Below are 122579 nucleotides of genomic sequence, written 5' to 3' on the forward strand. Positions count from 1 at the left end.
TGGCAATTATCCAATGGCATTTTGAACCAACATGGGTACTGAACTTGTCAAAACTGCACAGATTTGTACACCTCTTAAGATATAATAACTGCCATGCCCCAGCTAGAGGAGTCATCTTTGAGGAGGCCCTGACGCACCTCAAGGCAAGTATTACAAAGGAACAGACTGTGTCAACTGAAACTGAGAAAGAGAGGAGATACAGTCCTTCAGACACAAAGGGCCAATGCACAGAATGAAAAGTTGAGGGTGTGCTATCACTGAGATTGGGGAGGGGGGTGTTACCAGGGCCTAATGGTGCAAACTCAGGCAGCAGCCAGCTGCTGGATTTCTGGTATGAAGAACAAGGATTCCTTGGGAGTAAATGGCTTCTTGTGAGCAAGCTATTTCTCATGAACAGACCAAACATGTCTGGAAAGCCAGATGTCCTGCAGCTCTGCTTTGGGTGTGCCTCTGAAGTCTCATGGTTAAAACCAGTGCCTTTTTTCTAGATTAAAAGGTCCAGTACTGCCCCCTCATCACCCCCTCCCCCTGTGTCTCCCTCTCTCCCTTGCCCCTGCTTCCCTGAATGTCCTGCAAGCCTTTCTGCAGCAGGCTGTTGCTGTGCTCAGTTTTTCTTTTCTCCAGGTAGGTGACGAAGCAGAGTAGCCACCCTGTTCGCCTACCGCAGCAGAAGCCAAAGTTAGTCCAAGAAAGGGTTGTAAAGTCAAAGCTAGTCACACTCCAGAGTGGAACCACTGAAGTGGGCATGAGTAATTAGGTCCACTGACATAGCAGGTCTACTCTGGGCAGAACTAAGATATTGCCAAAGTGAGGCAAGGAAGAAGGGCTACCCCTATGCTATCCATATAATCAGTTACCAGTAATCAATATATTCATATATGCTCACACATAATCAGGGCTGACAGTATTTTATAATCCATTTTGAATCAAAGGGAAGCTTTGGGTGGACTACTATGCACTTCACCAGCAGCCTTCTCCGTATGTGCCTGCATACTTAATTTCAGATAATTAGGAGTGATGGTAGTGAAATTATTTCCAAATAAAGGGCAATAAGCATACAGAAAACTGCCTATTTATTATATTCACATTAATCAGCAAAATATAATTAATGTCAATGGATACTGGCTGGTGTACTTTCTTGTAGCATTTTTTTTATTATTGTGTTGCAGGTAACTCATTTTGCTTATGTGATAAAGCTTAGTATAATGACGTTATGTAATTTCAAAAAATGTTAGCTATTAACTAAGCTGAATTTTATTCCTGATAGAAGCTAAAGGCATCCTAGCAGGTATCAAAGTGTCAGTAAAACTTGTAGCCTAGTGTCAATAATGGGCTAGCTAAGTTTGGAGAGGCTTCAAGCTCAGTTTTAGTAGGTCGGTTACTGGATAGTCTGCCACATCTCATTGACTCATAATTGTAGATAAATAGGAAAGCAGAATTTCACTCAAATTGTGGTGACTGGGTGTAAATAAAAGTCAGGGTTCGGGAATGGTCATAAAATGGTTGTTGGGGGAAAGCTATTTATTTAATTTATACATCACCCTTCATTCAAGGATTAGAGGGCAATTTAAAATTAAAAAACACAAAAATGAACTGGAGCAGAATGGTAAGGGATTTAAGAAGAGGCCCAGGATGGGCTTTGGAAGCCTGAAGGGAGGCAAGAGTAATAGCAGACATAGGCATCTAGAACAAAGCTAAAGATGCAAGACAGAGGTTCATATAACTGGTGCAAATTACTGAAAGAGACCTCTGTGGAAGCCTTCAAAGAAGAGCTAGTGCCAAAATGAGAGATACTTGCAAAAATGAAGTGGCATTTGTTTCTGGAATAGTCTGGAGGCCATAGCTTCAATCCTGAGAAAAAGATGAATGACTACAAAATAAAGGAAGCAATGACCACAATGAGAATTGTTTCCAAACCCTGGATCCAATCTTGAGTGAAGCCTAGGAGCTGGTATGGAATGGAAGTATTATTAAACCAATTGGAACCATTGACCATAGTATCAAATGTACAACAGTAGAGCACAAAACATTAGAAACAATAAAATAATAAAGACTCTGACTAATTAAAGAGGAGGCATTAATTAACAAAGCAAAAGGCTTATATTAATTATCTGTGGTGGAGAAGGGCGCTCTGCTTTGTTAAAAATCTTCATTTTATACTACTTTAAACTCTCCATCTTGTTTGTGTGGCACTGGCTATAAAAATGAAACTGAATTCAGCATGGGAATAGAATGCACTGTTTACTTAAAGCTTTTATAGGCAGACACTGCTAAGTGGGAGGTTAACAGAATCCAATATGGCAAAGATTGTTGGTATCATGTGGTGATTATTGGATGAGCAGTTGGAAGAGCTTAGAGCTGAGATGCTTACAATGGTGAATGAAAATGGATCAGAAAAGGCCAGACCTTTGGAAAACAATATTGATCAACATCTGCCCTCAGAACCCTCCAACACGATGATAGTAAAATCCAGGAAAAATCTTATTGAACACCATATACCCATTTTTTCTCATGAAAGAATGGTACTGGTTTTGGTTGTCATGATTTCACATGATTTTGCAAGACAATTTCTCCAAGGAATGGTGCCCAAAAATGTGTGTTTGTGGGCACTGTGCAAGATTGCACGACCCCAACCCTTTAAAAGGGGGGGGGGGTCGAGAGGGAAAATTGTGCTGCAAAATTATGCAAGACCTTGGTGACCAAAAATGCCACTGGTCTCTCATGATAAAAATTGGGATGCCCCAATTTTTCTGAGACACTTGCTGGGTATGCCATACAAGCTTACCAGACTGTTCACCTCCCACTGTTTTTCCAGTTATTTTCCTATACGTAGCAGAAACAGCAATGTCTGCAGACAGGGAGATGATTATCACCCCTATAATTATGAGCATATAATTACCCTGCTAAACAAACCCCAGGAAATGTATGTTCAAGGCCTTGAGAAAATAAACCACAACAATAGAAGTACTTATAAGAGTCTTCTCCAATGCTCAGAGCTGGCCCAAAGCAGAAAGAGCAGGCAAGGCCCTGTCATTCTGAGCTCTAACAGTTTTAGGATAAGCTTGCAGTCTTTGGGTGTGCTGTGGTTTCTTCCAGACTAAGCATATTTTGAGTTGCTCGAACAATCTGCACCTCACTGTATCTCTTTCTCCCAGCAGGGCCTCACTTATAGATCCTCCTACTAAAGGAAATACAACTTCTGTGTGCAGGCAGAAAAATTTGCACAATCTTGCAGTCAAGACCTGAGGTGCATTAAACAGAATTTTTTAAAGCTAAAAAAATTAAAAAACATGAAATAGGAGCGGAGGAAATGGATGCAGTCACCTTCTTTCACCAACTGATCAATGTAAAAACGGGGTCACATCTTGTTCAAATCAAGTTGAAACAAGACTCATCTGAATAAAAGTGGCATTGAAGAAAACAGTGACATTTTGTCCCCAAAATGCTAATGTTATTGATACTGCTGCTTGTTTTTGTCCCTCATATTGTGAGCAAGAACCATTCCATTCTTTACAGTTTGAAGACCCGATTTGTCCAATGCAAAGTAAGAAACATCACTTCACAGGAGTTTTCTCAGCCAGGAAATCTTGTCATTGGGTTTATTGCTTCTCGGTTTTACATGATGCACTTCCCTACAATTTCATCTGAACAGCCTTCTTTAGCACCCCAGAAGGAACTCATGTAAGTCACCCTCTTTTTCCTCTCTGTAGAATTAATGTTTTTATCTCACAGAAATTAAGAACAGATAATGGAGCAAAAAGAGGTATTTTCCTCTCTTATAATCTGAAATGTAAGATGCAAATCATATGTTGGTACTGAACTTTTATTGGCTGCACTTTCAGCATAGGTGGGTTTGTTTATTTTTTAGTAGATGTAAACCTGTTCCATATTTTATCACTTTATTCTACTGTTACTTTTTTGCAGTCTACTTATTTTATAGATCTAGTGTTCCACATTATATGCTTACGTAATTTATTTCTAGACACCTGATTTTAGAGAGCAGAAGGGCTGCCTTGGCGCAGTGCTTCTTTAAATCTGTTTTTGCTCCAGATTCATTTGTGTAAAAAGAGCAAATAAAGGAATATAGCACAAGTTTACAGTACCTTCTGATTCATTTGTAAATAATGCATATGATAGCCCTACCCTGGAAATATTCCATTGGATGTCCATGAGTTCTAGACTAGAAATATTTCACAGCTCTAGAATGTGTAGAGCATATGAAAATAGTTTTTCTGAATTGTTCAAAAGACTATAAGTCTATCCAAAAATCCTTACAATGGCTTTGTTGCAATGGATTTGCAGTAAAGTACACCTTACACTGCAATTTGTAATGCAGGAAATATTCTGTACACAGCAGATTTTTCTAATGAATGTAGAAGATTGTTCCTACTAAATAAATAGATCCGCCTGTTTTATTTCATGGAGGGGATAAAAAATATGAGACATAATTTTCTGTGTGCATCTTTGGTTCTTTCCCCCCATCTGTTTATTATATGTAATCTAATTTGTATTGCAGTGTGGTACCAAAAAACTACCAGGAGGTTCTTGCCATGGTATTTGCTGTAGAGGAGATAAACAAAAATCACCATATTTTGCCTAACATCACATTGGGCTTCCGAATCTATGATAGCATGCACAGGGTTGTAGTTACTTACAAGCTTTCACTGGATCTACTTTCTCCACGGCATATTTCAGCTCCAAATTATAAATGTGATCACCAGAACAATTTTATGGCCATTCTTGGAACAAAGTCCCCTGAGCTCACCTTCACTTTGGCCACTATTATAAACATGTACAAGATTCCTCAGGTGGGTGTTTTTGAGGATAGTGCTGAGATTGTGTGAGATATGAGCATTCAAAATGCTAAGTAAAGGGTTAATACTCACAAGGACTGCAACATTCTAAGAAAGAATATTGTGAGGTCATATAGCTTGTGCAGGAGGCAGTTGTGTAAGTTGGTACAGTTATGTCAGTTAATAACAGACTTTTTGTGTCAGAGACACTGAGCAGTAGGCCTGTTCAGTTCTGCTGCAGTCTGCCTCAAAGTTTGTTGGTCTGTATGAGTTTTAGTCTTAGTGATAAGCAGAGAGGGGGCTTGGAGGGGCATTTCTCCCTCTCTGCAGCTTGAGCTCCTGCACTTCTTTGGAGAAGAATATCAGACAAACCCTATGACTACTGAGACACCTTTCCAGGAACCAGTGGGTTACACCCTAAATTATGTTTATTTAGACTATTTCAAATTAAATGCACCAAGATTGCCTGGGCTTGAAATATCCATTGATGTGAACTAAGTGAAACTAGTTTAATAATGCATCTAACCCATTGCTTCGAATGAGAAAGTCATAGAAATATATCCTGCTATGCATCTGCTGCTGCTGCTGCTGTTGGTAGTAGCAGTAGTAGCAGTGGTAGTAGTAGTAATTAAATTTGTATACCGCCCTTCATCTGAAGATGCTATCATTATTTTCCCCTGGTAAATGAAACATTCATTGAAACCAAAGTAGTGGCTGTGGACAAAAATAATCCATATTAACAATGCATACCCTTAATCCACACATTTTCTGTGCTATTCATATCATATATGTGTTTGCTTTTAGTTCACCTATGATTGTCTTGACTCAAGGGTGACTGATAGAAGACAGTACCATTCCCTGTACCAGATGGTCCCTAATGAAGTCCATGAGTACAATGGGTTGGTCAAGTTACTTTTGCATTTCAAATGGACATGGATTGGTCTCTTTACTATGAAATACATTACTGGAGAAATTTTTTTGGAAGCATTAGTTCCCCAGCTTACCCTGAATTACATCTGTGTTGATTTTATACATAGGATATGGCCATTGGCTTATGCTGAAGGAATGATGGATTTGCTCCTTAGTGAATTTAATAAAATTTCAATTGCCATGACAAGCAAAGCCAATGTTTTTGTGGTCTATGGTAGTTCCATAGTGATGGACATTTTGATCAGGTATCTTCATATGGCACAACATCCTATAGGTAAAGTATGGCTTGTGACAAGTCATTGGGATTTCAAAACCACCAATGAAAGGAGGTGGAATATGCACCATTTACAGGGTGCATTATCTATATCTCTACACTCAAATGAACCCCTGGGATTCAGGACATTTCTTCTGAGTTTGAATCCTTTTGAGAAAAAACAAAATGATTTGATCAAGGATTTCTGGGAAAAGACCTTCAAGTGCTCATTGAAAAATAATAATGTGGATGAAGAGCCTAAGAAACGTTGCACTGAGGAGGAGAAATTGGAGAGTCTTCCATTACAAATCTTTGAAATGAGCATGACTGGCAGCAGCTATGCTGTGTACAATGTTCCTCATGCAGTGGCACATGCTCTACATGCTATGTATCAATCTAGATTCAAACAAAAATCACAGATACCTAGAGTGGATTTGCAGAATCTGCAGCCATGGCAGGTAATTTTACCCACAGCACAGTATTTTCTGCTCATGGGTGGCCTAGAATACCATATTATTCCACAGCTGTGTATAAAAAAAAATCAAAATCTCATGTACATAAACAGATCTTACATTTAAGGCTTTTTCTTTCCTATCAAATAGCTTGGTGAGAATTGCTGGCTTCCCTGTTTGCTGTGTTATACATAGCACTTTCACTAATAATTCATCCACTTTTATGTCATACCTCCTAAATGAGCAAATATTGGTCTGGTAGTCTTCCCCTACTGACGTCTCTGATAGACCCTATGTATAGGTTGACTCTACAATTCTGCATTTTCCAGGGCTCCTGATAACATTCTCACTGCTGGCTAATATACCAGGAACACTTATTTAAAGAAAGAAACAGGAGGATTTTTTTTTTTTTTTTTACTTTTTCATCTTTTATTAGAAAGCATCATCATCATGTTGAGTTTTTGCCTGAACTTGAAAAATTATTCATTTGTCTCTTCCCAAGCTCCTTTAACTTGGTGGAAATGTGTCTTGCTGCCACACCATCTTCATTGATACATTTGGATACTTCTGAACCTATTGTTGTCCAGTTTTGTATGATGGATCCTAAGAGGGATAAACAGGTTTTTGACCCCTTTCCTGAATCAGGTGGAGGAGGAGCCACCTCCAAGTATGCAGAAGTGATGACTCCTAATAAGTTAGCTGCCAGAGACCAGGCTGCCTACCTGAAAATAACTATTACTCAGGTGTGACAGGCTGTTCCTTAAAGACGAAATTTCTTATGCTATGCCGATGACCTGCAGTGGGTGTGGCTCTGAAGACCCATAGTTTTAATCTGGCAGTTTCTGGTAAAGAGTGATGGCACAACTTCCTTACATGAGTTCATTGGCTAGGATAGTAAGGAAACTTTGCATGATAATTCCTAAGATTGAGAACCTAGTTTTTGTCTATGTTTGGTTACAATTGGATACAATTTTAAATCAAGATGATGAACTGAACCTTTCAAAACTTTGCTGTTTTTAAACAAAACTACCAATATTCTGTACTATTTTATGAATTAACTTTAGAATTATTTTTTATGGTGAAACTAGATGAAGGGTTTTTTATTTCATAAAATGTCTGGACTGGCTACACACACACAACTAGTGCACACCTCTCTGAAAATTATGGTTGTATTCACCACTCTGAGGATTCAAATATTTTACCCCTTTCTATATTTTTTGAATGTAGCTCCATCCCTTTCTAAGAAATCTCACATTCAACAACAGTGCTGGAGAGACAATACAGCTTAACGAACATGGAGAGATAATGGCAGGATTTGATGTGACCAACTGGGTAATGTTTCCAAATCAATCTTTTGGTAGTGTCAAAATTGGAAGGCTGGATCTTCAAGCTCCTCCAGGCAAGGAATTAACCATTCAGGATGAACGCATTGTGTGGCATAGAACATTTAACCAGGTGAGCTAGGAAGACTTGTAAATCTTTTTCTCCCAAATAACTGGAAATGGATTGTTCAAATGTGTCTGACGACTTTTTTTCAATATTGTTACATACACTCCAATTAGTGCACCCAATTCTGCAATCAGCAAAAGGTTTCAAGACCTCCAACATGTACCCTGGGTTGGTTTCATTTAAACATGATCACTGTAGACTCAGGAAATGCTTGCAATGTAAGGCTAATGTGTAGATATATTCACAGTAAGCATAAGAAATTGGTTCATAGCCCTAATTTCAGATGTATAGTATTTCCATTGATTTCCCATCCTTCCTCACATGATCCCAGGGATGGTTACAGATAAAACATCAGCAAATCAATCAAATGCAACATTCATAATACAGAAATAAAACAATAACTAATAATTTAATTGAACACAGAAAATAAAAAAGGCAAAGAATAAATGAATAGCAGCTGGCCTTCTGAAAGAAGAGTGTTTTCAACTGCCAGCAAAAGAGTAAATGGTTGGCAGCAGAACTACTTAGGAAGGGGGATTCAAAAAATGGAACATTAAAACTAAGATGGCCCTGGAGTAAGCTGCTTACTCACAGTCTTCAGGTAGTAATACGAGCACGAAATACGAGCAGGAAAATATATGGGGATATCATTCCCCAACAAATCTCCCCAGGCTCCAGTGGGATTAGAACCACCAATATCACAGCATTGTATTGTCCTACTAGGGAATTCAAGTCTATGTCTCTTTCTGAATCAGTTTCAGGTGTGCTAATCATTTGATCACTTTCACAAACCCTTCAACGTCATCTTTGGGCATCAGAAGAAGACGAGCACCTTAATCATGGGCCAGGAGCAAATTGGTAGCCAGTGCCATTCTCTCAGCAGTGGTGTGACTGGTTGCCAATACTGTGTCCCAGTAAGCTGTCAAGCAACTGTAATTTGCATCAGTTTCAGCCTCTTGACCAGCCTCAAGAGATTCCCCACATAGACACCAGGGCTACAGCCCCCCTTGTTTCAGATGTTACAGAGAAGTAGAGTCCATTACGTCAACTCACAAGGATACCATGGTCAATGGCAGCAAAAGCCATTGACATGTCCCCTGTCCTTCACCTCATAACCAGGCATGAAACCAGACTGGCATGTGTCAGCCATGATACACTGGAAAAGAGATATAGGACATAGTATAGAATTAAGTGTGTTGGAAAAATTGAGGAGTAAGTATTTAAAATTTACAGATTGTGATACGTTGAAAGACGTAATAAAACTTCATGAAGATTATATATAGGTGGTATTTTATGCCGAGTAAATTAGCGAAAATGTATAAATCAGAATCAAGTACCTGTTGCCAGTGTCAAGAAAGGGAGGGTACTTTTTAACATATGTGGTGGACATGTAGAATTCCGCAGGAATTCTGGGAGGTGATATATAATGAAATCAAAAAATGTTATAAAAAGACCAGAAACCTTCTTCCAAGGTATATTAGGAACAGATGCCCCCGCAGAACTGCAGAATTTCTTTAAGCAATTACAGCAGTCTGAGGTATATGCTCAGAAATAGAAAGAGAAAAGGAGGAGTGGAAGAAAAAATTATTGGAATATGCAGAATTGGCAAATTTAACCAACAGAATAAGAAATCAGGAAGATGGCGTGTTTAAGAAAAAGGGGAAAATGTTTGCAGAATACCTCCAGAATTATGCAAAGCAAGATAAAGTGTTAGCAGGATTAGTCTAAAAGTAGCAGTTTAAATTCTTAAAATTATAGTGGGGGGAATTGAATAAAAGGGGAATTAGAATATGTAGTCTTAATTGATAAATATATGGAACCATGGAAGTGGTAAAGATATCTATTATTCAATGTGTGGTGATATTCAATGAAATGTGAATTGTAATGAAAATAATAAAATTGGATATTTATTTATAGATTCTTCCCACTTCTCTGTGTAATGACAAGTGCCGTCCTGGATACAGTAGGAAAAAGAAGGAAGGGGAGCCTTTTTGCTGTTATGAATGTGTTCCTTGTCCAGAAGGGAAGATTTCTAACCAGACAGGTAGGAGATATGGATGTCACAAAGGTCAATGTGCCTTTGAAACTTAAGGTAGGTATTTTCAGTACATTCCTGTACTACTAATTATTTTAACAGTATCATAACTGTTTTTAATGTACAGTTTTAAAATGTTGCATCTGTTGGGATCTGTTGGTAAAGGGTAAAGGGTAAAGGGCACCTGTTGGGATCTGTTGGTAAAGGGTGAGTTGACCATGTGCTTGGTCCACAGAGTGATACATTGAAACCCACCATATGGATTTAAAGGGGGAAAACAATCATGCTTAACATGTGCATCATCTTGTTTGAATGATGAAAAAATTCCATATGCAGTACAGTTTCCACCAACAATGTAAACAATTGCTTTTCAGAAGTAGCCCAGTCCAAATATAAGACATGTAGTAAAACAAGCTACTATTTAGACTTTCATGTCCTGATATCAGCAATTCTGGCCAGGGCCTTAGAAGGACACCAAATGGGTTTTATTATATATCTTTTGCTAACTATTGGTATTGGAAGTAACATCTCTTATTCTATATTTCACTACAGAACTTTATTGTGAGACACATCACATCAAGGGGAAGCTGAATTTTCAAAAATTCATCTTCATTATAATTTTCCAATGATATATATAACAGAAAAATTTAATACGCATTACTTATTCCATTTTTATTAACCCCACCATAGAAAAATAGATATAAAGCAAAAACAAAAACAAAAAAGATATGTATATTGAGAAATTGAAATTACATGATCTGAGAATCAATTAATCTCAATTTATTTCTTCAAATAATGTGAATCAATAGAATGATTTATTTATTTATTTATTTATTCGTTTATTCATTTATTACTTATACACCATCCATCTGACTGGTTTGCCCCAACCACTCTGGGCGGCTTCCAACAGATGTCTTTGAAAAGTTGCATAGTTCTTTAACTGTTTGACATCTGATGAGATGACATTCCACAGGGCAGGTGCCACCACTTAGAAAGCCCTCTGCTTTGTTCCCTATAACTTCATTTCTAGCAGTGAGGGAACTGCCAGAAGCACTGGCAGAGGAATAGGAGTGCCGGTGAAACGCACAGCCCCCGGCAGCGCGATCCCAGTAAGTGCCATCGCAGCTCCCCCCCATACCCTGCCCCAGGATGCGCACCAGCCCCGCCCCACCTGCTCTCCGCTCCCTGGTGCCAGAGCATGAAGCTCCATGACTAACCAGAAGGCCCTCGGAGCTGGACATTATTGTCTGAGATGAACAGGGCCTGAATATATACATACTCATATATACAGGGCCTGAATTGTGCTCAGAAATGTACTGGGAGCCAACGTAGATCTTTAAGACCAGTGTTATAACATCATGCTCATCAGGGAGGAAGGTGTCTGTGATTTTTTAAATTAATGCTTTCTGCTAGTTCTTCCAGGGCTGGCATAGCTTCCCCCCAGTTCTGGACTAGGATCTGTGGAATAATGTGCCATATATCACAAAACACCTTCTTTGCTGATATCTCACATCGGACGGAACTGTTCTTTGCTTAAAAGCAAGGATGGATAGCTTCCGCATGTGAGGAGGTTGCAGATGAATGACAACCCTTGGCTAATGAACTTGGAAATGAGGAGAGATTTAATGCAGCTCCTACAATGACTATAAAAGTATCCAATTTTTTTAAATTTTATTCTAGATATGGATGCCTGCACAGAATGTCCAGAAGATCAATATTCAAACTTCCACCAGAACCAATGCATTCCCAAAGTCATAACCTACCTTTCATACGAGGAACCTTTAGGAATGACTTTAGCTTTGTCTGCTCTTGCTCTTGCTCTGATCACAGCTTTGGTGATAATAATATTTGTGAAGCACCAGAACACACCCATCGTCAAAGCCAACAACCGAAGTGTCACCTACATTCTTCTCGTATCCCTCCTACTGTGTTTCCTCTGCTGCTTGCTTTTTATTGGAAAACCTGGACAACTAATTTGCTTACTCCGACAAACAACTTTTGGCATCATATTTTCTCTTGCTCTTTCCAGCTTGTTAGCTAAAACCATCACTGTAGTCCTGGCATTTATGGCTACTAGACCAGGATCTAGAATGAGAAAATGGATGGGGAAAAAGCTGACAAACTCTATCATGTTTTCAGGCTCCTTTATTCAAGCAGGAATTTGTACCCTTTGGCTGAGTATTTCTCCCCCATACGCAGATACAGACATGTCCTCCGTCAATGGGGAAATTATAGCAGAGTGTAACGAAGGTTCAACTGTCATGTTTTATAGTGTCCTGGGCTATATGTGCTTCCTGGCCCTTGTCAGCTTCACGGTGGCATACCTTGCTAGGAGGTTGCCAGACACTTTCAATGAAGCCAAATTTATCACTTTCAGCATGATGGTGTTCTGCAGTGTTTGGTTGTCCTTTGTTCCTGCCTACCTGAGCACCAAAGGAAAATACATGGTGGCTGTGGAGATCTTCTCTATCTTATCCTCTAGTGCTGGGTTACTGCTTTGCGTCTTTTCCCCTAAATGCTATATTCTTTTGTTCAGGGCTGACTTGAATAACAGGGAGCAACTAAAATCAGGAAAAGACTAAGTTATATGAGAATTAAAAACAGATAGCACTTCCCTCCCCCCCCCCTTTCAAGTATGCGTTCTGAATGGTAGAATGAATAGTATAATGACCGACACATACAGTACTTCACAGAGGTTAAATATACCGAGAAACATCCTTTCTAAAGCTTTCTTGACCTGAAAATTAATCTCAGCGATGTTAATGGACCTTTTCTTTGACATTTCGATGAAATTATTTGCAAGTCAAGATCCACAAGGTGAAGTTGCATATTTATTCTCTTCATACTCATCAGCCAAACATAATTATTGACTGAAATTTCCACGAATAAATATAAAATAGGCACTGAAAGTAATAATATATTGTTTTTTTTTCTCTCTGTTGGAAAAACGTTAGTGAAAATGGTGGTTCATGGACCAGTGCCTGTATGTAAGCAATTGGCTGCTGGTCTGTGGTGATTTCCCAGGAATTACAGGAGTAGGAAGGGAAGGGAAAGGGCAGCCAGGATAAGGAGGAGGAGGAAGATTTCCGGAGGCGGCGCGAATGACAATGGCTGCCCTCTTCTAACTGTGAAGGGGGAGCTCCGCAGAAACGGGTCGTCCGCTACGGCGAAGCGGAGACCCACATCAGAAAACCACAGGCAGCGAAAGCCTGTGGCCGTGGGACTTGGCGGGCACCAGAAGCGCCCCCCGAAACGGAGAAGAGACCCCGTAAGGGGTATCGGAACGTGGAAGGGCTGGCACGGTGCTGTGAGTCGATCGCTCTTTCTGTGGAGTGAAGCCGCGTAGCCGCTGTCGGTGAGCGCTGACCTTTTTTCCTGGGAACATCCGATTCGAAAAGCAGCAATCCGTGAGTAAGAAATGATAGAAAGAATTGGAGGCTAAATTACTGTTAATTCAGCTAAAAGCGGGAGACGCAACCAGGAAGTCCATCTCTCGCCTCTGCTTAAGATCTAAAGCAAAGGACTTTGATGCTTGGAGCCTTTGAAGAGGCGCTAAAAGCAATCAATCTGTACATCTACTGGAGCTGTTTCTATGGAGATCTAGGATTTAATTGTTTAAGTGATCTACTTCTTAGCATGGACTGTGCTTTACCTCTTCTGTTGGAACTACAACCTTACAGAGAAACCCAGGCAGCCGGACTGCCTGTTTAACAGAACTGTCAGATTGCAAATTTTGACACTTTGTTGCTTTGGTTTGCTACAAGCTGAGTGTTACTGGAACTGTTATATTGAATCATCTTTTCTGGCACTTGCTGCAGACATTGTTATGCTTTTAAGACCAACTCTGCTAACTACAGAAAAACTGAAGGTTCTTTGGAAACTAATGGCTGTTTGGACATTGTTTTAGAAGTATTAGAACTTCGAAAGGGCTGGAGTTTTAAACAACTGATTTTAACAATTTGACTTCTCCCCTCAAAACATATTTGAACTCCCTCTAGAGGATTTTGGACTTACAACTGTATGTGACTCTGCTTTCTCTTTCCTTTCCTCCTATCTGGTTGTTTACCCTCTGGGCTGGTGGATTCCTATGGGAACACACTCAGTTTGACCTTGACTAGCAGACAGAATTGGAATGAGTGGCACTGGGAAAACAAGAGCGGCTAAAGCGAAAGCTAAACAAACAACTTTGACTTTAACTTCACAGCCGCGTAGATCATCTGTCCCTGCTGTTTTGGAAGTGGAAGAAGGAATTGAGCAACCTTTGCTGGAAGATATGGCAGCAGGAGGATCCACCTCAGTACTAGATAAAATCTTTGAAAAATTGGAAGCTTTGGACAAAAAAGTGGATGAGCAAACAGCTAAGATTGACCAAAATACAGCCAGTGTTAATAAATTAACTGAACAAGTTACTTTGAATGCACAATCAATTGGCAAATTATTTGAAGCCACCGCAGAAAACCGGAAATTGGCAGAGGAAGCCAACCAAAAAGTTGAAGAATTAAAGCAGGAGGTAAAACCATTGCATAAGCAGATTGGAGAACAGCAGGCCTATCTGTCTATGATAGAACTACGGGCTCGGGAAAATAATCTGAGATTGAGGTCAATATTAGAACTTGAACAAGGGAATTTAATTGAGTTCCTGACAAAAGAATTTTCCAAGTTTTGGTCTTTGGAGGAAGAAAAGGACTTTAAAATTGTGACTGCTTTTAGACTTGGAAAATTAACAAGGAAAGACAGGCCCAGAGACTGCTTGATTACTCTGAGATCTAAGGAGGAAAGGGATAAAATACTAGGCCTACATTATGAAAAGTCACTTGAAATTTTGGATAGAAGAGCAGAGATCTACAAAGATATCTCAAAACAACTTCTGGACCTTAGATCCACCTACACTGAGTTAGTAAGATTGCTGAGGAGCAATTCAATTGTTTTCAGGTGGGAATTTCCCCAAGGATTATCTTTTACATTCAGAGGGAAGAAAGTGAAAATTTAAACAGCCGAGGATAAAGAAATTTTTTTGAGTACCTACGGAGAGGACCTTCAGAAAGGGATCGAAACACCTTCAGGGTCTGGACCATCGCCTGCACCTACACCTACACCTTCGGGGTCTGAAGATCAGGAGAAAAAGACACCACCACTAGAGGAATAACAGATTTGTCCAGGATGTCTCTGCAACTTCTGAGTTGGAACATCAATGGCGCCAACTCCCTGGAAAAAAGGAGAATAATATTTCACATATTGAAAAAAGAACAATTGGACATTATTTGCTTGCAAGAAACACATGTGACCAGGCTCCACAGAAAAGTGTTAATAAACAAAAGATTAGGCCAAGAATTTATCTCTTCGGACCGAGTCAAGAAAAGAGGAGTGGTGATATATGCAAAGGAGAGCCTGTCACCAAAATTTTTATTTAAAGATGAGCAAGGAAGAATTTTGGCAATTGAGATACAAAACCAAGGAGAAAAGTTTCTGATATTAGGAATCTATGCACCAAATGAGGGGAAATCGGAATTTTATAAGAAGCTGCATGAGATAATGCTGGACTATCTGAACTACGACAACATCATCATGATGGGAGACATGAATGGGGTGGCATCAACCAACATGGATAAGTCACATAGCCAAAATGTGACAAAAGATGGCAGACTACCTAAAACATTTTTTGAACTGACTGACAATATGGACTTGATTGACATTTGGAGAACAAAGAACCCCCTGGGAAGAGAAGGAACATTCTTTTCTGAAGCCCAACTGACATGGACAAGAATCGACCAAATATGGATAACTAGAGGTCTGGCACCTAAGACTAGAAAAGTGGAAATCTGCCCAAAGACCTGCTCCGACCATAATGCCGTAAAGATGGATATGAGACTAACTCCAACCGGCTCCTTCAGATGGAAGATGAATGACAATTTGTATAGAGATCAGGAGATTACTAAAAAGGCCCAAAAAGCTTTGAAGGACTACTTTGAGATAAATTTGAACACTACGGTGGAAAAAAGAATCATCTGGGACGCAAGTAAAGCGGTTATGAGGGGGTTCCTGATACAACAGAACACTATAAAGAAAAGAACACAGAATGAGAAAAAGGATAAGATCTTGGAGAAAATTAAAGAATGTGAGAAGAAGTTAAGATCGAGACCGATGTCAAGGGAGATTTTGAGAGAAATTAAACTTTATCAAGCACAATATTCTAAATTGATAAATCAGGAAGTGGAGTGGAAAGTTAAGCTAATGAAACAAAGATCATTTGAATCGGCAAATAAATGTGGAAAACTGTTAGCATGGCAGTTGAAAAAGAGACAAAAATTAAACACGGTCACAAATCTAGAGATTGAAGGAAGAAATATTCAGAATCCAATGGAGATCAGAAAGTGTTTCCAGAGATATTTCAAACAACTATACACTCAAGGGCCGCAAAATGAGGTTGAGATAGAACAATTTTTGACAAGGAATGGTCTACCAAAGCTGTCTCAAGAAAATAGAACAATCCTGAACCATAAAATAACACAAGAGATTGAAGAAGCCATTCAGAATATGCAATTGGGCAAATCTCCAGGGCCAGATGGGCTTACCTCCAAATATTATAAGACATTGAAAGACTATCTGATACATCCATTAATGGAGGTTTGCAATGAAATTATGGAGGGGAAGAAGGCACCGGAGTCGTGGAAAGAAGCTTTCATCACATTGATACCTAAACTAGAAAGTGAAAAGACACAACTTAAGAACTACCGCCCCATCTCCCTCCTAAATGTGGATTACAAAATATTTGCAGACATTTTAGCAAGCAGATTTTAAAAAGTTTTAAATGAAGTAATCCACAAGGACCAGGCAGGCTTTCTCCCAGGCAGACATTTGTTTGCTAACACAAGGAACATTATTGACATTCTGGAACTTTTGCAAACAAATATCAATACAAAAGCAGTGTTAATATTTATAGATGCAGAGAAGGCCTTTGATAATATTTCATGGAAGTTTATGAAGAAAAACTTGGAAGGGATGGGAGTGGGACGGGGATTTGAGAATGGGATAGATGCAATTTATTCAGAACAAAAGGCTAAATTGATAGTGAACAATGTGGTGACGGAAGAGTTCAAAATTGAAAAAGGAACACGACAAGGTTGTCCTATCTCTCCTTTGTTATTTATTTCGGTCCTGGAGGTGCTCTTGAATATGATTAGAGGAGACCGGTTGGTGGAAGGAATTCAGGTTGGAGCGAAACAGTATAAACTTAAAGCTTTTGCAGATGACCTGGTTTTGACCCTACAGGAGCCAGAATCTAGCACGAAAAGGGTATTACAATTGATTCAGGAGTTTGGTCGGGTGGCGGGATTTAAACTCAACAAGCAGAAAACTAAAGTATTGGAAAAAAATTTAACACCTTTAGAATCAGAAAGGTTTCAGAAAGAGACAGAGTTAAACGTGGTTAAAAAAGTAAGATACCTAGGGGTAAACATAACAGCGAAGAATATGAGTCTATTTAAGGATAACTATGAAAAGTGTTGGTCTGAAATTAAAAGGGATTTAGAAATTTGGTCAAGATTGAAACTTTCCTTGTCAGGACGAATTGCTGCTATAAAGATGAATGTACTGCCAAAAATGCTGTTTTTGTTCCAGACTTTACAGATTGTGGATAAAATGGAGTGTTTTGGGAGGTGGCAAAGAGATATTTCCAAATTTGTCTGGCAGGGCAAAAAGCCCAGAATTAAGTTCAAGATACTAACTGATGCTAAAGAAAGAGGGGGCTTTGCCCTGCCAGACTTAAAGTTGTATTATGAATCAGCAGCTTTCTGCTGGTTGAAAGATTGGCTGCTTCTTGAAAACACTGATGTTTTGGATCTGGAAGGTTTTAACAATGCTTATGGATGGCATGCATATTTGTGGTATGACAAGGTTAAAAGTCACAAGGCTTTCAAGAACCATATTGTCAGGAAAGCAGTGTTTAATGTCTGGACAAAATATAAAGACTTATTGGAAAACAAGACCCCAAGGTGGTTATCACCAATGGAAGCTAAGGCCCGGAAAAGACTCAATATGGAGGCCAAATGGCCGAAATATTGGGAAATATTAGAAAAAGATGGAGATAATTGGAGGCTGCAGAGTTTGGAGAAACTAAAAGATAAAGTGCGAGATTGGTTACATTATGCTCAGATTAAAGAGGTTTTTAAGTTGGATAAAAATATAGGATTCCAGGTGGAAAAATCAAAGTTGGAAACGGAATTGTTAGAACCTAAGACTAAGGTACTTTCAAGAATGTATAACTTGCTGTTAAAATGGAATACACAAGATGAAACGGTCAAATCGGCTATGATAAAATGGGCACAGGACATTGGGTATAATATCATGTTTGCTGACTGGGAAAGGTTATGGACCACCGGTTTGAAATTCACGGCATGTAATGCCTTGAAAGAAAATATTATGAAAATGATATATAGGTGGTACATGACTCCAGTCAAGCTTGCAAAAATATACCATTTGTCTGATAATAAATGTTGGAAATGTAAAGAAACTGAAGGAACGTTCTTTCACCTCTGGTGGACCTGCCCTAGAGTTAAGGCTTTCTGGGAAATGATATATAACGAGTTGAAAAAGGTATTTAAGTATACCTTCCCTAAGAAACCAGAGGCCTTTCTTTTAGGCATCGTCGGCCAGAGGGTGTTAAAGAAGGACCGAACATTTTTTATGTATGCAACAACAGCAGCAAGGATACTTGTCGCCAAGCACTGGAAAACCCAAGATTTGCCCACACTGGAAGAATGGCAGATGCAACTGATAGACTATATGGAGCTAGCAGAAATGACTGGCAGAATCCGAGACCGGGGAGAAGAGGCTGTGGAGGAGGACTGGAAGAAATTTAAGGACTATTTACAAAAATATTGTAAATTGTATGAGTGTTAAGAAAGATGTAAGATTATTAACAATATGGCACCATTAAGTTAGTTAAAAGGAATATGAAGATAAATGAAAAGATAAGAAAAGATAGGATAAGAAAAGATAGGAAGGAAACTACCTACCTATCTGCAGGGTCATAGCTAGGGGGTGGTAAGGTGGGCCACCACCATGGGGCATAGGCGACGGGGGGGCACATAATTGACTTAAAAATATGTCCTTATATATAAATATTGATTATTGCCTCATAAGAAACGGTTTTTAATAGAGGGTGAATTGAATGGGTGGAGGTTTTGGGGTTGGAGGAGAGGTGGAAAGAAGAGCTAATTTGTCCATGGCTAGGGGGCACAATGTGGACAGTTCTGCCAGGGGCACAAGATCACCTAGTTACGGCTCTGCCTATCTGCCTATGTCAAGGGGGATGGGCTGGAGTTGCTGCTGCTGCTGCTGAGCCTGAATTGGGAGTAGGAAGACAGGGCCCTTGGAAACACTGAGCCAGGAGAGGGAGGAGAAACCCATAAAGAAGCAAGGATCTACAATAAAACACCAGTCTGGATGGGTCCCTTGTTTCTTTACACCTATCTACCCCTGCCCAAACAAGCTGACCCACATAGAATATAACTCAAATTAATCACCCTTCTTAAGAGTCAACAGCCCCCAACTGTTATTGATGTTGGGTTTTCAATCTATGCATATTTTTATGGTTGGCATGTAAAGGTAAAAAAGGTGAAGGACCCCTCGAAGGTTAAGTCCAGTCAAAGGCAACTGTGGGGTTGCGACGCTTATCTTGCTTCAGATCGAGGGAGCCAGCATTTGTCCGCAGACACCTTTCCGGGTCATGTGGCCAGCATGGCTAAACTGCTTCTGGCCAACGGAAACACTGTTACCTTCCCATTGCAGTGGTACCTATTTATCTACTTGCACTGGCATGCTTTTGAACTGCTAGGTTGGCAGAACCTGTGACAAAGCAACTGGAGATTCCTTTGTTACAGGGCCTCAAATTGCCGACCTTCTGATCAGCAAGACCAAGAGGCTCAGTGATTTAGACCACAGTGATTGTACTAAAAATTATTATGCAGCGCCAAGTCAGCACCATTACTCCTTTTCATAGACCCAAGAGAAGACAGACAAAGAATGTCCTTTCAATTTTTTATTCACTCTCACATTTGTTAATACACTTATATGTAGTAAATCACTTCAATATATGCATCCTAGTCTCATAATCTAGCACTATTTGATACACTATTCTTATGCAGCACAAGCTTAAGACTTGCTGATAGACCAAACAGCAAGTTAGAGTTTTACTGAACCATGAGCTTTCTGATGTTGTAGTCAGATGAGGTGTGATTCTCTGTCAAATATGAAACTCTGCCAGATGGGCGGGGTATAAATAATAAATTGTTGTTGTTGTTGTTGTTGTTGTTGTTGTTGTTGTTGTTGTTGTTGTTATTGCTGCTATCAAACCTTCTCCAGAGAATTCAGCAGCATTTTTGTGTAAGTTTCTTCTAATATACTAATTGCAATGTAATTTCCCCCTAAAAACCTTTTAAAAGAAATTTACCTCAAGAGAATGCATCTGTATGTTATTTTCACCAACACATGTGACTTTATTGATGTATTGAGTGCTTGTGCAGTGTTGTGATGTATCACAGGCCACTGTTTTGTTCATAATGCTATTTATATGAAGCTATTTGTAGAGCTTCGGATGTTTGGGGAAAGTTATCACAGAATCATAGAATTACAACGTTGGAAGGGCAACAAGGGTCATCTAGTTCAACCCGCTGCACTGCAGGAAACTCAACAAAAGAATCCATGGCAGGTGGCCATCCAATATTTGCTTAAAAACCTCCAATGAAATCTGGATGCTCTGTGGATGAACTTAACTCTAGCACTGGTCAGATCTGAATCTACCAGGCTATATAACGCTGGCTACTTATTATTCATCAAAGGACAAAATAATATGTCTATGATTCTGGTGGAAAGAAGAAAAAATCTTCTAGCACTTTTGATATGCAATAAACCAAAAAAACAAGATTCTGAAAAAGAGCTATAAAACCCTTGTATCCTTCAGAACTAGATCCAGGTATTGGCAGGGCTCCATCATTCTTCTGTTAGATAATCACTCTTATATGTTAGGTTATATATCCACTTCCTGGCTTTAGAAACAATATGCAATGCAGTAGAGGGCACCATGGAAACTGACATTTGGAAGGGGCATTTTGTCAACAGGATGATGATGATGATGATGCTTATATTGTTGTGTCATATTGTATGCAAGACACATTTCATTAATTGCAGCATACCTGATGATCGTCTCCCTATTCCTCATCTCCCTATTCCTTATGAATTTTACCAATGAGGTGACCTTTTCATTGGTGGGATTATTTCTCAAGCCGTGTTCCTCTATAATACACCCTCTTTCATGGAACAGCCTTCACAGATTGTGATTGGCGAGGGTCTGTAAGACACCATCCTCCTCTTCCACCTCTTCTCTCTTTCTCTTTCTCTCTCTCTGTCACACACACACACTTTTGTAATGTTTTCAGATCATAGCTACCATAACACATATTCAATGAATATTGCATTTATTTATTGTGGGTGTGATGAAAGTGTCACGCTGACAATGCTTGGACTGGCTAGTGAATATTTTGCCCTCTATATTCTATTGCTGGGCACAAGACATTAGTAAGCCTTTCCTCATAAGTGCCAATGAAATGAATGAATGGATCTGGTATACTTCTGTTTGCCCCTAGAGGAATATACTGTGGTGCCTTGATAGTGCTTCTATCATAAACATCACATGTTGTTTATTTAACGAGACTGATCCATTTTTGTTCTACAAGGGGTCCTTTTTTGCATCTCCTACCTCCCAGAAATTAATACAGCTCCAAGGCTTCAGCAAAACTTAATCTGACCTCCTTATTGCAGAACCAAATCCCCATGCTCAAGGGGGAAGTCATTTAAACATTAGGAAGAACTTCCTGACAGTAAGAACTGTTCGACAGTGGAATTTGCTGCCAAGGAGTGTGGTGGAGTCTCCTTCTTTGGAGGTCTTTAAGCAGAGGCTTGACAACCATATGTCAAGAGTGCTCTGATGGTGTTTCCTGCTTGGCAGGGGGTTGGACTCGATGGCCCTTGTGGTCTCTTCCAACTCTATGATTCTATGATTCTATGATTTTGTAACGATTCTCTTTTTCTATTTCCATTGGACAAACAATATCATTTAGGAAAAAGCTCATCTAGCGCTCTGTTCAAGGGCCTTGCCTTGCCTTAAAGTAAATGTGTCTCAAGTCACCTCAACATGATTCTGACACATCTTTTTATACAATGGGCTAAATAAGGCCACAACTTTATTGGTTACAAGTGATGAGAAGTATTGGCTTAGGCATTGGTCCTAACAGACTATATCTGACTTCAGCCCATCCGCTTGAAGTCCAGGAAGGGTTAACCACCAGTAGGGGAAGTCCTGCTGATGCACAACAACTAGGAACTACCCCAGGGTCAGAAATTGGGGGCGTTCCTTAGGCCATCACATCCATAGGCTTCGGACAGGGCCACGCCCCCCAGAATCCTTTATCAATATATGGGGCAGGTGATGGCGCTACCTCCCCTCTTCCATCTACAGAGAAATACCAATGCATAACCACCAATATCAAGAAAGTTGTGATGATTCGCTATGAGGTAGGCAAAAACCAAGTTGCTGGTGCCAATTTGCCAGGCCCCTCAATGGCGACCAACCAAGATCCATAGCAAGGTCAAGGAACGAAAACCTTATAGGGTGGGAGGGTGGGAAAAACAGCAACAGCTGGCAGGCAGCAAAGAGGGAGCTCCCCGGCTGCGTCCTGATTCAAATCGGGCAGGCCACACCCCCAGAGCCAGCTGATTGCCTGGCCAGGAAGTGACATAGCCGGAAATCCCCCTGTGCGCGTGGTGGTGCCGTGAAGCCCCTCAATCGTGAGGGGGCTGGGTTCCAGCTGCCACGCGTGTAGTGGGGCCGTGAAACCCGCTACTCCACCTCCTCAGAAGGTCAGAAATCGCTTTTCTCTCTTTCCAAGAGAATAGAAACCACATTGAACTAAGTACAAGTGAATGATTCTACTTTGATTTTGGGAAAATATAATACCATACCCTCCAACACAGTGATAGCAAAATCTAGGAAAAATCTTATTGAATAACATATTCCGATTATTTTCTCATGAATGAATGGCAGTGGTTTTGGTTGTCATGATCTCACATGATTTTGCAAGAATCATAGAATTATAGAGTTGGAAGAGACCACAAGGACCATCGAGTCCAACCCCCTGCCAAGTAGGAAACACCATCAGAGTACTCCTGACATATGGTTGTCAAGCCTCTGCTTAAAGACCTCCAAAGAAGGAGACTCCACCACACTCCTTGGCAGCAAATTCCACTGTCGAACAGCTCTTACTGTCAGGAAGTTCTTCCTAATGTTTAGGTGGAATCTTCTTTCTTGTAGTTTGGATCCATTGCTCCGTGTCCGCTTCTCTGGAGCAGCAGAAAACAACCTTTCTCCCTCCTCTATGTGACATCCTTTTATATATTTGAACATGGCTATCATATCACCCCTTAACCTCCTCTTCTCCAGGCTAAACATGCCCAGCTCCCTTAGCCGTTCCTCATAAGGCATCGTTTCCAGGCCTTTGACCAGTTTGGTTGCCCTCCTCTGGACACGTTCCAGTTTGTCAGTGTCCTTTTTGATCTGTGGTGCCCAGAACTGGACACAGTACTCCAGGTGAGGTCTGACCAGAGCACAATACAGTTGCACTATTACTTCCCTTGATCTAGATGCTATACTCCTATTGATGCAGCCCAGAATTGCTTTGGCTTTTTTAGCTGCCGCGTCACACTGTTGGCTCATGTCAAGTTTGTGGTCAACCGAGACTCCTAGATCCTTTTCACATGTACTGCTCTCAAGTCAGGTGTCACCCATCTTGTATTTGTGCCTCTCATTTTTTTTGCCCAAGTGCAATACTTTACATTTCTCCCTGTTAAAATTCGTCTTGTTTATTTTGGCCCAGTTCTCTAATCTGTCAAGGTCGTTTTGAAGTGTGATCCTGACCTCTGGGGTGTTAGCCACCCCTCCCAGTTTGGTGTCATCTGCAAATTTGATCAGGATGCCCTTGAGTCCATCATCTAAGTCGTTGATAAAGATGTTGAATAAGACCGGGCCCAAGACAGAACCCTGTTGGCACCCCACTAGTCACTCTTCCCCAAGGAATGGTGCCCCAAAATGTGTGTTTGTGGGCACCGTGTAAGATTGCACGACCCCAACCCTTTAAAAAGTGGGGGATTTCGAGAGGGAAAATTGTGGTGCAAAATCATGCAAGACCTTGGTGACCAAAAATGCCACTGGTCTCTCATGATAAAAATTGGGATGCCCCAATTTTTCTGAGACACTTGCTGGGTATGCCATACAAGTTTACCAGACTATTCAATTCCCACTGTTTTTCCAGTTGTTTTTCTGTATGTAGCAAAGACAGCAATGTCTGCAGATGGGGAGATGATTATCACCCCTATAATTATGGACACATAATTGCCCTGCTAAACAAACTCCAGAAAATGTATATTCAAGGCCTTGAGAAAATAAACCACAACAATAGAAGTACTTATAAGAGTCTTCTCCAATGCTCATACCTAGCACAAAGCATAAAGGGCAGGAAAGGCCCTGTCATTCTGAGCTCTAACAGTTTTACGATAAGTTTGCGGTCCTTGGGTGTGCTGTGGTTTCTTCCAGACTAAACATATTTTGAGTAGCTTGAACAATCTGCACCTCACTGTATCTGTTTCTCCCAGCAGTGCCTCACTTATAGATTCCCCTAATAAAGAAAATACAACTTCTGTGTGCAGGCAGGAAAAAAAAGTACAATCTTGCAGTTAAGAACTGAGACGCATTAAATAGGGGAGAAATCAATTAAAATCAATTAAAAAACATGAAATAGGAGCGGAGGAGATGGATGCAGTCACCTTCTTACGTCAGCTGATGAATGTAGGAATGGGGTCACATCTTGTCAAATTAAGTTGAAACAAACTCATCTGAATAAAAGTGACATTGAAGAAAACAGTGACGTGTGTCTGGAAGTAATTTCTTGTCCCAAAATGCTGATGTTATTGATACTGCTGCTTGTTTTTTCCCCTCATATTGTGAGCAAGAGCCATTCAATTCTTTCCAGCCTGAAGATGCGTTTTGACCTATGCAAAGTAAGTAACACCTACTTCACTTCACAGGAGTTTTCTCAGCCAGGAAATCTTGTCATTGGGTTTATTGCTTCTCGGTTTTACATGATGCACTTCCCTACAATTTCATCTGAACTGTCCTCTTCAGCACCCCAGAAGGAACTCATGTAAGTCACCCTCTTTTTTCTCTCTGTAGAATTAATATTTTTTATCTCACATAAATTAAGAACAGATAATGAAGCAACAAGAGGTCTTTTCCTCTCTTATAATCTGAAATGTGAGATGCAAATCATGGTACTTCTGAACTTTTATTAGTTGCACTTTCAGCATAGGTGGGATTGTTTATTTTTTACTAGATGCAAACTTGGTGCATATTTTATCACTTAATTCTACTGATATGGTTATGCAATTTCTTTCTGGACACCTGATTTTAGAGAGCAGAAGGGCTGCCTTGGTGCAGTGCTTCTTTAAATCTGTTTTTACTCCAGATTCATTTGTGTAAATAGAGCAAATAAAAGAATATAGCACTAGTTTACAGTGTTGTGATTTGAGGCCCCCTCCCCCCCCCTTTATGATGAAATAAGACACATGGACACAAGTATTGTTCAAAAGACTATAAATCTATCCAAAAATCCTTACAAAGGTCATGTTGCAATGGATTTGCAGTAAGGGACACCTTACACTGCAATTTGTAATGCAGAAAAAATTCTGTGCACAGCAGATATTTCCTAACAGATGTAGATGATTGTTGCTAATGTATAAGTAGTTCAGCCTGTTATATTTCATGGAGGTAATAAAAATATGAGAAATCATATTCTGTGTGCTTTTTTGCCCCCCCCCCAATTTGTATTGCAGTGTGGTACCAAAAAACTACCAGGAGGTTCTTGCCATGGTATTTGCTGTAGAGGAGATAAACAAAAATCACCATATTTTGCCTAACATCACATTGGGCTTCCGTATCTATGATAGCATGCACAGGGTTGTAGTCACTTCTAAGCTCTCACTGGACCTACTTTCTCCACGGCATATTTCAGCTCCAAATTATAAATGTGATCGCCAGAACAAATTGATGGCCATTCTTGGGACAAAGTTCACTGAGCTCTCCTTCAATATGGCCACTATTATAAACATGTACAAGATTCCTCAGGTGGGTGTTTTTTTAGGATAGTACTGAAATTGTGTGAGATATGAGCATTCAAAATGCTAAGTAAAGGGTTAATACTCACAAGGACTGCAACATTCTAAGAAAGAATCTTGTGAGGTCATATACCTTGTGCATGAGGGAGTTGTGTAAGTTGGTACAGTTATGTCAGTTAATAACAGTCTTTTTGAGTTAGAGACACGGAGCAGTAGGCCTGTTCAGTTCTGCTGCAGTCTGCCTCAAAGTTTGTTGGTCTGTAAGGGTTTTAGTCTTAGTGATAAGCGGAGAGGGGGCTTGGAGGGGCATTTCTCCCTCTCTGCAGGTTGAGCTCCTGCACTTCTTTGGAGAAGAATATTAGACAAACCCTATGACTACTGAGACACCTTTCCAGGAACCAGTGGGTTACACCCTAAATTATGTTTATTTAGATTATTTCAAATTAAATGCATCAAGATTGCCTTGGCTTGAAATATCCATTGATATGAACTAAGTGAAACTAGTTTAAGAATGCATCTAACCCATTTCTTCGAATGAGAAAGTCATAGAAATATATCCTGCTATGCATCTGCTGCTGCTGCTGCTGCTGCTGCTGCTCTTGGTAGTAGCAGTAGTAGCAGTGGTAGTAGTAGTAATTAAATTTGTATACCGCCCTTCATCTGAAGATGCTATCATTATTTTCCCCTGGTAAATGAAATATTCATTTAACCCAAAGTAGTGGCTGTGGACAAAAGTAATCCATATTAGCAATGCATACCCTTAATCCACACATTTTCTGTGCTTTTCGTATCATGTGTTTGCTTTTAGTTCACCTATAATTGTCTTGACTCAAGGGTGACTGAAAGAAGGCAGTACCATTCCCTGTACCAGATGGTCCCTAATGATGTCCATGAGTACAATGGATTGGTCAAGTTACTTTTGCATTTCAAATGGACATGGATTGGTCTCTTTACTATGAAATACATTACAGGAGAAATTTTATTGGAAGCATTAGTTCCCCAGCTTACCCTGAATTACATCTGTGTTGATTTTATACATAGGATATGGCCATTGGCTTATGCTGAAGGAATGACGGATTTGCTCCTTAGTGAATTTAATAAAATTTCAATTGTCATGACAAGCAAAGCCAATGTTTTTGTGGTCTATGGCAGTTCCATTTTGATGGACATTTTGATCGGGTATCTTCATATGGCACAACATCCTATAGGTAAAGTATGGCTTGTGACAAGTCATTGGGATTTCAAAACCACCAATGAAAGGAGGTGGAATATGCACCATTTACAGGGTTCCTTATCTGTATCTATACACTCAAATGAACCCCTGGGATTCAGGACATTTCTTCAGAGTCTAAATCCTTTTGAGGAAAAACAAAATGATTTGATCAAGGATTTCTGGGAAAAGACCTTCAAGTGCTCATTGAAAAATAATAATGTGGATGAAGAGCCTAAGAAACGTTGCACTGAGGAGGAGAAATTGGAGAGTCTTCCATTACAAATCTTTGAAATGAGCATGACTGGCAGCAGCTATGCTGTGTACAATGTTCCTCATGCAGTGGCACATGCTCTACATGCTATGTATCAATCTAGATTCAAACCCAAATCACAGGTGGCTAGAGTGGATTTGCAGAATCTGCAGCCATGGCAGGTAATTTTACCCACAGCACAGTATTCTCTGCTCATGGGTGGCCTAGAATACCATAGTATTCCACAGCTGTGTAAAAAAAACTTCAAATCTCATGTACATAAACAGATCTTACATTCAAGGCTTTTTGTTTCCTATCAAATAGCTTGGTGAGAATGGCTGGCTTCCCTCTTTGCTGTGTTATACATAGCACATTCACTAATAAATCATCCACTTTTATGTCATATCTCCTAAATGAGCAAATTTTGGTCAGGTTGTCTTCCCCTACTGAACTCCCTGATAGACCCTATGTATAGGTTGACTCTACAATTCTGCATTCTTCAGGGCTGCTGATCACATCTTCACTGCTGGCTAATATACCAGGAACACTTTTTAAAAGAAAGAAACAGGAGGAATTTTTTTCCTTTTCATCTTATATTAGAACGCATCCTCCTCATGTTGAGTTTTTGCCTGCACTGCTCCTTTGGCTTGGTGGAAATGTGTCTTGCTGCCACACCATCTTCATTGATACATTTGGATACTTTTGTACCTATTGTTGTTTTGTGTGATGGATCCTAAGAGGGATAAACAGGTCTTTGACCTTTCTACTGAATCAGGTGGAGGCTGAGCCACCTCCAAGTATGCAGAAGTGATGACCTCTAATGAGTTAGCTGCCAGAGGCCAAGCTGCCTACCTGAAAAATAACTATAACTCAGGTGTGACAGGCTGTTCCTCAAAGGCCAAAATTCTTATGCTATGCTGATGACCTGCAGTGGGTGTGGTCACTGTTTTTAAACAAAACTACCAATATTATGTAGTATTTTACATATTAACTTTAGAATGATTTTTTAATGGTGAAACTAAATTGAGGGTTTTTTATTTCATAAAATGTCTGGACTGGATACACACACACAACTAGTGCACACCTCTCTGAAAATTATGGTTGTATTCACCACTCTGAGGATTCAAACATTTTACCCCTTTCTATATTTTTTGAATGTAGCTCCATCCCTTTCTAAGAAATCTCACATTCAACAACAGTGCTGGAGAGACAATACAGCTTAACGAACATGGAGAGATAATGGCAGGATTTGATGTGACCAACTGGGTAATGTTTCCAAATCAATCTTTTGGTAGAGTCAAAATTGGAAGGCTGGATCTTCAAGCTCCTCCAGGCAAGGAGTTAACCATTCAGGATGAACGCATTGTGTGGCATAGAACATTTAACCAGGTGAGCTAGGAAGACTTTTAAATCCTTTTCTTCCAAATAATTGATTTTTCAAATGTGCTTGACAACTTTTTTTCAATATTGTTACATACACTCCAATGAGTGCACCCCAATTAGTGCAATCAGCAAAAGGTTTCAAGACTTCCAACATGTACCCTGGGTTGGTTTCATTTAAAGAGGGTCACTGGAGACTCAGGAAATGCTTGTAATGTAAGGCTAATCTGTTCATATATTCACAGTAAGCATAAGAAATTGGTTCATAGCCCTAATTTCAGGTGTATAGTATTTCCATTGATTTCCCATCCTTCCTCACATGATCCCAGGGATGGTTACAGATAAAACATCAGCAAATCAATCAAATGCAACATTGATAATACAGAAATAAAACAAGAACTAATAAATTAATTGTACACAGAAAATAAAAAGGCAAAGAATAAATCCTTAGCAGCTGGACTTCCTTCTGGCAGCAGAACTACTTAGGAAGGGGGATTCAAAAAATGGAACATTACAACTAAGCTGGCTCTGGAGTATGCTGCTTACTCACAGTCTTCAGGTAGTAATTTTATAAAATACGAGCAGGAAAATATATGGGGATATCATTCCCCATCAAATCTCCCCAGGCCCCAATGGGATTAAAACCACCAATATCACAGCATTGTATTTACCTACTAGGGAATTCAAGTCTATGTCTCTTTCAGAATCAGTTTCAGGAGTGCTAATCATCTGATCACTTTCACAAATCCTTCAATGTCATCTTTGGGCATCAGAAGAACTTTCTTTAAGCAATTAAAGCAGTCTGAGGTATATGCTCAGAAATAGAAAGAGAGAATGAACCCAACAAAGGAGGAGTGACAGATACAGTTATTGGAATATGCAGTATTGGCAAATTTAACCAACAGAATAAGAAATCAGGAAGATGGCGTGTTTAAGAAAAAGTGGAAAATGTTTACAGAATACCTCTAGAATTATGCAAAGCAAGATAAAGTGTTAGCAGGATTAATATAAATGTAGCAGTTTAAATTCTTAAAATTATAGTGGGGGAAATTGAATAAAAGGGGAATTAGAATATGTAGTCTTAATTGATAAATAAATAGAACCATGGAAGGGGGAAAGATAAGTCTATTATTCAATGTGTAGTGATATTCAATGAAATGCGAATTGTAATGAAAATTATAAAATTGGACATTTATTTATAGATTCTTCCCACTTCTCTGTGTAATGACAAGTGCCGTCCTGGATACAGTAGGAAAAAGAAGGAAGGGGAGCCTTTTTGCTGTTATGAATGTGTTCCTTGTCCAGAAGGGAAGATTTCTAACCAGACAGGTAGGAGATATGGTTGTCACAGAGGTCAATGTGCCTTTGAAACTTAAGGTAGGTGTTTTCAGTACATTCCTTTACTACTAATTATTTTAACAGTATCATAACTTGTTTTTAATGTACAGTTTTAAAATGTTGCATCTGTTGGGATCTGTTGGTAAAGGGTGAGTAATAAATTGAATATTAGTAAGTGCAGAATGAATTCCACAATTATCCAGCAAGACTGATGTGACTATATTTGGTATTCAGCTAAGTTGTCGTGCGTGCAGAACAATGCCTGCACATGTAATTGAACCTCCCTTCTCCCCCCCCCTTCAGAACCTAAACCCATTCTGGGTTTCCCACAAGGCTCCAGGGAATAATTATGGAGTTCATGGAGAATAGGGGGAAGACAGGGGGGAAAGTGCCAGTGCGTGCGTGGACCTCATTCACCATGTGTTTGGTCCACAGAGTGCTACATGGAAACCCACCATATGGCTTTAAAGGGGGGAAACAATCATGCTTAAAATGTGCATTATCTTGTTTGAATGCTGAAAATATTCCATATGCAGTACACTTTCCACCAACAATGTAAACAATTCCTTTTCAGAAGTAGCCCAGTCCAAATTTAAGACATGTAGTAAAACAAGTTACTATTTAGACTTTCATGTTCTGATATCAGCAATTTTGGCCAGGGCCTTAGAAGGACACCAAATGGGTTTTATTATATATCTTTTGCTAACTATTGGTATTGGAAGTAACATCTCTTATTCTATATCTCACTACAGAAATTTATTGTGAGACACATCACATAAAGGGGAAGCTGAATTTTCAAAAATTCATCTTCATTATAATTTTCCAATTATATATATAACAAAAAATTCAGTACACTTTACTTATTCCATTTTTATTAACCCCACCATAGAAAAATAGATATAAAGCAAAAACAAAAACAAAAAGATATGTATATTGAGAAACTGAAATTAAATGATCTGAGAACCTATTAATATCAATTTATTTCTTCAAATAAGTAAAACATGTGAATCAATAGAATGATTTTTATTATTTTTTTATTACTTATACCCCGCCCATCTGACTTGTTTGCCCCAGCCACTCTGGGTGGCTTCCAACAGATGTCTTTGAACTTTAACTGTTTGACATCTGATGAGATGACATTCCACTGGGCAGGTGCCACCACCAATAAAGCCCTCTGTCTGGTTCCTTATAACTTCATTACTAGCAGTGAGGGAACCTCCAGAAGCACTGGCAGAGGAAGAGGAGTGCGGGTGGAACGCACAGCCCCTGGCAGCGCGGACCCAGTAAATGCCATCGCAGTTGCCACCCACCCGTGCTGGGTGCCACGCCCCTGCAGGCAGCATACCCCGCCCCAGGATGTGCACCAGCCCCGCCCCCACCTGCTCTCCGCTCCCTGGTGCCGGAGCATGAAGCTCCGCGACTAACCAGAAGGCCCTTGGAGGTGGACATTATTGTCTGGGATGAACAGGGCCTGAATATATACATATTCCTATATACAGGGCCTGAATTGTGCTCAGAAAAGTACTGGGAGCCAACGTAGATCTTTAAGACCAGTGTTATAACATCATGCTCATTATGGTGGAAGGTGGCTGTGACTTTTTAAATTAGTTTTATGCTTTCTGCTAGTTCTTCCAGGGCTGGCATAGCTTCCCCCCAGTTCTGGACTAGGATCTGTGGAATAATGTGCCATATACCTCAAAACACCTTTTTTGCTGATCTCTCACATCTGATGGAAATGTTCTTTGCTTAGAAGCAAGAATGGATACTCTTCGCATGTGAGGAGTTTGCAGTTGAATGAAAACCCTTGGCAAATGAACTTGAAAATGAGGAGAGATTTAATGCAGCTCCTACAATGACTATAAAAGTATCCAATTTTTAAAAATTTTATTCTAGATATGGATGCCTGCACCGAATGTCCAGAAGATCAATACTCAAACTTCCACCAGAACCAATGCATTCCCAAAGTCATAACCTACCTTTCATACGAGGAACCTTTAGGAATGACTTTAGCTTTGTCTGCTCTTGCTCTTGCTCTGATCACAGCCTTGGTGATAATAATATTTGTGAAGCACCAGAACACACCCATCGTCAAAGCCAACAACCGAAGTGTCACCTACATTCTTCTCGTATCCCTCCTACTGTGTTTCCTCTGCTGCTTGCTTTTTATTGGAAAACCTGGACAGCTAATTTGCTTACTCCGACAAACAACTTTTGGCATCATATTTTCTCTTGCTCTTTCCAGCTTGTTAGCTAAAACCATCACTGTGGTCCTGGCATTTATGGCTACGAGACCAGGATCCAGAATGAGAAAATGGATGGGGAAAAAGCTGACAAACTCTATCATGTTTTCAGGCTCCTTTATTCAAGCAGGAATTTGTACCCTTTGGTTGAGTATTTCTCCCCCATACGCAGATACAGACATGTACTCTGTCAATGGGAAAATCATAGCAGAGTGTAATGAAGGCTCAACTGTCATGTTTTATACTGTCCTGGGCTATATGTGCTTCCTGGCCCTTGTCAGCTTCACGGTGGCATACCTTGCTAGGAGGTTGCCAGACACTTTCAATGAAGCCAAATTTATCACTTTCAGCATGATGGTGTTCTGCAGTGTTTGGTTGTCCTTTGTTCCTGCCTACCTGAGCACCAAAGGAAAATACATGGTGGCTGTGGAGATCTTCTCTATCTTATCCTCTAGTGCTGGGTTACTGCTTTGCATCTTTTCCCCTAAATGCTATATTCTTTTGTTCAGGGCTGACTTGAATAACAGGGAGCAACTAAAATCAGGAAAAGACTAAGTTATATGAGAATTAAAAACAGATAGCACTTCCCTCCCCCCCTTTCAAGTATGCGATCTGAATGGTAGAATGAATAGTATAATGACCGACACATACAGTACTTCACAGAGGTTAAATATACCGAGAAACATCCTTTCTAAAGCTTTCTAAAGCTTTCTTGACCTGAAAATTAATCTCAACGATGTTAATGGACCTTTTCTTTGACATTTCGGTGAAATTATTTGCAAGTCAAGATCCACAAGGTGAAGTTGCTTATTTATTCTCTTCATACTCATCAGCCAAACAGAATTATTGACTGAAATTTCCACGAATAAATATAAAATAGGGACTGAAGGTAATAATATATTGTTATTTTCTCTCTGTTGGAAAAACACTACTGAAAATGGTGGTTCATGGACCAGTGCCTGTATGTAAGCAATTGGCTGCTGGTCTGTGGTGATTTCCCAGGAATTCCAGCAGTAGGAAGGGAAGGGAAAGGGCAGCCAGGATAAGGAGGAGGAAGGAAACTACCTACCTATCTGCAGGGTCATAGCTAGGGGGTGGTAAGGTGGGCCACCACCATGGGGCATAGGCAATGGGGGGCACATAATTGACTTAAAAATATGTCCTTATATATAAATATTGATTATTGCCTCATAAGAAATGGTTTTAAATAGAGGGTGAATTGAATGGGTGGAGGTTTTGGGGTTGGAGGAGAGGTGGAAAGAAGAGCTAATTTGTCCATGGCTAGGGGGCACAATGTGGACAGTTCTGCCAGGGGCACAAGATCACCTAGTTACGGCTCTGCCTATCTGCCTATGTCAAGGGGGATGGGCTGGAGTTGCTGCTGCTGCTGCTGAGCCTGAATTGGGAGTAGGAAGACAGGGCCCTTGGAAACACTGAGCCAGGGGAGGGAGGAGAAACCCATAAAGAAGCAAGGATCTACAATAAAACACCAGTCTGGATGGGTCCCTTGTTTCTTTCCACCTATTTACCCCTGCCCAAACAAGCTGACCCACATAGAATATAACTCAAATTAATCACCCTTCTTAAGAGTCAACAGCCACCAACTGTTATTATTGTTGGGTTTTCAATGTATGTATATTTTTATGGTTGGCATGTAAATGAAAAAAGGTGAAGGACCCCTCGAAGGTTAAGTCCTGTCCAAGGCAACTGTGGGGTTGCGACGCTTATCTTGCTTCAGATTGAGGGAGCCAGCATTTGTCCACAGACACCTTTCCGGGTCATGTGGCCAGCATGGCTAAACTGCTTCTGGCCAACGGAAACACTGTTACCTTCCCATTGCAGTGGTACCTATTTATCTACTTGCACTGGCATGCTTTTGAACTGCTAGGTTGGCAGAACCTGTGACAAAGCAACTGGAGATTCCTTTGTCACGGGGCCTCAAACTGCCGACCTTCTGATCAGCAAGACCAAGAGGCTCAGTCGTTTAGACCACAGTGATTGTACTAAAAGTTATTATGCAGCGCCAAGTCAGCACCATTACTCCTTTTCATAGACCCAAGAGAAGACAGACAAAGAATGCCCTTTCAATGTTTTATTCACTCTCACATTTGTTAATACACTTATATGTAGTAAATCACTTCAATATATGCACCCTAGTTTCATAATCTAGCACTAGTTGATACACTATTCTTATGCAGCACTAGCTTAAGACTTGTTGATAGACCAAACAGCAAGTTAGAGTCTTACTGAACCATGAGCTTTCTGATGTTGTAGTCAGATGAGGTGTGATTCTCTGTCAAATATGAAACTCTGCCAGATGGGCGGGGTATAAATAATAAATTGTTATTGTTATTGTTATTGTTATTGTTATTGCTATTATTGCTGCTATCAAACCTTCTCCAGAGAATTCAGCAGCATTTTTGTGTAAGTTTCTTCTAATATACTAATTGCAATGTAATTTCCCCCTAAAAACCTTTTACAAGAAATTGACCTCAATAGAATGCATCTGTATGTTATTTTCACCAACACATGTGACTTTATTGATGTATTGAGTGCTTTTGCTTCAGTATCCAGTGTTGTGATGTATCACAGGCCACTGTTTTGTTCATAATGCTAATTAGCATTTATATGAAGCTATTTGTAGAGCTTAGGATGTTTGGGGAAAGCTATTACAGAATCATAGAATTACAATGTTGGAAGGGCAACAAAGGTCATCTAGTTCAACCCCCTGCACTGCAGGAATCTCAACTAAAGCATCCATGGCAGGTGGCCATCCAATATTTGCTTATAAACCTCCAATGAAATCTGGATGCTCTGTGGATGAACTTAACTCTAGCACTGGTCAGATCTGAATCTACCAGGCTATATAACGCTGGCTACTTATTATTCATCAAAGGACAAAATAATATGTCTATAATTCTGGTGGAAAGAAGAAAAAATCTTCTAGCACTTTTGTTATGCGTGATACAACTTCAAAAGTAAAAAATACACTGGGGAAATGATAATCATACCTGTTAATGTCATTGACATTCAGCACATGCTAGCAACACACACACACACAGACAAAAAGATTCTGAAAAAGAGCTATAAAACCCTTGTATCCTTCAGAACTAGATCCAGGTATTGGCAGGGCTCCATCATTCTTCTGTTAGATAATCTCTCTTATATGTTAGGTTATATATCCACTTCCTGGCTTTAGAAACAATATGCAATGCAGTAGAGGGCACCATGGAAACTGACATTTGGAAGGGGCATTTTGTCAACAAGATGATGATGAGGATGATGATGATGATGCTTATATTGTTGTGTCATATTGTATGCAAGACACATTTCATTAATTGCAGCATACATGATGATCGTCTCCCTATTCCTCATCTCCCTATTCCTTACGAATTTTACCAATGAGGTGACCTTTTCATTGGTGGGATTGTTTCTCAAGTCGTGTTCCTCTATAATACACCCTCTTTCATGGAACAGACTTCACAGATTGTGATTGGCAAGGGTCTGTAAGACACCATCCTCCTCTTCCACCTCCTCTCTCTTTCTCTCTCTCTGTCACACACACACACACTATTGTAATGTTTTCAGATCATAGTTACCATAACACATACTTAATGAATATTGCATTTATTTATTGTGGGTGTGATGAAAGTGCCACACTGGCAATACTTGGACTGGTTAGTCAATATTTTGCCCTCTCTATTCTATTGCTGGGCACAAGACATTAGTAAGCCTTTCCTCATAAGTGCCAATGAAATGATGGAATGGATCTGGTATACTTCTGTTTGCCCCTGCAAAATGACCTCCTAGAGGAATATACAGTGGTACCTTGATAGTGCTTCTATCATAAACATCACATGTTGTTTATTTAACGAGACTGATCCATTTTTGTTCTACAAGGGGTCCTTTTCTGCATCTCCTACCTCCCAAAAATTAATACAGCTCCAAGGCTTCAGCAAAACTTAATCTGACCTGCTTATTGCAGAATCAAGATCCCCATGCTCAAGGGGGAAGTCATTTTGTAACTATTGTCTTTTTCTATTTCCATTGGACAAACAATATCATTTAGGAATAAACTCATCTAGCGCTCTGTTCAAGGGCCTTGCCTTGCCTTAAAGTAAATGTGTCTTAAGTCACCTCAACATGATTCTGACACATCTTTTTATACAATGGGCTAAATAAGGCCACAACTTTATTGGTTACAGGTGATGAGCAGTATTGGCTTAGGCATTGGTCCTAACAGACTATATCCGACTTCAACCCATCCGCTTGAAGTCCAGGAAGGGTTAACCACCAGTAGGGGAAGTCCTGGTGATGCACATCAACTACGAACTTCCCCCAGGGTCACAGATAGGGGGTTTCATTAGGCCATCACATTCATAGGCTTCGGACAGGGCCACGCCCCCCAGAATCCTTTATCAATATATGGGGCAGGTGATGGCGCTACCTCCCCTCTTCCATCTACAGAGCAATACCAATGCATAACCACCAATATCAAGAAAGTTGTGATGATTTGGTATGAGGTAGGCAAAAACCAAGTTGCTGGTGCCAATTTGCCAGGCCCCTCAATGGCGACCAACCAAGATCCATAGCAAGGTCAAGGAACGAAAACCTTATAGGGCGGGAGGGTGGGAAAAGCAGCAACAGCTGGCAGGCAGCAAAGAGGGAGATCCCCGGCTGCATCCTGCTTCAAATTGGGCAGGCCACACCCCCAGAGCCAGATGATTGCCTGGCCAAGAAGTGACATGGCCGGGAATCCCCCCGCGCGTGTGGTGGGGCGGTGAAGCCCCTCAATCTTGAGGGGGCTGGGTTCCAGCTGCCGCGCGCGTAGTGGGGCCGTGAAACCCGCTACTCCACCTTCTCTGAAGGTCAGAAATCGCTTTTCTCTCTTTCCAAGAGAATAGAAACCACATTGAACTAAGTACAAGTGAATGATTCTACTTTGATTTTGGGAAAATATAATACCATACCCTCCAACACAGTGATAGCAAAATCTAGGAAAAAATCATATTGAATAACATATTCCTATTATTTTCTCATGAATGAATGGCAGTGGTTTTGGTTGTCATGACCTCACATGATTTTGCAATAATCATAGAATCATAGAGTTGGAAGAGACCACAAGGGCCATCGAGTCCAACCCCCTGCCAAGCAGGAAACAGCATCAGAGCACTCCTGACATATGGTTGTCAAGCCTCTGCTTAAAGACCTCCAAAGAAGGAGACTCCACCACACTCCTTGGCAGCAAATTCCACTGTCAAACAGCTCTTACAGTCAGGAAGTTCTTCCTAATGTTTAGGTGGAATCTTCTTTCTTGTAGTTTGGAGCCATTGCTCCGTGTATGCTCCTCTGCAGCAGCAGAAAACAACCTTTCTCCCTCCTCTATGTGACATCCTTTTATATATTTGAACATGGCTATCATATCACCCCTTAACCTCCTCTTCTCCAGGCTAAACATGCCCAGCTCCCTTAGCCGTTCCTCATAAGGCATCGTTTCCAGGCCTTTGACCATTTTGGTTGCCCTCCTCTGGACACGTTCCAGTTTGTCAGTGTCCTTCTTGAACTGTGGTGCCCAGAACTGGACACAGTACTCCAGGTGAGGTCTGACCAGAGCACAATACAGTGGCACAATTATTTCCCTTGATCTAGATTCTATACTCCTATTGATGCAGCCCAGAATTGCTTTGGTTTTTTTAGCTGCCGCGTCACACTGTTGGCTCATGTCAAGTTTGTGGTCAACCGAGACTCCTAGATCCTTTTCACATGTACTGCTCTCAAGCCAGGTGTCACCCATTTTGTATTTGTGCCTCTCATTTTTTTTGCCCAAGTGCAATACTTTACATTTCTCCCTGTTAAAATTCATCTTGTTTGTTTTGGCCCAGTTCTCTAATCTGTCAAGGTCGTTTTGAAGTGTGATCCTGTCCTCTGGGGTGTTAGCCACCCCTCCTAGTTTGGTGTCATCTGCAAATTTGATCAGGATGCCCATGAGTCCATCATCCAAGTTGTTGATAAAGATGTTGAATAAGACCGGGCCCAAGACAGAACCCTGTGGCACCCCACTAGTCACTCTTCCCCAAGGAATGGTGCCCCAAAATGTGTGTTTGCGGGCACCGTGTAAGATTGCACGACCCCAACCCTTTAAAAAGTGGGGGATTTCGAGAGGGAAAATTATGGTGCAAAATCATGCAAGAGCTTGGTGACCAAAAATGCCACTGGTCTCTCATGATAAAAATTGGGATGCCCCAATTTTTCTGAGACACTTGCTGGGTATGCCATACAGATTTACCAGACTATTAAACTCCCACTGTTTTTCCAGTTGTTTTTCTGTATGTAGCAGAGACAGCAATGTCTGCAGATGGGGAGATGATTATCACCCCTATAATTATGGACACATAATTGTCCTGCTAAACAAACTCCAGAAAATGTATGTTCAAGGCCTTGAGAAAATAAAACACAACAATAGAAGTACTTATAAGAGTCTTCTCCAATGCTCAGAGCTGGCCGAAAGCATAAAGGGCAGGAAAGGCCCTGTCATTCTGAGCTCTAACAGTTTTAGGATAAGTTTGCAGTCTTTGGGTGTGCTGTGGTTTCTTCCAGACTAAACATATTTTGAGTAGCTTGAACAATGTGCACCTCACTGTATCTCTTTCTCCCAGCCATGCCTCACTTATAGATCCCCCTAATGAACAAAATACAACTTCTCTGTGCAGGCAGAAAAAAAAATGCACAATCTTGCAGTTAAGAACTGAGGTTTTAAATAGGGGAGAAATCAATTAAAATCAATTAAAAAACATGAATTAGGAGCGGACGAGATGGATGCAGTCACCTTCTCACACCAACTTCCTTGTGAAGTTAGAAAAATTTGCACAATCTTTCAGTCAAGAACTGAGGTGCATTAAAGAGAATTTTTAAAATAAAAGAATTAAAAAACATGAAATAGGAGCGGAGGAGATGGATGCAGTCACCTTGTCACACCAACTGATCAATGTAAAAATGCGGTCACATCTTGTTAATATAAAAATGGGGTCACATTAAGTTGAAACAAGACTCATTTAAATTAAAGTGGCATCGAAGAAAAAAGTGGCATGTGTGTCTGGAAGGAACATTTTGTCCCCAAAATGCTGATGTTATTGATACTGCTGCTTGTTTTTCTCCCTCATATTGTGAGCAAGAGCCATTCCATTCTTTCCAGCCTGAAGATGTGTTTTGACCAATGCAAAGTAAGTAACACCTACTTCACTTCACAGGAGTTTTCTCAGCCAGGAAATCTTGTCATTGGGTTTATTGCTTCTCGGTTCTACATGAGGCACTTCCCTACAATTTCATCTGAACAAACTTCTTTAGCACCCCAGAAGGAACTCATGTAAGTCACCCTCTTTTCCCTCTCTGTAGAATTAAAGTTTCTATCTCACAGAAATTAAGAACAGATAATGAAGCAAAAAGAGGTATTTTTGCAAATCATATTGTCAGAGCTGCCCCAAGGTCCCAGCTCACAGAGGACCAACGCCAGGTCGTCGTTATATACAAAAGTCTGTATTGAAGTTCAGTTTCCATTTCAAAGCCGTAGCGCGCAGCTCTACGTCTTAAACCCTAGACCGCCGAAGTTCCGTCTGAATCTCCTCCCCCCTGACACCAGTTTAAGATTCTAGCCCTGCTCCACCTTTTCCTCTGCTCTCTCCTCCTCTGGGTCCTCCTGCCCGTTGAGTCTTCCCCTTTCTGGACTCTTCTGACGCTGAGTCGCCTGACTCCTCCCCCTGCCTCCGGCGGGCTTTAGGACCTGGTTCCCAGTCCTCGTTCTCTGCTGTCCCGCGCGCCTTGAACTTGGCTCCCACGCCAACCCAGTGACCTTCCTCCTGACCGTTACACTGCTTCTATCACTGCTTTCCTCTTCCGGGATGCTGGCTGGACCTGACCTCCCCTCCGTTGCCTGACTCTCCGATGGAGGCGTGGTCAGCCCTGACTCATCTTCTCTCCCTGGTGGGGGATACACTGGCCCCGATATCTGGGACTCTTCCCCCCCACTATGCTCTGGTGGGGAAGCTGGTCCTGATCTCCAACTGCTGCTCTGGGAGTCCCCGCTGGCCCCTTGCTTCTGGAGTGTCCCCCTTGGGACCCCCCTTGCCCTGGCCACCGGCGCCCCCTTCTGTGAATCTTCCGATTCGCTGGAGAGGCTCATGGAATCTCTCGGGCCACTGTCATCTTCTCCTACACTGCCCTCAGATTCTTCCCCTTCGCTCTCCCTTTCCTCCCTTCCCTGTGCTTCTGCTCCTGAGCCCCTGACACATATGTTGGTACTTCTGAACCTTTATTGGCTACACTTTCAGCATAGGTGGTTTTGTTTGTTTTTTAGTAGATGTAAACCTGTTCCATATTTTATCACTTAATTTTACTGTTACTTTTTTGCAGTCTATTAATATTATAGATCTAGTGTTCCACATGATATGCTTACGTAATTTCTTTCTGGACACCTGATTTTAGAGAACAGAAGGGCTGCCTTGATGCACCTTATACTTCAATTAGTAATGCAGGAAATATTCTATGCACAGCAGATTTTTCTAATGAATGTGGAAGATTGTTGCTACTAAATAAATAGATCAGCCTGTTTTATTTAATGGAGGTGATAAAAAAATATGAGAAATCATTTTCTGTGTGCTTCTTTGGTTCTTTCCTCCCATCTTTTTATTACATCTAATCTAATTTGTATTGCAGTGTGGTAACAAAAAACTACCAGGAGGTTCTTGCCATGGTATTTGCTGTAGAGGAGATAAACAAAAATCACCGTATTTTGCCTAACATCACATTGGGCTTCCAAATCTATGATAGCATGCACAGGGTTGTAGTTACTTATAAGCTCTCACTGGACCTACTTTCTCCACGGCATATTTCAGCTCCAAATTATAAATGTGATCGCCAGAACAATTTGATGGCCATTCTTGGAACAAAGTCCACTGAGCTCTCCTTAAATTTGGCCACTATCATAAGCATGTACAAGATTCCTCAGGTGGGTGTTTTTGAGGATAGTACTGAGATTGTGTGAGATATGAGCATCCAAAATGCTAAGTAAAGGGTTAATACTCACAAGGACTGCAATATTCTAAGAAAGAATCTTGTGAGGTCATATAGCTTGTGCAAGAGGCAGTTGTGTAAGTTGGTACAGTTATCTCAGTTTGCCTCAAAGTTATTTGGTCTGTAAGAGTTTTAGGGATATGCGGAGAGGGGGCTTGGGGGGCATTTCTCCCTCTCTGCAGCTTGAGCTCCTGCACTTCTTTGGAGAAGAATATTAGACAAACCCAATGACTACTGAGACACCTTTCAAGGAACCAGTGGGTTGCACCCTAAATTATGTTTATTTAGATTATTTTAAATTAAATGCATCAAGATTGCCTTGGCTTGAAATATCCATTGATGTGAACTAAATGAAACTAGTTTAAGAATGCATCTAACCCATTGCTTCTAATGAGAAAGTCATCTAAATATATCCTGCTATGCATCTGCTGCTGCTGCTGCTGTTGTTGGTAGTAGTAGTAGTAATTAGATTTCTATACCACCCTTCATCTGAAGATGCTATCATTATTTTTGCCTGGTTAATGAAATATTCATTTAACCGAAAGTAGTGGCTGTGGACAAAAATAATCCATATTAACAATGCATACCCTTAATCCACACATTTTCTGTGCTATTCATATCATATATGTGTTTGTTTTTAGTTCACCTATGCCTGTCTTGACTCAAGGGTGACTGAAAGAAGACAGTACCATTCCCTGTACCAGATGGTCCCTAATGATGTCCATGAGTACAATGGGTTGCTCAAGTTACTTTTGCATTTCAAATGGACATGGATTGGTCTCTTTACTATGAAATACATTACTGGAGAAATTTTTTTGGAAGCATTAGTTCCCCAGCTTACCCTGAATTACATCTGTGTTGATTTTATACATAGGATATGGCCATTGGCTTATGCTGAAGGCATGACGGATTTGCTCCTTAGTGAATTTAATAAAATTTCAATGGTCATGACAAGCGAAGCCAATGTTTTTGCTGTCTATGGTAGTTCCATGGTGATGCACATTTTGATCGGGTATCTTCATATGACACAACTTCCTATAGGTAAAGTATGGCTTGTGACAAGTCATTGGGATTTGAAAACCACCAATGAAAGGAGGTGGAATATGCACCATTTACAAGGTGCCTTATCTGTATCTATGCACTCAAATGAACCCCTGGGATTCCGGACATTTCTTCAGAATCTAAATCCTTTTGAGGAAAAACAAAATGATTTGATCAAGGATTTCTGGGAAAAGACCTTCAATTGCTCATTGAAAAATAACAATGTGGGTGAAGAGCCTAAGAAACGTTGCACTGAGGAGGAGAAATTGGAGAGTCTTCCATTACAAATCTTTGAAATGAGCATGACTGGCAGCAGCTATGCTGTGTACAATGTTCCTCACGCAGTGGCACATGCTCTACATGCTATGTATCAATCTAGATTCAAATAAAAATCACAGGTGGCTAAAGTGGATTTGCAGAATCTGCAGCCATGGGAGGTAATTTTACCCACAGCACAGTATTGACACCTCTTGTGTCGACTAAAATACCATATTATTCCACAGTTGTGTAAGAAATATATATCCCCTGTACATAAACATATCTTACATTCAAGGCTTTTTCTTTCCTATCAAATAGCTTGGTGAGAATGGCTGACTTCCCTCTTTGCTGTGTTATACATAGCACATTCACTAATAAATCATCCACTTTTATGTCATACCTCCTATATGGGCAAATTTTGGTCTGGTTGTATTCCCCTACTGACCTCCCTGATAGACGTTATGTATAGGTTGAGTATACAATTCTGCATTCTCCAGGGCTGTTGATAACATTCTCACTGCTGGCTAATATACCTGGAACCCGTTTTTAAAGAAAGAAACAGGAGGAATTTTTTACTTTTTCATCTTTTATTAGAAAGCATCCTCATCATGTTGAGTTTTTGCCTGCACTGCTCCTTTGGCTTGGTGGAAATGTGTCTTGCTGCCACACCATCTTCATTGATACATTTGGATACTTTTGAACCTATTGTTGTTTTGTGTGATGGATCCTAAGAGGGATATACAGGTCTTTGACCCTTCTACTGAATCAGGTGGAGGCTGAGCCACCTCCAAGTATGCAGAAGTGATGACCTCTAATGAGTTAGCTGCCAGAGGCCAAGCTGCCTACCTGAAAAATAACTATAACTCAGGTGTGACAGGCTGTTCCTCAAAGGCCAAATTTCTTATGCTATGCTGATGACCTGCAGTTATGCTCTGGGTGTGGCTCTAAGGCCCATAGTTTTAATCTGACAGTTTCTGGTAGAGAGTGATGGCACAACTTCCTTATATGAGTTCAATGGCTAGAATAGTAAAAACAACTTAGCAAAATAATTCCTAAGATTGAGAACCTAGTTTTTGTCTATGATTGGTTACAATTGGATGCAATTTTAAATCAAGATGATGAACTGAACCTTTCAAAACTTCACTGTTTTTATACAAAACTACCAATATTCTCTAGTATTTTACAAATTAAACTTAGAATGATTTTTTTTAGGGTGAAACCTAATTAAGGGTTTTTTATTTCATAAAATGTCTGGACTGGCTACACACACACAACTAGTGCACACCTCTCTGAAAATTATGGCTGTATTCGCCACTCTGAGGATTCAAACATTTTACCCCTTTCTATATTTTTTGAATGTAGCTCCATCCCTTTCTAAGAAATCTCACATTCAACAACAGTGCTGGAGAGACAATACAGTTTAACGATAATGGAGAAATAATGGCAGGATTTGATGTGACCAACTGGGTAATGTTTCCAAATCAATCTTTTGGTAGAGTCAAAATTGGAAGGCTGGATCTTCAAGCTCCTCCAGGCAAGGAATTAACCATTCAGGATGAACGCATTGTGTGGCATAGAACATTTAACCAGGTGAGCTAGGAAGACTTGTAAATCTTTTTCTCCCAAATAACAGGAAATGGATTGTTCAAATGTGCCTGATGACTTTTTTTTCCTTATTGTTACATACACTCCAATTAGTGCACCCCATTCTGCAATCAGCAAAAGGTTTCAAGACTTACAACTTCCAACATGTACCCTGGGTTGGTTTCATTTAAAGAGGGTCACTGGAGACTCAGGAAATGCTTGCAATGTAAGGCTAATCTGTACATATATTCACAGTAAGCATAAGAAATTGGTTCATAGGCCTAATTTCCATTGATTTCCCATCCTTCCTCCCATGATCCCAGGGATGGTCACAGATAAAACATCAGCAAATCAATCAAATGCAGCATTCATAATACAGAAATAAAACAATAACTAATAATTTAATTGAACACAGAAAATAAAAAAGGCAAAGAATAAATGAATAGCAGCTGGCCTTCTGAAAGAAGAGTGTTTTCAACTGCCAGCAAAAGAGTAAATGGTTGGCAGCAGAACTACCTAGGAAGGGGTATTTAAAAAATGGAATATTAAAACTAAGATGGCCCTGGAGTAAGCTGCTTACTCACAGTCTTCAGCTAGTAATTTCCTACTATACGAGCAGGAAAATATATGGGGATATCAGTCCCAATCAAATATCCCCAGGCCCCAATGGGATTAGAACCACCAATATCACAGCATTGTATTTTCCTACTAGGGAATTCAAGCTTATGTCTCTTTCAGAATCAGTTTCAGGAGTGCTAATCATTTGATCACTTTCACAAACCCTTTGACGTCATCTCTAGGCATCAGAGAGCATGTGAGAAAGAAATACCCCTTTCCAACAAAAAAAAATCACATGTCCTTGGCTGTCCCTTTAGTTACACAAAGGTTTATCATGCCAAGCAAAGGAAAAATTGAATAAAAGGGGAATTTGATTATTCAGTCTTAATTGATAAATAAATAGAACCATGAAATGCCAGTAATGTGTCTTGATATTCAATGTATCTTGATATTCAATGAAATGCAAATTGTAATGAAAATGAAAAAAATGGACGTTTATTTGTAGATTCTCCCCACTTCTCTATGTAATGACAAGTGCCACCCTGGTTACAGCAGGAAAAAGAAGGAAGGGAAGCCTTTTTGCTGTTATGAATGTGTTCCTTGTCCAGAAGGGAAGATTTCTAACCAGACAGGTAGGAGATATGGTGGTCACGTGCCTTTGACACTTAAGATATGTATTTTCAGGATCCACTACATTTTTGTACCACTAATTATTTTAACTGTTTTTAATATTCCATTTTAAAATGTTGCATTCTGTCACGGGATCTGTTGGCAAAGGGTGAGTAATAAATTGAATATTAATGAATTGCAGAATGATTTCCACAATTATCCTTCAAGACTGATGTGACTATATTTGGTATTCAGCTAAGTTGTTGTGCGTGCAGAACAAGGTCTGTGCATGCAATGGAACCTCCCTGCTGTTTTCCCCCTGCAGCACCTAAACCCATTCTGGGTTTCCCACAAGGCTCCAGGGAATAATTATGGAGTTCATGGAGAATAGGTGGAGGACAGGGGGGAAAGTGCCATTGTATGCGTGGACCTCATTCACCACGTGCATAGTCCACAGAGTGCTACATTGAAACCCACCATATGGCTTTAAAGGAGGGAAATAATCATGCTTAACATGTGCATTATCTTGTTTGAATGCTGAAAATATTCCATATGCAGTACACCTTCCACCAACACTGAAAACAAAGCCTTTTCTGAAGTAGCCCAGTCCAAACTTAAGACATGTAGTAAATCAAGCTACTATTTAGACATCCATGTTCTGATATCAGCAGTTCTGGCCAGGGCCTTAGAAGGACACCAAATGGGTTTTATTATATATCTTTTGCTAACTATTGGTATTATACACTGTCCATCCGACTGGTCAAACATTAAAAACTTCCCAATGCAAGGCTGTGTTCAGATGTCTTTGATAAGTTGTGTAGTTGTTTATCTGTTTGACATCTGATGGGATGACATTCCACAGGGCAGGTGCCACCACCAAAAAAGCCCTCTGCCTGTTTCCTTCATTTCTAGCAGCGAGGGAACAACCAGAAGAACCTCAGAGCTGGACTTTGTTGTCTGGGATGAACAATAGGGTGGAGATGCTCCTTCATATACACAGGGCCTGAATTGTGCTCAGAAATGTACTGGGAGCCAATGTAGATCTTTAAGACCAGTGTTATAACATCATGCTCATCAGGGTGGAAGGTGGCTGTGACTTTTTAAATTAGTTTTATGCTTTCTGTTAGTTCTTCCAGAGCTGGGGTAGCTTCCCCCCAGTTCTGGACTAGGATCTGTGGAATAATGTGCCTTCTTTGCTGATATCTCACATCTGATGGAACTGTTCTTTTCTTAAAACCAAAGATAGATAGCTTCCGCATGTGAGGAGGTTGCAAATGAATGACAACCCTTGGCTAATGAAATTGGAAATGAGGAGAGATTTAATGCAGCTACAAAAAGGACTATAAAAGTATCCAATTTTTTAAAATTTTATTCTAGATATGGATGCCTGCACCGAATGTCCAGAAGATCAATACTCAAACTTCCACCAGAACCAATGCATTCCCAAAGTCATAACCTACCTTTCATACGAGGAACCTTTAGGAATGACTTTAGCTTTGTCTGCTCTTGCTCTTGCTCTGATCACAGCTTTAGTGATAATAATATTTGTGAAGCACCAGAACACACCCATCGTCAAAGCCAACAACCGAAGTGTCACCTACATTCTTCTCGTATCCCTCCTACTGTGTTTCCTCTGCTGCTTGCTTTTTATTGGAAAACCTGGACAGCTAATTTGCTTACTCCGACAAACAACTTTTGGCATCATATTTTCTCTTGCTCTTTCCAGCTTGTTAGCTAAAACCATCACTGTAGTCCTGGCATTTATGGCTACTAGACCAGGATCCAGAATGAGAAAATGGATGGGGAAAAAGCTGACAAACTCTATCATGTTTTCAGGCTCCTTTATTCAAGCAGGAATTTGTACCCTTTGGTTGAGTATTTCTCCCCCATACGCAGATACAGACATGTACTCTGTCAATGGGAAAATCATAGCAGAGTGTAATGAAGGCTCAACTGTCATGTTTTATACTGTCCTGGGCTATATGTGCTTCCTGGCCATTGTCAGCTTCACGGTGGCATACCTTGCTAGGAGGTTGCCAGACACTTTCAATGAAGCCAAATTTATCACTTTCAGCATGATGGTGTTCTGCAGTGTTTGGTTGTCCTTTGTTCCTGCCTACCTGAGCACCAAAGGAAAATACATGGTGGCTGTGGAGATCTTCTCTATCTTATCCTCCAGTGCTGGGTTACTGCTTTGCATCTTTTCCCCTAAATGCTATATTCTTTTGTTCAGGGCTGACTTGAATAACAGGGAGCAACTAAAATCAGGAAAAGACTAAGTTATATGAGAATTAAAAACAGATGGCACTCCCCTCCCCCCTTTCAAGTATGCTATCTGAATGGTAGAATGAATAGTATAATGACCGACACATACTTCACAGAGGTTGAATATACTGAGAAACATACTTTCTAAAGCTTTCTAAAGCTTTATTGACCTGAAAATAAATCTTTTTTTTTAAAAAAACTAATTTTTATTACATTTTCCATTTTAACAATCCAATCAAATCACATAAAATATTCCAAATTATACAAATACATCATATAGTCCAAATATTCCGCCAAACTAAATTTTTATTGGGACTTCCCATGCTTCTAGTGGGGCTCTGATCATCTTATATCTCTACTACCTTGAGTTTCAATAGTTTCTTTAAATCTTCCTGTTGTTACCCTTCCTTCTTTCATGCTCTCTGAGTTGTTTCCACAGGCGAGTTGAAGTAAGCAATGATGTGCTTCTTTGTGAAATTTGAATGCTTGACTCTCCTATTATTGCTGCTGGTAAGCCTATTGTTTGCAGTATATCCTCACACGCTGGTGTTTATGCCGAATCATTCCAAAAGTCATTTCGCTGTTGGCAGACACCATCTTCTCTCAATTTCGATGAAATAAAATCTAGGCATTTGCTCATTAATTTTCCCAGACCGGTTGCATCAAACATTAGCCTTTCCAGAGGAGATTTGCCAAATCGGACTTGAAGTGCAGAGATATTAACACATTAAGAGCTCACCTCCCCCTATGACTATTTATCTCTGCAGCTCGGTCTTTCCAAACCATATCATTTAGTCCTGGTTTAAATTGTGTCCTGGTTTAAATCGGGCAGGCCACACCCCCCAGAGCTAGCCGATTGGCTGGCCACGAAGTGACACGGCCGGGAATCCCCCCAATCACGTGTGCATAGTGGGGCCGTGAAACCTGCTACTCCACCTCCTCTGAAGGTCAGAAGTGGCTTTTCTCTCTTTCCAAGAGAATAGAAACCACATTGAACTAAGTACAAATGAATGATTCTACTTTGATTTTGGGAAAATATAATACCATACCCTCCAACACAGTGATAGCAAAATCCAGGAAAAATCTTACTGAACAACATATTCCCATTTTTTTCTCATGAATGAATGGCAGTGGTTTTGGTTGTCATGATCTCACATGATTTTGCAAGAAAATTTCCCCAAGGAATGGTGCCCAAAAATGTGTGTTTGCGGGCACTGTGCAAGATTGCACGACCCCCAACCCTTTAAAAAGTGGGGGATTTCGAGAGGGAAAATTGTGGTGCAAAATCATGCAAGACCTTGGTGACCAAAAATGCCACTGGTCTCTCATGATAAAAATTGGGATGCCCAATAACAAGCGTACTGACAAATTTAAATACAACCTTAACCTTCAATTAGGTCATCAATCTTTGATCTTAACACCAAGGAAAGTGAGCCTAACTATACAAAATGGGGACCCAAGATGGAGAACCTTGGGGGGTGCCAAGGATCTCTTAAAGGTGCTTTTAAATATGGAGGCAACACAAATTGACCTCTGTGCAGTCCTCCCCCTTGCCCATCATCATAAATCTCAGAGAGTCCTGCTTGCGTTCCAATCCACAAAAATTCCCACTATCATACTACGCAAGAAAGCATTTTTGTTTCGCTGTGGGATAGTACCAACGAGAGCTTTTATAGACTCTACGCCTAAACCCCAACTGTTGGAGGCAATAACCAAAGAGGGCTCAAAATCTGCTAAACCCGATCCACCAGTGGTCACCGGAGGGGTGTTCTACCCCAGGAGAAGAGCTATGTAGCCTCCTCTCCCCTAGCAAAGAACAATGACCATCCGGAAAGTGCCTGACACCACCAGAAGAGATCGAACTCATTGCCTCCTTTGCAGATTTACCAGTGGCGGAACAAAAAGAAAGTATTAAAAGACTGGAATCGCTTAAAACCCAACTTATTAGGAAGCTCAGCTCAGCACCAGAGTACTCACGTACAGCGAATATGACTCTCTAGAAGAACCAGAACATATGGATCTCTCAATATCTAATGCTAAATGTATGCCGGCAATGGAGGAGAAGATACAACCCCAAGAAGCAACTACCAGTCCTTCCCTCCAAGTAGAACAATCCTCTGTGCTCTTAATAGATTTACATGACCGTCCATCAAAAAACATCCCTGAAGAAAGTAGCACACAACAGGAAAAATCCCCTTCTACACATTCATCGATGCCTGACCTGGAACCTTCTTATAGCACTGACCAATCAAGAGAAGAGGCGCCTTTGTCAACCTTCCCTAATAGCTCTCTCGCCCAGCCTTATCCCTCTTTGCGGAGTATTATGGATTCAACAGCAAGACCAGTGACGGAACTGATTGAAGACCCAACAGGCCACATAAATCATGTAGCCCAAAAGACCAGTAGCAGGCTACAGAGAGACCAAACTTCCAACAAGATAGCTGGTCCACCCCGGGTGGCCCACCAAACTCTTTTGGAAAAGGGGTCCGCCCCTGTTCAAGGTCCTACTCCTAGTAGTTTGAGTGGCCAAGCTCAACAGTCAGATGACCTTGTAAATCCCACTCAGCCTTTACGAGGGGTTTTACATCAGAGGAAGATAACTGATTTTTTTATTGGCTCACCTCTTCCCGTATTAAAGTTGAGCCAATTTCCCGAATGACAGTCAATTGGAGGAACGGGGAAACCCCAGCCTTCAATATTAAGTTGGAACATTGCTGGATGGAAAAGTAAAAAATTAGATCCAGAATTCCAAAAATATATTAATTCCTTTCTTATCATACTATTACAAGAAACTTGGGTGGAGGAGGAAATTGAGTTAAATGGCTTTGAGTTTATATGTCTGCCTGCTAGCCCGTCAACGAATGGTGGCCGCCCTAAAGGTGGCCTTACAATTGGTATCTCCCTTAAACTTCGGGCTAAACTTTCACTAGTGCATGCATTTCCGCCTTATGCTATTACCGGACTGATCTCTGGAGGAAACTTCTCTTTATTGGTTACAAATGTCTATTTCCATCCGGGAGGTATAGATAGGTAGCCGTGTTGGTCTGCCATAGTCAAAACAAAATAAAAAAATTCCTTCCAGTAGCACCTTAAAGACCAACTAAGTTAGTTCTAGGTATGAGCTTTCGTGTGCATGCACACTTCTTCAGATACCTCCGGGAGGGTTAGCAGCTAATCTTACTTCTAGATAGGAATCCCTAGAGGATTTTTTACTTTCCTGTTATCTTAAATATCCCAATGTCCCCTCCATTACTGGAGGTGATTTTAACGCTCGGATAGCCTCAAATTGGGAGGCTCTTAAAAAGTCTAAGTGGTGGATTGACCCTGGCGCTCAAACTTACGATCTAGCATACACCCCCACTAGAATATCAAAGGATGTAAAAGTCAATAAGGCGGGAGTGATGCTTTATCAGATGACTCTACACCTTAATTTAATTATATTAAATGGCAGGTGTCCTCCAGACATGCCAGGAGAGTTCACCCACCTGGGGTTAAAATCAAACAGTGTTCTCGACTATGTTTTGGTTTCCCGGGATTTATTTTTGAAAGTCACCTCTTTTAATATTGATAATGCCCAATTTAGTGACCATCTTCCCCTGACAACCAAGTTATGTGTTGACTGGCAGTTGCTCGACTGCTCCCACCCAATCCCGGTGACTGTGGAGTCGTCCACTAAAATAAAGGGGACTAGATGGTCCCCTGCCCTTGCTCATAGATATATGGATTTTATCAGAAAAAAGTTTCCTGGTGACCAGCCGGATGTAGGAATAGTCCCGCGTGATCCTATTACCTGTATGAATTTTTTTTCTTGCCTGATAGAAGTTTTAACTCGCTTTTTTACTTCTCCAACCCATGGAGTTAAAAACGATTATTTTAAATTTGGCGCCCCTTGGTTCAACTCTGCTTGCAAGCTAGCCAGACTCCATCTACATACAATATATAATGACTATAAACTTTCCGGCGCTCCGGTCTTACCTCCATCTTATTCCCTGGCTAAAAAAGCATACAAACAGGCCCAGAAATTGGTCAAACGGGAATGGCATTTAAATCATTGGCAGACTATAATTTCTGCCTCAAAATCTCATAACTCCCAGAAATTTTGGTCCTTAATAAAGGGAAGAAACACGAAATATCCCTTAACGGTGATCCTGGCCCCTACATGGGAGCAGTTCCTGAGAAAATATTTCTTAGTGGTAGAAGCTCCGGCCACTCATTGGAGACCTTCTAATCCCCTTCCCGTCTGGCCTAATACCGACCCCGCTGAAATCCTAGAATTGATAGCCGAGCTGAAAACTGGTAAGGCCCCTGGGCCAGATTTGGTCCCTGTTGAGGCTATAAAGCTTCATTCGGCATGGTGGGCAGGGATTTTAGCTAAAACGTTCGATGCAATAAATGCCACGGGCTTAATTCCAGGAATGTGGAAGGAGGCCATTATAATTCCTATCTACAAAAAAGGCCCTCCCGGTGACCCAGGGAATTATCGGAATATCAGTCTGCTATCGTCCATTGGGAAAATATATGCCCGTTTTTTGCTGGCAAGGTTGATGAAGTGGTCAGTTGAGGCTGACCTGATTGGACATGAGCAAGCTGGATTTAGATTAAACCGATCCACAACAGACCAGGCAATTATTCTTTATCACTTAGCCCGGAAATACTTGACACCTAGACGGGGCCAACTTTGCGCAGCTTTCATAGATTTGAAAGCTGCGTTTGATAGTATCCCGAGGAAATTACTATGGGATAAACTTGCCAGTTGGGGAATAGATAGAAGGCTCCTGTGGCTTATTTCCCAACTTCACGCCGGGTCCGTGGCCAGGGTGAGATTATCCCCTGCTGGAGACCTGACTAACCCAGTGCCAGTAAATAAGGGTGTACGCCAGGGTTGTATTTTAGCGCCGCTTCTTTTTAACTTATTTATCAGTGATATGAGGAACCCATTAGCCGTCTCACATAAATTTATCCACTCCCCTCGTATAGCAGATTACCGTTGTCCTTTACTTCTCTACGCAGATGATGCTGTACTACTCTCTTACTCCAGAGTGGGTTTAAGGAGGGCACTAAAGATTTTTGCGACATATTGCCATTCTAATCATCTGTCTATTAACCACACCAAGTCCAAAGTACTGATAATTTCAAGGAGTCGAAAACTTTATTCATGGAAACTGGAGGGCATGAAAATCGAACAAGTACACAAATTTAAATATTTAGGAATTTATTTTCAATATAATTTAGGGTGGAAAGCACATGTTGAATATCTTCAAAACAAGACAAAAGCCCTATCACACTCCTTCCTTCGTTTTTTCTACTCTGAGGGGGCCTTATTCATCCCTGCAGCCCTGAAAGTGTATAGCATCACAGTGATGGCCACAATGGCCTATGCTGCACCTTTATGGGCTGCCTTTGCAAACCTCTCTCCATTAGAGTCACTTCAAAGCCAATTCTTACGCCGACTTTTAAAATTACCAACATGCGTAAGTAATGCGGCTATTCGCTTAGAAATGAAGATCCCGTCAGTGGAGTTAGTTATATGGAGGAGAGTTTTGATCTATTGGATATCCCTATGGCATAAACTCCCAAACCACTATCTCATTCAATGCATGTGGCGAGATGACTTCACAAATTTGTGGTCAGGAAAAATCCTTGCCAAATTGCAGTCCTGTGAGATCTCACCCACTGAATTGCTCAAACTGGATCTAAATGTGGCAAAAAGGTGTATAAATCAAAGGCTGGATGATGCGGAGCTATACCAAAATTTCTTAGCTGGTGGTGGAGCCTGTTCGCTGTTAAATTTCGGCATAACCCCTATCTACCGCACTCCGTCCTACTTAACATCGCTTGTAGCCGCGTCTCACCGATATGCCTTCATTAGAGCTACGTTTAATGTCTTTCCAACAAACGTGCTGAGACATAGATTCACTAAGGGCCAAGTCCCTTCAATGTGTGCTTGTGAAATGAAAACATCTGAATCTCTACATCATGTTATGTTTATCTGCCCTTTGTACAGTTCAGCCCGTGCTAGCATACTAAACTCCATAATCCAGCCAATGGCTGACAAACCACTAGACCTACAGCTCACCTGGGTTCTTCAAGATGCGGATCCTTATATTACCCTACAGGTTGCTAAATTCCTAACAGCCGTCCTCTCGTACAAGAGACGGAATGGAATGTTAGCTGATTATTGATAGTTATAAGAATTTTCTATAACGACATCAGATATAGATTTTAGTGTAGTGCAAAAAAATTTAATCTTAATCTTAATCTTAATCTTAAACTTTTCTTATGAATGGCTAATATTTGTCCTTGTGAGTTGTGAACTGTGTTATACTACTTGTGGCTTGTACGAGTCCGCTGTTTTATTTGATTTGTTGTGTTGTGTTGTGTTTCATGATGGGCGTAAAGCCGAATAAACATTTTGATTGGGATGCCCCAATTTTTCTGAGACACTTGCTGGGTATGACATGCACGTTTACCAGACTGTTCAACTCCCACTGTTTTTCAAGTTGTTTTTCTGTATGTAGCAGAGACAGCAATGTCTGCAGATGGGGAGATGATTATCACCCCTATAATTATGGACACATCATTGTCCTGCTAAACAAACTCCAGGAAATGTATGTTCAAGGCCTTGAGAAAATAAACCACAACAATAAAAGTACTTATAAGAGTCTTCTCCAATGCTCAGATCTGGCACATAGTATAAAGGGCAGGAAAGGCCCTGTCATTCTGAGCTCTAACAGTTTTAGGATAAGTTTGCAGTCTTTGGGTGTGCTGTGGTTTCTTCCAGACTAAACATATTTTGAGTAGCTTGAACAATCTGCACCTCACTGTATCTATTTTTCCCAGCAGTGCCTCACTTATAGATCCTCCTATTAAATAAAATACAACTTCTGTGTGCAGGCAGAAAAAAAAGGACAAACTTGTAGTTAAGAACTGAGGTGCATTAAATAGGGAAGAAATCAATAAAAATCAATTAAAAAACATGAAATAGGAGCGGAGGAGATGGATGCAGTCACCTTCTTACATCAACTGATCAATGTAGGAATGGGTTCACATCTTGTCAAATTAAGATGAAACAAACTCATCTGAATAAAAGTGGCATTGAAGAAAACAGTGATGTGTGTCTCAAAGTAATTTCTTGTCCCCAAAATGCTGATGTTATTGATACTGCTGCTTGTTTTTCTCCCTCATATTGTGAGCAAGAGCCATTCAATTCTTTCCAGCCTGAAGATGCGTTTTGACCAATGCAAAGTAAGTAACACCTACTTCACTTCACAGGAGTTTTCTCAGCCAGGAAATCTTGTCATTGGGTTTATTGCTTCTCGGTTTTACATGATGCACTTCCCTACAATTTCATCTGAACCGTCCTCTTCAGCACCCCAGAAGGAACTCATGTAAGTCACCCTCTTTTTCCTCTCTGTAGAATTAATATTTTTTATCTCACATAAATTAAGAACAGATAATGAAGCAACAAGAGGTCTTTTCCTCTCTTATAGTCTGAAATGTGAGATGCAAATCATATGTTGGTACTTCTGAACTTTTCTTAGCTGCACTTTCAGCATAGGTGGGTTTGTTTATTTTTTAGTAGATGCAAACCTGGTGCATATTTTATCACTTAATTCTACTGTTACTTTTTTGCAGCCTACTAATTTGATAAATCTAGTGTTCCATATGATATGCTTATGAAATTTCTTTCTGGACACCTGATTTTAGAGAGCAGAAGGGCTGCCTTAGTGCAGTGCTTCTTTAAATCTGTTTTTGCTCCAGATTCATTTGTTTAAATAGAGCAAATAAAGGAATATAATGCAAGTTTACAGTGTTGTTAATTGAGGCCCCGTCCCCCACTTTATGATGAAATAAGACACATGGACACAAGTATTTTAGGTAAATTGGCTAAAGAGGCCACAACCTTATTGGTTACAGAATGTGATTGGTATTGGCTTAGGCATTGAATCCGAACAGACTAAAACTGACACCTGCCCGCCATGCAGGAAGTCACAGAAGGGTTAACAACCTGCAGGGGCAACTTGTTGATACAAATCAACTGGAAGCTTTCCCCTAGAGTCACCGGAGAGTTGTCCCATGGTCCTAGTCACCACCTGGGCTTCAGACAGGAACCACGACCACTGGATTCCTTTAATGGAATACCCTTCAAAGGGAGTGGTAGGTGATGGCCACAACCTCCCCTCCAACACACAACACATTTTCCAATGCCTAACTGCCAAACCTTACAAAGTTGTGATTATTTGCTATGAGGTAGGTGAAAAATCAAGTGGCTGGTGCCAGTCTGCCAAGAGGAAAAAATTCCTACCAGGCCCCTTCAACAGGCAACCAACCGAGGTCCATAGAAAGGTCAGATATTGAATGCACGAGAATAGAGGGAGGGAGGGAAGGAGGGAGGGAGGGAGGGAGGGAGGGAGGGAGGGGTGAGGAGACAGATCCATGCATGCAGGAAAGAAACAGGCTGAGCCACAGTCCCACGCTCATTTAAGAGTAGCAAACCACGAACCCCCCGTCAGCCATATTGGCTGGCTGTGGGCATGACACAGGCCAGGGACTCTCTGACACAGTGCACCATACATGCCCCCTGCAAACTGTGGGAAGCGAGACCCACTCACAACTCCTCACTTTGGGGAAGAGGAGAGGCTTTTTCTAATTCATTTGTAAATAATGCACATGGTAGCCCTACCCTAGAAACATTCCATTGGATGTCCATGAGTTTTAGACTAGAAATATTTCACAGCTCTAGAAGGTGTAGAGCATATGAAAATACTTTTTTCTGAATCGTTCAAAAGACTATAAATCTATGCAAAAAACTGTGCAAAGGCCATGTTGTAATGGATTTGCAGTAAAGGACACCTTACACTGCAAATTGTATTGCAGGAAATATTTTGTGCACAGCAGATTTTTCCTAACGGATGTAGAAGATTGTTGCTACTAAATAAGTAGGTCAACCTGCTTTATTTCATGGTGGTGATAAAAAATATGAGAAATAGTATACTGTCTCCTCCCCCCCCCCCAATTTGTATTGCAGTGTGGTACCCAAAAACTACCAGGAGGTTCTTGCCATGGTATTTGCTGTAGAGGAGATAAACAAAAATCACCATATTTTGCCTAACATCACGTTGGGCTTCCGAATCTATGATAGCATGCACAGGGTTGTAGTCACTTCTAAGCTCTCACTGGACCTACTTTCTCCACGGCATATTTCAGCTCCAAATTATAAATGTGATCGCCAGAACAATTTGATGGCCATTCTTGGGACAAAGTTCACTGAGCTCTCCTTCAATATGGCCACTATTATAAACACGTACAAGATTCCTCAGGTGGGTGTTTTTGAGGATAGCACTGAGATTGTGTGAGATATGAGCATCCAAAATGCTAAGTAAAGAGTTAATACTCACAAGGACTGCCACATTCTAAGAAAGAATCTTGTGAGGTCATATACCTTGGGCATGAGGGAGTTGTGTAAGTTGTTACAGTTATGTCAATTAACAACAGTCTTTTTGAGTTCGAGACACGGAGCAGTACGCCTGTTCAGTTCTGCTGCAGTCTGCCTCAAAGTTTGTTGGTCTGTAAGGGTTTTAGACTTAGTGTTAAGCAGAGAGGGGGCTTGGAGGGGCATTTCTCCCTCTCTGCAGGTTGAGCTCCTGCACTTCTTTGGAGAAGAATATTAGACAAACCCTATGACTACTGAGACACCTTTCCAGGAACCAGTGGGTTACACCCTAAATTATGTTTATTTAGATTATTTCAAATTAAATGCATCAAGATTTCCTTGGCTTGACATATCCATTGATCATTATTTTTCCCTGGTAAATTCATTTAACCCAAAGTAGTGGCTGTGGACAAAAGTAATCCATATTAACAATGCATACCCTTAATCCACACATTTTCTGTGCTATTCATATCATATATGTGTTTGCTTTTAGTTCACCTATGCCTGTCTTGACTCAAGGGTGACTGATAGAAGACAGTACCATTCCCTGTACCAGATGGTCCCTAATGAAGTCCATGAGTACAATGGGTTGGTCAAGTTACTTTTGCATTTCAAATGGACATGGATTGGTCTCTTTACTATGGAATACATTAATGGAGAATTTTTTTTGCAAGCATTAGTTCCACAGCTTACCCTGAATTACATCTGTGTTGATTTTATACATAGAATATTGCTATTGGCTTATGCTGAAGGCATGACGGATTTGCTCCTTAGTGAATTTAATAAAATTTCAATGGTCATGACAAGTGAAGCCAATGTTTTTGTGGTCTATGGTAGTTCCATTTTGATGGACATTTTGATCGGGTATCTTCATATGGCACAACTTTCTATGGGTAAAGTATGGCTTGTGACAAGTCATTGGGATTTCAAAACCACCAATGAAAGGAGGTGGAATATGCACCATTTACAGGGTGCCTTATCTGTATCTATACACTCAAATGAACCCCTGGGATTCAGGACATTTCTTCAGAGTCTAAATCCTTTTGAGGAAAAACAAAATGATTTGATCAAGGATTTCTGGGAAAAGACCTTCAAGTGCTCATTGAAAAATAATAATGCGCGTGAAGAGCCTAAGAAACGTTGCACTGAGGAGGAGAAATTGGAGAGTCTTCCATTACAAATCTTTGAAATGAGTATGACTGGCAGCAGCTATGCTGTGTACAATGTTCCTCACACAGTGGCACATGCTCTACATGCTATGTACCAAATTAGATTCAAACAAAAATCAAAGGTGGCTAGAGTGGATTTGCAGAATCTGCAGCCATGGGAGGTAATTTTACCCACAGCACAGTATTGACTCCTCTTGAGTCGCCTAGAAAACCATATTATTCCACAGCTGTGTAAAAAATATATATCTCCTGTACAAAAACATAACTTGCATTCAAGGCTTTTTCTTTCCTATCAAATAGCTTGGTGAGAATGGCTGGCTTCCCTGTTTGCTGTGTTATACATAGCACTTTCACTAATAAATCATCCACTTTGATGTCATACCTCCTAAATGAGCAAATTTTGGTCTGGTTGTATTTTCCTACTGACCTCCCTGATAGACCCATGTACAGGTTGAGTCTACAATTTTGCATTCTTCAGGGCTGCTCATCACATCTTCACTGCTGGCTAACATACCAGGAACACTTTTCTAAAGAAAGAAACAGGCGTATTTTTTTACTTTTTCATCTTTTATTAGAAAGCATTCTCATCATGTTGAGTTTTTGCCTGCGCCTGAAAATCATTCATTTGTCTCTTCCCAAGCTCCTTTAACTTGGTGGAAATGTGTCTTGCTGCCACACCATACATTTTGATACTTCTGAACCTATTGTTGTCCAGTTTTGTGTGATGGATCCTAAGAGGGATAAACAGGTTTTTGACACTTTTCCTGAATCAGGTGGAGGCTGAGCCACCTCCAAGTATGCAGAAGTGATGACTCCTAATGAGTTAGCTACCAGAGACCAGGCTGCCTACCTGAAAAATAACTATTACTCAGGTGTGACAGGCTGTTCCTCAAAGACCAAATTTCTTATGCTATGCTGATGACCTGCAGTTATGCTCTGGGTGTGGCTCTGAAGACCCATAGTTTTAATGTGGCAGTTTCTGGTAGAGAGTGATGGCACAACTTCCTTACATGAGTTCATTGGCTAGGATAGTAAGCAAACTTTGCATGATAATTCCTAAGATTGAGAACCTAGTTTTTGTCTATGTTTGGTTACAATTAGATGCAATTTTAAATCAAGATGATGAACTGAACCTTTCAGAACTTCACTGTTTTTAAACAAAACTGCCAAAATTCTGTAGCATTTTACAAATTAACTTTAGAAAGATTTTTTAAGGGTGCAACTAAATTAATGGTTTTCTATTTCATAAAATGTCTGGACTGGCTACACACACACAACTAGTGCACACCTCTCTGAAAATTATGGTTGTATTCATCACTCTGAGGATTCAAACATTTTACCCCTTTCTATATTTTTGAATGTAGCTCCATCCCTTTCTAAGAAATCTCACATTCAACAACAGTGCTGGAGAGACAATACGGCTTAATCAACATGGAGAGTTAAAGGCAGGATTTGATGTGACCAACTGGGTAATGTTTCCAAATCAATCTTTTGGTAGAGTCAAAATTGGAAGGCTGAATCTTCAAGCTCCTCCAGGCAAGGAATTAACCATTCAGGATGAACGCATTGTGTGGCATAGAACATTTAACCAGGTGAGCTAGGAAGACTTGTAAATCTTTTTGTTCCAAAAAAGTGGAAATGGATTGTTCAAATGTGCCTGAAGACTTTTTTTTCAATATTGTTACATACACTCCAATTAGTGCACCCTGTTTTGCATTCAGAAAAGTTTTCAAAACTTCCAGCTTCCAACATGTACCCTGGGTTGGTTTCATTTAAAGAGGGTCACTGTAGACTCAGGAAATTCTTGCAATGTAAGGCTAAACTGTACATATATTCACAGTAAGCATAATAAATTGGTTCATAGCCCTAATTTCAGGTGTATAGTATTTCCATTGATTTCCCATCCTTTCTCCCATAATCCCAGGGATGGTTACAGTTAAAACATCAGCAAATCAATCAAATGCAACATTCATAATACAGAAATAAAACAATAACTAATAATTTAATTGTACACAGAAAATAAAAAGGCAAAGAATAAATGATTACCAGCTGGCCTTCTGAAAGATTAGTGCTTTCAACTGCCAGCAACAGAGTAAATGGTTCGCAGCAGAACTACTTGGGAAGGGGGATTCAAAAAATGGAACATTAAAACTAAGATGGTCCTGGAGTATGCTGCTTACTCACTGTCTTCAGGTAGTAATTTTATAAAATACGAGCAGGAAAATATATGGGGATATCATTCCCCAACAAATCTCCCAAGGCCTCAATGGGATCAGAACCACCAATATCACAGCATTGTATTTTCCTACTAGGGAATTCAAGTCTATGTCTCTTTCAGAATCAGTTTCAGGAGTGCTAATCATAGAATCATAGAGTTGGAAGAGACCACAAGGGCCATCGAGTCCAACCCCCTGCCAAGCAGGAAACACCATCAGAGCACTCCTGACATATGGTTGTCAAGCCTCTGCTTAAAGACCTCCAAAGAAGGAGACTCCACCACACTCCTTGGCAGCAAATTCCACTGTCAAACAGCTCTTACTGTCAGGAAGTTCTTCCTAATGTTTAGGTGGAATCTTCTTTCTTGTAGTTTGGAGCCATTGCTCTGTGTCCGCTTCTCTGGAGCAGCAGAAAACAACCTTTCTCCCTCCTCTATGTGACATCCTTTTATATATTTGAACATGGCTATCATATCACCCCTTAATCTCCTCTTCTCCAGGCTAAACATGCCCAGCTCCCTTAGCCGTTCCTCATAAGGCATCGTTTCCAGGCCTTTGACCATTTTGGTTGCCCTCCTCTGGACACGTTCCAGTTTGTCAGTGTCCTTCTTGAACTGTGGTGCCCAGAACTGGACACAGTACTCCAGGTGAGGTCTGACCAGAGCAGAATACAGTGGCACTATTACTTCCCTTGATCTAGATGCTATACTCCTATTGATGCAGCCCAGAATTGCATTGGCTTTTTTAGCTGCCGCGTCACACTGTTGGCTCATGTCAAGTTTGTGGTCAACCAAGACTCCTAGATCCTTTTCACATGTACTGCTCTCAAGCCAGGTGTCACCCATCTTGTATTTGTGCCTCTCATTTTTTTTGCCCAAGTGCAATACTTTACATTTCTCCCTGTTAAAATTCATCTTGTTTGTTTTGGCCCAGTTCTCTAATCTGTCAAGGTCGTTTTGAAGTGTGATCCTGTCCTCTGGGGTGTTAGCCACCCCTCCCAGTTTGGTGTCATCTGCAAATTTGATCAGGATGCCCTTGAGTCCATCATCCAAGTCGTTCATAAAGATGTTGAATAAGACCGGGCCCAAGACAGAACCCTGTGGCTCCCCACTAGTCACTCTTCTCCAGGATGAAGAGGAACCATTGGTGAGCACCCTTTGGGTTCGGTCAGTCAGCCAGTTACAAATCCACTGAGTGGTAGCATTTGATCACTTTCACAAACCCTTCAATGTCATCTCTGGGCATCAGAAGTAGACCAGCACCTTAATCATGGGCCAGCAGCAAATTGGTAGCCAGCGCCATTCTCTCAGCAGTGGTGTGACTGGTTGCCAATACTGTGTCCCAGGAAGCTGTCAAGCAATTTGCATCAGCTTCAGCATCTTGACCAGCCTCAAGGGATTCCTCACATAGACACCAGATCTACAGCCCCCTTGTTTCAGATGTTACAGAGAAGTAGAGTCCACTACGTCAACTCAGAAGGATACCATGGTCAATGGCAGCAAAAGCCATTGACATGTCCCCTGTCCTTCTCCTCATAACCAGGCATGAAACCAGACTGACATGGGTCAGCCATGATACACTGGAAAAGAGATATTGTTGTTGTTGTTGTTGCTGCTGCTGCTGCTGCTGTTGTTGTTTAGTCGTTTAGTCGTGTCCGACTCTTTGTGACCCCATGGACCAGAGCACGCCAGGTACTCCTGTCTTCCACTGCCTCCCGCAGTTTGGTCAGACTCATGTTTGTAGCTTCGAAGACACTATCCAACCATCTCACCCTCTGTCTTCCCCTTCTCCTTGTACCCTCCATCTTTCCCAGCATCAGGGTCTTTTCCAGGGAGTCTTTTCTTCTCATGAGGTGGCCAAAGTATTGGAACCTCAGCTTCACAATCTGTCCTTCCAGTGAGCACTCAGGGCTGATTTCCTTAAGAATGGATAGGTTGGATCTTCTTGCAGTCCATGGGACTCTCACAAGTCTCCTCCAGCACCATAATTCAAAAGCATCAATTCTTCGGCGATCAGCCTTCTTTATGGTCCAGCTCTCACTTCCATACATCACTACTGGGAAAACCATAGCTTTTACAATACGGACCTTTGTTGGCAAGGTGATGTCTCTACTTTTTAAGATGCTTTCTAGGTTTGTCATTGCTTTCCTCCCAAGAAGCAGGCGTCTCTTAATTTCGTGGCTGCTGAGGTTGTTGATATTTCTTCCAGCAATCTTAATTCCGGCTTGGGATTCATCCAGCCCAGCCTTTTGCATGATGAATTCTGCATATAAGTTAAATAAACAGGGAGACAAAATACAGCCTTGTCGTACTCCTTTCCCAATTTTGAACCAATCAGTTGTTCCATATCCAGTTCTAACTGTAGATTCTTGTCCCACATAGAGATTTCTCAGGAGACAGATGAGGTGATCAGGCACTCCCATTTCTTTAAGAACTTGCCATAGTTTGCTGTGGTCAACACAGTCAAAGGCTTTTGCATAGTCAATGAAGCAGAAAAGAAAAAAAAAGGAAAAGAGATATAGGACACAGTATAGAATTAAGTGTGTTGGAAAAATTGTGGAGGAAGGATTTAAAATTTACAGATTGTGATACGTTGAAAGAAAACTTCATGAAGATTATATATAGGTGGTATTTTATGACGAGTAAATTAGCGAAAATGTATAAATCAGAATCAAGTACCTGTTGCAAGTGTCAAGAAAGGGAGGCTACTTTTTATCATATGTGGTGAACATGTAGAATTCTGTGGGAATTCTGGGAGGTGATATATAATGAAATCAAAAAATGTTATAAAAAGTTCAGTAACCTTCTTACAAGGTGTATTAGGAGCAGAAGTCCCTGCAGAACTGCAGAATTTCTTTAAGCAATTACAGCAGTCTGAGGTATATGCTCAGAAATAGAAAGAGAGAATGAACCCAACAAAGGAGGAGTGGCAGATAAAATGATTGGAATATGCAGAATTGGCATATTAACTAACAGAATAAGAAATCAGCAAGTTTAAGAAACAATGGAAAATGTTTGCAGTATACCTCAAGAATTATGCAAAGCAATATAAAGTGTTAGCAGGATTAATCTAAATGTAGCAGTTTAAATTGAATAGGGGGGGGGATCGAATAAAAGGGGAATTAGAAGATGTAGTCTTAATTGATAAATAAATGGCACCATGGAAGGGGGAAAGATAAGTCTGTTATTCAATGTGTGGTGATATTCAATGAAATGCGAATTATAATGAAAATGATAAAATTGGACATTTATTTATAGATTCTTCCCACTTCTCTGTGTAATGACAAGTGCCATCCTGGTTACAGTAGGAAAAAGAAGGAAGGGGAGCCTTTTTGCTGTTATGAATGTGTTCCTTGTCCAGAAGGGAAGATTTCTAACCAGACAGGTAGGAGATATGGTTGTCACAGAGGTCAATGCGCCTTTGACACTTAAGGTATGTGTTTTCAGGACATTCCTGTACTACTAATTATTTTAACAGTATCATAACTGTTTTTAATGTACAGTTTTAAAATGTTGCATCTTTTGGGATCTGTTGGTAAAAGGTGAGTAATATATTGAATATTAATAAGTGCAGAATGAATTCCACAATTATCCAGCAAGACTGATGTGACTATATTTGGTATTCAGCTGAGTTGTTGTGCGTGCAGAACAAGGCCTGTGCATGCAATGGAACCTCCCTGCTGTTTCCCCCCTGCTGCTCCTTAACCCATTCTGGGTTTCCCACAAGGCTCCAGGGAATAATTATGGAGTTCATGGAGAATAGGGGCAGGACAGGGGGGAAAGTGCCAGTCCGTGCGTGGACCTCATTCACCATGTGCTTGGTCCACAGAGTGCTACATTGAAACCCACCATATGGCTTTAAAGGGGGGAAACAATCATGCTTAAAATGTGCATTATCTTGTTTGAATGCTGAAAATATTCCATATGCAGTACACTTTCCACCAACAATGTAAACAATTCATTTTCAGAAGTAGCCCAGTCCAAATTTAAGACATGTAGTAAAGCAAGCTACTATTTAGACTTCCATGTTCTGATATCAGCAATTCTGGCCAGGGCCTTAGAAGGACACCAAATGGGTTTTATTATATATCTTTTGCTAACTATTGGTATTGGAAGCAATATCTCTTATTCTATATTTCACTGCAGAACTTTATTGTGAGACACATCAAGGGGAAACTGAATTTTCAAAAATTCATCTTCATTATAATTTTCCAAAGGCAAATATAACAAAAAAATTCAGTACGCATTACTTATTCCATTTTTATTAACCCCACCATAGGAAAATAGATATAAAGCAAAAACAAAAACAAAAAAGATATGTATACTGAGAAACTGAAATTACATGATCTGAGAACCTATTAATCTCAATTTATTTCTTCAAATAAGTAAAACATGTGAATCAATAGAATGTTTTTTATTATTTTTTATTTATTACCTATACCCTATCCATCTGACTGGTTTGCCCCAGCCACTCTGGGCGGCTTCCAACAGATGTCTTTGAAAATTTGCGTAGTTGTTTAACTGTTTGACATATGATGAGATGACATTCCACAGAGCAGGTGCCAACACCAAGAAAGCCCTCTGCCTGGTTCCCTATAACTTCATTACTAGCAGTGAGCGAACCATCAGAAGCACTGGCAGAGGAAGAGGAGTGCGGGTAGAACGCACAGCCCCCGGCAGTGCAATCCCAGTAAGTGCCATCGCAGCTGCCCCCCACATACGCAGGGTGCCACGCCCCTGCAGGCAGCATACCCCCCCCCCCAGGATGCGCACCAGCCCCACCACCACCTGCTCTCCGGCCCCTGGTGCCGAAACATGAAGCTTCGTGACTAATCAGAAGGCCCTCGGAGCTGGACATTATTGTCTGGGATGAACAGGGCCTGAATATATATACAGGGCCTGAATTGTGCTCAGAAATGTACTGGGAGCCAATGTAGATCTTTAAGACCAGTGTTATAACATCATGCTCATCAGGGTGGAAGGTGGCTGTGACTTTTTAAATTAGTTTTATGCTAATTTAGCCTCCCCCCAGTTCTGGACTCGGATCTGTGGAATAATGTGCCATATACCTCAAAACACCTTCTTTGCTGATATCTCATATCTGATGGAATTGTTCTTTGCTTAAAAGCAAAGATGGATAGTCTTCGCATGTGAGGAGTTTGCAGTTGAATGACAACCCTTGGCTAATGAACTTGGGAATGAGGAGAGATTTAATGCAGCTCCAACAAGGACTATAAAAGTATCCAATTTTTTAAAATTTTATTCTAGATATGGATGCCTGCACCGAATGTCCAGAAGATCAATATTCAAACATCCACCAGAACCAGTGCATTCCCAAAGTCATAACCTACCTTTCATACGAGGAACCTTTAGGAATGACTTTAGCTTTGTCTGCTCTTGCTCTTGCTCTGATCACAGCTTTAGTGATAATAATATTTGTGAAGCACCAGAACACACCCATCGTCAAAGCCAACAACCGAAGTGTCACCTACATTCTTCTCGTATCCCTCCTACTGTGTTTCCTCTGCTGCTTGCTTTTTATTGGAAAACCTGGACAGCTAATTTGCTTACTCCGACAAACAACTTTTGGCATCATATTTTCTCTTGCTCTTTCCAGCTTGTTAGCTAAAACCATCACTGTGGTCCTGGCATTTATGGCTACGAGACCAGGATCCAGAATGAGAAAATGGATGGGGAAAAAGCTGACAAACTCTATCATGTTTTCAGGCTCCTTTATTCAAGCAGGAATTTGTACCCTTTGGTTGAGTATTTCTCCCCCATACGCAGATACAGACATGTACTCTGTCAATGGGGAAATCATAGCAGAGTGTAATGAAGGCTCAACTGTCATGTTTTATAGTGTCCTGGGCTATATGTGCTTCCTGGCCATTGTCAGCTTCACGGTGGCATACCTTGCTAGGAGGTTGCCAGACACTTTCAATGAAGCCAAATTTATCACTTTCAGCATGATGGTGTTCTGCAGTGTTTGGTTGTCCTTTGTTCCTGCCTACCTGAGCACCAAAGGAAAATACATGGTGGCTGTGGAGATCTTCTCTATCTTATCCTCCAGTGCTGGGTTACTCCTTTGCATCTTTTCCCCTAAATGTTATATTCTTTTGTTCAGGGCTGACTTGAATAACAGGGAGCAACTAAAATCAGGAAAAGACTAAGTTATATGAGAATTAAAAACAGATGGAACTTCCCTTCCCCCCCCTTTCAAGTATGCTATCTGAATGGTAGAATGAATAGTATAATGACCGACACATACAGTACTTCACAGGGGTTAAATATACCAAGAAACAACCTTTCTAAAGCTTTCTAAAGCTTTCTTGACCTGAAAATTAATCTCAACGATCTTAATGGACCTTTTCTTTGACATTTTAGTGAAATTATTTGCAAGTCAAGATTCACAAGGTGAAGTTGCATATTTATTCTCTTCATACTCAACAGTCAAAGAGAATTATTGACTGAAATTTCCACGAATAAATATAAAATAGGGACTGAAGGTAATAATATATTGTTATTTTCTCTCTGTTGGAAAAACGCTACTGAAAATGGTGGTTCATGGACCAGTGCCTATATGTAAGCAATTGGCCGCTGGTCTGTGGTGATATCCCAGAAATTACAGGAGTAGGAAGGGAAGGGAAAGGGCAGCCAGGATACGGAGGAGGAGGAAGCGAAGAGGAGGAGGAAGAAAACTACCTGCCTATCTGCAGGGCCATAGCTAGGGGACGGCAAGGTGGGGCCCCACCATGGGGCACAGGCGATGGGGGGCACAAAATTTGCTTAAAAATATGTCCTTAAATATAAAAATTGATTATTGCCTCATAAGAAATTTTTATAAATAGAGGGTGAATTGAATGGGTGGAGGGGTTGGGGTTGGAGGAGAGGTGGAAAGAAGAGCTAATTTGTCCATGGCTAGGGGGCGCAATGTGGACAGTTCTGCCAGGGGCGCAAGATCACCTAGTTACGGCTCTGCCTATCTGCCTATGTCAAGGGGGAGGGGGCTGGAGTTGCTGCTGCTGCTGCTGTTGCTGAGCCTGAATTGGGAGTAGGAAGACAGGGCCCTTGGAAACATTGAGCCAGGGGAAGGAGGAGAAACCCATAAAGAAGCAAGGAGTGTCTGGTGGCCGCCTCAGGAGCAGTTCAGCAGACTCCCTTACCTGGACCTTGTGTATGGACCTTGTTAAGGTGGCATCTGTACTCTTTATTTAAGTACTTCCATTTCATTCCCAGATACAGACATGCAGTCACGATCCCTTGTTTCTTTCCATCTATCTACCCCTACCCAAACATGCTGACTCACGTAGAATACAACCCAGATTAATCAACCTTCTTAAGAGTCAACAGCCACTAACTGTTATTGATGTTGGCTTTTCAATTTATGCAAATTTTTATGGTTGGCATGTAAAGGTAAAAAAGGTGAAGGACCCCTGGAAGGTTAAGTCCAGTCAAAGGCAATTGTGGGGTTGCAACCCTCATCTTGCTTCAGACTGAGGGAGTCAGCATTTGTCCACAGACACCTTTCTGGTCACGTGACCAGCATGACTAAACCACTTCTGGTCAATGGAAACGCTGTTACCTTCTCACTGCAGTGGTACCTATTTATCTACTTGCACTGGCATGCTTTTGAACTGCTAGCTTGGCAGAATCTGGGACAAAACAACGGGACGTCACCCAATCTTGGGGCTTCAAACTGCCCACCTTCTGATCAGAAAGCCCAAGAGGCTCAGTGGTTTAGACCACAGTGACTATACTAAGAGTTATTATGCAGCGCCAAGTCAGCACCATTACTACTTTTTGTAGATCCAAGAGAAGACAGAGAAAGAATGTCTTTTCAATGTTTTATTCACTCTCACATTTGTTGATACACTTATATGTAGTAAATCACTTCAATACTATGACATGCCTCCTAACTTTTAAAATGAAATGCTGAGAAGAAGGGAGATGTAGAGTGAATTTATTTTGGCCATCTCTCCAACAACCTATTATTATTAATATTATATCACTCAATACAGTGGTACCTCAGGTTAGATACTTACTTCGTTCTGGAGGTGAGTTCTTAACCTGAAACGTTTTTTAACCTGAATCACCACATTAGCTAATGGGGCCTCCCACTGCGGCTGCACCGCCGCCATGAGATTTCTGTTCTCATCCTGAAGCAAAGTTCTTAACCCAAGGTAATATTTATGGTTTAGCAGAGTCTGTAACCTGAAGCGTATGTAACCTGAAGCGTATGTAACCCAAGGTACCACTGTTCATGCAAGAAGCTGAGAATCTATGTACCAAGATGAATATGGGTCAAGCAACTGATATAGTCCAAACATATAAAAGAATGAAGAAAAGAGAAAGAGGATAAAAACTGAATTCTTGCTTTGATTCATGAATCACAATCTGTGAAGGCTGTTCCATGAAAGAGGGTGTATTATAAAGGAACACAACTTGAGAAACAATCCCACCAATGAAAAGGTCACCTCATTGGTACAATTCATGAGGTATTGTGATTGGCGAGTGTATGTAAGACACCATCCTCCTCCACCACCTCCTCTCTCTTTCTCTCTCTCTCTGTCACACACACACATTTTTGTAATGTGTTCAAATCATAGTTACCATAACACATATTCAATGAATATTGTGGGTGTGATGAAAGTGTCATGCTGGCAATGCTTGGACTGGCTAGTCAATATTTTGCCTTCTATATTCTATTGCTGGGCACAAGGCATTAGTAAGCCTTTCCTCATAAGTGCCAATGAAATGAATGAATGGATCTGGTATACTTCTGTTTGCCCCTGCAAACTGACCTCCTAAAGGAATATACAGTGGTACTTTGATAGCCCCCTAACCTGTGGCTTTTAGCACTGATTTTAGCACCGCGAGTGCGAGCGTGCCCCCCCCAGATGTTGCGCCCGGTGCGGCTGGGCCCCCCTGCACCCCACACTACGCCACTGCTTCTATCATAAACATCACATGTTGTTTATTTAACCAGACTGATCCATTTTTGTTCTACAAAGGGTCCCTTTCTGCATCTCCTACCTCCCAGAAATTAATACAGCTCTAAGGCTTCAGGAAAACTTAATCTGACCTGCTTATTGCAGAATCAAGATCCCCATGTTCAAGGGGGAAGTCAGATTGCTGCTGCCGCTTTGCCGTGCGTTTGTGGGGAGGGCTCTTCCCCCTGTTAGCCCATTCTCCATCTTGGGCCTGGGGACGGGCCCCAGACTCCACCTCAGCATAAAAGACTCCAAGGAGGCCCGGGACATTGCTGCTGCCGCTTTGCCGGTGAGTCTTGGGGAGGACCGCTCCCCCTGCAAGCCCATTCTCCATCTTGGGCCTGGGGGCGGGCCCCAGACTCCACCTCAGCATATAAGGCTCCAAGGAGGCCTCGGAACATTGCTGCTGCCGCTCTGCCATGCGTTTGTGGGGAGGGCTCTTTTTTATATATTTTAAAGTGTTTTTATTTTTACTTTGTTGTACCACCATAAATGGTGGTTTTTATCCATGTATTTTTATTTTGTTTTGGTTTATTTTGGGTTGGGGTGGGGTGGTTGTTGAGTGGGGTGGGGATTGGTTTTGTTTTGGTGTGATTGTTTTTTGTTTGTTTGCTTTTATATTCAGTAAATGGAGGCGAGTATGAGGCTTGGGATTCCTACTGTGGAGGGGCGAGGGAGGTATGGCGGTGGGGGCAGATGTCATATGCGAAGGGGATCGAGATACGGATATGCTCGTACCCCTTCCAATCTGCGCCCCATCCCGAGAGACGAGGGTAGGGTGAGCAAGGATTACTCACCTCCTTCACTGGTGTTGTGCAATGCCAGGTCTATAGGCAACAAAACCGCCACCCTGCGAGATTTCTTCACCTCGCAGGAGGTTGACCTGGCATGTGTGACTGAGACCTGGGTGCGCGAAGGGAATACTGTTACCTTACGAGAGATGGCGCCCCCGGGTTTCTCCGTCCTCCACCAGTCGCGGACTGTGGGCCGGGGGGAGGGGTGGCGTTATTAATCCGGGAAGATTGTTCATTCAGGGCTCTACCATCGCCATCGATCCCCGGCATTGAATGTGTTGGCCTAGGGTGGGGCTCCGAGGTGAGCTTGGCTGTCTGGCTGGTGTACCGGCCACCTAGCGCACCAGCAGCCACTCTGTCAGGCCTGCTGGAGGCGGTGGCTGGCTGGGCCTTGGAGTTCCCTAACCTATTGGTATTGGGGGACTTCAACATCCATGCTGATGCCACTCCCTCCTCACGGGCTCTGGACCTGGTGTCTTCCATGGCGACACTAGGGCTCTCCCAGTTTGTTTCGGGCCCCACACATCAAGCAGGCCACACGCTGGATCTGATCTTTGGTGTCGGTATAGATGTGATCATGTTTCCTTCGATGAAGGTGCCATGGTCTGATCACTATGCCCTGAAAGCCAGGATTGACGTTCCACCCCCACCCTGCTTAGGTGGCGAGCCGATTTGGGCTCGCCCGCAGAGGCTGATGGACCCTGATAGATTCCGTCAAGCCTTGTGGGACCTTTCTCCCCCTGGCGACTCATTGACTGAGCTTGTCAAGGCCTGGAATACCCAGCTTCTGGCAGCCATCAATGAGATCGCACCTAAGCACCCTCTGCGACCCCGCAGAAACCGGGCTCCCTGGTTTACCGAGGAGCTCCAGAAAATGAAGCGGGACCTCAGACGGCTAGAGCGAGTATGGCGGGGTGCCCGTGATGGAGCTTCAAGAACATCTTATAGGGTTTTTATGAAAACCTACAAGATGGCAGTGAAGGCCGCTAAGAAGTCCTACTTCTCAGCCTCCATTGCATCCGCTAGCTCTCGCCCGGCGCAATTATTTAGTATAATTCGGTCTTTAACGTCTGTCAGAGCTGCCCAAGGTCCCAGCTCACAGAGGACCAACGCCAGGTCGTTGTTATATACAAAAGTCTTTATTGAAGTTCAGTTTCTATTTCAAAGCCGTGGCACGCAGCTCTACGTCTTAAACCCTAGACCGCCGAAGCTCCGTCTGAATCTCCTCCCCTCATACACCAGTTTAAGACTCTAGCCCTGCTCCACCTCTTCCTCTGCTCTCTCCTCCTCTGGGTCCTCCTGTCCGCTGGGGTCTTTCCCTTTCTGGACTCTTCTGATGCTGAGTCCCCTGACTCCTCCCCCCTGCCTCCGGCGGGCTTTAGGACCTGGTTCCCAATCCGGGTTCTCTGCGCCTGTACATTTGAACTTGGCGCTCGCGCCCAGCCCATGACCTTCCTCCTGACCGTTACACTGCTTCTGTCACTGCTTCCCTCTTCCGGGAGGCTAGCTGGACCTGACTTCCCCTCCGTTCTCTGACTCTCCGACGGAGGCATGGTCAGCCCTGACTCATTTTCTCTCCCTGCTGGGGAAGAAGACACTGGTCCCGATACCTGGGATTCTTCCCCCCCACTACGCTCTGGTGGGGAAGCTGGTCCTGATCTCCAACTGCTGCTCTGGGAGTCCCCGCTGGCCCCTTGCTTCTGGAGCGTCCCCCTTGGGACCCCCCTTGCCCTGGCCATCGGCGCCCCCTTCTATGAATCTTCTGATTCGCTGGAGAGGCTCATGGAATCTCTCGGGCCACTGTCATCTTCTCCTACACTGCCCTCAGATTCTTCCCCTTCGCTCTCCACCTCCTCTCCTCCCTGTGCCTCTGCTTCTGAGCCCCTGACAACGTCCCTCGAAGGACAGCCAAATTTAAATAATAATTTGACACACAGCTGTGAGGCATTTGCGAGCTTTTTTGCGGAGAAGGTCCTGTTGCTCCGCCATGACCTCCCTGCCAATTTGGATACAATAAAGGAACTGGAGGCCCCTCGACTGTCCTCGGGTTCAGTATTGGACCACTTTGACCAGATATCCCCAGCCGATGTGGACAGACTCCTCCGAGCTGGAAAGCCCACCACTTGTCCTCTCGACCCGTGCCTGTCCTGGCTGATTAGAGCGTGTCCAGACGAGGTGCGGGCCCCCCTGGGGGATATCATCAATCTGTCCCTTGGCACCGGGACATTCCCAGGGGAACTGAAGGAGGCAGTGGTGCGTCCGTTTTTAAAGAAAACATCATTAGATCCCTTAGATCTATCCAATTACCGCCCGGTTTCGAATCTTCCATTCCTGGGTAAGGTGATTGAGAGAGCGGTTGCTGAACAGCTTGGTAGGTTTCTGGATGAAACATCAGCTCTGGATCCATTCCAGTCCGGCTTCCGCGCTGGTCATGGGACCGAGACGGCTCTGGTCGCCCTAACAGATGATCTCCGCAGGCAGCTGGATCGAGGCAGGTCGGGGCTGCTGATTCTTCTAGACCTGTCAGCAGCCTTCGACATGGTCGATCACGAACTCCTGGACCACCGCCTTGCTGACGTGGGGATCCAGGGCATAGTCCTTCAATGGCTGCGCTCGTTTCTCTCTGGTCGGGGACAGAGGGTGGCGCTTGGGGGGGAATTGTCATCCCGCCACTCCTTGGTGTGTGGAGTGCCCCAGGGTGCAATACTCTCCCCAATGCTTTTTAACATCTTTATGTGCCCCCTCGCCCAGCTTGTCCGGAGTTTTGGGCTGGGCTGCCATCAGTATGCTGATGACACCCAACACTATCTGTTGATGGACGGCCACCCTGACTCGGCCCCAGACACACTGATCAGATGCTTGGAGGCTGTGGCTGGATGGTTACGTGGGAGCCGGTTGAAGTTAAATCCTTCGAAGACAGAAGTCCTCTGGGTGGGACGGGACGACATGGGACTGAGGGGGCAACTCCCATCTCTTGCGGGGGTGCAATTAGTGCCAGCACCGTCCGTTAAGAGTTTGGGTGTAATCTTCGATACCTCCCTCTCTATGGAGGCGCAGATTACAGCTATAACAAAGGCAGCATTTTTTCATCTCCGCCAAGCTAAGCAGTTGGCTCCTTACCTCTCTCGCCCTGACCTAGCCACTGTGATCCACGCGATGGTCACCTCCAGACTGGATTATTGTAACTCGCTCTACGTGGGGCTGCCCTTGAGACTGACCCAGAAACTCCAGCGGGTACAGAATGCCTCAGCGAGACTCCTTACGGGGTCTTCGCTTAGAGATCACATTCATCCGGTGCTATACCAGCTGCACTGGCTCCCGGTGGAGTACAGGATCAGGTTTAAGGTGCTGGTTTTAACCTTCAAAGCCCTATACGGCCTAGGGCCCTCGTACCTACGGGACCGCCTCTCCTGGTATGCCCCACAGAGGAACTTACGGTCTTCAAATAAAAACATCTTGAAGGTCCCAGGCCACAGAGAGGCTAGGCTGGCCTCAACTAGAGCCAGGGCTTTTTCGGCTGCGGCTCCAACCTGGTGGAACACTCTGTCACAAGAGACAAAGGCCCTGCAGGACTTGACATCTTTCCGCAGGGCCTGCAAGACAGAGCTGTTCCACCTGGCCTTTGGTCAGGGCGCAGCCTGACTCCCTCCTTTGGCAATCTTTACAAAACTTTAGTTTATGGTTGCGATCAATTTTGATTTTAATTACTTTTTATAATGTTTTTATAATGTTGTACTGTTTTAGTGTTGTTAGCCGCCCTGAGCCCGGCTTCGGCTGGGGAGGGCGGGATATAAATAATAATAATAATAATAAATAATAAATAATAATAATAAATTTTATTTATATCCCGCCCTCCCCAGCCGAAGCCGGGCTCAGGGCGGCTAACAACAATCAAATAAAATTTATTATTATTATTATTATTATTTTGTAACTATTCTCTTTTTCTATTTCCATTGGACAAATTATATCATTTAGGGGAAACTCATATAGTATTCTGAACAAGGGCCTTGCCTTGCCTTAAAGTAACTCGGTCTCAATTCTCCTCAACATGACTCTGACGCATCTTTCTATACAATATGTGAAGGAGCACAGCCAATAAACCACTTGCATAAGAGCCTGGTTGAATTGTGGTAGGATATACAAGACATTATCACATATTATTTTATGTTCATAGAGGGAGGAAAATAACATGGCAGAGTTCTTTTTCAACTTACATTCATTAGAATTTGTGCATAATATTCATGTTATTAAGTTGTGTGGCGAGTTCCCGCCCCCCAGTGGAAATAATGACACATGACAGAATTATTAAGGTTAATGGGCTAAATAAGGTCACAACTTTATTGGTTACAGGTGATGAGCGGTATTGGCTTAGGCATTGGTCCAGCAGACTATATCCAACTTCAGCCCATCAACCTGAAGTCCAGGAAGGGTTAACCACCAATAGGGGAAGTCCTGATGACACAGGGTCACCGATTGGGGGTGTGCCTTAGGCCATCACATCCATAGGCTTTGGACAGCCCCCCCCCGAATCCTTTATCAATATATGGGGCAGGTGATGGCGCTACATCCCCTCTTTCATCTACACAGCAATACCAATTCATAACCACCAATACCAAGAAAGTTGTGATGATTTGCTATGAGGTAGGCAAAAACCAAGTGGCTGTTGTCAATTTGCCAGGCCCCTCAACAGTGACCAACCAAGGTCCATAGCAAGGTCAAGGAACGAAAACATTATAGAGTGGGAGGGTGGAAAAAGCAGCAACAGCTGGCATGCAGCGAAGAGGGAGATCCCTGGCTGCGTCCTGGTTTAAATTGGGCAGGCCACACCCCCAGAGCCAGCTGATTGCCTGGCCAGGAAGTGACACAGCCGGGAATCCCTCTGCGTGCATGGTGGGGCCATGAAAACCGCTACTCCACCTCCTCTGAAGTTCAGAAATGGCTTTTCTCTCTTTCCAAGAGAATAGAAACCACAATGAACTAAGTACAAGTGAATGATTCTACTTTGATTTTGGGAGAATATAATACCATACCCTCCAACACAGTGATAGCAAAATCCAGGAAAAATCATTCTGAACACCATATTCCCATTTTTTCTCTCATGAATGAATGGCGGTGGTTTTGGTTGTCATGATCTCACATGATTTTGCAAGACAATTTCCCCAAGGAATGGTGCCCAAAAATGTGTGTTTGTGGGCACCGTGTAAGATTGCATGACCCCTTTAAAAAGTGAGGGGGGGTTTCGAGAGGGGAAATTGTGGTGCAAAATCATGCAAGAGCTTGGTGACAAAAAATGCCACTGGTCTCTCATGTTAAAAATTGGGATGCCCCAATTTTTCTGAGACACATGCTGGGTATGCCATACAGGTTTACCAGACTATTCAACTCCCACTGTTTTTCCAGTTGTTTTTCTGTATGTAGCAGAGACAGCAATGTCTGCAGATGGGGAGATGATTATCACCCCTATAATTATGGACACATAATTGCCCTGCTAAACAAACTCCAGAAAATGTATGTTCAAGGCCTTTGAGAATATAAACCACAACAATAGAAGTACTTATCAGAGTCTTCTCCAATGCTCATGCTGGCACAAAGCAGAAAGGGCAGGAAAGGCCCTGTCATTCTGAGCTCTAACAGTTTTAGGATAAGTTTGCGGTCCTTGGGTGTGCTGTGGTTTCTTCCAGACTAAACATATTTTCAGTAGCTTGAACAATCTGCACCTCAGTGTATCTGTTTCTCCCAGCAGTGCCTCACTTATAGATCCCCCTAATAAAGAAAATACAACTTCTGTGTGCAGGCAGAAAAAAAATGTACAATCTTGCAGTTAAGAACTGAGGTGCATTAAATAGGGGAGAAATCAATTAAAATCAATTAAAAAACAGGAAATAGGAGAGGAGGAGATGGATGCAGTCACCTTCTTACACCAACTGATCAATGTAGGAATGGGGTCACATCTTGTCAAATTAAGTTGAAACAAACTCATCTGAATAAAAGTGACATTGAAGAAAACAGTGACGTGTGTCTGGAAGTAATTTATTGTCCCCCAAATGCTGATGTTATTGATACTGCTGCTTGTTTTTTTCCCTCATATTGTGAGCAAGAATCATTCAATTCTTTCCAGCCTGAAGATGCGTTTTGACCTATGCAAAGTAAGTAACACCTACTTCACTTCACAGGAGTTTTCTCAGCCAGGAAATCTTGTCATTGGGTTTATTGCTTCTCGGTTTTACATGATGCACTTCCCTACAATTTCATCTGAACCGTCCTCTTCAGCACCCCAGAAGGAACTCATGTAAGTCACCCTCTTTTTCCTCTCTGTAAAATTAATATTTTTTATCTCACATGAATTAAGAACAGATAATGAAGCAACAAGAGGTCTTTTCCTCTCTTATAATCTGAAATGTGAGATGTAAATCATATGTTGGTACTTCTGAACATTTATTAGCTGCACTTTCAGCATAGGTGGGTTTGTTTATTTTTTAGTAGATGCAAACTTAGTGCATATTTTATCACTTAATTCTACTGATATGCTTATGCAATTTCTTTCTGGACACCTGATTTTAGAGAGCAGAAGGGCTGCCTTGGTGCAGTGCTTCTTTAAATCTGTTTTTGCTCCAGATTCATTTGTGTAAATTAAGCAAATAAAGGAATATAGCACAAGTTTCCAGTGTTGTGAGTTGAGGCCCCGTCCCCCCTTTATGATGAAATAAGACACATGGACACAAGTATTTTAGGTAAATGGGCTAAAAAGGCCACAACTTTATTGGTTACAGAATGTGATTGGTATTGGTTTAGCACTGAATCCGAAGAGGCTAAAAGTGACTCCTGCCCGCCATGCAGGAAGTCACAGAAGGGCTAACAACCTGCAGGGGGAGCTTGTTGATACAAATCAACTGGAAGCTTTCCCCTAGAGTCATGGGAGGGTTGTGCCATGGTCCTAGTCACCACCTGGGCTTCAGACAGGAACCACGACCACTGGATTCCTTTAATGGAATACCCTTCAAAGGGAGTGGTAGGTGATGGCCACAACCTCCCCTCCAACACACAACACATTTTCCAATGCCTAACCGCCAAACCTTACAAAGTTGTGATGATTTGCTACAAGGTAGGTGACAAATCAAGTGGCTGGTGCCAGTCTGCCAAGAGGAAAAAAATCCTACCAGGCGCCTTCAACAGGCAACCAGCCGAGGTCCATAGCAAGGTCAGGTATTGAATGCAAAAGAATAGAGGGAAGAAGGGAGGGAGGGGGAGGGAGGGAGGGGGGAGGGAGGAGAGAGATTCATGCATGAAGGAAAGAAACAAGCTGAGCCACAGTCCCACACACATTTAAGAGTGGCAAACCACGCCCCCCCCCAGTAAGCTGTATTGGCTGGCTGTGGGCATGACACAGGCCAGGGTCTCTCTGACACAGTGGGCCATCCACGCCCCCTGCAAACTGTGGGAAGCGAGACCCCTTCACAACACCTCACCTTGGGGAAGAGGAGAGGCTTTTTCTGATTCATTTGTAAATAATGCACATGATAGCCCTACCCTGGAAACATTCTATTGGATGTCCAGCAGCTCTAGACTAGAAATATTTCACAGCCCTAGAAGGTGTAGAGCATATGAAAATACATTTTTTCTGAATTGTTCAAAAATCCTTACAAAGGCCATGTTGCAAAGGATTTGCAGTAACGGACACCTTACACTGCAGGAAATATTCTCTGCACAGCAGATTTTTTCCTAACAGATGTAGAAGATTGTTGCTACCTGTTTTATTTCATGGAGGTGATAAATATATGAGAAATAGTATACTGTGTCTCCCCCCCCCAATTTGTATTGCAGTGTGGTACCCAAAAACTACCAGGAGGTTCTTGCCATGGTATTTGCTGTAGAGGAGATAAACAAAAATCACCATATTTTACCTAACATCACATTGGGCTTCCGAATCTATGATAGCATGCACAGGGTTGTAGTCACTTCTAAGCTCTCACTGGACCTACTTTCTCCACGGCATATTTCAGCTCCAAATTATAAATGTGATCACCAGAACAATTTGATGGCCATTCTTGGGACAAAGTTAACTGAGATCTCCTTCAGTTTGGCCAGTATTATAAGCATGTACAAGATTCCTCAGGTGGGTGTTTTTGAGGAAAGTGCTGAGATTGTGTGAGATATGAGCATCCAAAATGCTAAGTAAAGAGTTAATACTCACAAGGACTGCAACATTCTAAGAAAGAATCTTGTGAGGTCATATAAATTGCGCATGAGGCAGTTGTGTAAGTTGGTACAGTTATGTCAATTAATAACAGTCTTTTTGAGTTAGATATGCAGAGCAGTAGGCCTGTTCAGTTCTGCTGCAGTCTGCCTCAAAGTTTGTTGGTCTGTAAGGGTTTTAGTCTTAGTGATAAGCGGAGAGGGGACTTGGAGGGGCATTTCTCCCTCTCTGCAGCTTGAGCTCCTGCACTTCTTTGGAGAAGAATATTAGATAAACCCTATGATTACTGAGACACCTTTCCAGGAACCAGTGGGCTACACCCTAAATAATGTTTATTTAGATTATTTCAAATTAAATGCATCAAGATTGCCTTGGCTTGATATATCCATTGATCATTATTTTTTCCTAGTAAATGAAACATTCATTTAACCCAAAGTAGTGGCTGTGGACAAAAGTAATTCATATTAGCAATGCATACCCTTAATCCACACATTTTCTGTGCTATTCATATCATATATGTGTTTGCTTTTAGTTCACCTATGATTGTCTTGACTCAAGGGTGACTGAAAGAAGACAGTACCATTCCCTGTACCAGATGGTCCCTAATGATGTCCATGAGTACAATGGGTTGGTCAAGTTACTTTTGCATTTCAAATGGACATGGATTGGTCTCTTTACTATGAAATACATTATTGGAGAATTTTTTTTGGAAACATTAGTTCCACAGCTTACCCTGAATTACATCTGTGTTGATTTTATACATAGGATATGGCCATTGGCTTATGCTGAAGGAATGATGGATTTGCTCCTTAGTGAATTTAATAAAATTTCAATTGTCATGACAAGCAAAGCCAATGTTTTTGTGGTCTTTGGTAGTTCCATTTTGATGGACATTTTGATCAGGTATCTTCATGTGGCACAACATCCTATAGGTAAAGTATGGCTTGTGACAAGTCATTGGGATTTCAAAACCACCAATGAAAGGAGGTGGAATATGCACCCTTTACAAGGTGCCTTATCTGTATCTCTACATTCAAATGAACCCCTGGGATTCAGGACATTTCTTCAGAGTCTAAATCCTTTTGAGGAAAGGCAAAATGATTTGATCAAGGATTTCTGGGAAAAGACCTTCAAGTGCTCATTGAAAAATAATAATGTGGGTGAAGAGCCTCAGAAACGTTGCACTGAGGAGGAGAAATTGGAGAGTCTTCCATTACAAATCTTTGAAATGAGCATGACTGGCAGCAGCTATGCTGTGTACAATGTTCCTCATGCAGTGGCACATGCTCTACATGCTATGTATCAATCTAGATTCAAACCCAAATCACAGGTGGCTAGAGTGGATTTGCAGAATCTGCAGCCATGGGAGGTAATTTTACCTACAGCACAGTATTTTCTGTTCTTGGGTGGTCTAGAATACCATATTATTCCACAGCTTTGTAAAAAAAAACTTCAAATCTCATGTACATAAACAGATCTTACATTTAAGGTTTTTTTCTTTCCTATCAAATAGCTTGGTGAGAATGGCTGGCTTCCCTGTTTGCTGTGTTATACAAAGCATTTTCACTAATAAATCATCCACTTTTATGTCATACCTCCTAAATGAGCAAATTTTGGTCAGGTTGTCTTCCCCTACTGATGTCTCTGATACACCCTATGTATAGGTTGACTCTACAATTCTGCATTCTTCAGGGCTGCTGATCACATCTTCACTTCTGGCTAACATACCAGGAACACTTTTTTAAAGAAAGAAACAGGAGGAATTTTTTACCTTTTCATCTTTTATTAGAAAGCATCCTCATCATGTTGAGTTTTTGCCTGCACTTGAAAATTATTCATTTGTCTCTTCCCAAGCTCCTTTGGCTTGGTGGAAATGTGTCTTGCTGCCACACCATCTTCATTGATACATTTGGATACTTTTGTACCTATTGCTGTTTTGTGTGATGGATCCTAAGAGGGATAAACAGGTCTTTGACCCTTCTACTGAATCAGGTGGAGGATGAGCCACCTCTAAGTATGCAGAAGTTATGACCTCTAATGAGTTAGCTGCCAGAGGCCAAGCTGCCTACCTGAAAAATAACTATAACTCAGGTGTGACAAGCTGTTCCTGAAAGGCCAAATTTCTTATGCTATGCTGATGACCTGCAGTGGGTGTGGTCACTGTTTTTAAACAAAACTACCAATATTATGTAGTATTTTACATATTAACTTTAGAATGATTTTTTAATGGTGAAACTAAATTAAGGGTTTTTTATTTCATAAAATGTCTGGACTGGCTACACACACACAACTAGTGCACACCTCTCTGAAACTTATGGTTGTATTCACCACTCTGAGGATTCAAACATTTTACCCCTTTCTATATTTTTTGAATGTAGCTCCATCCCTTTCTAAGAAATCTCACATTCAACAACAGTGCTGGAGAGACAATACAGTTTAACGAACATGGAGAGATAATGGCAGGATTTGATGTGACCAACTGGGTAATGTTTCCAAATCAATCTTTTGGTAGAGTCAAAATTGGAAGGCTGGATCTTCAAGCTCCTCCAGGCAAGGAGTTAACCATTCAGGATGAACGCATTGTGTGGCATAGAACATTTAACCAGGTGAGCTAGGAAATCTTTTTCTCCCAAATAACTGGAAATGGATTGTTCAAATGTGCCTGATGACTTTTTTTTCCATATTGTTACATACACTCCAATTAGTGCACCCCATTCTGCAATCAGCAAATGGTTTCAAGACTTACAACTTCCAACATGTACCCTGGGTTGGTTTCATTTAGAGAGGGTCACTGGAGACTCAGGAAATGCATGCAATGTAAGGCTAATCTGTACATATATTCATAAGAAGGTGGTTCATAGCCCTAATTTCAGGTGTATAGTATTTCCATTGATTTCCCATCCTTCCTCACATGATCCCAGGGATGGTTACAGATAAAACATCAGCAAATCAATCAAATGCAACATTCATAATACAGAAATAAAACAAGAACTAGTAAATTAATCGAACACAGAAAATAAAAAAGCCAAAGAATAAATCCTTAGCAGCTGGCCTTCTGAAAGATTAGTGTTTTCAACTGCCAGCAAAAGAGTAAATGGTTGGCAGCAGAACTACTTAGGAAGGGGGATTCAAAAAATAGAACATTAAAACGAAGATGGCTCTTCAGCAGAGTAAGCTCTGCTGCTTACTCACAGTCTTCAGGTAGTAATTTTATAAAATACGAGCAGGAAAATATATGGGGATATCATTCCCCATCAAATCTCCCCAGGCCCCAATGGGATTAGAACCACCAATATCACAGCACTGTATTGTCCTACTAGGGAATTCAAGTCTATGTCTCTTTCAGAATCGGTTTCAGGAGTGCTAATCATTTGATCACTTTCACAAACCCTTCAAAGTCATCTTTGGGCATCAGATGAAGACCAGCACCTTAATCATGGGCCAGGAGCAAATTGGTAGCCAGTGCCATTCTCTCAGCAGTGGTGTGACTGGTTGCCAATACTGTGTCCCAGTAAGCAGTCATGCAACTGTAATTTGCATCAGCTTCAGCCTCTTGACCAGCCTCAAGAGATTCCCCACATAGACACCAGGTCTACAGCCCCCCTTGATTCAGATGTTACAGAGAAGTAGAGTCCACTACTTCAACTCACAAGGATACCATGGTCAATGGCAGCAAAAGCCATTGACATGTCCCCTGTGCTTCTCCTCATAACCAGGCATGAAACCAGACTGGCATGTGTCAGCCATGATACACTGGAAAAGAGATATAGGACATAGAATAGAATTAAGTGTGTTGGAAAAATTGAGGAGTAAGTATTTAAAATTTATAGATTGTGATACGTTGAAAGACGTAATAAAACTTCATGAAGATTATATATAGGTGGTATTTTATGCCGAGTAAATTAGCGAAAATGTATAAATCAGAATCAAGCACCTGTTGCAAGTGTCAAGAAAGGGAGGGTACTTTTTATCATATGTGGTGGACATGTAGAATTCTGCAGGAATTCTGGGAGGTGATATATAATGAAATCAAAAAATGTTATAAAAAGACCAGAAACCTTCTTCCAAGGTATATTAGGAACAGATGCCCCCGCAGAACTGCAGAATTTCTTTAAGCAATTACAGCAGTCTGAGGTATATGCTCAGAAATAGAAAGAGAGAAGGAGGAGTGGCAGATAGAATTATTGGAATATGCAGAATTGGCAAATTAAACCAACAGAATAAGAAATCAGGAAGATGGCGTGTTTAAGAAAAAGTGGAAAATGTTTGCAGAATACCTCAAGAATTATGCAAAGCAAGATAAAGTGTTAGCAGGATTAATCTAAATGTTACAGTTTAAATTCTTAAAATTATAGTGGGTGGAATTGAATAAAATGGGAATTAGAATATGTAGTCTTAATTGATAAATAAATAGAACCATGGAAGGGGGAAAGATAAGTCTATTATTCAATGTGTGGTGATATTCAATGAAATGCGAATTGTAATGAAAATTATAAAATTGGACATTTATTTATAGATTCTTCCCACTTCTCTGTGTAATGACAAGTGCCGTCCTGGATACAGTAGGAAAAAGAAGGAAGGGGAGCCTTTTTGCTGTTATGAATGTGTTCCTTGTCCAGAAGGGAAGATTTCTAACCAGACAGGTAGGAGATATGGTTGTCACAGAGGTCAATGTTCCTTTGAAACTTAAGGTAGGTGTTTTCAGTACATTCCTGTACTACTAATTATTTTAACAGTATCACAACTGTTTTTAATGTACAGTTTTAAAATGTTGCATCTGTTGGGATCTGTTGGTAAAGGGTGAGTAATAAATTGAATATTAGTAAGTGCAGAATGAATTCCACAATTATCCAGCAAGACTGACGTGACTATATTTGGTATTCAGCTAAGTTGTTGTGTGTGTAGAACAAGGCCTGCACATGCAATGGAACCTCCCTGCTGCTTCCCCCCTGCAGCTCCTAAACCCATTCTAGGTTTCCCACAAGGCTCCAGGGAGTAATTATGGAGTTCATGGAGAATAAGGGGAGGACAGGGGGGGGAAGTGCCATTGCCTAAAGGGACTTTATTCACCATGTGCTTGGTCCACAGAGTGCTACATTGAAACCTACCATATGGCTTTAAAGGGGGAAAACAGTCATGCTTAAAATGTGCATTATCTTGTTTGAATGCTGAAAATATTCCATATGCAGTACACTTTCTACCAACAATGTAAACAATTCCTTTTCAGAAGTAGCACAGCCCAAATTTAAGACATGTAGTAAAACAAGCTACTATTTACTATTTACTATTAGAAAAATAGATATAAAGCAATAACAAAAATAAAAAAATGTATATTGAGAAACTGAAATTACATGATCTGAGAAGCTATTAATCTCAATTTATTTCTTCAAATAAGTAAAACATGTGAATCAATAGAATGGTTTTTAATTGTTTTTTATTACTTATACCCCGTCCATCTGATGGTTTGACCCAGCCACTCTGGGTGGCTTCCAACAGATGTCTTTGAAAAGTTGCGTCGTTGTTTAACTGTTTGACATCTGATGAGATGACATTCCACAGGGCAGGTAGGCAGGTGCCACCACCAAGAAAGCCCTCTGCCTGGTTCCTTATAACTTAATTACTAGCAGTGAGAGAACCTCCAGAAGCACTGGCAGAGGAAGAGGAGTGCAGGTGGAACGCACAACCCCCGGCAGCACGATCCCAGTAAGTGCCATCGTAGCTGCCACCCACCCGTGCTGGGTGCCACGCCCCTGCAGGCAGCATACCCCGCCCCAGGATGTGCACCAGCCCCGCCCCCACCTGCTCTCCGCTCCCTGGTGCCGGAGCATGATGCTCCATGACTAACCAGAAGGCCCTCGGAGCTGGACATTATTGTCTGGGATGAACAGGGCCTGAATATATACATATTCCTATATACAGGGCCTGAATTGTGCTCAGAAATGTACTGGGAGACCAGTGTTATAACATCATGCTCATCAGGGAGGAAGGTGGCTGTGACTTTTTTAATTAGTTTTATGCTTTCTGCTAGTTCTTCCAGGGCTGGCATAGCTTCCCCCCAGTTCTGGACTAGGATCTGTGGAATAATGTGCCATATACCTCAAAAAACCTTTTTTGCTGATATGTCACATCTGATGGAACGGTTCTTTGCTTAAAAGCAAGGATGGATAGTCTTCGCATGTGAGGAGGTTGCAGATGAATGACAACCCTTGGCTAATGAACTTGGAAATGAGGAGAGATTTAAGTCAGCTCCAACAATGACTATAAAAGTATCCAATTTTTTAAAATTTTATTCTAGATATGGATGCCTGCACCGAATGTCCAGAAGATCAATACTCAAACTTCCACCAGAACCAATGCATTCCCAAAGTCATAACCTACCTTTCATACGAGGAACCTTTAGGAATGACTTTAGCTTTGTCTGCTCTTGCTCTTGCTCTGATCACAGCTTTGGTGATAATAATATTTGTGAAGCACCAGAACACACCCATCGTCAAAGCCAACAACCGAAGTGTCACCTACATTCTTCTCGTATCCCTCCTACTGTGTTTCCTCTGCTGCTTGCTTTTTATTGGAAAACCTGGACAGCTAATTTGCTTACTCCGACAAACAACTTTTGGCATCATATTTTCTCTTGCTCTTTCCAGCTTGTTAGCTAAAACCATCACTGTGGTCCTGGCATTTATGGCTACGAGACCAGGATCCAGAATGAGAAAATGGATGGGGAAAAAGCTGACAAACTCTATCATGTTTTCAGGCTCCTTTATTCAAGCAGGAATTTGTACCCTTTGGCTGAGTATTTCTCCCCCATACGCAGATACAGACATGTCCTCCGTCAATGGGGAAATTATAGCAGAGTGTAACGAAGGCTCAACTGTCATGTTTTATAGTGTCCTGGGCTATATGTGCTTCCTGGCCATTGTCAGCTTCACGGTGGCATACCTTGCTAGGAGGTTGCCAGACACTTTCAATGAAGCCAAATTTATCACTTTCAGCATGATGGTGTTCTGCAGTGTTTGGTTGTCCTTTGTTCCTGCCTACCTGAGCACCAAAGGAAAATACATGGTGGCTGTGGAGATCTTCTCTATCTTATCCTCTAGTGCTGGGTTACTGCTTTGCGTCTTTTCCCCTAAATGCTATATTCTTTTGTTCAGGGCTGACTTGAATAACAGGGAGCAACTAAAATCAGGAAAAGACTAAGTTATATGAGAATTAAAAACAGATGGCACTTCCCTCCCCTCCCCCCTTTCAAGTATGCTATCTGAATGGTAGAATGAATAGTATAATGACCGACACATACAGTACTTCACAGAGGTTAAATATACTGAGAAACATCCTTTCTAAAGCTTTCTAAAGCTTTCTTGACCTGAAAATTAATCTCAATGATGTTAATGGACCTTTTCTTTGACATTTTAGTGAAATTATTTGCAAGTCAAGATCCACAAGGTGAAGTTGCATATTTATTCTCTTCATACTCAACAGTCAAAGAGAATTATTGACTGAAATTTGCATGAATAAATATAAAATAGGGACTGAAGGTAATAATATATTGTTATTTTCTCTCTGTTGGAAAAACGCTACTGAAAATGGTGGTTCATGGACCAGTGCCTGTATGTAAGCAATTGGCTGCTGGTCTGTGGTGATTTCCCAGAAATTACAGGAGTAGGAAGGGAAGGGAAAGGACAGCCAGGATACGGAGGAGGAGGAAGCGAAGAGGAGGAGGAAGAAAACTACCTGCCTATCTGCAGGGCCATAGCTAGGGGGCGGCAAGGTGGGCCCCCACCATGGGGCATAGGCGATGGGGGGCACAAAATTTGCTTAAAAATATGTCCTTAAATATAAAAATTGATTATTGCCTCATAAGAAATGGTTATAAATAGAGGGTGAATTGAATGGGTGGAGGGGTTGGGGTTGGAGGAGAGGTGGAAAGAAGAGCTACTTTGTCCATGGCCAAGGGTCGCAATCTGGACAGTTCTGCCAGGGGCGCAAGATCACCTAGTTACGGCTCTGCCTATCCGCCTATGTCAAGGGGGAGGGGCTGGAGTTGCTGCTGCTGCTGCTGCTGAGCCTGAATTGGGAGTAGGAAGGCAGGGTCCTTGGAAACACTCAGCCAGGGGAAGGAGGAGAAACCCACAAAGAAGCAAGGAGTGTCTGGTGGCCCCCTCAGGAGCAGTTCAGCAGTCTCCCTTAACTGGGCCTTGTTTATGGACCTTGTTAAGCTGGCATCTGTACTCTTTAGTTAAGTACTTCCCTTTCATTCCCAGATACAGACATGCAGTCACTGAATGGTTAATTCATATTTGAATGCAATGAGGGTTCAGCTACCGTGTTTAATTGTGTCTTGGGTTTTATGGGTTTGTTGGCTGTCATGAGTTTCATTCTGGGTATCCTAGCCAAAAAGTTACCTGATGGTTTCAATAAGAATAAGTATACAAATAATGCACTATTGTTTGGTCAAGAACATGCTGCAGAATAGCCCACTTTAAAACACCAGTCTGGATGGGTCCCTTGTTTCTTTCCATCTATCTACCCCTGCTCAAACAAGCTGATCCACTTAGAATATAACTCAGATTAATCACCCTTCTTAAGAGTCAACAGCCACCAACTGTTATTGATGTTGTTGGGTTTTCAATCTATGCATATTTTTATGGTTGGCTTGTAAAGGTAAAAAGGTGAAGGACCCCTGGAAGGTTAAGTCCAGTCAAAGGGAACTGTGGCATTGCAACCCTCATCTTGCTTCAGATCAAGGGAGCCAGGGCATTTGTCCACAGACACCTTTCCGGGTCATGTGGCCAGCAGGACTAAACTGCTTCTGTCCAACAGAAACGATGTTACCTTCCCATTGCAGTGGTACCTATTTATCTACTTGCACTGGCGTACTTTTGAACTGCTAGTTTGGCAGGAGCTGGGACAAAGCAATTGGAGATCACCCCGTCACAGGGCCTCAAACTGCTGACCTTCTGATCAGCAGACCCAAGACGCTCAGTCATTTAGACCACAGTGATTGTACTAAGAGTTATTATGCAGCTCCAAAACAGCACCATTACTCCTTTTCACAGACCCAAGAGAAGACAGACAAAGAATGTCCTTTCAATGTTTTATTCACTCTCACACTTATATGTAGTAAATCACTTCAATATATGCACCCTAGTTTCATGATCTTAGCACTAGTTGATACACTATTCTTAGGCTGCACAAGCTTAAGACTTGCTGATAGACCAAACAGCAAGTTAGAGTCTTGCTAAACTATGAGCTTTCTGATGTTGTAGTCAGATGAGGTGTGATTCTCTGTCAAATATGAGTTGCTGAGGTTGAATCCTGACAAGACAGAAGTACTGTTTTTGGGTGACAGGGGGTGGATGGGTGTGGCAGATTCCCTGGTCCTGAATGGTGTAACTGCCTGGGAGTTTTGGACTCACAGCTGTCCATTTTGGACTCACAGCTGTCCATGGAGGCGCAGGTTAATTCTGTGTCCAGGGCAGCTGTCTACTAGCTCCACCTGGTACACAGGCTAAGACCCTACCTGCCCGCAGACTGTCTCACCAGAGTGGTGCATGCTCTAGTTATCTCCCACTTGGACTACTGCAATGCGCTCTAAGTGGGGCTACCTTTGAAGGTGACCCAGAAACTGCAATTAATCCAGAATGCGGCAGCTAGACTGATGACTAGGAGTGGCCGCCGGGACCACATAACACCGGTCCTGAGAGATCTGCATTGGCTTCTGGTGATTCCCTCATTGCGAGAAGTGAGGTTACAGGGAACCAGACAGAGGGCCTTCTCGGTGGTGGCACCCACCATGTGGAGCGCTCTCCCTTCAGAAGTGCTATCCTATCTTTAAAAGACATCTGAAGGCAGCCCTGTTTAGGGAAGTTTTTCATATTTAATGATGTATTGTTTTTAACACTCGATTGGGAGCCGCCCAGAGTGGCTGGGGAAACTCAGCCAGATGGGCGGGGTATAAATAAATAATAATAATTGTTGTTGTTGTTGTTGTTGTTGTTGTTGTCAAACCTACTCCAGAAAATTCAGCAGCATTTTTGTGTATGTTTCTTCTAATATAATAATCACAATGCAATTTCCCCCTAAAAACCTTTTACAAGAAATTTACCCCAATGCATCTGTATGTTATTTTCACCAATACATATCACTTTATTGATGCACTGAGTGATTGTGCTTCAGCGTCCAGTGTTGTGATGTATCACAGGCCACTGTTTTGTTCATAATGCTATTTAGCATCCATATGAAGCTTTTGGTAGAGCTTAGGATGTTTGGGGAAAGCTGTCATAGAATCACAGAAACATAGAATTACAGAGTTGGAAGGGACCCCAAGAGTCACCTAGTTCAACTCCCTGCACTGCAGGAATCTCAACTAAAGCATCCATGGCAAGTGGCCATCCAATATTTGCTTAAAAACCTCCAATGAAATCTGAATGTTCTGTGGATAAACTTAACTCTAGCATTGGTCAGATCTGGATCTACCAGGCTACATAATGCTGACTACTTAGGACAAAATAATATGTTTATGATTCAGGTGGAAAAAAGAAAAAATCTTCTAGCACTTTTGTTATTCATGATACAACTTCAGAAGTCAACAACACACTGGGGAAAAGATAATCATACCTGTTAATGTCATTGACATTCAGCACATGCTAGCAACACACACACAAAAAAAGATTCTGAAAAAGAGCTATAAAACCCTTGTATCCTTCAGAACTAGGTCCAGATATCGGCAGGGCTCTATCATTCTTCTGTTAGATAATCTATCTTATACGTTAGGTTATATATCCACTTTTTGGCTTTAGAAACATTATGCAATGCAGTAGAGGGCACCATGGAAACTTACATTTGGAAGGGGCATTTTGTCAACAGGATGATGATGGTGATGGCATTGTTGCTTATACTGTTGTGTCATACTGTATGCAAGACACATTTCATTAATTGCAGCATACGTGATGATCCTCTCCCTATTCCTCATGAATTTTACCAATCAGGAGACCTTTTCATTGGTGGGATTGTTTCTCAAGTCGTGTTCCTATATAATGCACTCTCTTTCATGGAACAGCCTTCACAGATTGTGATTGGTGAGCCTATGTAAGACACCATCCTACTCCTCTCTCTCTCTCTCTCTCTCTCTCTCTCTCTTTCGCACACACACACACATACACACTTTTGTAATGTGTTCAGATCATAATTACCATAACACATATTTAATGAATATTGCATTTATTTATTGTGGGTGTGATGAAAATGTCATGCTGGCAATGTTTCGACTGGTTAGTCAATATTTTGCCTTCTATATTCTATTGCTGGACACAAGGCATTAGTAAGCCTTTCCTCATAAGTGCCAATGAAATGAATGGATCTGGTATACTTCTGTTTGCCCCTGCAAAATTACCTCCAAGAGGAATATACTATGGTACCTTCATAGTCAAACGCCTTTGTTGTCCAACAAATCGGCTCCTGAACACCACAAACCTGGAAGTGAGTATTCTGATTTGCAAACGTATTTTGGAAGCCACACATCTGACGCGGCTTCCTCAGCTTCTGACTGAGTGCAGGAAGCTCCTACAACCAATTGGAAGCCATGTCCTGGTTTTCAAACGATTCTGGGAGTCAAACGGACTCCCGGAATGGATTAAGTTCAGGAACCAAGGTACCACTGTACCTGTATTTAATTCTTGGCCACACTACTACTTATTTTTCAAAACATTTTGCTTCTTCTTTCTTCATTTCCATTTCTGCCCCTCCCCATGACCTTTCAATTATTTTGTGCTTTTAATCTTTCATTTAACATTATTATGTTTGCACAATACAACTTGTTTCATTGGTCCTGTTGATTTCAGCCTGCACTTCACCTTGACTATTCCCAGAAAACGGAGGGAAAATTCCATTTTATTGCCACAGGCCCAACATCATATCTCACTCTCTAATGAGAGTTTGTGAATGATAGCTTCATTATTACTTATTGAAATACATTTAAATGAACACAGATAAATTATTGTTGGGGTTATGAATTTCAAAGGTAATTTTCTGAATTGGCCTTAAATAATTGTTGTATGGATTTCAAATGCATATAGAATATTAATGTGCATTTCTGGGGAGGGAGTCCATAATCATATTCTCAAAGAGGTCCATGACCCAGAACAGATTGAGAATCAATGCTTTAGTTCTATATTGATCAATATCTGAAATATTTAAAGGATCCCTCTTTTATTTCAGATCTGGATGCCTGTGTGAAATGTCCAGAATATGAGCATCCCAACAATGACCAAATCCAATGCTTTCCCAAGGTTCCAAGCTACCTGTCTTATCTTAGCATTCTTGGCTATTTCTTTCTCTCAGATCACAATGCTTGATCTTTTATAACGTATAATAACAGATCACTTCCTGGTGCAACTGGAAGATCTGGTCAGATCACTTCCTGGTGCAACTGGACTTCTCTGCGACCCATCCCCTCTGCAGGGAGGTGGGACCAATTCGGATGGTCCGCCCCCGCCACTTAATGGATCCAAATGGTTGCCAGAGAGTGGTAGGGGATGCTTTATCCCATGTTGATGGCCTTTCAGCTGATTCCCTGGTGGCCCGCTGGAATGTGGAGTTAACCAGGGCTATTGACTGTTTGGCTCCGAAGCGCCCTCTCCGATTGCATGGAGCCCGGAGAGCCCCGTGGTTTTCCACGGATCTGAGGGCAATGAAACAATCGTTGAGACGGCTAGAGCGCCGGTGGCGGATAACTCATTCCGAATCTGACTGGACACAGGTTAGAGCTCAACGTCGAGCCTACCAAGTGGCGATAGCGACGGCGAAGAAGAATTTCTTCACCGCCTCTATTGCATCTGCAGAAAACAGCAGCAGGAGACTTTTTCAGGTGGTTCACAATTTAGCGGAACCACCTGCAACATCGGGGCCCAGTACGGGCCACATGTTCTCCTGCAATGATTTTGCAAAGTTTTTTGCAGATAAAATCGCTCAGATTCAGGAAGAAGTAGACTCCACCATGGGAGCAGGGCCGGAGCGGGAGAGTGCTAGAGTTCTGTCTAGTCAAGTTGAGTGGGATCAATTCCAATCTGTTACCTCCGAGGATGTGGACAGGCTGCTTGGACGAGTGAAACCAACCACCTGTCTCCTGGATCCTTGCCCATCCTGGCTTATAAAAGCTAGCCGGGAAGGACTGGGCGATGGGCTTCATGGGGTGGTGAATGCTTCCCTCCGTGAGGGAGCCTTCCCAGACCCGCTGAAAGAGGCGGTTATTAAACCGCTTCTTAAAAAACCATCTTTAGATGCGGCCACAATGGCCAACTATCGCCCAGTCTCAAATCTTCCATTCTTGGGCAAGGTGATTGAGCGAGCGGTTGCCGAACAACTCCAGGCACGCCTGGAAGAAGCGGACCATTTGGATCCCTTCCAGTCGGGATTCAGGCCTCATCATGGGACTGAAACTGCCTTGGTCGCACTGGTTGATGATCTCCGGCGGGCTAGGGACAAAGGTGAGAGCTGTTTCCTAGTTCTGCTGGATCTCTCAGCGGCGTTTGATACCATCGACCATAACATCCTTCTGGACCGTCTTAAGGGGCTGGGAGCTGGGGGCACTGTCATACAGTGGTTCCGCTCCTTCCTCCTGGGCCGTGTTCAGAAAGTGGTGGTGGGGGATGAGTGTTCAGACCCCTGGGCTCTCACTTGTGGGGTGCCTCAGGGTTCTGTCCTCTCCCCCATGCTTTTCAACATTTACATGCAGCCGCTGGGAGAGATCATCAGGAGGTTTGGGCTGGGTGGTCATCAGTATGCGGATGATACCCAGCTCTACCTCTCTTTTAAATCAGAACCAGTGAGGGCAGTGAAGGTCCTGTGTGAGTGTCTGGAGGCGGTTGGAGGATGGATGGTGGCTAACAGATTGAGGTTGAATCCTGACAAGACAGAAGTACTGTTTCTGGGGGACAGGAGACGGGCAGGTGTGGAGGATTCCCTGGTCCTGAATGGGGTAACTGTGCCCCTGAAGGACCAGGTGCACAGCCTGGGAGTCATTTTGGACTCACAGCTGTCCATGGAGGCACAGGTCAAATCTGTGTCCAGGGCAGCTGTGTACCAGCTCCATTTGGTACGTAGGCTGAGACCCTATCTGCCTGCGGACTGTCTCACCAGAGTGGTGCATGCTCTGGTTATCTCCCGCTTGGACTACTGCAATGCACTCTACGTGGGGCTACCTTTGAAGGTGACTCGGAAACTACAACTAATCCAGAATGCAGCAGCTAGACTGGTGACTGGGAGCGGCCGCTGAGACCATATAACACCGGTCTTGAAAGACCTACATTGGCTCCCAGTACGTTTCCGAGCACAATTCAAAGTGTTGGTGCTGACCTTTAAAGCCCTAAACGGCCTCGGTCCTGTATACCTGAAGGAGCGTCTCCACCCCCATCATTCTGCCCGGACGCTGAGGTCCAGCGCCGAGGGCCTTCTGGCGGTTCCCTCATTGCGAGAAGCAAAGCTACAGGGAACCAGGCAGAGGGCCTTCTCGGTAGTGGCGCCCGCCCTGTGGAACGCCCTTCCAGCAGATGTCAAAGCGATAAACAACTACCTGACATTCAGAAGACACCTTAAGGCAGCCCTGTTCAGGGAAGTTTTTAACGTGTGATATTTTACTGTATTTTTGGTTTTTATGGAAGCCGCCCAGAGTGGCTGGGGAGGCCCAGCCAGATGGGCGGGGTATAAATAATAAATTATTATTATTATTATTATTATTATTATTATTATTATTACACTCCGATAGTCAAAGCCAACAATCAGACTCTCATCTACATCCTTCTCATCGCCCTCCTGCTTTGTTTCCTCTGCTCCTTTCTCTTCATTGGACAGCCTTGAAAGCTGACCTGTCTTTTCCAACAAATAACTTTTAGCATCATCTTCTCTGTGGCTCTTTCCAGTGTTTTGGCAAAAACCATTACTGTAGTTTTGGCATTCATGGTAACCAAGTCAGGATCCAGGATGTGGAAATGGATAGGGAAAAGGCTGGCAAATTACATTGTCCTTTTCTGCTACTTTATTCAGGCTTCCCTTGGTACTCTTTGGATGTAACATGAGGTACCACTGTACACTCACTGAATGGGGAAATCATACTTGAATGTAATGAGGGTTCAGTTACCATGTTTTATGGTGACTTAGTCTATATGTGTTTGCTGGCCATTGTCAGCTTCACCTTGGCTTTCCTTGCCAGGAAGTTACATGACAGTTTCAATGAGGCCAAATTTATCACTTTCAGCTTGCTGGTGTTTGCAGTGTTTGGTTGTCCTTTGTTCCCACCTATCGGAGCTACAAATGAAAATACATGGTAGCTGTGGAGATATTTTCTATGTTGTCCTCTGGCTTGCATCTTTTCCTCTAAATGCTACATTATTATATTCAGACCTGAGCTGAACACCAGGGAACAACTTATCAGCAAAAAAAGTAAAAGAACATGAGTGCATATCATTATTCTGCTTGCATATGTAGTTCATTGGAAATGCTGGTTGTAGTGATGTCGTAATAATTCAGCCATAGGTACTTGCTTAAGCAAACAACTCTTCTCATAGTACTGTTTGCAGAGTTTAGCCAGAAACATGCCATTTCTTTCTCACTTTGGTTTGCTAACATTCCTTACATTTGAATAAAACAATTCTTGATTAACTGTGCAGAAGCATCTTGGTGGATTCCTAACTTAGGTCGTAACTCCAGCAAAAGATCCTAAACCTCTCAGCAGTGTCTATATGAAGATACATGAGTGATGGGTGCATACATGTGAGTCCAGGGACACACTTGTAACACCCTCTGAAAGGCTTGAATAATTCTCTCCAATATTATCAGTAATCTAGTCATTCTAATAAGCAATTGTTGTATATTTGAAAGTACTGTATTAGCCTGAATACAAGCCTCATGTTTTTCCCTAATTCCTACCATGAAAAGTGTAAGTGCGGCTTACATTCGCAACCTTATGGTATGCAGCCAGGAGCGCGGGGGAGACAGTATCAGGAGCGTGGCAAAGTGGTGGCCGACCCAAACATAGTTCCCTGTTGTCTCCCCCAAGGCCAGGAAGGGAGAGAGCAAGGAAAGGGGAAAGGCTGCTGGCAACACAGTTCAGCTCCCCACCCCCACTATGCAGCCAGGAGCACCGAGGAATGGAGAGGCTTATTTTCGGGTATTTTTAATTTTCTCTCTCCCGCCCACTTCCAATTTTAAAGGAGCGGCTTATATTTGGACCAATACGGTATCGTTGTTATTTGTGTGTGTGTGTGTGTGTGTGTGTGTCAGGGAACTGCCATCAGAGCAAGAGTCGGAGGCAGGGCTCCAGAGCAATGCCGGAGAGGGGACTAGCAGGGGGGAAGGATTTCAGCGTAACACCCATAGAGAAGAGAGGGAGATGGAGGAATTGGTGACAGGGCTCCAAGACCCTTCACCTGAAACTAGTGGAGAGAGCGCTGGGACGCCCCTGCCGTCCCCTTACTTGCGCAGACGCGTTCCGCGCAGGGAACATAGGAGGAGACTCGGGGTCAAACAGCTTTTATGCTGGAAGAGGTTCAAGAAACGCCCACTCTCGGATTCTGCAAGTGACTAACAGGTCACGGAGGGCGAGCTCCGACCCTAAGCATGGTTGGGCAAGCAAACTAACTGAACTGAAGTAAATTTACGCACAAGTAACCCCTCACGAACATTACAGCATGCATATATATATATATATATATATATATATATGCAGGTTTTGGTGTCCTCGGGTGTCTTCCCGTGTAAAAGTTGGGGTGTCTAGGCGACGTTTCGACGAGGTCTCACTCGTCATCTTCAGGCTGGTGCTTTCGGCTTCTTGTTACTGGAACAGAGCAGGATCTCAGTGTTTGAGTTCCTATAAATACTGTAGAGGGGGTGTGGTGTATAGCCTCCAATGTTCTGGGCAGAGAGGAAGTTCCCAGGCTAGTGTGCCTTTTCTTCTTTTGTTCCTTAATTACTTGAGAGATATCTTGAGTGATTTCTTGAGTGATATCCTGAGTACCACTTAGGTGGGTCATTAGGTGTGGATTAGTTGTTAAAGTTTTTGTGTCTTGACCTCTTGAACTTTGTGAAGAGTTTTCCTGAGAAGATGGCTGTACTGTACTTAGTTGTGCTCTGGCTTGGCTTCGTGTATAGGGGCGAGCTGTGGTTTTGTGGCTTGTGTCAGCCAGGTCTGTGTAGGGATTGCAGGGGGGTGCAGCATCCGGAGGTGCCACCATGGATTGGCTACTGGATGGTGTCTGTAATTCATCTGTGGAGAGGGTCTGGGTTTGGGTCTGGTGTGGTTGATTGGTGTTGGCGTTCTGTGTGCCTCTGGATCTGGTGTCAGTTTTTGTGGGGAGGGCTAATTTCCAGATGTCTGGCAAGCGGGATGTGTCGTCACGCTTGTTCATGTTGTGAGGGTGTTTCTCTATCTCGATGGCTTCCATGATTATTCTCTTGTGGTGATGTTCCGTGTTAAAGAGCAATTTGGAATCTGCAAAATTAATTTCGTGTCCTGTTTCTTTCATGTGTTGGAAAAGAGAGGAAGTTTTTTCTTCTTTTTTGACGGCATTCTTGTGTTCTGCGATACGTGCATTTATTCGTCTGTTTGTTTGTCCAATGTACATGGCTGGGCAGACTTTGCAGGGTATTTCATAGATCCCTTGGTTTTCCAACTGGATTTTATCCTTGGGGTTTCTGAGGATATTGGCTATTTTTTTGGTTGGTGCAAAAGGCTGTTTTGATATTGTGTTTATGGAGGATTTTGCTAATTTTATCTGTAGTGCCCTTGATATAAGGAAGGAGGGCCATGCCATTGTTTTCTTCTGTGTCTTGGTTTTTGGGGGGTGTTTCCTTTTGGATTAGCTTCGTAATCCTGTTTTGCTGGTATCCATTGGCAATTAACACGTTTGAGAGATTCTGTAACTCAGTTGTCAAGTGGTCTTTGTCAGCCAGGCGTTTGGTTCTGGAGATGAGAGTCTTGGCTACGGAGTTTATTTGTGCAGGGTGGTGGTGTGATTGTGCATGTAAGTAGCGGTTGGTGTGTGTTTTTTTCCGGTAGATAGTGTGTCCTAGGGAGCCATCAGGTTTTTTGTAGATTAGGACGTCAAGGAAGGGAAGTTGGTTGTTGGCTTCTATTTCCATAGTGAATTGTATTTTGGGGTGTAAGTTGTTGAGATGTGTGAGGAAGCTATCCAGTTTTTCCTTCCCGTGTGGCCAAATTACAAAGGTGTCGTCAACATATCTGAGCCAAAGTTTGGGTTTGTGTTCTGACTTGTCTAAAGCATTGGTTTCAAAGTGTTCCATGTACAGGTTTGCGATGACCGGTGAGAGGGGTGATCCCATAGGTGCTCCTTCTATCTGTTTGTATCTTTGTCCATTGTGGATGAAGTACGTGTTGGTTAGGCAGTGGTTGGTCAGGTCCAAGATGTATTCGGGGGGATTGTATTTGTTTTGAATAGCTGTCAAGGCTTCATTAATGGGCACTTGTGTGAAGAGAGATACAACATCGAAGCTCACAAGTAGGTCATTAGGATGTAGGTTTTGCTTCTTTATTGTTTCTATGAACTGGAAGGAGTTTGGTACGTGCTCTGTTCCAGTAACAAGAAGCCGAAAGCACCAGCCTGAAGATGACGAGTGAGACCTCGTCGAAACGTCGCCTAGACACCCCAACTTTTACACGGGAAGACACCCGAGGACACCAAAACCTGCATTCCTGTACCCGTGAAAATCTACGAAAGCAAATATATATATATATATATATTCTGACTGCCATACTTCTGGGGTTTTCCAGACATATCCATGATTCGTCTAAGACCTATAGCGTCTGGGGGAATTTCTGGCAATTATGAAATTGTCCAGGAAAACCCACACGTATGGCCATTCTAGAAGTGCTGGTTTTTCATTGCACTTCTTTAAAAAAACCTCAAAAACATTAAATTTCTTGGCGCTCAGGAATTATTTAAAGAAGTCCCCAAATTATTGCAGATTTGAAATCAGTGGTTAAAACAAGTACATTTTTTAAGGATTTAGAATGGCAAGCAACTGTATACAAACATAGGTGAAAACCTGCTTCTTGATCTTAGGAACCATTATGCAAAAATTGGTTAGAATATCTCATCCAAATGTACAGCGAACAAACAACTTTCCAAAATGTATAGCAGATATATTGAAAAACTTATATCTAGATCTGGAGACAGACAGCTTGGACCTGCTGGGGAAGTGCCACATACTACTAATTATACCTAAAATGAGAAAATAATAGTTGTATCACTCTAATAAGGAAAATTCCTAGTAGTTTTCTCATGCATGATACAACTTCACCAACACACTGGGGATGTGATAATCATCCTTAACTTTATCAAAATTATGGGTTTTTGCAACCTCTAGCACAATTGACATTCAGAGCCTATTAGCAAGATCAACTATCCACATCTGAAAAATGCTATAAAACCCTTATGTTCAGAATGGGATGTAGGTAAGAACTGGGTTCTGTTACTCGCTTCTAAGCTCATTTATATATGTATATCTTGAGATATACAGTACCAAAACTTGATTCTGCTGTGATACTTAAACCAAATAAATCTCTGCTTCTCAACCTTTCTCTTTGACCAGCATATCTTCCTAATCCCAGATTCTGACTAGGTATTCGTTAGCGCGCACACACAAAATGCAACCTGCTTATCAACTATTCACCTTACATTCTTTTGCAACAACTGATTTAGACGGCTACACCATTCTACCCCACTTTTGCACATTAAAGCATTGCTACATTTTCATTTTTCACCATTAGATGAAGAGTGAAAAAATAAATGATTTGATCCTGAATTTTGCTGACCTTAGATCCTATTTAAATCAATCCGACAACTCTGAAACAATTTAAGTCCCATTAATATAAGTGAGAGCTTAGTTACATCATTTAGTTGGCAACCAAAGGAAATATATAGTTCAATGACACTGGTGGAAAAGAGCCATTATTAACTACGTGCAGTGGTTCTCAAATTCCCTAAGATCAGTGAAGTAACAGAATCATCCACCATTCAAGTCAGTTTGTAGCAATCCTGATAAAAACTGTGTCAAATTCTGTACAGGAAAACTTTGGAGCCCGGATTTGGCAGAGGTATTCTATCAACAGGATCATGTTGGTCATTGTGTTGCTACTAGCACTACTATGTCATGCCGTATGCAAGAAACATTCCATTAATTGCAGCATATATGATGATCCCCTTCCCATTACTCATAAATTTTACCAGTCAGGAGACCTTCTCATTGGTGAAATTGTTTCTCAAGTATTCTACCTCTATGATCTCCTCTCTTTTATGAAACAGCCTACACAGATTGTGATTTATGAACCGATGTAAGAATTCAGTTTTTTATCCTCTTTCTCTTTTCTTCATTCTTTTATATATTTGGACCATATCAGGTGCTTGACCCATATTCATCTTGGTACATTGATTCTCAGCTTCTTGCATGTACAGTGGTACCTCGGGTTACATACGCTTCAGGTTACATACGCTTCAGGTTACAGACTCCACTAACCCAGAAATATTACCTTGGGTTAAGAACTTTGCTTCAGGATGAGAACAGAAATCGCATGGCGACGGTGCAGTGGCAGCAGGAGGCCCCATTAGCTAAAGTGGTGCTTCAGGTTAAAAACAATTTCAGGTTAAGAACAGACCTCCAGAACGAATTAAGTACTTAACCTGAGGTACCACTGTATTGAGTGATATAATATTAATAATAATAGGTTGTTGGAGAGATGGCCAAAAAAATTTCACTCTACATCTCTCTTCTTCTCAGCATAAAAAGTTAGGAGGCATGTCATAGTTTATATATGGACTATCTACCTTGGGCTTATTATTTGTTGTTTTTAGGCAAAGGGAATGAATCCAATAAGTGCACATAGAAGTTCATTAAGCAGAATGAACCATCAACATTTTAAGAATTCAGCATTTCAATTCAAATATTTTATTTATCATGTCTATTATCTTCTAAGGTTTTAAAGTTACACCACATTCTTGGCTATATAGTTGTTTTTATTAAAGTATTTTCGTAGTTAACAAGGGTATATACAGTGTCTCTGATTTCAATTCACAGAGACCTTTCTACAAGTCATTTATTCTTGAAAATCAGTTCTGAAGAATAGGAACACCTTTTTATAGAAATGCCTTTTTATTGCTTCCAGCACAATTGCTTTATTTATCAGCTGTAACAACTCTAAATTTCATTACAGTTCAGTGCCAAAGAACTACCAGCACATCCTGGCATTGGCATTTGCTGTAAAAGAGATCAACGAAAGTCCCAATATTTTATCAAATCTCTCCCTGGGATTCAGCATTCTTAATAGCTACTACACTGCAAGGATGACCTACAAGGCCACCCTCAGCCTGCTTTCTGCACAACATAGGTTTGTCCCCAACTACAAGTGTCACAACCAGAACAATCTAATAGCTGTCATTGGAGGATGTCTTTCTGAGATCTCTGTCAATGTGGCCATCATTTCAGCAATCCACAAAACTCCACAGGTAAGCTGTGGTGTTATGGTGATTTTACAACTGTGGCACACCATCATGATTTCAGTAGTTACCCATGATAGTTTGGTTAGAAACTACTTTGGGCCAAGTTATTTGATATTCTTGGTCTATCACTAGTAGTATAAGATGTTGGATACACCTTGTAAATGCAAGTAATGGTAATGGTAAAAAAGCTTTAATGTGACTGCAACAGGAGTGTAACGGACTCATTTGTACTGTTGAACCCCGAGAGTGGATCCAATCATTGTTTTATAATAAGGAAGCTCAGTTTAACAAGCCGAGCGTTCAATAAGAGGTTTCACCTCACTGGCCACCCGTAACCACAGAGGAAGTAGAGAATTTGATGACACAGCTAAAGAACAAAAAGGTCCCTGGCATAAAATTATATGCAAAACACCTCTGTATCAAATTAACTAGTTGGATGGATGCTGAGACTATCTTGGTGGAGGAGCAAGCTGGATTTAGACAAGGCAGATCTACCATAGATCACTGTTTTGTCCTAGCACATCTCATCAATAAATGCGCCAAGAAAACCTGTGGGGTCTTATATGCAGCCTTCATTGACTTGAAGGCTGCCTTTGATTCAATTTCACGAGTAAGACTCTGGGCCAAATTGAATATATCCAGTATAGATAAAAGATTACTAATTTTGATTAATGGCCTATATAAAGATACATAAGATCTTCCACAAATGGCCAACTCATAGGCCCTGTACCAGCCACCAAGGGGGTTAAGCAAGGCTGCATTCTAGCCCCAGCTTTATTTAACCTATATATCAATGACATGGTTAAAAGCTTAACATCTCCGGAGTTTCATGCTCCCAAATTAGCCACAAAACCAATCTCAGTGCTCTTATATGCTGATTATGCGGTTCTCCTATCCTGAACAAAAATAGGCCTTAAAAGGTTGATAGGAGAATTCTTAGCATACTGCAGGAGAGAACAGCTGGTGGTAAACTAACAGAAAACCAAAGTCATGGTTTTCACAAGGAAACATAGATCACATAGCTGGAGCATGCACAATTATCCAATTGAGCAGGTTAAAGCCTTTAAATACCTGGGCATAGTCTTCCAGTCATCGGGGTCATGGGATGTACAAGAAAAACGTGTTAAAGAAAAAGAAGCCCAAAGTGCTAAGATGTTGTCCTTTTTTTTCCATACAAAGGGCGGCAAATACATCCCAGCAGCCCTAGAAGTTTTTCAAGCCAAATCTTTGGTGCAGATACTTTACGGGGCCCAAATTTGGATGGGTAATCATTGTAGCATTCTTGAAACTGTCCAATCCAAATTTTCAAGGCAGACTTTTTCTGTACCACCCTGTGTCCCGAATGCAGCATTATGACTGGAGGCAAGTATTCCCTCTGTAGAAACTCAGTCCTGGCAAAGAACTCTTAATTATTGGCTCCATCTAAATTTAAATCCACCCGGTCTACTGCCCTTAGTGACACAAGACCCCCACAAAAGTGGGTTGTTTTAAAAATGTGCACCAAAAACACCTCTCCTGTGAACTACACCCACATCAGCTTCTCATGACGGGCTTTATTAAAGCAAAAAGGCTAATTGGACAGTGTCTGAAGGACTTAGAGCAACAGAACAATCCGGCCATTATAAAGAAATTCTGTCCTTGGTATGCCTTTTTTTCCCCTTCTCAGTTTGATTCCCTGGCACCATATTTGTATAAATTAACTATCCCAAAATACAGATGTGCCTTTACATTGGCCAGATTGGATGTGATGCCCTCTGCCATACTTGAGGCAGATACCAAAAGATTCCAACTGAGAAACGACTCTGCCCCTGTGGAGATGGTAATCTGGAAACAGTGGCTCATGTTGTTCTGTCCTGTCCCCTTTATTTTTCTATACACTATAAATTGGAAAATGACAAATAAATTGTTTGTTTTTACTGCATAATGATTTATTGTTCCTTAGGTCATTGTATTCCTCTCACGTGTCATCATGTTTTTGACACTATGATGAATAGAACATGTTCCTATATCAATCAATCATATATAAACCATATAAATTACAGAACAGAAATACATGTACTATAGATCCTACCTCCTGATTATCAAAGGTACATGCCCTTAAATAAAGAGGGAGCCAGCATACCTGCCTCAAAGCACTTGGGATGGAATGACATCTAGCCAGAAGAAAGGTTCTGCAATATTAAATAACATTAGATATAAGAGCAGTTCAACAATTGAACAGCCAACTGTTGCAGCTCCTCTTGCTCTCAATATCCACAGGTTGTTTGACCCAATTGCAAACAGGACTCACTGAAATACGTTGATAGAATATGTTTTTGGGATCCATTTGAATAATGCTTATAAATTTCCTTCCAGCTCACTTATGGATCATTTCTGCCAGGACAGCATGCTAAAATGCAATACCCTTTTTTGTATCAGATGGTCCCAAATGAAGCCCACCAGCACATAGGAGTGGTACGCTTACTTCAGCATTTTGGATGGACATGGGTTGGACTCATTGCTGTGGATGATGACAAAGGGGACAGGTTTTTACAAACAATTGTGCCAATGCTTTCACAAAATGGCATCTGCTATTCTTTCATATTAAGACTACCAAAATGGAATTATCTGGATGAAATTATAGACTTGGCAGTACAGCATTTTGACAGCTATACAATTGCATTTGAGGCAACAGCTAAAGTATTTTTTGTATATGGAGAACCTCCATCTTTTCAAGGTTTGAGAGTATTGCTGTTTGCAGCACCCTTCTTCTCTTTGCCACCTCTGGGTAGAGTGTGGATTGTTACATCTCACTGGGATTTTGCATCACTTTCTGTTCAAAAAGATTGGGATTTACAAAGCTTTCATGGTACCATATCCTTCACAGCTCACTCAAATCAGCCATCAGGATTCCCAAAGTTCCTTCAGATGCTAAAACCCTCCTGGGAAAAAGGAGATGGCTTTATCCAAGACTTCTGGGAGCAAGCATTCAGCTGTTCACTAGAAATGTCTATGGGCCAAGAGAAGAACCAGAAGAAAACCTGCACAGGGGAAGAGAACCTGGAGAGTCTTCCTGGAAGTGTATTTGAAATGAGCATGACTGGACACAGCTACAATGTCTACAATGCAGTACATGCAGTGGCACTTTCCTTGCATGCCATATACAAATCCAGCCCCAATGAGAGAAGGTTGATAGAAGGGGAGAAACAGTTTTCTCAGAAAGTTCAACCATGGCAGGTAACTGTAACTCATGTAAAAGTGAAAGATGAGCTAGCTTTTGATAAGAACATAAAAGGGGTTATATATCTGCATAATATAGTCCCACTATTTTTGTGCTTTTCATTTCATTTCATTTCATTACATTACATTACATTTCAATCTTCATTTTTTCTTTCAAATTAATTTTGGTAACAAATACCAACCATATGATAAAATAAGGTAGGGTTGCTTTATTTGTGTGATTGTGTGTTTGTAAATAGACATAACCAGTTTCCTATTTGGAGCCAACAGAGGGAAGTGGCATCATGTACTTTAAAGTTCTCACACGTGCTGTCCAAATAAAATGGGAGACAGACCTAATAGTCCCTATTTGTATAATATAGTCCCACTATTTTTGTGCTTTTCATTTCATTTCAATCTTCGTTTTGTTTCTTTCAAATTCATTTTGGTAAGAAATACCAACCATGTGATAAAATAAGGTAGGGCTGTTGTGTTTGTGTGTGTGTGTGTGTGTGTGTGTGTTGTAAATAAACATAACCAGTTTCCTATTTGGAGTGGCATCACATACTATAAAGTTCTCACACGTGCTGTCCAAATAAAATGAAAGACAGACCTAATAGTCCCTTTCTCTATATTCTCTTTCAATCTAGATCCATGACTTTCTCAGAGGCTTCACATTCAACAACAGTGCTGGAGATACTGTGTACTTTGATGAAAATGGGGAATTAGTTGTAGGTTTTGACATTACAAACTGGTTGGTTTCCCCTAATGGGTCGGTAATTAGATTCAAAGTTGGAAGACTGGAACCTCAGGCTCCGACAGGCAAAGAGTTAATCATTCATGATGATCAAATTGTGTGGCATCAAAGTTTTAATCAGGTGAAATATAGCTGCCTGTTTATTTTGTGTCTGTGACCATTTTTTGTCCTGTAAGCCATTTTTGGTAAGCCATTGAAAAGAACTTAGTACATTCCAGCTTTAATTTTGGTAAAAGCCAACAGAAAGGGTTGTACATGCCCATAAACACATCTTTAAATCTCCCACAGCAGCAAGTGGGAGACATCACCACTCTGGGTGGCTTCCAAAATAATGAAAACACAGCAAAACATCAAATATTAAAAACTTCAATGATATAGGGCTGCCTTCAGATGTATTCAAAAGGTTGTGTAGTTGTTTTCATGTTTGACATCTGATGGGAGGGTGTTCCAAAGGGTGGGTGTCTGGTTCCCTGTAATTTCCCTTGTCACAGTGAGGGGAATGCCATAAGGCACTCAGAACTAGACTTCAGTGTCCATACTAAATGATGTGTATGCAGATGCTCCTTCAGGTTTACAGGGCCGAGGCTGTTTAGGGCTTGGGCAAATGCCACAAGGCATTTGTACAGGGCTCATCCACGTTCTACCCCTCATATATGCTAGCTGTTGGAGAGGTGGATGACTGAGGAGCATTAATCTGTAATTGCAAATCCTACTTTGATGTTTCTCTATAGGTGTATCCACTTTCTATGTGCAATGACAACTGCTACCCTGGCTACAGCAGGAAAAAGAAGGAAGGGGAGAAATTTTGCTGCTACGATTGTGCTCCATGTCCAGAAGGAATGGTCTCTAAGTGGAAAGGTAGGAGGCATAATGTACAGAAATATCAATACAATTCCATAACACAGGATGTTTCTTTGGAGAATCTGTAGCCCATTGAATGTATATGAAGGTAGTGTGCAACACAGGTTTAAAACAAGTAACAATCCGCCCCCCCCAAAAAAAATTATCACTTTTAGAGACATTATGGATTGCATGCAGTGTAGCATTAAAGTCCCATAGTGTCGCTCTTGTTCCACCAGATGGTGTTTTTGTGCCAGTAGAACATTGCTGCACAAGAGAATGCATGACCAGGGTGCTCACTACTTTGCTGGGCAATAGATTGCACAAGGTTGCGCAGTGAAGTTGCCCTAATGCAACTGTTGCATTGGCTTCCTCTGCTGAGCAACGATACAATTCACTGATCTGCTAGAACAAGAGCCCTTTGGCTAGCAGACAGAGAAACTCAAGACAATGTACATGGGCCTTCCAGGAGGCCTTGGGACTAAAATTCACAAATTAAATGAACATACCAACATTTGGATTTGAAGGGCACTTTGTGAATACTTCACATCCAAAATCCCAGGAAATCCAAAAAACCCTGTAAAAATGTTTATTCCTGTTAAATGAAGAACTGTAGAAATGAAAACTATATTTCTCAATGTGGGTATCCCCCCCCCCTTTTCTTTTTTTCTTTTGCCAAGGTCTTCATACTATTTTTATACTGAAAGCAATCCTCTAATGCGTGAAAAGTTTTCTTCCAATGCTTGCAGACTGCTTTACAAAAATAATAATTGTCTTCCTATTTTTTTTGACGTGGGTTTGAAATTGCCTTAAAATTATGAGGTGGCCAAGGGTGGTGTGTCCATTAAACATTTGTCCTCTGCTTATTACATCATCTTCCTGTCACTCATTGAAACACATGAAGCCATGGAGAATGGTTCCCAAGTACATGAGAATATTGTGGACACTGGTTTGGTATTTACATGAAGTTGTTACACTTACCTTAAAAAAACCCCTCTGCTCCCATTTCTTTAAAAGTGCATTAGGAGATACCATTGGGTTTTCAGGAAGCCTGGGTATCCAAGAACATTGCCAAAAGCTGACCACTTTGTTTAAAGACAGGATTCTCACAAAACTCCTCAGTCCCCAAGAAAGCCAAATCAGCACTGTTGTTTAGTCGGTTTGCCGTGTCCGACTCTTCGTGACCCCATGGACCAGAGCATGCCAGGCACTCCTGTCTTCCACTGCCTCCCGCAGTTTGGTCAAATTCATGTTGGTAGCTTCAAGAACACTGTCTAACCATCTCATCCATTGTAGTCCCCTTCTTCTTGTGCCCTCAATCTTTCCCAACATCAGGGTTTTTTCAGGGAGACTTCTCTTCTCATGAGGTGGCCAAAGTATTGGAGCCTCAGCTTCAGGATCTGTCCTTCCAGTGAGCACTGAGGGCTGATTTCCTTCAGAATGGATAGGTTTGATCTTCTTGCAATCCATGTGACTCTCAAGAGTCTCCTCCAGCACCATAATTCAAAAGCATCAATTCTTCAGCGATTAACCTTCTTTTTGGTTCAGCTCTCACTTCTGGGAAACCATAGCTTTAACTATACGGGCCTTTGTTGGCAAGGTGATGTCTCTGCTTTTTAAGATGCTGTCTTGGTTTGTCATTGCTTTTTTCCCCAAGAAGCAGGTGTCTTTCAATATCGTGACTGCTCTCACCATCTGCAGTAATCATGGAGCCCAAGAAAGTAAAATCTCTCACTGCCTCCATTTCTTCCCCTTCTATTTGCCAGGAGGTGATGGGACCAGTGGCCATGATCTTCGTTTTTTTTGATGTTAAGCTTCAGACCATATTTTGCACTCTCCTCTTTCACCCTCATTAAAAGGTTCTTTAATTCATCCTCACTTTCTGCTGTCAAAGTTGTGTCATCTGCATATCTGAGGTTGTTGATATTTCTTCTGCCAACCTTAAATCCTGCTGGGGATTCATCCAGTCCAGCCTTTTGCATGAGGAATTCTGCATATAAGTTAAATAAACAGGGAGACAATATACAGCCTTGTCGTACTCCTTTCCCAATTATGAACCAATCAGTTGTTCCATATCCAGTTCTAACTGTAGCTTCTTGTCCCACATAGAGATTTCCCAGGAGACAGATGAGGTGATCAGGCACTCCCATTTCTTTAAGAACTTGCCATAGTTTGCCGTGGTCAACACAGTCAAAGGCTTTTGCATAGTCAATGAAACAGAAGTAGATGTCTTTCTGGAACTCTCTAGCTTTCTCTTGACAGAATTCTAGTAGGCTTTGCCCTGCTTTGTTTTGAACTCCGAGGCCGAACTTGCCAGTTGTTCCTATCCTCTTTTCTAATTTTCGGACATGATTTCTTTTTAATAAGTTAGTGGATTTTTGTGTTTTTTTTAATGGTGAGTTTTGGCATACCTCAGCAACCTACTACAGTGGTCCCTCGGGTTACAAACACCTTGGGCTACAAAAAAAATGTGGGTTACAGACTCCGCTAACACAGAAATAGTACCTCGGGTTAAGAAATTTGCTTCAGGATGAGAACAGAAATCGTGCTCCAGCAGTGCGGCGGCAGCGGGAGGCCCCTTTAGCTGAAGTGGTACCTCAGGTTAAGAACAGTTTCAGGTTAAGAACAGACCTCCAGAAAGAATTAAGTTCATAACCAGAGGTACGACTGTAAAATAATGGAATTTATTAAATTAGGAAGTTACTAATGTCCAAAAAACATTTAGAGGAGGTTGATGATTTACATTTATATCCCACCTTTAATCCAAGGAGCTCAAGATTGTCTTCACTGTTCTCACCCATCTCTGTTGTATCCTCACAAAAATCGATGATAAGGTGAGAGACAGTGAAGCTCAGGAAGCTTTGTAGCTGAATGCAGAATTAAACCCTGGTCTCCTAGGTCCTAGTCCAACACTAACCATTGTGTGACACTGGATGTACAGTATACCATTTCAACATCATCCACAGATTTATTTGGAACTGCAACAAAAATGCTCTCACTCCCTTTTAGAAATGTGGAGCTGGCCAAAGGACTACAAGAAGACAAAATGAGACACTTCAGTTGTTGGTCAGCACCTTTAAATAATTATTTAAAATACAGTAATTTAAATAATTCTTCTTCTTTTTTCCAGACATGGATGCCTGTGCCAATTGTCCAGAAGATCAGTATCCCAATAAGGAAAAAACTCAATGTATTCCCAAAGTTCCAAGCTACCTCTCTTACAAAGAGAATTTAGGGGTCAGTTTAGTTACCTTAGCTATTACTTTCTCCTTCCTCACAACCTTAGTACTCTTAACTTTTGTGAAGCACAGCGATACCCCCATAGTCAAAGCCAACAACCACACCTTGACCTACATCCTTCTCATCTCCCTCCTCCTTTGCTTCCTCTGCTCCTTCCTCTTCATTGGAAAGCCTGGAAAGGCAATCTGCCTTCTCCGACAAACAGCCTTTGGCATTGTCTTCTCTGTGGCCCTTTCCAGCATTTTGGCAAAAACCATCACTGTGGTTCTGGCATTCATGGCAACCAAGCCAGGCTCTAGGATGAGGAAGTGGGTGGGGAAAGGACTTTCAAATTCTATTGTCCTTTCTTGCTCATTTGTTCAAACTGGCATCTGTACTCTTTGGTTGAGAACTTCCCCTCCATTCCCAGATACAGATATGCACTCAATCATGGGGGAAATAGTACTGGAATGTAATGAGGGTTCAGCTGTCATGTTTTACTGTGTCTTGGGCTATATGGGTTTCCTGGCCATTGTCAGTTTCTTTGTAGCTTTCCTAGCCAGGAAACTACCTGACAGTTTCAATGAGGCCAAATTTATCACTTTCAGCATGTTGGTTTTTTGCAGTGTTTGGTTAACCTTCATTCCAACCTACCAAAGCACCAAAGGGAAATACATGGTAGCTGTGGAGAGTTTCTACATATTATCCTCCAGTGCTGGATTACTGGGTTGCATATTTTTCCCTAAATGTTACATTATTGTGCTTAGGCCAGAGTTGAACAGCAAGGCACAACTGATAAACAGAAAAAAAACTGAGGGAAAAGCAATAAATCCATTTAGCTCTTCTATAGAAATTATTGGAAATGCTGGTGAAGGGGACGTCATGACAATTCAAGCATAGGTGCTGTCTTAAATAAACATTGCACACTCAATTTATGGGGAATGGAGTTGAAATGGAAATATCCTGTTTCAATTTGCCCACAAACCCTACCTTAGATTTGCTTCTACGGACCTACTCCTGGAGTAACAGTTACCTATTTCACAAAAAAGAGCTGTTCTCACTCCTCAATTATCATTTATTTATTTTACAAATATATAAACCATTTATAGCCAGAAGCTATTGAAGATGTGTTCAATTAGGCAGCATTCTGTTCTCACAGTAGATAACCAGATGCCTTTCAGAAATCCACAAGCAGGACCTGAATACAAGAGCTTTTTCTCTTTCTCCAATTTCCAGCAACTAGTATTCAGAAGCCTACTGTCTACAGCTGTGGAGGCAGCACATAGCCTCCATCATGGCTAGTAGCCATTGCAAGCCTTCTCCTCCATGGAAATTTCTACATGAAAATTGACTTCTTCTTTTTAATGAATGTAGTCATACTACATATGACATAGTTTGAGGGCTATTAATAATATACATTTAAATGCTTAAAATGCTATGTTTGAATGTATTGTATGTAAAATGCTGTGCAGAGAGCTCAACATTAGGTTGTCTGTACCTAAATGTGGGGAAGAAAAGGGTAGACGTTTCTGTTCAATTAATTGATGACTCATCCCAGATACTCTTCCAGCTACAATCTGTTTGCCAGCAGGAAGATGAAACCTGAGGACTTCAGTCGTTGAAGCTCAGCAATGATGAACATGCCAGATGCTTACATAGGCTCTCTCTGTGGGACTAGAGAAAGAAAATTTATTGAACTGTATTAAGGACTAAAAAGAAGATGGGACCACATTGCTTGCTGGCCATGAAGGGAGAGAGCAAGGAAGGCGAAAGACTGCTGTCAACACAGTGGCTCTCCCCCCCAGTCTGCCGCCAGGAGCACCGAGGAATGGAGGGACTTATATTCGGGTCTCCCCCCCCCTGTTTTCTCCCCCTCCCCCTCCAATTGATGTATGGCAACCCATTCTGGAAGTGCTGATTTTTCATTGCACTTCTTTAAAAAAACCTCAAAAACATTAAATTTCTTGGTGCCCAGTTATTATTTAAAGAAGTCCCTAAATCATTGCAGTTTTGAAATCAGTGGTTAAAATAAGTGCATTTTTTTAGGATTTAGAATGGCAAGCAACTGTATTCAAACATAGGTGAAAACCTGCTTCTTGATCTTAGGAACCATTATGCAAAAATTGGTTAGAATATCTCATCCAAATGTACAGTGAGCAAACAACTTTCCAAAATGTATAGTAGATACATGGAAAAACTTATATCTAGATCTGGAGACAGGCAGCTTGGACCTGCTGGGGAAGTGCCACATACTACTAATTATACCTAAAATGAGAAAATAATAGTTGTAGGACTCCAATAAGGAGCTTCACCAACACACTGGGGACATGATAATGATCCTTAACTTTATCAAAATTATGGGGTTTTGCACAATTGACATTCAGAGCCTGTTAGCAAGATCAACAATCAGCATCTGAAAAATACTATAAAACCCTTATGTTCAGAACAGGATCTAGGTAAGAACTGGGTTGTTACTCTCTTCTAAGTTCATTTTTAAAAAATAAATTGAGGTATACAGTACCAAAACTTGATTCTGCTGTAATACTTAAAACAAATAAATCTCTGTTTCTCAGCCTTGGCAGTGATCATGTTGGTCATTGTGTTTCTACTAGCATTATTATGTCATGCCGTATGCGAGAAACATTCCATTAATTGCAGCATATATGATGATCCCCTTCCCATTACTCATAAATTTTACCAGTCAGGAGACCTTCTCATTGGTGAGATTGTTTCTCAAGTATTCTTCCTCTATGATCTCCTCTCTTTTATGGAACAGCCTACACAGATTGTTATTTATGAACCTATGTAAGACTTCAGTTTTTTATCCTCTTTCTCTTTTCTTCATTCTTTTATATGTTTGGATCATATCAGTTGCTTGACCTTGGGCTTATTTTTTGTTGTTTTTAGGCAAAGGGAGTGAACCCAATAAGTGCACATAGAAGCTCATTAAATAAAATGAACCATCAACATTTTGAGAATTCAGCTCTTCAATTTAAATGTTTTATTTATCATGTCTATTATCTTCTAAGGTTTTTAAGTTACACCACATTCTTGACTATATAGTTGTTTTTTTATTAAAGTATTTTAATAGTTAACAAGGGTACATACAATGTCTCTGACTTCAGTTCACAGAGACCTTTCTACAGGTCATTTATTCTTGAAGATCAGTTCTGAAGAATAGGAGCAGCTTTTTATTGCTTCCAGCACAATTGCTTTATTTATCAGCTGTAACAACTCTAAATGTCATTACAGTTCTGTGCCAAAGAACTACCAGCACATCCTGGCCTTGGCATTTGCTGTAAAAGAGATCAACGAGAGTCCCAACATTTTATCAAATCTCTCCCTGGGATTCAGCATTCTTAATAGCTACTACACTGCAAGGATGACCTACAAGGCCACCCTCAGCCTGCTTTCTGCACAACATAGGTTTGTCCCCAACTTCAAGTGTCACAACCAGAACAATCTGATAGCTGTCATTGGAGGATGTCTTTCTGAGATCTCTGTCAATGTGGCCATCATTTCAGCAATCCACAAAACTCCACAGGTAAGCTGTGGTGTTATGGTGATTTTACAACTGTGGCACACCATCATGATTTCAGAAGTTGTCTGTGATATTTTGATTAGAAACTACTTTGGGCCAAGTTATTTGATATTCTTGGTCTATCACTAGTACTATAAGATGTTGGATGCAACTTGTAAATGCAGATAATGGTAATGGTAAAAAAAGCTTTAATGTGACCAAAAAAAATCTTCTAGAAATTAGTAAGAAGCAGAAACTTTTATATACACTTCCATAGATAGAAATCTCTATATACACATAAACTGGTCAATTATTGAGAAAATTATTTTCAGAAATTAAATTTGGAAACACCAGCGAATGAAAACAGAATTGACTGAGGAATGTGGGAGCTTTATGTCTACACATTCCATGTTTTAAAAGCTGTAAGATGGAGCCAAGCTATTTGATATTCTTGGTCTATCACTAGTAGTATAAGATGTTGGGTGCAACTTGTAAATGCAAATAATGGTAAAGGTAAAAAAGCTTTAATGTAACCGAAAAAGTCTTCTAGAATTTAATAAGAAACAGAAACTTTTCTGCACATTTCCATGTAAACAAAGAAACAAGCATTTTCAGCAGTTAAATTTGGAATCATCAGGATCTTCAAGAATTCAGGTGTATTTTTCTAGAAAAAGAGGTGCCAGAACTCATGATGAACACCTCCCTTGTTCTCTTGTAATGGCAATGGTGCCCACCTGAGAGGTACCAGAATTGAGTTCCAGCAAGTTCGGGCTGAAGAAAGTCCTTGATACTATAAAACTGAGTCTCCAGGAAGATATCATGTTTATTGGGAACATACTTTGAAAATATTTATTGGCTCAGTTGTCAAAATATTTCTGTGTTCCAGTTTTATAAAGATATGAAATGTTTACTGCAAAACTTCCCCCCTATACACTATAAATTGGAAGATGACAAATAATTTGTTTGTTTTTACTGCATAATGATTTATTGTTCCTTAGGTCATTGTATTTCGCCCATGTGTCATCATGTGTTTGACACTATGATGAATAGAACATGTTCCTATATCAATCAATTATATATAAACCACATAAATTACAGAGAAGAAGGACATGTATTATATATCCTAGCTCCTGAATATCACAGGGACATACCTGTAAAGAAAGAGGGAGCCAGAATACCTGTCCCAAAGCACTTGGGATGGAATGACATCTAGCCAGAATAAATGTTCTGCAGTATTAGATAATATTGGATGCAAGAGCACTTCAACATTTGAATATTGTGGCTCCTCTTGCTCTCATTATTCACAGGTTGTTTGACCCAATTGCCTAAAGGACTCACTGAAAAACATTGATAAAATATGTTTTTGGAATCCATTTGAATAATGCTTATAAATTTCCTTCCAGCTCACTTATGGATCATTTCTGCCAGGACAGCATGCTAAAATGCAATACCCTTTTTTGTATCAGATGGTCCCAAATGAAGCCCACCAGCACATAGGAGTAGTACGCTTACTTCAGCATTTTGGATGGACATGGGTTGGGCTTGGTGCTGTGGCTGATGACAAAGGGGACAGGTTTTTACAAACAATTGTGCCAATGCTTTCACAAAATGGCATCTGCTATTCTTTCATATTAAGACTACCAAAATGGAATTATCTGGATGAAATTATAGACTTGGCAGTACAGCATTTTGACAGCTATACAATTGCATTTGAGGCAACAGCTAAAGTATTTTTTGTATATGGAGAACCTCCATCTTTTCAAGGTTTGAGAGTATTGCTGTTTGCAGCACCCTTCTTCTCTTTGCCACCTCTGGGTAGAGTGTGGATTGTTACATCTCACTGGGATTTTGCATCACTTTCTGTTCAAAAAGATTGGGATTTACAAAGCTTTCATGGTACCATATCCTTCACAGCTCACTCAAATCAGCCATCAGGATTCCCAAAGTTCCTTCAGATGCTAAAACCCTCCTGGGAAAAAGGAGATGGCTTTATCCAAGACTTCTGGGAGCAGGCATTCAGCTGTTCACTAGAAATGTCTATGGGCCAAGAGAAGAACCAGAAGAAAACCTGCACAGGGGAAGAGAACTTGGAGAGTCTTCCTGGAAGTGTATTTGAAATGAACATGACTGGACACAGCTACAATGTCTACAATGCAGTACATGCAGTGGCACTTTCCTTGCATGCCATATACAAATCCAGCCCCAATGAGAGAAGGTTGATAGAAGGGGAGAAACAGTTTTCTCAGAAAGTTCAACCATGGCAGGTAACTGTAACTCATGTAAAAGTGAAAGATGAGCTAGCTTTTGATAAGAACATAAAAGGGGTTATATATCTGCATAATATAGTCCCACTATTTTTGTGCTTTTCATTTCATTTCATTTCATTACATTACATTTCAATCTTCATTTTTTCTTTCAAATTAATTTTGGTAACAAATACCAACCATATGATAAAATAAGGTAGGGTTGCTTTATTTGTGTGATTGTGTGTTTGTAAATAGACATAACCAGTTTCCTATTTGGAGCCAACAGAGGGAAGTGGCATCATGTACTATAAAGTTCTCACACGTGCTGTCCAAATAAAATGGGAGACAGACCTAATAGTCCCTATTTGTATAATATAGTCCCACTATTTTTGTGCTTTTCATTTCATTTCAATCTTCGTTTTGTTTCTTTCAAATTCATTTTGGTAAGAAATACCAACCATGTGATAAAATAAGGTAGGGTTGTTGTGTTTGTGTGTGTGTGTGTGTGTGTGTGTTGTAAATAAACATAACCAGTTTCCAATTTGGAGCCAACAGAGGGAAGTGGTGTCGAGTACTATAAAGTTTTCACACGTGCTGTCCAAATAAAATGAAAGACAGACCTAATAGTCCCTTTCTCTATATTCTCTTTCAATCTAGATCCATGACTTTCTCAGAGGCTTCACATTCAACAACAGTGCTGGAGATACTGTGTACTTTGATGAAAATGGGGAATTAGTTGTAGGTTTTGACATTACAAACTGGTTGGTTTCCCCTAATGGGTCGGTAATTAGATTCAAAGTTGGAAGACTGGAACCTCAGGCTCCGACAGGCAAAGAGTTAATCATTCATGATGATCAAATTGTGTGGCATCAAAGTTTTAATCAGGTGAAATATAGCTGCCTGTTTATTTTGTGTCTGTGACCATTTTTTGTCTTGTAAGCCATTTTTGGTAAGCCATTGAAAAGAACTTAGTACATTCCAGCTTTAATTTTGGTAAAAGCCAACAGAAAGGGTTGTACATGCCCATAAACACATCTTTAAATCTCCCACAGCGGCAAGTGGGAGACATCACCACTCTGGGTGGCTTCCAAAATAATGAAAACACAGCAAAACATCAAATATTAAAAACTTCAATGATATAGGGCTGCCTTCAGATGTATTCAAAAGGTTGTGTAGTTGTTTTCATGTTTGACATCTGATGGGAGGGTGTTCCAAAGGGTGGGTGTCTGGTTCCCTGTAATTTCCCTTGTCACAGTGAGGGGAATGCCATAAGGCACTCAGAACTAGACTTCAGTGTCCATACTAAATGATGTGTATGCAGATGCTCCTTCAGGTTTACAGGGCCGAGGCTGTTTAGGGCTTGGGCAAATGCCACAAGGCATTTGTACAGGGCTCATCCACGTTCTACCCCTCATATATGCTAGCTGTTGGAGAGGTGGATGACTGAGGAGCATTAATCTGTAATTGCAAATCCTACTTTGATGTTTCTCTATAGGTGTATCCACTTTCTATGTGCAATGACAACTGCTACCCTGGCTACAGCAGGAAAAAGAAGGAAGGGGAGAAATTTTGCTGCTACGATTGTGCTCCATGTCCAGAAGGAATGGTCTCTAAGTGGAAAGGTAGGAGGCATAATGTACAGAAATATCAATACAATTCCATAACACAGGATGTTTCTTTGGAGAATCTGTAGCCCATTGAATGTATATGAAGGTAGTGTGCAACACAGGTTTAAAACAAGTAACAATCCGCCCCCCCCCAAAAAAAATTATCACTTTTAGAGACATTATGGATTGCATGCAGTGTAGCATTAAAGTCCCATAGTGTCGCTCTTGTTCCACCAGATGGTGTTTTTGTGCCAGTAGAACATTGCTGCACAAGAGAATGCATGACCAGGGTGCTCACTACTTTGCTGGGCAATAGATTGCACAAGGTTGTGCAGTGAAGTTGCCCTAATGCAACTGTTGCATTGGCTTCCTCTGCTGAGCAACGATACAATTCACTGATCTGCTAGAACAAGAGCCCTTTGGCTAGCAGACAGAGAAACTCAAGACAATGTACATGGGCCTTCCAGGAGGCCTTGGGACTAAAATTCACAAATTAAATGAACATACCAACATTTGGATTTGAAGGGCACTTTGTGAATACTTCACATCCAAAATCCCAGGAAATCCAAAAAACCCTGTAAAAATGTTTATTCCTGTTAAATGAAGAACTGTAGAAATGAAAACTATATTTCTCAATGTGGGTATCCCCCCCCCTTTTCTTTTTTTCTTTTGCCAAGGTCTTCATACTATTTTTATACTGAAAGCAATCCTCTAATGCGTGAAAAGTTTTCTTCCAATGCTTGCAGACTGCTTTACAAAAATAATAATTGTCTTCCTATTTTTTTTGACGTGGGTTTGAAATTGCCTTAAAATTATGAGGTGGCCAAGGGTGGTGTGTCCATTAAACATTTGTCCTCTGCTTATTACATCATCTTCCTGTCACTCATTGAAACACATGAAGCCATGGAGAATGGTTCCCAAGTACATGAGAATATTGTGGACACTGGTTTGGTATTTACATGAAGTTGTTACATTTACCTTAAAAAAACCCCTCTGCTCCCATTTCTTTAAAAGTGCATTAGGAGATACCATTGGGTTTTCAGGAAGCCTGGGTATCCAAGAACATTGCCAAAAGCTGACCACTTTGTTTAAAGACAGGATTCTCACAAAACTCCTCAGTCCCCAAGAAAGCCAAATCAGCACTGTTGTTTAGTCGGTTTGCCGTGTCCGACTCTTCGTGACCCCATGGACCAGAGCATGCCAGGCACTCCTGTCTTCCACTGCCTCCCGCAGTTTGGTCAAATTCATGTTGGTAGCTTCAAGAACACTGTCTAACCATCTCATCCATTGTAGTCCTCTTCTTCTTGTGCCCTCAATCTTTCCCAACATCAGGGTTTTTTCAGGGAGACTTCTCTTCTCATGAGGTGGCCAAAGTATTGGAGCCTCAGCTTCAGGATCTGTCCTTCCAGTGAGCACTGAGGGCTGATTTCCTTCAGAATGGATAGGTTTGATCTTCTTGCAATCCATGTGACTCTCAAGAGTCTCCTCCAGCACCATAATTCAAAAGCATCAATTCTTCAGCGATTAACCTTCTTTTTGGTTCAGCTCTCACTTCTGGGAAACCATAGCTTTAACTATACGGGCCTTTGTTGGCAAGGTGATGTCTCTGCTTTTTAAGATGCTGTCTTGGTTTGTCATTGCTTTTTTCCCCAAGAAGCAGGTGTCTTTCAATATCGTGACTGCTCTCACCATCTGCAGTAATCATGGAGCCCAAGAAAGTAAAATCTCTCACTGCCTCCATTTCTTCCCCTTCTATTTGCCAGGAGGTGATGGGACCAGTGGCCATGATCTTCGTTTTTTTGATGTTAAGCTTCAGACCATATTTTGCACTCTCCTCTTTCACCCTCATTAAAAGGTTCTTTAATTCATCCTCACTTTCTGCTGTCAAAGTTGTGTCATCTGCATATCTGAGGTTGTTGATATTTCTTCTGCCAACCTTAAATCCTGCTGGGGATTCATCCAGTCCAGCCTTTTGCATGAGGAATTCTGCATATAAGTTAAATAAGCAGGGAGACAATATACAGCCTTGTCGTACTCCTTTCCCAATTTTGAACCAATCAGTTGTTCCATATCCAGTTCTAACTGTAGCTTCTTGTCCCACATAGAGATTTCTCAGGTGACAGATGAGGTGATCAGGCACTCCCATTTCTTTAAGAACTTGCCATAGTTTGCCGTGGTCAACACAGTCAAAGGCTTTTGCATAGTCAATGAAACAGAAGTAGATGTCTTTCTGGAACTCTCTAGCTTTCTCTTGACAGAATTCTAGTAGGCTTTGCCCTGCTTTGTTTTGAACTCCGAGGCCGAACTTGCCAGTTGTTCCTATCCTCTTTTCTAATTTTCGGACATGATTTCTTTTTAATAAGTTAGTGGATTTTTGTGTTTTTTTTAATGGTGAGTTTTGGCATACCTCAGCAACCTACTACAGTGGTCCCTCGGGTTACAAACACCTTGGGCTACAAAAAAAATGTGGGTTACAGACTCCGCTAACACAGAAATAGTACCTCGGGTTAAGAAATTTGCTTCAGGATGAGAACAGAAATCGTGCTCCAGCAGTGCGGCGGCAGCGGGAGGCCCCATTAGCTGAAGTGGTACCTCAGGTTAAGAACAGACCTCCAGAAAGAATTAAGTTCATAACCAGAGGTACGACTGTAAAATAATGGAATTTATTAAATTAGGAAGTTACTAATGTCCAAAAAACATTTAGAGGAGGTTGATGATTTACATTTATATCCAACCTTTAATCCAAGGAGCTCAAGATTGTCTTCACTGTTCTCACCCATCTCTGTTGTATCCTCACAAAAATCGACGATAAGGTGAGAGACAGTGAAGCTCAGGAAGCTTTGTAGCTGAATGCAGAATTAAACCCTGGTCTCCTAGGTCCTAGTCCAACACTAACCATTGTGTGACACTGGATGTACAGTATACCATTTCAACATCATCCACAGATTTATTTGGAACTGCAACAAAAATGCTCTCACTCCCTTTTAGAAATGTGGAGCTGGCCAAAGGACTACAAGAAGACAAAATGAGACACTTCAGTTGTTGGTCAGCACCTTTAAATAATTATTTAAAATACAGTAATTTAAATAATTCTTCTTCTTTTTTCCAGACATGGATGCCTGTGCCAATTGTCCAGAAGATCAGTATCCCAATAAGGAAAAAACTCAATGTATTCCCAAAGTTCCAAGCTACCTCTCTTACAAAGAGAATTTAGGGGTCAGTTTAGTTACCTTAGCTATTACTTTCTCCTTCCTCACAACCTTAGTACTCTTAACTTTTGTGAAGCACAGCGATACCCCCATAGTCAAAGCCAACAACCACACCTTGACCTACATCCTTCTCATCTCCCTCCTCCTTTGCTTCCTCTGCTCCTTCCTCTTCATTGGAAAGCCTGGAAAGGCAATCTGCCTTCTCCGACAAACAGCCTTTGGCATTGTCTTCTCTGTGGCCCTTTCCAGCATTTTGGCAAAAACCATCACTGTGGTTCTGGCATTCATGGCAACCAAGCCAGGCTCTAGGATGAGGAAGTGGGTGGGGAAAGGACTTTCAAATTCTATTGTCCTTTCTTGCTCATTTGTTCAAACTGGCATCTGTACTCTTTGGTTGAGAACTTCCCCTCCATTCCCAGATACAGATATGCACTCAATCATGGGGGAAATAGTACTGGAATGTAATGAGGGTTCAGCTGTCATGTTTTACTGTGTCTTGGGCTATATGGGTTTCCTGGCCATTGTCAGTTTCTTTGTAGCTTTCCTAGCCAGGAAACTACCTGACAGTTTCAATGAGGCCAAATTTATCACTTTCAGCATGTTGGTTTTTTGCAGTGTTTGGTTAACCTTCATTCCAACCTACCAAAGCACCAAAGGGAAATACATGGTAGCTGTGGAGAGTTTCTCCATATTATCCTCCAGTGCTGGATTACTGGGTTGCATATTTTTCCCTAAATGTTACATTATTGTGCTTAGGCCAGAGTTGAACAGCAAGGCACAACTGATAAACAGAAAAAAACTGAGGGAAAAGCAATAAATCCATTTAGCTCTTCTATAGAAATTATTGGAAATGCTGGTGAAGGGGACATCATGACAATTCAAGCATAGGTGCTGTCTTAAATAAACATTGCACACTCAATTTATGGGGAATGGAGTTGAAATGGAAATATCCTGTTTCAATTTGCCCACAAACCCTACCTTAGATTTGCTTCTACGGACCTACTCCTGGAGTAACAGTTACCTATTTCACAAAAAAGAGCTGTTCTCACTCCTCAATTATCATTTATTTATTTTACAAATATATAAACCATTTATAGCCAGAAGCTATTGAAGATGTGTTCAATTAGGCAGCATTCTGTTCTCACAGTAGATAACCAGATGCCTTTCAGAAATCCACAAGCAGGACCTGAATACAAGAGCTTTTTCTCTTTCTCCAATTTCCAGCAACTAGTATTCAGAAGCCTACTGTCTACAGCTGTGGAGGCAGCACATAGCCTCCATCATGGCTAGTAGCCATTGCAAGCCTTCTCCTCCATGGAAATTTCTACATGAAAATTGACTTCTTCTTTTTAATGAATGTAGTCATACTACATATGACATAGTTTGAGGGCTATTAATAATATACATTTAAATGCTTAAAATGCTATGTTTGAATGTATTGTATGTAAAATGCTGTGCAGAGAGCTCAACATTAGGTTGTCTGTACCTAAATGTGGGGAAGAAAATGGTAGATGTTTCCATTCAATTAATTGATGACTCATCCCAGATACTCTTCCAGCTACAATCTCTTTGACAGCAGGAAGATGAAACCTGAGGACTCAGTGTCCCAGTCAGTTGTTGAAGCTCAGGAATGATGAACACGTGAGATGCTTACACAGGCTCTCTCTGTGGGACCAGAGAAATAAAATTTATTGAACTGTATTAAGGACTAAAAAGAAGATGGGACCACATTGCTTGCTGTTTAAAAGCAATGTGCTACTTTGTATTTTGCAATTTTTGGTAAGTAGCTTGAAACTGTTCTGCAATAAAGCTTTGAAACTTATTTTTATGATGGAGAGCAAATTCATTTCTACTCTGCACAATGTCCAGATAAGGCATTCTGTTTGCAACAGCTCTTAACAGAGGCTGCTTTCATTCTTTCTTAATAGTTTCAAGATGCTTTGGAGCAGGGTCAAACTGTGTTGCTGCTGTTCCGGGTAAATAAACAAGGAGATACTGCAAATCACTTCCCATGTAATTTTGTGTTGAATGGTTGAGTACACAGGAATACTAAATGAAAAAGCTATGGGTGCCCTTAGAAATTGTTACGTATGGCTGTATCCTAATTTAGATCAATATATCTGTGCCATTCTTGGCAGCCATACAAGGTGCACCAAGTAATTAGTTCCATATTATTTAGAAAATGAAAGTTCCACCCCCACCCCTGAAATCACTAGAATGATTTGTAAGTGAATATAATTCTACCTCTGTGCAGAAGCAACAAGATTCATTTTTTAAACCCCTTCATCTTTTGTGCATAATGCAACTTCAAAAGCAAACAGCACATTCAAATTTGATAATAATAGCTATTATAGTAAAAAAAAATTGCTGGTTTCCCCATAGCAAACTCGGCAATCAGTGTTTGGAAAAAGCTACAAAACATACACTGTTCAGAAATGAAGCCAGGGATAGGCAGGGCTCTGCCAAGCTTTCTTCTTGCCCAGTGAATTTTACACTTTCCAGATTCTTATTGTGCAAAACTGTGCCTTGACTGGGTATTAATTAACATCCCTGCACATTGCCTCACCACTGTCACATATGGACTTTGTGACAAATGACTGGACATTCAAATTATAAAGCACATTTTAGAAAATTATAAAGCACACCAAAGCAAAGCATTAATATTTATAGCTGAATAGCTGTAAATGATATCTATCGTTCTATCACACATTCTTATAAAATAAAGTAATGAGATAAAGCATTAGATCCAAACTAACTCACCTGTTACGCATGACTTCCACTGAAATCAACAGTCATACCCTAACTTAAATTCCATTGATTTCAACTAACTTAATCTGTGGGAATCCAACCCAATAAGAACATGTGGTTCAGAGAAACTTAGGAATAAGGAACATGAATTAATTATAAACCTACAGCATGGATGCCCAGATGCTGTAAGAGGATAAGCTACAGATCAGTAAGAATATCATCCGCCATTCAAAAGAGGCCATAGTAACATTGCTATCATCTACATTTAATGCTATATTTGGAAAAATGGAAATCTGTGTTGGGGTGGGGTATTTTGTCAACAAAATCATGCTGGTGGTGATGCTGTTGCTTGTACTGCTCTGTCACACAGTGTGCAGGACATATTCTATAAATTGTAGCATATATGATGATCTCTTTCCTATTTCTCATGAATTTTACCAGCCAGGAGACCTTCTCATTGGTGGGATTGTTTCTCAAGTCTTCTTTCTGTATAACAACCCCTCTTTCGTGGAACAGCCTACCAAAATCACAATTGGTGAACCTATGTAAGGCACTGTTTCCTTGTTCTCTCTCATTCTGTAATATGTCCAGGCCAAAATAAATATCTAGAGATGCAACATTATGGGGAAATATGCTTAAATAACAGTTTGTTTTCTTTCTGTCGTGAGAATGGTGAGATTCCTGCAACTTTTCTACTTGTTAATTTGCATTTCCTACCACCTTCTATGTGACCTTGCTTGACATAAACACTAGTATGTTTTCTTCCAGGATACCTTTGCAATGAATGGATTCTTTGTATTTTTATAGGATTCCTAAAGAACAACCAAATGACGAATTATGCCTTTCTATAATTTTGTCACACCTGTTCTTCCCACACTTTCTTCCCTCTCATCCTTGGCCTCCATCACTGCCTCCTCCACTGCACTTCCAATCCTCAGTTCTTTTTAATATTTAATATTATTATTTTTATTATTAATATTATTATTTTTCAATGTTTGT

General features: G+C 41.3%; 4 protein-coding genes across 6 annotated transcripts; all 4 read left to right on the plus strand.

The window, feature by feature from the left end:
* The first annotated feature begins 4969 nt into the window (after positions 1-4969).
* LOC309326372 (vomeronasal type-2 receptor 26-like) lies at positions 4970-33442 on the plus strand. 2 transcript variants are annotated; one of them, XM_081835007.1, is made up of 8 exons: positions 4970-5997; positions 7656-7883; positions 9795-9921; positions 25048-25163; positions 25852-26143; positions 28758-28985; positions 30179-30305; positions 32208-33442. In XM_081835007.1, the coding sequence occupies exons 2-8, from the start codon at positions 7849-7851 to the stop codon at positions 33107-33109; spliced, it is 1827 nt and encodes a 608-aa protein (XP_081691133.1). In that variant the 5' UTR covers positions 4970-5997; positions 7656-7848; the 3' UTR covers positions 33110-33442. The 2 variants fall into 2 exon arrangements, with proteins under 2 accessions (XP_081691133.1, XP_081691134.1); XM_081835008.1 differs by lacking the exons at positions 4970-5997; positions 7656-7883; positions 9795-9921; positions 25048-25163; positions 25852-26143 and adding an exon at positions 27328-27778.
* Positions 33443-59997: 26555 nt separating this feature from the next.
* Positions 59998-81337, plus strand: LOC309326381 (vomeronasal type-2 receptor 26-like). Of its 2 annotated transcripts, XM_081835035.1 has the most exons (6): positions 59998-60129; positions 64011-64185; positions 76710-76825; positions 78358-78649; positions 79263-79357; positions 81109-81337. In XM_081835035.1, exons 1-6 carry the CDS (start codon positions 60095-60097, stop codon positions 81122-81124), a joined length of 729 nt encoding a protein of 242 aa, XP_081691161.1. In that variant the 5' UTR covers positions 59998-60094; the 3' UTR covers positions 81125-81337. The 2 variants fall into 2 exon arrangements, with proteins under 2 accessions (XP_081691161.1, XP_081691160.1); XM_081835034.1 differs by lacking the exons at positions 76710-76825; positions 78358-78649; positions 79263-79357; positions 81109-81337 and adding an exon at positions 66021-67252 and having other exon boundaries at positions 64058-64137.
* Positions 81246-109230, plus strand: LOC309326369 (vomeronasal type-2 receptor 26-like). Its single transcript, XM_081835002.1, has 6 exons — positions 81246-81336; positions 83247-83373; positions 102592-103452; positions 104085-104312; positions 104923-105049; positions 108162-109230. Exons 1-6 carry the CDS (start codon positions 81302-81304, stop codon positions 109148-109150), a joined length of 2367 nt encoding a protein of 788 aa, XP_081691128.1. The 5' UTR covers positions 81246-81301; the 3' UTR covers positions 109151-109230.
* Positions 109231-111456: 2226 nt separating this feature from the next.
* Positions 111457-119793, plus strand: LOC309326548 (vomeronasal type-2 receptor 26-like). The gene is made up of 5 exons (XM_081835361.1): positions 111457-111794; positions 113174-114034; positions 114674-114901; positions 115512-115638; positions 118733-119793. The coding sequence occupies exons 1-5, from the start codon at positions 111633-111635 to the stop codon at positions 119647-119649; spliced, it is 2295 nt and encodes a 764-aa protein (XP_081691487.1). The 5' UTR covers positions 111457-111632; the 3' UTR covers positions 119650-119793.
* Positions 119794-122579: the final 2786 nt, after the last annotated feature.

The sequence above is a fragment of the Podarcis erhardii genome (genome assembly GCF_964252035.2).
Source record: "Podarcis erhardii genome assembly, chromosome: 13".
Taxonomy (NCBI): domain Eukaryota; kingdom Metazoa; phylum Chordata; class Lepidosauria; order Squamata; family Lacertidae; genus Podarcis; species Podarcis erhardii.

Bases quoted from the DNA above. Each gene is read 5' to 3' on its own strand.
- LOC309326372 (XM_081835007.1), top strand. From the start codon at position 7,849: ATGAACGCATTGTGTGGCATAGAACATTTAACCAG. The intron at 25,164-25,851 runs GTAAGTCACCCT...TTTGTATTGCAG, and splicing joins GCACCCCAGAAGGAACTCAT to TGTGGTACCAAAAAACTACC. The intron at 28,986-30,178 runs GTGAGCTAGGAA...ATTTATTTATAG, and splicing joins GGCATAGAACATTTAACCAG to ATTCTTCCCACTTCTCTGTG.
- LOC309326381 (XM_081835034.1), top strand. From the start codon at position 60,095: ATGAACGCATTGTGTGGCATAGAACATTTAACCAG. The intron at 60,130-64,057 runs GTGAGCTAGGAA...TCCTGGTTACAG, and splicing joins GGCATAGAACATTTAACCAG to TAGGAAAAAGAAGGAAGGGG. The intron at 64,138-66,020 runs GTAGGAGATATG...ATTTTATTCTAG, and splicing joins GAAGATTTCTAACCAGACAG to ATATGGATGCCTGCACCGAA.
- LOC309326369 (XM_081835002.1), top strand. From the start codon at position 81,302: ATGAACGCATTGTGTGGCATAGAACATTTAACCAG. The intron at 81,337-83,246 runs GTGAGCTAGGAA...ATTTATTTATAG, and splicing joins GGCATAGAACATTTAACCAG to ATTCTTCCCACTTCTCTGTG. The intron at 83,374-102,591 runs GTAGGAGATATG...ATTTCCTTCCAG, and splicing joins GAAGATTTCTAACCAGACAG to CTCACTTATGGATCATTTCT.
- LOC309326548 (XM_081835361.1), top strand. From the start codon at position 111,633: ATGACCTACAAGGCCACCCTCAGCCTGCTTTCTGCACAACATAGGTTT. The intron at 111,795-113,173 runs GTAAGCTGTGGT...ATTTCCTTCCAG, and splicing joins CAATCCACAAAACTCCACAG to CTCACTTATGGATCATTTCT. The intron at 114,035-114,673 runs GTAACTGTAACT...CTTTCAATCTAG, and splicing joins AGAAAGTTCAACCATGGCAG to ATCCATGACTTTCTCAGAGG.